The sequence below is a fragment of the Eschscholzia californica genome, unplaced genomic scaffold, assembly GCF_041429995.1.
Source record: "Eschscholzia californica isolate CP2 unplaced genomic scaffold, dmEscCali1.0.p SCAF_6, whole genome shotgun sequence".
Classification (NCBI taxonomy): Eukaryota; Viridiplantae; Streptophyta; class Magnoliopsida; order Ranunculales; family Papaveraceae; genus Eschscholzia; species Eschscholzia californica.
This window is the reverse complement of record NW_028238483.1, coordinates 18,586,217-18,724,106: the sequence shown is the minus strand read 5'-3', so window position 1 is coordinate 18,724,106 and position 137,890 is coordinate 18,586,217. Positions and strand designations below refer to the sequence as shown.

The 137,890-nt window shown below is 36.5% G+C and overlaps 12 protein-coding genes and 2 pseudogenes across 19 annotated transcripts; 8 read left to right on the top strand and 6 right to left on the bottom strand.

Annotated features, from left to right (window-relative positions):
- Positions 1-10,758: 10,758 nt before the first annotated feature.
- On the bottom strand, positions 10,759-14,026 carry LOC147532188 (uncharacterized). Its single transcript, XM_086646050.1, has one exon. The coding sequence runs from the start codon at positions 12,954-12,956 to the stop codon at positions 11,085-11,087; it is 1,872 nt and encodes a 623-aa protein (XP_086502176.1). The 5' UTR covers positions 12,957-14,026; the 3' UTR covers positions 10,759-11,084.
- Positions 14,027-33,260: 19,234 nt separating this feature from the next.
- LOC147532187 (uncharacterized) lies at positions 33,261-37,310 on the top strand. 2 transcript variants are annotated; one of them, XM_086646049.1, is made up of 4 exons: positions 33,276-33,374; positions 33,502-34,639; positions 34,750-36,024; positions 37,200-37,310. In XM_086646049.1, the coding sequence occupies exons 2-3, from the start codon at positions 33,528-33,530 to the stop codon at positions 35,999-36,001; spliced, it is 2,364 nt and encodes a 787-aa protein (XP_086502175.1). In that variant the 5' UTR covers positions 33,276-33,374; positions 33,502-33,527; the 3' UTR covers positions 36,002-36,024; positions 37,200-37,310. The 2 variants fall into 2 exon arrangements, with proteins under 2 accessions (XP_086502173.1, XP_086502175.1); XM_086646047.1 differs by lacking the exon at positions 37,200-37,310 and having other exon boundaries at positions 33,261-33,374; positions 34,750-36,108.
- Positions 36,880-39,398, top strand: LOC147532186 (ubiquitin carboxyl-terminal hydrolase 16-like). Its single transcript, XM_086649917.1, is given in 5 exon segments — positions 36,880-37,126; positions 37,129-37,536; positions 37,801-37,929; positions 37,932-38,750; positions 39,367-39,398. Coding segments are annotated over 5 exon segments (1,524 nt in total). The 5' UTR covers positions 36,880-36,990.
- A 20,447-nt stretch (positions 39,399-59,845) lies between these two features.
- Positions 59,846-62,830, top strand: LOC147532184 (uncharacterized). The gene is made up of 3 exons (XM_086649661.1): positions 59,846-59,962; positions 60,158-61,305; positions 61,429-62,830. Exons 2-3 carry the CDS (start codon positions 60,185-60,187, stop codon positions 61,679-61,681), a joined length of 1,374 nt encoding a protein of 457 aa, XP_086505787.1. The 5' UTR covers positions 59,846-59,962; positions 60,158-60,184; the 3' UTR covers positions 61,682-62,830.
- Positions 61,820-62,674, top strand: LOC147532185 (F-box/kelch-repeat protein At1g57790-like). Its single transcript, XM_086649916.1, has one exon. It carries the CDS (start codon positions 61,820-61,822, stop codon positions 62,672-62,674), a length of 855 nt encoding a protein of 284 aa, XP_086506042.1.
- Positions 62,831-62,884: 54 nt separating the features above from the next.
- Positions 62,885-65,836, bottom strand: LOC147532183 (ras-related protein RABD2a pseudogene; annotated as a pseudogene).
- A 663-nt stretch (positions 65,837-66,499) lies between these two features.
- On the top strand, positions 66,500-72,821 carry LOC147532182 (uncharacterized). Of its 2 annotated transcripts, XM_086649662.1 has the most exons (5): positions 66,500-66,896; positions 67,685-67,820; positions 68,374-68,585; positions 68,692-68,865; positions 69,599-69,936. In XM_086649662.1, the coding sequence occupies exons 1-5, from the start codon at positions 66,654-66,656 to the stop codon at positions 69,686-69,688; spliced, it is 855 nt and encodes a 284-aa protein (XP_086505788.1). In that variant the 5' UTR covers positions 66,500-66,653; the 3' UTR covers positions 69,689-69,936. The 2 variants fall into 2 exon arrangements, with proteins under 2 accessions (XP_086505788.1, XP_086505789.1); XM_086649663.1 differs by lacking the exons at positions 68,692-68,865; positions 69,599-69,936 and adding an exon at positions 71,030-72,821 and having other exon boundaries at positions 66,503-66,896; positions 68,374-68,605.
- LOC147532181 (adenine phosphoribosyltransferase 5-like) lies at positions 70,585-74,746 on the bottom strand. The gene is made up of 6 exons (XM_086649664.1): positions 74,439-74,746; positions 74,208-74,318; positions 72,718-72,810; positions 71,883-72,032; positions 71,708-71,766; positions 70,585-70,838 (listed from the first exon to the last, which is right to left on the bottom strand). Exons 1-6 carry the CDS (start codon positions 74,566-74,568, stop codon positions 70,767-70,769), a joined length of 615 nt encoding a protein of 204 aa, XP_086505790.1. The 5' UTR covers positions 74,569-74,746; the 3' UTR covers positions 70,585-70,766.
- Positions 74,747-88,211: 13,465 nt separating this feature from the next.
- Positions 88,212-90,250, bottom strand: LOC147532180 (uncharacterized; annotated as a pseudogene).
- Positions 90,251-96,448: 6,198 nt separating this feature from the next.
- LOC147532179 (uncharacterized) lies at positions 96,449-106,617 on the top strand. The gene is made up of 3 exons (XM_086649660.1): positions 96,449-96,681; positions 97,267-98,233; positions 106,379-106,617. Exons 2-3 carry the CDS (start codon positions 97,370-97,372, stop codon positions 106,481-106,483), a joined length of 969 nt encoding a protein of 322 aa, XP_086505786.1. The 5' UTR covers positions 96,449-96,681; positions 97,267-97,369; the 3' UTR covers positions 106,484-106,617.
- A 537-nt stretch (positions 106,618-107,154) lies between these two features.
- On the top strand, positions 107,155-110,885 carry LOC147532178 (uncharacterized). The gene is made up of 3 exons (XM_086649915.1): positions 107,155-108,190; positions 108,731-109,515; positions 110,460-110,885. Exons 1-3 carry the CDS (start codon positions 107,155-107,157, stop codon positions 110,883-110,885), a joined length of 2,247 nt encoding a protein of 748 aa, XP_086506041.1.
- A 1,791-nt stretch (positions 110,886-112,676) lies between these two features.
- Positions 112,677-113,657, bottom strand: PDE334 (ATPase, F0 complex, subunit B/B', bacterial/chloroplast). Its single transcript, XM_086649659.1, has one exon. It carries the CDS (start codon positions 113,469-113,471, stop codon positions 112,806-112,808), a length of 666 nt encoding a protein of 221 aa, XP_086505785.1. The 5' UTR covers positions 113,472-113,657; the 3' UTR covers positions 112,677-112,805.
- A 351-nt stretch (positions 113,658-114,008) lies between these two features.
- On the bottom strand, positions 114,009-118,370 carry LOC147532176 (uncharacterized). Its single transcript, XM_086649658.1, has 5 exons — positions 117,856-118,370; positions 117,662-117,761; positions 117,230-117,329; positions 115,258-115,346; positions 114,009-114,562 (listed from the first exon to the last, which is right to left on the bottom strand). Exons 1-5 carry the CDS (start codon positions 118,034-118,036, stop codon positions 114,283-114,285), a joined length of 750 nt encoding a protein of 249 aa, XP_086505784.1. The 5' UTR covers positions 118,037-118,370; the 3' UTR covers positions 114,009-114,282.
- Positions 118,371-121,561: 3,191 nt separating this feature from the next.
- Positions 121,562-130,465, top strand: LOC147532175 (uncharacterized). Of its 6 annotated transcripts, XR_015228082.1 has the most exons (9): positions 121,835-122,096; positions 123,630-125,642; positions 125,741-125,795; positions 125,917-126,065; positions 126,237-126,296; positions 127,132-127,238; positions 127,832-127,918; positions 128,536-128,664; positions 129,946-130,465. XR_015228082.1 is itself a non-coding variant. In XM_086649654.1 (7 exons), the coding sequence occupies exons 1-7, from the start codon at positions 122,028-122,030 to the stop codon at positions 130,081-130,083; spliced, it is 2,640 nt and encodes an 879-aa protein (XP_086505780.1). In that variant the 5' UTR covers positions 121,562-122,027; the 3' UTR covers positions 130,084-130,465. The 6 variants fall into 6 exon arrangements, 3 of the variants coding, with proteins under 3 accessions (XP_086505780.1, XP_086505781.1, XP_086505782.1); XR_015228081.1 differs by lacking the exon at positions 127,132-127,238; XR_015228083.1 differs by lacking the exon at positions 127,132-127,238 and having other exon boundaries at positions 121,913-122,430.
- Positions 130,466-137,890: the final 7,425 nt, after the last annotated feature.

Below are 137,890 nucleotides of genomic sequence, written 5' to 3'. Positions count from 1 at the left end.
TGCACAAACCTGAGTTTTTTTTTGAGAGGGAATCAAAACTAAATAAAAATTGTTTTACCTGAATTTTCTTGATATATAAAGATGAAGAAAGAGGACTTAGAAAACCCTCCTGTAGGCCTTGTCTCGTTCGTTTAGCTGCTTAGAAATGAGGGCAAAATGGGGTCCGTCAAACTATGGGTAGCTGAAGAAAGAAGGATTAATCTCAGCCGTTGAGTTATCTGAAAGGTTAAGATCGGCAATTAGTGCAGGGATGTCGCATCAATTACTTCAAGTTCATAAGAACCTAAACTTAATTTAGTTTTGAATATAAAACAGTCCGCCAACTGGTCTGATTTGCTGATGCAAGATTCCACGTCAGCAAATCAGACCCAAGTCAGACTCTATCTCGTTCCTAATAGAATTGTTGTATTCTTTCCCTCCCCAATCTTTTTCTGAGATCTCTATCTTTGACTTATCTATCGGATTACACACACACTCTCTCTCAAATCTTTATCTATTTTTGATCTCTCTTCCTTGGATATGCCAATCCTTGTATCTCAATTGAACCCCTAGGGTTTCAGTTGAGAGATAAAGAGAGATTCGAGAGAGAAATTCGAGAGAGAGAGAGAGAGAGGGTGTTTGATTTTTGCACTTATCAAGTGACTTTCATTTATTTAGTGCGGGACAACAATTTTAGATTGTTCATTTTTTCACTTAAGTAAAAAAAGTATGCTCTATCTTGGAGCTTAATGTTTTGGGTCGCTGCTATTTACAGAGCTACTAAGAGCTATTTAGAGAGCTGGCTATTTGTAGATACACTTTTGCTATTTACAGAGAGTTTGACTTTATCACAACTTATTAGGTATTTAGAATTAGACCCCTATTTTACAGATAGGTCATTCCCTCCATCTAAATTCTAAAACCATTTATTCCCTCAAAAAATTCTTAAAGCCATTTTCTCAAATAAATATTATTATAGATTTATTATTATAGATTTATCCTTAATCATATACACTCATGGAAGTAGATTTCTCTTCAGATCTTTAGGTAGTATTCAAAGAAATCTTGTCATTGAAGAAGATGAGATTTTGTTGTCATATTTTTTGTTGGTTCTGGCTGAAAAATTTCGATTTAAATTTGGTGGTTCCTACAAAAAATCCATATTTTTTTTGTTGTCATATTTTTCTTGTAGTTTTTGTTGTTTTTCATCGAAATTTGTTGGTAAAAATGTCATAGAAAATGTTCATCGTTTGAAGCATTATTTCACTGAAAATTTGGGTCGTTCATAACAGTTAGGAAAAGATGTTGACATAGAAATCTAAGTTCTGTTTGGAATAATTACCACAAATTAGTTTATCTTACTTCTAAAGTTATGTCTTTACTTAGAATGTTGTTATATGAGTCCAATGAAGAGTTATAGTTGAGCTCTTCCATTAATGAAGTTTATTGACCACCAAGCTACTTCATTAATGCACCTTCCTCATTGTTAGTTTCTTCCATTACTAGTGTTTCTGGTAGGTGATTGTGAGTTGATTGCTCATAGTTATGGTGGTGATTGTTGGGGTGGTGGAAGGTGTTGGTGGTGGGGTTTGGAAATGAAGGAAATCAAATATCTTCTACCCTATAATTAATATATATATATATTTCAGTTTGATCCTTATGAAAATTTGATTTTAGTCCCTATGTGCTCTGTAAATAGCAAACCTTATTAGAGAGTGAAAATATTCCAACTTTTGGGCTCTCTAAAGAGCCGAAGTAGCTCTGTAAATAGTTTTGGCCAATTTTTTGCGCTTATTTTAGAAGTGCTAAAGATAACATTTTTATCTTATAATAATGATCAATATGATCGTAACTAAAACGAAAATCTTAAATAATTGATACGTACAAAACTGTTTTTTAATTTAATTAGCGACTATTATTTTCCTTCTTCACTCATCTTTCACTTAAGCTTTTCTCCTAGATTTTTTCACCTTTCCTCCTTCGCCAATCACGAAACCACCCAAATTTCATGATCCAACGTGAGCTATTTCTCCTTCATAATTATTAATTGTATACGTATAACAATTTTGACACAAAGTAATCATAAATTTTAGTTCTTTTGTACTAAACTCACGAGCTTAATGATTTAGTATGAAATGCATTAAATGATTTATGCCAAAATATACAATTACACATTATTATGACATTTAGAACTAATATAAATATAGAAATCAAGCACTTAGAAGTAACGAAAAACAAATACATAATACTTACAATTAATATCACTTATTAAGTGATTATCACTTAGTAAGTGATAGCATTTAGTAAGTGGTAGCATTTATCAGTGCTAAAATGCTCTTGACAATTGAGTCATTTATTTGAATGATTAAGATTGGCAATTAGTGCAGGGGTGTCGGTTCAATTACTTTAAGTTTATAAGGATTAATTTAGTTTTCTTTTAAAGTAGTCCCCAACTAGTCTGAATTGCTGACGCAAGATGGCATGTCAGCAAATCGAACCCAAGTCGGACTATATTTCGGATTAAAGATGTTCTAATAAGTTTCTCAATAAAAGGAAATTCAAATTTGTATCCGATACAAAAACTTATAGGCCATGTTTGGCGCGCGGGAATCGCGTGGGAATGGAATGTGATTCATGGGAATCACAATCCTGATATTGTTTGGCTCGCGGGAATACAGTGGGAATCCTATTCCCGGGGGAATAGGATTCCCTCAAAATGGGGTAATAGCAAACCCAGGGAGGGGGGGTGGGTTTGTGATTCCCATTCCCGGGAATGCTTTGTTTTAATATTTATAGACCAAATTATCCATAATAAAATATTAGAATGACTATTATTAAAATCGTCCTCCACACAATATCACAACTAAAAAAATTAAAAACCTATGGTTAGCCACCACCATAGCAATACTTCCTCTCGCTCAAATGTAACTCTTTCTCCCTCTCTAGTTTTTTCCCTATTCTCAGGTTCTTTTTTCATTACAATCGATTTCATAATGTTTAAAAAGAAAAAAATTTAGCCATGACCTTTATTTATTTTAAATAATTTTTTTTAAATGGTCAGCGTCCCTCGAACCTTTGACCTCCGAAGTGGAAGATTATACCTTTTACGACTCCAACCAAAGGTTGTTGGCATTTTAAATAAGTACTATTTAATTGGTGTGTCATGTTACTATTTCATATATGCAATTTTGAATAAATAATACTAATTAAAGTATATAATAAAATTGACGTTTTATTTATGTAGTTTAAGGATATAATAGGAATTTTACAAAAAATTATATTCCGATTCCTACACGAACCAAACACCAAGTAAGGAATCTATCAGGAATCGAATTCCTATTCCTGGCCAAACCAAACATCAAACTGAATGATATGATTCCCAGGAATCGTGTTACGGGAATGTGATTCCCGGGAATCACATTCCATTCCCGTCCGCCAAACATGGCCATATAGTTTTGGTTTATCAATGGTGTAAATTAAGCCAAACTGAAGTGGCAGAAAGATTCTTTATAGAAATGTTGGATCGTGGAATAGAACTGGATGTTATTGCTTACAATGTTCTCTTCAGTGGAATTTTTCGAAAATCAAGTTTACAACGGGAAGATCGATCAGAAAAATAAATTCAAGCTTACCCTAGGGTTTCAGTGAGAGGGGGAGAGAGATTCGAGAGAGGGATGAAAAAAAAGGAGATCGGAAGAGAGATTAGAGAGAGAGAGATCTGAGCGAGAAATTAGAGAGAGAGATTCGAAAGAGAGAAAGAAAGAGGAAAGAGACAGACGAGGGAGAAAGAGATGAAGATGAGAAAGGCGTTTGGAAGAAATTTTTAGTTTTTCCACCTCATGAAATTTTGTACCTCGGATAATTTTCCTTTTTCCCCAAAAGATATTGACCTCTATATATAGAGAGAGATGAAAAACCTCGAAAACACTAAATAATAGAAATTGATGATATATGGTCAGCTGCAACTACATTTTGTGGGGGAAGTTTTAAAGACGCCCCTAATAAGTGTTATAGGCGCCTCTCTTAAGACAAATGTGAGAGGAAGTTTGTGAAGGATAGAGGCGCCTCTAACACTTATTAAGGGTCTCCTCGTTTTTGTTAAAGCGGCACTGACTAACAAAATGACTTGGTCAATTATGATTGACCAAACATGATTATAAGGACCCTTAACAATGGGTATGCAAAACTTCTTCGAGGGGTTATGCGCCCACATGAATTATTTTTCTCCCTCAAACTCAAATCCCTAAGTGCATTGTTGTTCCTCAACTCTAAGATCTACAGGTACCTTGTTTCTTGAAAACCACCACAAATAACAAAAAGTTTAAATTTTTTTGGAAAAATGTCAAATGACTCTGAAAAATCAATCTCTCGACGTGGTGCAGTCTTTAAAGATGAAGGTCAATGAACATTATCTAACACATTATTACATGTTTGATGAATTATTTTTTTTATATAAAGAAAAAACTCGTGGAGTACGATGGTTATTCTGTCTGGTTCAACTGAACTTAAACGTTAACAATTAAAACTACTAGTGCTTATCCGGCCAGACCAGGCTCACCTATTATAAAACGGTCCATACCAAATTGCAGGTCGGGCCCACGCAACCCGGACATGAATAGTCTCGGGCTGGGGCAGGGTCCGGTTAGCTAAACCCATGGCCCAACCCGGTCCCGGGACTTAACCCAGGCTTGGCCTATCCGTGTCGAGCCAAAACCCACGTCTGGTGGGGCCAGCATGTTTTTCTTTTTTTAAAAATATGAAATTTCAATTAAAAGTTTACCTAATCTTAAAAGTAAATTAAAAGAAAATATTACAAATATAAAACTATAAGAAAACGAGTCAAAACATAAGCATTTTTTACCTTTAAAAAGAAAATAGAATTTACCTAAAGAAAATTAGATTATAAGATATAAAGTAATGAGTATTTACCTAAAGCAAAATAGAACTTACCTAATACTAAAACCAAAATTAAAAGAAAGTAGGAATTACCTAAAAACTTCTTAATATTACTTGTCTAAAGTTAAGATTTTACATAACTAATCTAAAAGATTTTACAGAATTGATGTAAAATATTTAAAAGTATTTACCAATTTTTTTTTCTCTAACTTAAAAAGAAAAGATTTTCTGAAACTTAAATAAAAAAGTTTATAAAACTTACCTAATTCTTTTATATTCTCTAACTCAACATATTTTCTAAACTTACATAACCTATAAATCCTTAATAAGAATATAAATATTTTTTTTATAACTTAATAACTTACCTATTTTTTTTTTAAAATAAGATTTTCTAAAACTTACTAACAATTTATTCTCTAACTTGAGTTTGTTACGTTATACTATTTTAAGAATATGGCAGACATCATTAGACATGAGCACGACCCTGAACACAAAGCTTTAAGGACGCTAGTTACAAACTCACCTACTGTCCATCGCGAGCAGGACATGAACAACTTAACAATAAAATATTTGAATTCAAAAATTAAAGTATTTGTTATATATTTTATTTTTATTAATAAAATTTATTTATATGAAATAAAAACAATTAATATTATTAATTAAATATTATTATTGATTAGTATCTTAAATAGAATCCAACTCAAGTGGACTTCATGCTTCTTCAATAGTAAGATCATGTCGATTACATTATTATTATTAATTAGTATCACAACTAATAGATAACATTATTAATTAGTATATAAAGTTTTATTAATGAAAACATTTATTAATAATACTATTTAAGATAAGAATATCAATTAATAATATTATTTATTAATTAGAATATTAATTAATAATATTATTTATTAATTAGAATATTAATTAATAATATTATTTATTAATTTAAATATTAATTAATAATATTATTTATTAATTAGTAATATCATTTATTATTCAGAATATTAATTAATAATAATATTTATTATTTAGGAGAAATCGAGAGGGATTGGAGGTGTTGACGGTGGATGGAAGATCAAGAAAATAAAAGGAAACATTTGAGGGTTGTGGTGGTGGGGGGGGGAGGGGGGGGGGGGAGCGGTGGTGGTGGGAGGTGGCGCCCTGAGATAGAAACAACCTTCAACCTCAAAAGTTTTATCATTTACTCTGTACTAGGTTTTGACATGCTTTATGTATAGGCTTAATTATTTTTTGACTCACCTATTGTACAAACTAGTAACTACCCAATATCGTTTGATTTTTATTCTAAGAAATTTGACCAAACTGCCTAAAAGATTTGGACTTTGGTTAAAAATGATCAGTTCATCTTTTTTAGTCTTCAACTCCTAAGTACATTTTTAATTTGCAACACCTTGTGACAGATTTACAATGTTTTGCGACATCTTTGCAGTGCCTTGCAACAACTTTACATCACTTTGCGACAACTTTACAACGCTTTGTGACAACTTTTCAACGCTTTGCGGCAACTTTACAACTGCTTTGCAATAGCTTTGGAGCCTCTTGCAACACCTTACAACAGCTTTGCAACACCTTTCCAGTGCCTTGCAACGCCTGTTTAATTCTAGATTTGTTCTCTCTCCCTATTCTTTGTAACTCTTCCTCATTTATTCTAGGGTTATTTCCCTAATAGCCCCTAACTTTGTGACCAGCTTCCTCCCTAGCCCCTAACTTTATAAAAAATTCTCAGATGACTCCTTTTTACAGTTACCGTTAGAATGCCGTTAACCAATCATTAACTCTCTCTCCTACATCTCTTCTTCTCTCTCGCTGCCACCTCATCTTTTCGCCACCTTATCGTCTTCTCCGACGAAGGTCGCCGACCGGCGACCTTCAAACATTTTTTTCTCTCTTCCTCTCTCTCTCTAACATTCCGGCGAAGATTTCCCTTCGCCGGAGTGTTAGAGAGAGAGATGAAGAGTAACAAAAAAAAGAATTTTAAATGTTTGAAAGTCGCCGGTCGGAAAATTTGCCGGCCGGCGACTTTCGTCAGAGAAGACGATGAGGTGGCAAAAAGATGAGGTGACAGAGAGATAGGAAAAGATGTAGGAGAGAGAGTTGATGACTTGTTAACGACGTTCTAACGATAACTGAAAAAAAAAGACAATCTGGAAATTTTTGATAAAATTAGGGGTTAGGCGGGAAGTGATGAGTCATGAAAATGCCTCATCTGAATATCTTAATTTAGACTAGTTAGTCTAATTCGAGCTGTTACTCTGATGTTTTGCTTGTGTTTCCTTACTCAGGTACCTTTTTCAGAGTTATGTGTGCAAAACGGATAAAAGTCGGAGAAATGCAGATTAGGGGTATTTTGGTCATTCTGTGATTCTGATTTCATGATCAGTATTAGTGCTCGGATGGAAAGTAGAGTCCAAGACGAACCCGTAGGCGAAAACGGAAGTCAAATCGGAGTCCGGATGAGTAAGATAGAGCTAGTCAAAGTTCGGGTCAAATTTGGTGGACCAAGAGTCAAGAAGGACACGTGGTGCGCATCGAGCAAAGTAATCAGAGGGACAAGAAACAAAGTGGGCTACTTTCTGTCACGTCCAGAGGTACACCAAGCTATACTCGTGACCCGGACAGCCCAACCCGACTCGATGACGTCAGCTGACGTCATCGTCATCTTCTTCCTTTTATTAGAACCGAGAGTTGTTCTTCTTCAAATCGAGATTTTTCAAAACAGAGAAAGTTTCTCTTATAACCGAGAGAGAAAAGGAAAGAAGAGAGAAGAAAGGAAAGAAGAGAGAAGGATGGAAATCACGATTATTTGAAGAAGAAAGAAGAGAAGGAAGGAGGGACAGGAACCGTGAGCTGTAGGAGAGATATAGTTGCTGTTTTTAGAGAGAGAAGATATTTTCTCTCTCTAAAAACCGCAACTAATATAGCTGAAGAAGGAGGGAGTTGAAAAACATCTCATCTCGGATGGGATGAAGCTCTGGAGCTCAAATTAAATCGAAATATTAGAGAGAGAGAGAGAGAGAGAGAGAGAGAGAGAGAGAGAGAGAGAGAGAGAACAAATCTTCTCACGGACAGAAAACAGAGGACCCATTCTTATCATCATAGCATCACTCGGTTATAAGGAAAACAGAGAATAGCTAGAGAGAGAAACAGAGATCATCTCTCCACTTAATCATCATCATCAACACCTATCTTTGAACTTCTTCTCCTGTAATTTATACTTTTTGTGAGAGAAAGAAAAGAATAACAGAGAGAGAGAGAGAGAGAGGTATTGTAGAGAGAGAGAGAGACTCGGTTTTAGAAATTTAATATTATTCGATTTTCTCTTTCTTTTTGTTTCCTGTTTAGTGAGAGAACAAGAAATAACATAGAGAGAGAGATTAGATTAAGAAAAGAAAGAGAAAACAGGAGGTTGAAGAAAGAAACAGGAGGTTGAAGAAGGTGAGAAAATAAATTTTCTCACAGGGAAAATGTTTCCGGGAAGACGAGAAAATCGTTTTCCCTAAGGGTCTGTTTGGCAGAATTTGGGGAAAACAGAAGGAAAATCTTTCCCTAAGGCCCTGTTTGGTTCTGAAATAGCGAAAAAGTTAAGTTTTCTTCTCCTTCTCTTTACTTTATTTTCCAATTTCTTTTATTTAATGTCCATGAGTAACTAATCTTCTAATCTAGGGTTTAGATGAAGTCGTAATAATCATTTTCTCGACAATTTATTAAAGTTTTTACCATTTTAACGATAAAATCTTCCGGGTTTTTAGACCGTTCATGGACTAAAAACCTGAGTTATATAAAGAACTATCTAATCAGACCAAAATTAATTTGTCATTAGAATTGTTAGGAAGACGGATTCAGAAAACCCTAGGCTCTCCCCCATTTGAGTTCCTTGTATCATTTGTAATTATTTTCTTTCCATCATTTTATTTTAATATTTTATTCATTTAAAAACCAAAACCAAATTATTTTAAAATCTTCTTACTTCCAAGTCTTAGAATAGGTTTCACTTAGTCTCTGAGGAACGAACCGGTCTTACCGGAATTTATTACAACTTGACACCCGTGCACTTGCGGGTGTAGACCTAATTAGGGTAACCTTTTAGGCCCATCAGGAAGCTGGTCACAAAGTTAGAGGCTATTAGGGAAATAACCCTTTATTCTATTCATCACTTTCATTTTCTCAGTTTTCTTTAATTGTTTTCGTTCTCTCTCCCTCTTCTTTGTAACTCTTCCTCATTTTTATCTCTCTTGTTTTCCCTCTTTTTCTTATTACAACATAAACACACTAGTAATTACATGTCTTTCTGTTTACTTCTAGATTTGTTCAGTTCCGAAGAGATGTGCTACAGACTTATTATTTTAAACCTTATACGGATTTGTCGAGCATGCTCATTGCCTTGAGATGCCTTTTGTCTATAAATCCAACAACTTAAGTCATAAAAACTTCTAATTTGAGAGTGTCATAAAAAAACATTACTCGTATGAAATTGTCTTATTTTCGAATCAAATTAGATTACTAAGGAGTGAATGACTCTAATTGTTAATTGTGGATGGTAGGACCACTATATTATTTTGTTACACAAGCTAATATTATGAACATCACAATTTCTGAAAATTATTTGCCTAAAGGCTTGCGGAAGTGTCAGAATTGTCTTCTGATGCAACAACAAGTGTCAGAATTGCCGAAGGGTCAATGCGAAATTATTGAAAGAAGTAAAAACTCAATATTCTATAGTTTGTTTTTTTTTGTCTTTTTGCTCATGTCTGAAAAACTTATAAATATCTTTTTTTTTACAAATATGTTGTGGAGACAAAAAATTGAAAGCAATGGTACATGATAACAATGCCCTCAAGTTAGGAGTGACTATCCGACGTTGATACCAAAAGCTTTTCAATAGTATGACAAAGGAGTTGTAACAACTGAAAAGTTTTGTCGAACAATACGAGGATGAAAGAATCTTGAGATATTTTCTCTTTCTCATGTCCAAACATTAAGACACGAGACTTGAAATGTAGTGCTAAAACACTAAATAAAGTCCACACAAGTTGCATGGGTAACGAGTTAGTCACTTAATAGGTTATTTTCAATAAAGTTGTATGTTTTCACTGCAAGGGCATATATGGAGCAAAAATCACTTTTCCATCTCAACTTCACTAGAAGGGCAAAAGTGAAAGGGCAGATGAAGAGTAAGACCTTAGATAGTCAAGGGAGTCACTCGGTCATCTTAAGTGGTCAAATGAGAAGCTAGAGAGCAAAAGAAAACCCCCAACAGCAGTTTGGCCATTATTAACTTAAGAGAGAGAAAAAGAGAGACAAGTTGGCACAAATGGGTCTTACGAGGATTTTGTTCTTTTGGGTTAAAGGAGAAGACAATATGACACCACCAGTGGGTCTTAGGAGGATTTTCTCATGATCTTTTGGGCTAAAAAAGATAGTGAAAAATGATAAAAAAAAAAAACCCTAGCAGAAAAATCAGAAGACAATATGGTCGTATCTTGCCTTATCTCAAGATATATCGTATATACGACCATATAATTTTATCATTTACACACCTTTTATTAAGGGGTATTTTCGCACCGACAACTCATCAAATATATCTTCTATAAGCTCAATTTTCCAATTACCTGCTTCATCAACCAACTCACTTACTAATAATGGAGTGTACGTATCTTGCTCTTCATGTTTTTTTCCTGGTTTGAACCCTCTCAATGTGGGGACCCATGGGTCTTCCCATATTTTAATTTTTTCTCCATTACCAACCGAGTAACATAGTCCTTTCGCTATACTACTTCTCATCTCCAACATACTTTTCCATGTCGAGTGATGTAGAACGCAGCGGAATTTAAGAATAAACTAAACTAATACGAAGAACGATCAAAATAACTGTAAACAACTGTAAATAACTGAATAAACTGTAAACTTTGATTAACTTCAATGGGGTTTTTCTCTTCAATCTGTCAATAATAGACAAACTAGATATCCTTTTATAGGATTCTGGACTTTCCTAGATAGACTTGAATTAGACTTTCCTAAATAATTAAAATACTGCAACTGCCTAAATAACTAGACTCAAATCTGGACCTTTCCAATCATTGGAAATATTAAAATAGCATAATTACCTAAACCTAAATTATCTAATAATCATACTAAAATAAGGACTTCCTAAATCTACTCTCTCTGGCCGGTTGGTCCATGACCGGGTTCGGTCATGGAAAAAGCCTCCACGCCGGGTGCCCCTGCATCAGCTTCCCCTTCTCCCACGAGGTTCGTCCCGAACCGTTTCGACGAAGAAAATAATGTGAGCCGCCCGTATACGCTGAATTCCGCCATGGCGATTCGTAATTCCCACTTCGAACGGATTTTGCATTTAATGTGGAGGATACCAATGTGTAAGAAAGTGTCAACCTCATTCTCATTCCCATATTGTAATGATGGCATATCCTTGAGTGTCTTTTTTTTTTCTCTTCGTCAAATTCCTTGTCATTGTTTTTCGCGGTCCAAAGAGACAGTGGGTTGTTGATAAACTCCGAAATAGCAACTGTTTTCGATTGATCCATCAAAGCTTCCATCAAAACATTATCTTCACCAAACGGATACTTGAAATCGTCTCCATAGTCTAATACTAGGGTTTGGATAATATTGAGACGATTTAGGTCATCATGAGGGTCGATTGAAGTAGTAGGAATAAACAACTGAGCACCATAACAAATTGCATTCCAAGTCCAATCTTTCACAACCACTCTCTTATAATGAGATAACAAAATATTTTTTGCAACAGGAGGACCCTTTGGACAGTAGTAGATGCAAGACGAGTTTCCGGATACCAAATTTGCTTGATCTGCTACCTTTAAATTAGAACCAAGAGTCGTTTTTTGATCATCCACTTCAGCATAAGCAGGATCCTTTTTAGGTAATAGAACTTGGGTAAATTGGTTGAACCCGGTAGTAGAAGATCTGGCAAGAAAAACTTTGGGATGAGAGAATTCTCCTTTGGCATCAATCGGTGTTGTAAGTGAGACAAATAGTACTATTATAACCACTGCCCTTCTCTTGAATTCTGCCTGAGATATGTAATTACCAAGTCTCATGCCTTCAAAGAGTTGATGAAAACACAAAGCAGCAATAAGGGGTTTAATAGTTGAAGGACTTTCGGAAATACCCAATGATATTCCAATTATTATAGAATGAACCACAGTTCCAAGCTCTAATACTTGAGACATAACACGATGATGAATAAGCCACAAAGAATGCTTATCAGTGGAAGAAGACGATGATATCGGTAATGATCCCTGTGTATGCCCATGAGTAGCATGAGTATGAACATCAACTTGCTGATTACCACTTTCTTTAATATTACCATTAGTGGTTTGTCTTTTATAATAACCAGTAGCTAAAGAGTCCATTATCAATGTTAATAAAGAAGTCATCATAGCAGCAAAACTAGGAAATAGCAAATCACCCCATTGGTGTTCATTCAAACAAGGTGAAGTTAGGTCTCCAAAAGCATCTGGTAATATATGAATTAAACCAGGTGATGATAAAACAACAGCAGAGGTAAGAACTCGAAGAGAGTCTTTATGTCCATATCGTGCAGAGATCATAAGAGTTGTTTCACCCGCTTTTGTTTTGGAACTGATATTGCAACCAGAATCTACTAAGCACCTAACAAAGTTATCGATCCCAAGCCGGGCAGTCATGTGAATAGGCATAAAGGAAGTTTTTTGTGTCGTTTTCACCATGAATTCACCTGACCAGGTTCCCAATCCAACCTTCGTATCTGTTGTTACTACAATATCTGCAACTTCAACTTCTTTGAAATCGTCTTTTTCTTCGTCGTTCATATTATCAGATTCATCTTCTACACTAGCTGATCGATTCATATCGTCAGTTCTAGTAGTCGTATCAATTGAATCACTAATCACAACTTCTTCTTCTTTTTCTTCTTTTGCTTCAATTTTAACGTTGTCGAGAGCATCTTCTTCAACTTCTTCATACTCTCCTTTTTCTTTTTCCTGATGGAACGACAAAGTAAGCGAGGAAGATGGTTGACATATAATTTTTCTGAAATCGTCACACATATGTTGAATCTTAGATAAATCAGATATTAGCGATTGAACCGTTTCAGAAGAAGTCGGTTGTGGTGACGGTGGTGGTGAATAGGAAAGAGAAGATGGTAATTGTGTTGGTGGTGGCGGTGAATATGGTTGTATAAGAGGTGATGTTGGTGGTGAGTACGGTGGTGGTGTATACGAGGACGGAGGTGGTGTATAAGAGTACGGAGGTGGTGTATAAGAAGATGGAGCTGATGGTGAGTATGGTGGTGAGTACTATGGTGGTGTATATGAGGACGGGGTTGTTGTATATGAGTAATATGGATGTGAAGTTGTAAAAGACAATGGTGGGGTTGGTGACGGTGATGATGAATACGGTGGTGAATTCGGCGGTGGTGAATGATTAGAGTACGGAGGTGGTGACGGTTGGTATTGACGAGGAGACGGTTGTGGAGGATTTTCTCGTGCGATTTCTCCCGGATTCCAATGATAAATGTACGAGTCGTTATTCGCATATAAACATGAAGAACATGAGCATTGATTCGTTATCTCTTGATGAGTATAATTTGATTGAATATAATCATCTTGACGAATATAATACGATTGATATTGATGTAACTGGTCTGGAAAAAAATTTCCAGAATCATTAGCCCAAAATTTTGGTGGCTCTGAATACCACATGATGTAGAACGCAGCGGAATTTAAGAATAAACTAAACTAATACGAAGAACGATCAAAATAACTGTAAACAACTGTAAATAGCTGAATAAACTGTAAACTTTGATTAACTTCAATGGGGTTTTTCTCTTCAATCTGTCAATAATAGACAAACTAGATATCCTTTTATAGGATTCTGGACTTTCCTAGATAGACTTGAATTAGACTTTCTTAAATAATTAAAATACTGCAACTGCCTAAATAACTAGACTCAAATCTGGACCTTTCCAATTATTGGAAATATTAAAATAGCATAATTACCTAAACCTAAATTATCTAATAATCATACTAAAATAAGGACTTCCTAAATCTACTCTCTCTGGCCGGTTGGTCCATGACCGGGTTCGGTCATGGAAAAAGCCTCCACGCCAGGTGCCCCTGCATCATCGAGTCAGCAGACCAAGATTGGTCAGCTAACTTTACCGCATTAATATTGTTTTTCCTTCTCCTATTAAGGACAGAAAGATGAAAAAACCCAGTCTTCCTATCGTTATCCTGCATCCAATGCTTTTTTGCTTTTTGACTCCAAAATATTTCCTCTATTCTCCTAAATTCTGTGATTCTTGCACTTACCATCTTCTCCTCTTCAAGCACTCCCAGAGAAGGAGATCGATTTTGTTTTGCTAAAAGAGTACATTCGACCTCTTTAATTTGGTTGAAAAGTTAACCAACTCGTGTTCTACTCCATGTCCTCAACTTCTGTGCTATTTGAAGTAACCTCTGAATAAATCCCCCTCTCGAATTTTCCCATGATTCTTGCATCAATTCGTCAAACTCTTCATGAATTTTCCCATGATTATTTGGGTTCATACAGAAAAAGGGGTTTTCACAACTAAATCCCTATATAAGTCGATTGAAAACTCCATGCCTTCTACCTCTTACGCTTTGGAACTGCCCCAAGGAACTCACTTGGCATTGATTTTGGAAGAAGATCAAAGTAGTACCAAGAGTAAAACTATTTCTTTGGCGTTTAGTTCATGATGCACTACCTACAAAAATGAAGGCGTTCTGCTTTAATGAACAAACTTCAAAGCTATGCTCTTGGTGCAATGAAGAAGATGAGGATATTGAACATCTTTTCAAAAGGTGTAAGTTGGCCAGAGAACTTTGGAGGAATCCTGCTATGAACTCGAGAGTCGAGGAGAATGACACACTTATTAATACTTTATGTGGATGGTTGTGTGAAGAAGAGGAAGATAGAAATATGCTCTTGAGATTATATGTTTTGTGGTTCTTATGGAAGGCGCGTAATAGATGGGTGTTCGAGGGTAAAAAACCGAGTTGCATGGAAATATTTAATGAGGCAGCAATGATGCTACATGAGTTCTCTCAAGTGTTGGAGCCCCAAGAGGCACAACAAAAACAATGAGGAGCGAGCTATTCTCCGAAGTTGGTCGGCACCACCAAGTGGTGAATTGAAGATTAATTTTGATGCAGCCTTTAAGAAAGGAAAGGCTGCCATTGCAGTGGTTTGCAGAGACAGTAAAGGAGACATTATCATGACTGAAGTGAGGAACATCTTGGCTCCATGTGCAACAGTAGCAGAACTCATGCAGCAAGACTTGATGTTGAACTTGCAAAAAAGGTGAATCAATTTCCCTGTACCATTGAAAGTGATGCTTTGATGGTGACTAAAGCATGTTCTGAAGGAGTTGAAGGAGATGTCCTTCGACCAAGATGGCAATGCGAGCAATATGTCGGCTAGGACAATTGATGAAGAAGATCATCAAGTCCGATTGATTTAGGGGTCGTAGCGTTTAGCTAGAAACCAACTACGATCGTCGAATTACGAAGTAATTCGCGGCTAACTTCGATCGGATCCTACATCGGGTTACACATAAGAATGGGTATTTAATCGGATGATATGACTAGTGGGAGTGTGATATAACATTGGGAATGTCCCATAAACATATCTCACAGGCCTAAATAGAATTTGGGCAAAAGATAGCAAAAAGGCCCGAAATAAGGGTTTTGGGCCTAGGCCGATTCGGGCACTTTTAGGGCTCGGATTGGGCTGATTTTTGGAGGGACGTTTCCTTATGTTATGAAAATTAAATCTGCCAATTTTGGCTGGGTTTGGACGTCATATCCTTAGGGGATTGAGAAAATATCAACTAGTTGCTATTTTCGACTATTTCCCTAAATCTTATTCTAAAGGGTGTTTTAGGAAACCTAAAAGGAGGTGGATTCTTATTAGGGTTCTATATAAACACTCTTAGGGCAGAGAATAAGGTGTGGAATTTCTCTCTAAGCTTTCTTACTCTACCACATCAAGTAGAGAGGAAAAAGTGAGCTAATTCCCAAGCTATCTTCTAGTCAAGCAAGAAGAATGTCTTCTTATTATCAAACCACCATTGGATTGCTAGCGAGCTTTCAAGGAGGGAGATTAAATACACCATTCGGTGGCCCAAGTAAAGGAGCTACACTTGAAGCTCTCGGTCTTCTTTAATCTATACAACTAGTTCGAGGGAAATAGCGATTAAGGTAATCTACTATCTCCATTAGTTTAATTACTAGTTTTGCATGATGATCTTGGGGATACTAGTGTTAGACATTAGATGTCGTTATCCGCTATAAACACTAGTATAAGGGTATAATTCCCTTCAGTGGCGTCAGAGCCTCTTGCAATGAACTAGTTTTTGCTAAGAATCGAATTAGTTCATATTGGATATGATTGATAGTTTGATAAATTGAGTTTATAAAAGTATTTTAAAAGTGTTTTAAAATTATTTAAACTCACAATTTGATATTATTGAATGGGATTCAATGAATTTCAAATTGAGAATCAAATTGATGATTAAAAGAGTTTTAAAAGACTCAATTTGATTGAATTTCAAACTAATCCATACTTGATTAAGTTGATAGTTATGTTTAAAAAGGTTTTAAACATAAAATTTGATTAATTTTGAATTGGATTCAAAGATTTTTCAAATTGATTTCAAAATTGTTCTTTGAAAAGTTTCAAAAACCTAGATTTTGATCCAAAATTGGTTTGACTAAGAGTTGTTTTTAAGTTTTGGAAAATTTTAGAAATGTTCTAAAAGGAATTTCAAAATTTTAGAAAAGTTTTAAAATTGGAAAATAGCAACTTAGAGTTGCATAAGAAAAAAAAAATTGGAAACTAGGGTTTTTTCCAAAAAACCCTAGTGTCCGACCAGGAAGCTTCCTGGCCGGCCAGAAGCTCTTGGAGATGCGTCCTCTGGACGCGTCTTGGAGACGCGTCCAGAGCAGCTACTAGGGACGCGTCTAGGAAGCGACCAGCAGCTGCGGTGGGAGCTTCCTGGACGCGTCTAGGATGCGTCCAGAGCACTCGACCAGACGCGTCTTGGAGACGCATCTGGGAGGTTCTGGTTGTCTCGGACTAGTCTGAGACACCTAGTGCTGGTCCGGTCCAGCACCAGACACGTCTAGGACGCGTCTGGTACATGGACTAGCGTCCTGGCTCCGGCCAGGACGAGACCAGGCCTTGAAAGGCCTCGGCCAGGACATGCCGGCCCTATGGGCCGTGCTATGTCCGGACCTTGTCCGAGCCCTTTTGCGGGCTTGGGCCGGGACTTGTCTAGGACTTGTCCCGGGCTTTTTCGAGGCTTTTCAGACCACGAAAAGGGACCATCATTCGAGTAAGAGTTTTTGCCAAAATTTCTTTCGATTCCAACCAAATAATTCCAAAATCAATCCGGGCCATCCAGAAGGCCAAAACGGATTTCTCTTTAAATCGATTTATGAAATCATTAAGAATCGAACCAATATTTTTTCCGAAATTGACCCGGGCTTTCAGAACCCGAAACGGAGTTTTTCTTAAAGATGATTTTAGAAATCATAAAAGATAAAACCGGAACGCACCATTAGTTGAATTCTTCGAATTTAGACTTAAGGTCCGTAATGTGACATGTGATGTCAACAAAAGTATCTCCCAAGATAATCATGCATATATAATTCTTAGCCTTGATATATTATATGAATGCATGTGATGTGAATGCGGGAAACTAGTATGACCATAGATTTATTTCTATATTCTTGTTTTAAGCACGGATGGGTGCATGCTTTGTAATTAATTTTAATTTCAAGTTTATACGATCTGCGAATCGTTAGAGTCTTGTAATTAGAGTTTAGGGTCTATGAGTCCATTGAAGAAACTCGAGGATGAAATCCAAAGGCGAGTGGGAGAAATCAATGGAGGTTCAAAGATGGCGATCTAAGACGAACCAAAAGTCGAAATAAGAAGAAAACCAGAGGAGATTAGATCTTCTAGGTTAGGGGCCATACTAGAATCCATGTCTGCTTGATTTACTTTCTCGCGCGCATTTACTTACTTATTTACGCTTTATGTCGTGGATGTTAGTTAGGCTAAATAGTTCACTATAACAAACGCCAGACTAGCGTAAAAGTCCCCAAAACGTAATCTTGAGTAATCGCCTATCTAGATTAAGACACTCCTTGTGCCCTTGTTCGAGGAAGGTGGGTCGGCCTTCGCAGAGTACCTCCTCTACCTTGGGACAATGCGGGTAGGTCTATAGAAGAGGCCTACACGTCTAAATGGTTCTACTCAACGAGATTAGCAAGAGAGTCTTGGATACTCGAGGCAAAAGGATAGATTAGTCATTCATTAATGAAATCTATCAACCAAGAGTCATAAGGTATGATCAGTGAAGTAGTTCACTCACCCGGAACGACGGAGTCAAAGAGTAGGGCCTTCGTCCGCTTTACTCCGAAGAACTGAGATCTTGGAATCACTTATTCAATCGGGGACGATTTTTATTGAATAATGTGAGAAAACTAAGTTTTTCAAAATGATAACGAGTTTTAAAACTTTGCCATTTCTTTTATGTAGTTCAAAGATGACAAAAGATATTTTCAACTTCCGCTCACTTCTCGACAAGGAGAAGCTGAATGAGCACAACTTCCTTGACTAGGAGAGGAACATGGGAATAGTTCTCAGGATGGAAGGAAAGCAACATATACTAGAAACTCCAATTCCTGTATTGGATGATAATTCGACTAAAGAAGAGATAGATGAAGAAAGGAGTGTGCGGAAAAAGGCAGAGCCTGTAACTTGCTTAATGCTAGCAACCATGGAACCGACTCTGCAAGAGCAGTTCATAGACATGGATGCTTACTCCATGATACGACAACTTCGGGAAATGTTCCAGAAACAGTCGAGATTGGAGAGGTTTGAAACCTCTAAAGCAATTATGGACATGCGCCTTGAAAAGGGAAAACCAGTTGGGCCTCATGTTCGTCAAATGATCAGGCTCATGGGCAAGCTGGCTAAACTAGGTTTCCCTTATAGCCAACAGACGACTACCGACACTATCCTTCACTCCCTCCATAGTGGTTTTAATCAGTTTAAGATGAACTACAACATGAATGGATGGGATAAAACGTGGGAGGAACTTCATTCTATGCTTCTAACAGCCGAAAAGGACGTCGCTATAGTGGAGACTAAGAAGGACGTTCTTATGGTACAAAAGGACAAAGGGTTTAAGAAAGGTGGAAAACAGAAGAAGAAAACCGCGTCAAAAGGGAAAGGCAAACGGGTTGCCAAACCTAAAGACAAAGGTCCTCCTCTTGACACCAAATGTTTCTACTGTGATGGCAAGGGTCACTGGAAAAGAAACTGCCCTAAATTCTTGGAGGACAAGAAGAATGGAACAGTGGCTTCCAATTCAGGTATAAACAGTTAACTCATCAAATACTGCAAAATTCCCAAACTTTGGTATGTGATACCTAAAATTGCCCTATCATTGTGAATGGACAGGTGCAACTGGGAACTGAGTATTTGGCTAAGGAAGACAAGATCCAAGAGAGAGCAGAAGCCTCGACTGCTAAGGATGCTGAAAGGGATCGAAGTCTACTTTAGGCACTAATCTAGATTAAGCGTTTTTCTAGTTTTTAACATCATCTCTGTACTAAGTATTATGGAGAATCAATAAAGAACTTTATTTCTAAATTGAGATGTTATTAAAAGTGCTAAATTAAACAAACTATACCTAAGGATTCTAAACTTGGTTAAACACCTACAAGATAGGTTCAAATAACCAAAAACATGAATCAACTGACAAGAAAGAAAGTCTTGAATCAGAAACATAGATTGATCGTCAAACGTACTTCTAACCTATCCATATTTGGAGTGTCCAAAAGGATTAAGATGAAGGACACGAATCAAACTCTATCCTCCAAAATCCATTAAGTCTAGACATAGCTTCCCACAAAACTACCAAAATTCCGTCTAAAGCTAGAACTTGTAAAAAGCGTTACAAAACTAGATAATATCTGACGCGATTTCTTTTGAAAGAAATTTGGGCTTATTCCACAACCAATCAAGAGAACAAAGTGTTTGTTGCTCATGATAGTATTCTTATAGTAATTAGCACACCTAGTAGCCTGGGAGAAAAGTACTAATTATTACAAGAATAAATGAGAGAAAAGTACAAGTCGATTTAATTCGATCATGAGAAAAATCATGGAGGGTCATGAAGAACAATCATGAAACTTGTACAAGACGATTAAATTCGACCAAGAGCAACAAACTGCGGCTCCTCGGAAAAGGAAAGGTTAAAGATATGATTTTGTAAACCCACCGCACAAAAGCGAATGTCATTCGCAGGAGAACTCTCAAAGCGAGGGAAAGTGTCTCTAAAGGAATATCTCAAAGTAGTTGAGAAAATTTCAAATTATTGTTCAAAAGCCCTGAAAGGTCAAAATAAAATCTTAAAGACTAAGGTTATTTCTGAAGAGATAAAAGACCTGCGCAGAAACGGAAACTGACTCTAGATTTTGGCTTCTAACAAAAATCATCGCGGAATCCATATCTCGTCAAGACATGAAGCTTGATAATTTAAGTCAACAGAAGACCTAAATTGGTTTTCCAAAATAGAAAACTGAGAAGAATGGAAACATTCATGTTTCCCGAAACTAGACAAGAAGAATAAGATTCTTCCAATCAAGTTATGTCCATAGGCATGCTTCAGAAATTTATCGACGGATTAAAAGCACACAAGAGTTAGAATCTTCGATTCAAAAAGGCAATCAAAGAAGTTTGATTCCTGAGGAATGAAGAAAATCTTGAATCACGAGTTTCAAGAAGGTAAATGGGAGAAACAAACCTTCCGGGTCCGTATGCTGAGTACATACAAAAGATTGAGTACGACATAAGATGTTGTGTAACAATGAACACACTGACTCAATAAAAGGACCACACAGAAGGATGAAATGCCATTTTGGGCATCTGAAGATCTATAAGCATAAATCAAAAGGATGATAGGATTGGAGAGACTCAGTACGCTGAGATGCTTGAGATCCGAAACAGAAAATCTAAGACTCGGAAAGTCTAAAAGAATTTCGACCCAAAACTCATGACTAAGAGCGTTGCTAAATCGGAGTTTGAAAAGACACCGATGTAGCAAACAAGCATGAGAGAGAGATGTTCGAATACATAAAATCAATCATTTTGGATATGATTAGCATTTGAATATCCAAATTCGGATTTGAAAACCGAAACACTACTTAGAAACATCCTAGAAGGTTAAAGGATAAAATAGTACAAAAGTTGAACATGTCATCGTACCAAACTTCCAGACATGGAAGGAAAGTAGGCTCAAAGTGTTTTAAGCCAGGAACTATTGCAAATACTACATAAAGAATTAAAAGCCTTAACTCTAGTAAAAGTTACTAGAAATTATCAAGGTTGAAGATAACGGTCTTCAAATTAATTGATAATTAGCAAAGTTTAAACGGATTACATCCGTAGTCAAACCAAACTGTCACCTAAGACAAAGTATGAGAGTCATACACGAGTCTAAGGCCTGAGGTATAATTTTAAACCTCGACAAGTAAAACTAAGTGGGTAAAAAGAGTTTTACGGAAGAGGCTCAGATTTACAACTCTCGTTATCAGAAATAATAAAGTTATTTCACCAGTCGTCTAAATTTGGTTTAGTGTTTAAACGACAGTCCATTGATGATAAAACATTTCGAATAGGTTTGTCAGATACGTGATCTGATGAATGAAACCCTATTAAGTGAACTTGGAATATTTATTATCAAATCCCTGGTCCAGGTCATTGCATGGACAACAATGACTCACGAAGACTAGCACGGGAGTCGATGGGATAGCGCAGTTTCATGGGCTATAGGAATAGTATATTCTATTCGACTACGTGGGTGTATAAAAGGTTTATACATTGGATAACCCTCAAATGAGAAGTACATCACTCGTGATGAACGTCAATATTTCTCATAAAGACAATTGGAGAGATTCCTCAAAACATGAGTGCTCCACTCATCTTATGAAAGGAATGTCCAACTTTGGTTCCGTCAAACGCCGCGCCGTAAAAGGAGGTTATAAAGACGGATACTGGGAAGGACATGATAGACATGAAGTTAAGTGGGAGCGCAAGAATGGATTGTGTCAACCTAATCACATTAGGTACAAAGTGTCTCAAGGCCACTTGATGAGTAGCAACTGAAAATGCGTGGCCACGCTCAAACGGATTAGGAGTTAATCGTTTGTATTTTACAGTTGTACTCGGATATCATGACAGTCTGAATGACGTGACGTATCAGATGGGATACTAAATTGACACGGGAATCGAGGCATTGCACTTGTTCTAAGTCCAAGTGGGAGTCTGAAGGAGTTGAAGGAGATGTCCTTCGACCAAGATGGCAATGTGAGCAATATGTCGGCTAGGACAATTGATGAAGAAGATCATCAAGTCCGATTGATTTAGGGGTCGTAGCGTTTAGCTAGAAACCAACTACGATCATCGAATTACGAAGTAGTTCGCGGCTAACTTCGATCGGATCCTACATCGGGTTACACATAAGAATGGGTATTTAATCGGATGATATGACTAGTGGGAGTGTGATATAACATTGGGAATGTCCCATAAACATATCTCACAGGCCTAAATAGAATTTGGGCAAAAGATAGCAAAAAGGCCCGAAATAAGAGTTTTGGGCCTAGGCCGATTCGGACACTTTTAGGGCTCGGATTGGGCTGATTTTTGGAGGGACGTTTCCTTATGTTATGAACATTAAATCTGCCAATTTTGGCTGGGTTTGAACGTCATATCCTTAGGGAATTGAGAAAATATCAACTAGTTGCTATTTTCGACTATTTCCCTAAATCTTATTCTAAAGGGTGTTTTAGGAAACCTAAAAGGAGGTGGATCCTTATTAGGGTTCTATATAAACACTCTTAGGACAGAGAATAAGGTGTGGAATTTCTCTCTAAGCTTTCTTACTCTACCACATCAAGTAGAGAGGAGAAAGTGAGCTAATTCCCAAGCTATCTTCTAGTGAAGCAAGAAGAAGGTCTTCTTATTATCAAACCACCATTGGAGTGCTAGCGAGCTTTCAAGGAGGGAGATTAAATACACCATTCGGTGTCCCAAGTAGAGGAGCTACACTTGAAGCTCTCGGTCTTCTTTAATCTATACAACTAGTTCGAGGGAAATAGCGATTAAGGTAATCTACTATCTCCATTAGTTTAATTACTAGTTTTGCATGATGATTTTGGGGATACTAGTGTTAGACATTAGATGTCGTTATCCGCTATAAACACTAGTATAAGGGTATAATTCCCTTCATGTTCTACAAGGGAAACATGTCCGCCATGGAAAATCAGACCAATAACTATGGACATCTTGGTGGAATGTAACTCCCTCACTGATATTTCATTCAAGTTTTGTAAGAGAGATTTGAATCGAGTTGCACACTTACTGGCTAACGATTCTTTTATGTCGGGAAGTAATAGATCTTGGGATGCTATACAATTTCCAAGCTACATTGTAAGCCAATTATTGGCAGAGAAATCCAACATTGTCATTGAGAATTTTATATGAATAAATTGCAGGCTATATGCCTTTTCACCCAAAAAAATATATACGACCATATATTCCGCTATTGTTAAAAAGATTTTGTTGACAATAGTGGCGTGGAGGAGATTTTCGGAGCAAAACTTTATCCGAGGCACTTCTTATGATGATGACAAGCCGAATCTAATTGATGAGGATGTGATGGTAGTGTACGAGTTATCTCATTATGATAGATGAAGAAATTGCAGGGTGTAATGATCAAATGAAGAAATTGTTATTCATATTTAATAAGAAATAATTCAATAATTGATGAGCTAACTAAAAGTCACCACCACCAACAACAACAATAAAGGCATCAGAGATGGAATTGCAAAATGGGTAAGGTAAGGGCGACTCCAATGTGGGGGGCTGGGGGCTCCCAGCCCCAATTTTAATACCGTTGGGAGCTCCCAACGGTAGTATTGGGGTGGATCCCCTATTAAAGGGGATCCACCCCATTACTACCTCCTCACATCTCCTTCTTTCTCTCAATACTACTTCTTCCATTCCTCTTGCATTATTTCTCTCTCTCTATCAATTTCTCTTCCTCCATTCTTTTTTATTTTTCCATGGATCCAAATGCCAATTTGAATAATTTAGGCTATATGGAAATGTTAAACTCCGATTTCAATTATGCCGATGAAGTTAGTTTATCGAATGATGGGGTCGAATAGAGTTTTGATTGTAATGAAACGCCAATGTCGTCGGTTTCTAGTAAGCGTTATACTAATGATGATGATAATGTGCTCGTTAATGCTTATTTACATATTGCCACCGATGCGATTATTGTAAAGAGCGGGTACTTTTTGGAACAAGATTGTCGAACACTTCAACGAGCGTACAAATCAAAATCGTGTACCAAAGGGTCTTAAATGTCGTTGGAGTGAAATTAACAAGCAATGCGCGAAGTTTTGTGGGTATTTGTCATTGTTGCAAAGGAACCCAAAAAGCGGAGAAAATGATGATGATCGGGTAATTACTCATATTACATTTTGACAACATTATGATTTATTTTTGACACATATTTGAAATTTTTAAATTTTATTTTTGCAGTTGAAATCCGCAAAAGTATTGTTTAAACAAAACGACAACAAAGAGTTTAAGTTCGAACATTGTTATAAAATTTTGAAAGACCATCCCAAATGGTAATTAAACTTATCTCAATCTTCATCACACAAAAGAAAAACTTCTTTAGACCAAGACGAAGGATCTCCCTCAACAATCCAACAAAGAACACTTGGAAGAAAAGCAAGCAAGGAGGCTAGACATAAATCTAAAAGTAGTGAAAGTTCTGCGGCGCTTGATTTTTGGAAAGAAAAAATGGAGAAACAGGATAGTAGAGATAAACTTATCAATGAAAGTATACTCCTTCAAGAGAAACAAATAGACGTCAAACATAAAGAATTAGACGTGAAAGCAAAAGAATTAGTCGTGGAAGACAAAAAATTAGACGTGCAACTAGATACCAACAAGATTCAACGGATGAAAATGGGAATAGACTTGGTGGGCAAAGATACTTCAAACATGGATCCCGAACATCTTGCTCTTCATAGGATATTAATCTCAAATTGGAAAAAGGAAAATGAAGTTTTGTTGTTTTGATTATGTATGAATTTTAGTTATTTGTTAAATCTTAATTAATATTAATTTTAATAAATTTTATTTATAATAATTGATTTTCTTTTTTAAATTTGGGAGTCCCTATTGGGAGCCCAACGTTGGAATTGAGAAAAGCCCGGGGCTCCCAAAATTGGGAGCCCGAGCCCCCACATTGGAGTTGCCCTAAGAGCACTATAACAAAAATTGGGTTTACAAGGGAACGCTGAACAAAGCAACAACCACCATTACTGAACCTTCAAGTCAAATTCAACCTCAGTTTGTTTCGGTGATAAACAATGATTCATTGGGACAGCTAGGGCTGCTACAATTATGATGAACCCAAAGAATTCGATTTCTCAAACTAAGCGTTCGATTGGGCGTCAATTTTCTGATCCTGAGCTACAAAGGAGATGACAAATTTTGATGATGAAGATCAAGTGCAGATGCAGAGACAAAATGAAGGGTTTGATTTTTCTGTTTCTACACCTGTTAAATCTAGTAAAGAACCCTAGGTTATATAATTGGTTGACGATAATTTTGCACCTGATTTAATTGTTGGAACCAATTTAAGCACTGGGAAGGAAGCCCTAATTCTCTCCCCTGGAATCATCATCATAAACATCACTTTTCTACTGCTTCTCTCTCATAATCTTGATTCTCTCTCTAAAACTAATCTTGAGGGAGACTGGGAGTGAAGGTAGAAAGAAAGCACCGATTCATGTTGCTAAAGGAGAGAAAGATGCTAATGCTGATAAAATTATAATTTGGAAGGAAATTTGATATGGCACATTGTCCCACCTGACTAGTTGTATTGAACCTCTTAGTTTTTCATACGATCTCTCTCTCTCCGGATGGTTTGTGAGCTTGCATATCTGAACTTACAGGAAATTTGATGTGGCAAACTGTGTTTCAACTTCGACTAGTCATTGTTGACACACATTTGAAAGCTTCTCTTATATATATACATATATATATATATATATATATATATGCTCCAATAGAATTTTAAGTTTTTTTTACGAAGAGTTTGATATAGAAGAAGCTAAATTGATTTGGGGTTTGTGTTCATAAAATGATGAAGGTTTGATCTTAAAGTCAACTACACAATTTCTTTCATGAGTTTTATATGATGAAATCAATTCCAAACTCAAGATTTCGTAGACACATACTCTTAGTTTATATTCTCAATTTGCAAATCGAATTAGCAAGATATGTAACTCAAGATTATATTATGCGAAGCTTGCAAATCATGTTTGCAATCTATATTTTGCAAACACAGTTTGCAGTTTACATTATACAAATACATGTTTGCAGAACAGATTGTCGCAAACACATGTTCGCAGAACAGATTGTTGCCAACACATGTTCGCAGAACAGATTGTTGCCAACACTTGTTCGCAGAACAGATTGTTGCCAACACTTGTTCGCAGAACAGATTGTTGCCAACACTTGTTCGCAGAACAGATTGTTGCGCAGAAAAACGTAAGGCAAAGAATGCCGTTTTTTTCTGGTTTTATTTTTTGAAAAAAAATATTGAAAGTGGATCTTGTTAGAAATCTAATGAAAAATCATTTCTAAATATATAATTTTTATAGAAATCCAACATCTTAAACAAAAGTTATATAGATTTGAAGTTCAAAGAAAAATAAAAGAATTTAGTTACACAAAATGATAAAAAAAAAGGTATTTTAGTCTTTGTACACTTTTTGACCTTAATAATAACTTCCAAATGTGTTTGTGTTTTTTTTACTTATTTTCTATATTATTTTGACCTATATAGTTAAAACCCCGAATACAAATCTATTTAAGCATTACCCCCAAATAAGCCCCTAGGTAGAGGGGGGGCTGCACCCCTCACCCACGCCTCTAATTAACGACTCTGTCACATGACCTTCTTTGATCTGGTGATTTATGATTGTCATTCAAGTCTATATAAACGACATAAGTTGGTCCAAAAAAGAAAACTGATCTTTACCTTATAATTATTGGCTTTCAACCTATAACACTGAACTGACTTCACCATCAGAGTGTCTTTGTAAATACCTTCCCCCATTTCCTCACCAGTGTCACGGAAGAATAGTAACTTAAATGTACAATGAAGATTTGTAGGATGATTTTTCGGAAACCAGTTTCCACTTTGGGATTAGAAGAAGGGGTTGTTGAAACGAGTCCGACAATCTTCAAAATGTTCGAACCCACCGTCGCCATGTCCTGAGACAGACAAACAACTTATCTAGCATAAGAAAACGGGAGGATGGTTGATGCACCAACTAAGACATAGACAGTTGTTGAAGGGGCTCACATGCGCACGGTGCTCGAGCATGGCGTTAACATGACTCAACATTGAAGCCTCACCCCTTGGAGGTGCGAAAGAACCATTAGAAATTCGCATGGTTGAAGTCAAGTCGAATCCAGCTGACGAGGATGTGATGGTAGTGGACGAGCTCAGGGCCGACCCTAACATTTTGGAGGCCCCAAGTGGCGTTAAAAATAGGGGCCCTATATGTTAAAACAAAATTTGTAAAAAGAACGCTTATGGTAGGAAGAGAACCCTTGACTTCTTACACATAATCAAAAACCCTAACCATTGAGCTACAACTAAAGATATGGTTTAAAATAGTTTAGAACGTTATTATTGTTTGACAAACAAACATTAAAATCCAAAATATTAGGCCCTCAGTCACGTTGGGGCCCAAAGCGGCCGCTTTGGGCCCTGGCCACCCCTGGACGAACTATCCCATTACGATAGATGAAGAAATGACGGGGTCTAGTGATTAGATAAAGAAATTGTTTTTTATATTTAGCAAGAAATAATTCAATAATTGATGAGTTAACTAAAAGTCACCACCAACAACAACAACAATAAAGGCATGAGAGATGGAATTGCAAAATGGGTAAGGTAAGAGCACTATAACCGAAGAACAAAAATTGGGGTTACAAAGGAACGCTGGACAAATTGGGGGCCCAAGGGAACGTTGGTCACATTTGAGGGGGCTAAACGGGAATTTATCCAAACAAAATTTAGAAGTACAGAATACAACAGATCTCTTCAGAGTGCGGACTGACTGCAATGGTTTCTCTACATATAGCGTTAAGCTCTCCCAAGAAAGTCAGTGTACTTTGCCCTAGAATCTGTCATTACTCTTCAAGGTAAACCATCTCCTCTTCCTCTCACTTCGTCCAGTTTTTATCCCAATGAGTTTTTCTGGCAAGGTTTTAACGAGGCAGCATTTTGCGTATCCAACATCATTCAAGATTCTATTGAGATAGTTATTTTGCGTTGTGGTCATCCAAGGAGGAGTAATATAATATAGTGGCTTCCCACAATGTATCTTATGGGTGCCTATAGCAAGCCCTGTGGAGGTGCTAGTTACTTTGATACTAAGTATTACATGTGCCAGTTGGAGAATTCATTAGCTGCCAACTCAATACTTACCCACATTCAATCTTATCTCCTCAACAGACTATATAAGCCATCAACCCACTGATGTGGCGTTAAAATGCCACATTTGGATCGCTTAACTTCGATGAGTTAGTTCTTTTCGTGTTTTAATTCTAATTATTTATAAGTTTTTCTTGGTAGGTACCTTATTTAGAGTTTGACGCTGAATTCGAAATAAATAGAGCATTTATCCCATTTTCATTTCATGTGGAAGCGACCGGAAGGAAAGAGTACCAGGGATATTTTGGTCATTTTGGTAGAAATCAGAGGTTAAATGGCAAGTGGAGTCAATGGTGAGCCCGACGGCGAAAACGAAAGTCGAATCCGAGTTTGGACGGAAGAGTTATGGAAAAAAGAATTCGCGGGTCATTTTGGTATTTTCTGGAAATTAGAATATGTACAGATAAAGTTAGGGGCACCCCTCTTTATAAGCCCAAGTCAATTGCCAAGTGAAGGGTTTGTATTTGGGGGTCCATGAGGAAAGAAAGGAAATCTGATTAAGGGGCCATCTTCTTCTCCATTCAACATATTAGGGTTTAGGAAGAAAAAAGGGGGGAGAGAGAGGAAGTAGCCGCCGAGCATAGCTTTGGCCGGTCAGCACATCTAAAGCTTGGTTTTATTGAAGAACAACAGCAGCTCCAACAAGTAGCAGCCACGGGATTGATGGGAACAACAAGTTGCCGGAGCCTTCATCACCAACTCGATTCACCAAAGGAGTAGCTCGGGTTTTCGTCGACAACAAGAGCTCGAGTCGGAACAGTAGAAGGCAGCACGGGATCTTCATCATCAATGGCGCGGCAAGGCACGGCACCAGCTCGGGACGGGACAGAGAAGTAACAGCTCGGTTACTTCAACGGGAAGCTTGGCCGGAATTCATAGATTCTGGCCGGTTATATTTCGAGTTGTTCCGGTCATAAGACATGGTGGTTGTATTTTAAGAGGAAGAAGATAGCCTGGTTGCTAAAGGGACCCTAGTTTTCACTGAGGGGACGCCTAATCTGCACTGTTAAGGGGAAATCAGAACATTGCTAAGGGGAGATCGGCAGTACCAAAACACATATTTTCCGACGATCCTAGCCTAGCGCCATCATCGAAAAAGGGGTATTTCAACTTTAACTTTTGTCTTTCTTTATTTTCTTCTCGTTTATTATGTGTTCCCATGTCTAGCTATCTTTTGCATTCAGATATTTGTGAAACATGATTTGATATGTGATGAATGACTTATGATTCGTTCAAATGTTATTTTAGTTGACTTCGTCTAATTTTATGAATTAGAAACCTCGTTCGTAATTGCTTATTGACACATAGTTTGATAGTCCGTACTTAATTTGATAGTCGCTGCTGAGTAACTTTTGATCGGTTATACTTAGTTTGACGGATTATGCTTAGGATTGTCAATGTGGGTGAAGTTAACTGATTTTTCATGCTTATAGATTGTTAGTACTAGTCACTATCAATTTTGTGGATCGAAGTATCCCTCTTACTCGATTCTTACTCGATCTCTCTCCCGAATCGCTCTCACATCCCTCACCTTTAGTTTAGTAAGTTTTATTTATTTCTTTATCTCAAACCAATCAAAAACTCAATTATCATCTTTTGTTTTTGTCTAAGTTAGTCAGTGACACCTAGACCAGTGGGCTAGACTCCCTCGATATTCGAATCACCTTCCTATCTTCGTGGATCGATCCGGTCTTACCGGGTTATTACTTGACGCCCGTATACTTGCGGGTGGAGACCTTTTAGGGTAACCTTTTAGGCCCATCACCCACCCCTTTGTAAATAGAATGAATTACTTTTACCTTTGTATCACAGAGAAGTGTTTAGGAATTACTTTGAGTAATAAAGTGGGATCTTTCATTCTTGCTAAATTAAGACTTGTTTAAGTGATAATTTGGCAACATAGTTATTGCAACATAGTTATAAAACTTACACAATAAAAATCACTTTCTTTCTCTAATGCCAGAAATTTTAGGTTTTTTCTCCTTCTTCTCGGTTCTCCTTCTTCTTCTTTTTCGGATCTTAAAGGCAGTTGAATCTTAAGCTTTAACAATTTCAGTGGCGGTATTTAAAGTACCAAGCCAAGCCAAGAACCTTTTCTACTTGGATCTCAAATCTCAGTTGCAAAAAATGGTGATTTGTAGAAGTAAAACAGTGAAGATCAGAAAACTAACGACTAACAACAAGTTGGTTCTTCGTTATTGCCGATGATTGCCTTAAATAGTGACGAGAGTAATGATGATGATGTTTATCTCGTGGGTTGCTCTTCTATTCCTGTGACGAAAGAATTGGGGGAGGAAAAAAATTAGGGTTCAGATGATAAAGAAAAACATGAGGAAAATAGTGAATATACTCTTCAGATGGGTATGGATCTTGATGGAGCCATGCAAATTGATGACTGGGAGTGAAGGTGGAAAGAAAGCACCGATTCATGTTGCTAAATGAAAGAAAGATGTTAATGCTGATAAAATTATAATTTGGAAGGAAATTTGATATGGCACATTGTCCCACTTGACTAGTTGTATTGAGCCTCTTAGTTTTTAATACGATCTCTCTCTCTCCGGATGGTTTGTGAGCTTGCATATCTGAATTTACAGGAAATTTGATGTGGCAAACTGCGTTTCAACTTCACTATTGAGACACATTTGAAAGCTTCTCTCTTGTATACATATATATATATATATATATATATATATATATCTATGTATATATATATATATATATATATATATATGTATGTATATATATATATATATATATATATATATATATATGTATGTATATATATGCTCCAATGGAATTTGAAGTTTTTGATGAAGAGTTTGATATAGAAGAAGCTAAATTGATTTGGGATTTGTGTTCATAAAATGATGAAGGTTTGGTCTTATAGTCAACTACACAATTTCTTCCATGAGTTTTATATGATGAATAATGAAATCAATTCCAAACTCAAGATTTCGTAGACATATACTCTTAATTTATATTCTCAATTTGTAAATCGAATTTGCAAGATATGTAACTCAAGATTATATTATGCGAAGCTTGCAAATCATGTTTGCAATCTATATTTTGCAAATACAGTTTGCAGTTTACATTATACAAACACATGTTTGCAGAACAGATTGTTGCCAACACTTGTTTGCAGAACAGATTGTTGCAAAACACTTGTTCGCAGAACAGATTGTTGCAAACACATGTTCGCAGAAAAAACGTAAGGCAAAGAACGTTGTTTCTTTCTGGTTTTTTTTTTGAAAAAAAATATTGAAAGTGGATCTTGTTAGAAATATAATGAAAAATCATTTCTAAATATATAATTTGTATAGAAATCCGACATCTTAAACAAAAGTATATAGATTTGAAGTTCAAAGAAAAATAAAAGAATTTAGTTACACAAAATGATAAAAAGGGTATTTTAATCTTTGTACACTTTTTGACCTTAATAATAACTCTCAAATGTGTTTGTGTTTTTTTTTACTTATTTTCTATATTATTTTGAAAATAAGCCCCTAGGTAGAGGGGGGACTGCACCCCTCACCCACGCCTCTAATTAACGACTGTCACATGACCATTTTTGATCTGGTGATTTATAATTGTCATTTAAGTCTATATAAACGACATAAGTTGGTCCTAAAAAGAAAACTGATCTTTACCTTATAATTATTGGCTTTCAGCCTATAACACTGAACTGACTTCAACATCAGAGTGTCTTTGTAAATACCCTCCCCTCATTTCCTCACTAGTGTCACGGAAGAATAGTAACTTAAATGTACAATAAAGATTTGTAGAATGATTTTCTGAAAACCAGTTTCCACTTTGGGATTAAAAGAAGGGGTTGTTGAAACGAATCCGACAATCTTCAAAATGTTCGAACCCACCGTCGCCATGTCCTGAGACAGACAAACAACTTATCTAGCATAAGAAAACAGGAGGATGGTTGATGCACCAACTAAGATATGGACAGTTGTTGAAAGGGCTCACATGCGCACGGTGCTCGAGCATGGCGTTAACATGACTCAACATTGAAGCCTCACCCCTTGGAGGTGCGAAAGAACCATTAGAAATTCGCATGGTTGAAGTCAAGTCGAATCCAGCTGACGAGGATGTGATGGTAGTGGACGAGCTCAGGGCCGACCCTAACATTTTGGAGGCCCCAAGCGGCGTTAAAAATAGGGGCCCTATATGCTAAAAAAAAATTTGTAAAAAGAACGCTTATGATAGAAGAGAACCCTTGACTTCTTACACATAATCAAAAACCCTAACCATTGAGCTACAACTAAAGATATGGTTTAAAATAGTTTAGAACGTTATTATTGTTTGACAAACAAACATTAAAATCCAAAATATTAGGCCCTCCTTCACGTTGGGGTCCAAAGCGGCCGCTTTGGCTGCTTTGGGCCCTGGCCACCCCTGGACGAACTATCCCATTACGATAGATGAAGAAATGACGGGGTCTAGTGATTAGATAAAGAAATTGTTTTTTATATTTAGCAAGAAATAATTCAATAATTGATGAGTTAACTAAAAGTCACCACCAACAACAACAACAATAAAGGCATGAGAGATGGAATTGCAAAATGAGTAAGGTAAGAGCACTATAACCGAAGAACAAAAATTGGGGTTACAAGGGAACGCTGGACAAATTGGGGGCCCAAGGGAACGTTGGTCACATTTGAGGGGGCTAAACGGGAATTTATCCAAACAAAATTTAGAAGTACAGAATACAACAGATCTCTTCAGAGTGCGGACTGACTGCAATGGTTTCTCTACATATAGCGTTAAGCTCTCCCAAGAAAGTCAGTGTACTTTGCCCTAGAATCTGTCATTACTCTTCAAGGTAAACAATTAATCGATTTCATTGATTTATTATCTGGGTTGAGTTCAAAGTTAGGTTTTTTATGCTGGTTTTGAGGAACTCTTTGTTATAAATCAGGGTTTCTAATTGTTTCAATTGAATTTCATAGAGCTCATTCTCGTCACCTAGTCATCCATGGAGAAGAAGAAGCTTCCAGCAGCAGAAACAAGAGAGAAGAGAATTCCACGAAATTGTCCACCACTTCCTTCAGCAGCACCATGGCTAGTTTTACCATGTAAGAAGAACCAAAAAAATCAAGCATTCTACAATCTCCTTGAACCTAATAAGAGAAACTGTAGAAAACAAATACCAGAGATGAGTCGAAAATCGTTTTGGCAATCTCCTTCTCATGAAGGTTGGTTAGTCATTGTCTGTAATGATCAAACTGATAAAAGTAATTCAATTTGGAAATATGGGGATTGCTTTCTTTGGAATCCATTCTCATTGGAGAATATCAAGTTGCCTAATTTGCTCAATTGGTTAGAATATGACAAGTACACTATCTCTAGTTGTATATTGACCTCACCTCCCTCTAACAATAACAATAAAACCAGCATGGTCTTCTTCTTGCTTGGTTTGAATGAAGATGAAGGTGAAGATGAAGATGATGATGAAGGTGCATCCCTCCTTGTATATTGTCGTGCCGGAGACAAACAATGGAGATCACATGAATTATTGTCTGAAAATATTAATAAACGTGAAATAGCTTATGGATCACTCCTTTGTGTGAAGGGCAAGCTATACATATTTTTCTGGAATGAATGGCATTTTGAGATTGAAATAAAGAACAAATTTGAGGCCGATGAATTCCTCTCCATTACGTTGTTTTCCACAAGTGAACCCTTTTTATCAATTGGAAGACTTTGTCCTTCCAGACTGATTTATGTGGTTTCTTCTAATGAACTCTTTCGGGTTACTATATTCTACAATTCAAGAGAGCACTTCCTTCCAGAAGGGAAATCAGTTATCACAATAGAAATATTACAATTGGATTTCTCTTTAATGCATTGGAAGAATGTAACAAGTTTAGGGAATCATGTACTCTTTTTGGGGCATACCACCACGACTTCTTGCTCAGCAGCCGAGTTGAGTCTTAAAAGAGGTTGTGTATATTACACGCTCAACGGAGACCCCAGCCTGTATAAATATGACATAGAAGGGCCAAGTACTTCAGTTTGTTTGCCGTTTCTGAATCTACCAATGCCATGTTTATCATCGGAGTGGGTGATGATGCCTCCAACTTTGAGGTAACTTTGAATACAAACTCATACTCAGTAGTACATATAAGTCTTGCTTTTGTTTTTATTTTTTTTATAGTAGACACTGAAACCAACATTCTTTGTGCTTTAAATTTTAGGGCTTGTGAAGGAAGAAGAGAAAATATATTCATGAAAGACAACGAGGCGGAAGATAACATTACAAATGGAGAGGACAAGAAAATCAATACAAATGATGATGAGAACGAGGTTAGTGGACAGGATAAAGACCGAGAAGGACTTGAAAATGCAAACCCATTAGGTATTCTCAACAGGGACACCTTGGTGCTGCTAGCAAGTTATCTTCCTCCAGTGGATTACATACATTTTCGTGCCGTACATAGAGAGAATCGATCGGTGCTACCTGCAACAATCAGGAATACTTTTGGAAAAACCGATACCAAAATCACATCTTTATCTCCGTTGATGGTTTTCTCTGAAGGTAATATCTACAATTTTGTAGACCCGATGCATAATAATGAGAAATACACAATGGATAGTCACGACATTATATTAGGTGCAACTATTCGTTTCTCAAAGGATGGGTGGTTACTAATGACAAAAGGCAAGGATGGCATATTTTTTTACAATCCAGTTACAAGAATGGCAATCCAACTTCCGCCCTTACCATTCGATTTCAACAATATGTCCACTGGCCTCTCATTCTCATCCTCACCTACTTCATCAGATTGTGAAGTTATTGGCATCACTCAATTTATAGATGAAGAAGATTACGAAGAAAAAGTTTTTGTTATTTTCACTCGAAGGGGAAAGAATACTTGGTGGTCGGGTAACTACCCAAAGTCGGATATATTCAGGTATTGTTTTGATAATCCAGTTTTCTGCAACGGAGCTTTTTATTTCCTAGATTATAACGGAACTATGGGTGTTTTTAAGACTAATAGTTGCTTGTTGAAGGAAGTTCTTGCGGATCCTCGATGGCAATTCGATGATAGCTACAAAAAGTTCTTGGTTGAGTATAAAGGGAAGCTTTTATTAGTAGATTTAGGGCATCTTGGACTGTCAATTCGGGTTTTTGAATTGGATTTTACGAGTTTAACGTGGGGTAAAGTTGAAAGTTTGGGAAAGGATATGATGTTCATTAGCAATACTTGTTGTCTACTAAGAGTTGCTCCCAATAGTAGGATGGAGAACAAAATCTACTTCCCTAGATTACATGGCGAAGATATTCTATGCTATTCTCTTGATACGGGTAAGTGTCAACCGGTTGGAAGTCAAAGTTGTACTAAGGGTTTTTACGACACATACGAGCCGTTCAACTGCAGTTGGCTTGAACCGACCTACACGCAAAGCCCAACAGTTCAAGAGCTTGACTGGTTTCATGTAATTTGAAACCAATACTAGAGTTAGAAAAGGTGTGTATTTTTCTCATAATTATAAATATTTATTTGTTATTAATATTAGTTTTGAAATATCATAAGATTCTTGATATGTTGAAATTTATTTATTTTTAAGGCAGAATTCCACTAAATTGAATTAAAAAAGAAACCACACTTGTCATTCATTTCTTGATTTCAGCAGCCATGTCCATAAAGGCTTTCGCGTCGTTGCATTTTTCACACCAGAAGCTTGTTGACATTCTCACTTGCATAGCGATCGATCTCACTCAACCATTGCTTCACAATGTCGAAGCTATCTTGGTCTGTCGCATCATACAGTATACACAATTATAATTCCATGTGCTCCGCGGTAGTAGCTGCTAGTAATTGTACTGAAACGCTCTTGCCCGGCAGTGTCCCCAATTTGAAGCTGAATGGTCTTGCCATCCTGCTCCAAAGTGCGATTTTAAAGTCAACACCAATAGTCCTGTTGTAACCTCCAGATAAAAATCATCAGCAAATCTTAGAAGCAGCCATGATTTTCCAACACCAGTCTCCGATGAGCAAAAGCCTGAATAGATAGTCAGTCTGAATATTGGAATCATGATCTTTGACAGGTAGAAACTAGAATAACTTAATGTTAGATCGCCGGATCCCTCTAGTTTCTGGTAGGAAATTAACCTAGGTAACCGATCTTCCGGCGAAAAATAGAGAACCAGTAGAGAGACGTGCGTGCGGGAGATGAGTTCTAGAGAGACAAAAACTTAGTCGGACCAAGTCAAAATGCAATGGGGTTGGGTTTGTTGCTTATACAATTTCCCTTGATTAAGTTGGTCACTTTTTAACTTTGAAGCACGAAATTTATATAGGCGCTAAGGGTTTTTACCGACACCCACACACAATCCGTAGTGATACTATTTGGTAAAATTGACTAAGCCTAAGTCAATTGGTAAACTCACTTACTATAATAAAAACAATACTGCTGGAAAGCGAAGTTACAAGATGTTTCCGTATGACCTGTTTGTCAAGCTTTATAACAAGGACAAAGCAGAACTCTACCCATGCGGCCTGACAAACTGTGGTAATAGCTGCTATGCTAACGCTGTGCTTCAATGCTTGGCATTTACTCGGCCTCTTACTCTTATTTTCTCCAAGGACTTCATTCTAAAGCATGCCGTAGAGAAAAATGGTGCTTTACTTGTGAGTTGCAGAATCTTGTTCGGAAGGCAAAGGAAGGAAGGATGGAGCTTTCTCCAGTTGCAATTCTCTCCCAGTTAAACAGCATTTGGAGTATTCTTGGTAATGGGAGGGAAGAAGATGCCCATGAGTTCTTAAGGTATGCTATCGATAAAATGCAATATGATTGCCTTAAGGAAGCAGGTACAAATACAGGCCCAATAGCAGAAGAAACAACTCTTATAGGCCTGATATTTGGGGGTTATCTTCGATCGGAAATAAAGTGTATGAAGTGCCGAGGGAAGTCTGAGAAACATGAGCGCATGATGGATCTTAATGTTGAGATAGAGGGGGATATTGCAACTCTTAGGGGTGAACATCGGTTGGATAACCGACTTTTTCGGCCAATCCAAAGTCCAAACCGAAGGGTTCGGTTTTTTTAAATCTAAATCCGAACCAATCCATTCATGGTTTGGTTCGGTTACCGATCCAAACCACTCGGTTTTGCCATTTTAACATCCGAACCAATCCGGAATACTATTGGATCGGTATCCAAACCGTTGAAATCTGTTTGGATCGGTCGGTTTGGATACTAAATGAACACCCCTTATTGACTATAAACTCCAACTCTAGAAGATGCACTTGAGAAATTTACAGCCACCGAAATCTTGGATGAACAAAATAAGTACCATTGCAGCATATGTAACTCTTATGAGAAAGCCAAAAAGAAGTTGACTGTGTTCGAGGCTCCTAACGTCCTTACAATCGTTTAAAGCGCTTTCAGTCTGGTAAATTTGGGAAGCTTCATAAATCAGTTCGCTTTCCAGAAGTCCTGGACTTGGCTCCATATATGAGCGGGAGTGATGACAACTCGCCTGTATATAGTCTGTATGCAGTGGTAGTTCACTTGGATATCATGAATGCCGCATTTTTTGGACATTATGTGTGTTATGTCAAGAATAGCCAGGGGAAGTGGTTCAAGATTGATGACAGTACGGTAAAACCCGTGGAATGTGATAGAGTCTTGTCAAAAGGGGCATACATGCTCCTTTATGCAAGGTGCTCGCCTAGGGCTCTAGGCTTGATCCGAAGTGCAATGCTATCTCACGAGAGCAAGAGTAAACCACTAGACTTTTTCGAATCAGTGCCTTCTAGTAATGGTGGAAATAATGCCTTGTCAATAGCAAGACCACCAAGATCTGTAATTTCAAGTGCTCTCCCTTCTATTGCTCATTGTAATCAGGAAGACTGTAGAAAAAAAAAAGACAGGCCAGCTATTTTTGAGGGTATCCAATCATTTGACAGAAGATACTACCGTATAATGAGCCAGCAAATTCCAAGAGGAGAAGATTCATCTTCGTTAAGTGATAGCTATTCTCTCTTCAGCTGCTCTGACGAAGGCTCATGTAGTACTGAAAGCACCAGGGAGTCGATAACAGCAGATGAATTCTTGTCTGATTATATATTTGGCAACACAGTTTGTAGTTTGAATGGCCCATTAAGGGTTTCGGATGAATCAAATAGTTCTTCACCATTATTATATACTTATTTACCTTTTACAATTAATATCAAGAGAAATTCAAATTGTATTCTATGTCTCTCTCTCTCTCTGACTCTCGGTTTCTCTTCTCTCCCTCTCTCTCTCACTCACTCTCTCGGTTCCTCCTTAATATCAAGAGGGTATTCCCTCTTCACATGGTATCCGAGCAGGTTCATCAATCCTGTTTCATCGTTGTTTTAACTATTGTTTTCCCTATGTAATCATCATTTGTTCATAAACAAATCTTGAACAAGTTATAGGAACCAGATCAGCTTTCCCCACTTACTCCATCTTGCTTCATTTTTTATGTGGCTAAAATTCATCTTGAACATTTTTCATGGTAGGACAATTTTTTTTTAATCATTAATCTTATTCATTCTCAATGCTCCAACGTTAGGTGTTTTTCACTGCTATGATCGACCGGTTATGGTTTTCCGTTTCGGGATATCTCCAGAACTCAAATACATCTTAGTTATTGTCTGGATCATCAAATGTGTTAATCCGTCATGTTTGTGTCTCCTCTGATCTTTCCAACATTTTTTTTTTTCTTCTAGTTATCATGGTTCCTTTTCTTTGCGGATGATCTTCAACTTTGTTTTCTTCTTTCTCCACATCTATCTCTATCATGGATCCATATTTTCCTTATTCTTTTCCTTTAACAGTTCTCCTTGTGTTAAGATCATCCTCTGGATGATCATATAATTTTTATATGAGTGGTTTGTCATCTCCATCAAATATCATATATTCCTTTTCAGTAGCCTCAAGCAATAGTCGAGCCTGTTTGTGACAAACGGCTAGAATATCCCGGTCCTTTGGACAACGTTTATCACATAATCGTTGAGCAAATCCATCTGTCCCATTATATGGCTTATCGTATTTCACTGTTAAGTACGATTATATTTTACTTCTGTGCTTCATCAATATTTTTTGGTTGTGTTAATTTCTGTTTCCCTTTGGCTAATTCTAATTCTTAAGATTTAGGCACAAGAAGTCACGAGTCCAATCATGATAGTGATAGTTTCTATGAAAATAGAATGGCCGTTGTCTCTTCTACATCACCACATTAGCCTATACAATGCTATTGTTGCAGTTTTTGCCATATTTTAGCTTCAAGCTAGTGTACTCTCTCCACCTTTCTCAAGTTTGTCTTTGAAATCATTGCATCCTTGTATCGGGTACGAGTGAATGGAATTCTTGAACAGTCCAAAGAACGCATTTCCAAATGCTTCATGGGGTACTCAATCCTGATGATTAATTTCAAGAAATCCTACCACCTCCTACTTCTAAGTTATCACACACAACTGTCTCTTCTTCAATATATTGAGATGACTCAATAATCTCCCAACCTATTTTTATCAATGCCCATATCGAGTAATTATTGGTTTATTTTTCAAGTCTTCAACCATTCTGGTAATTTTTTAGTTGTGTTTTTTCTTTGTTGTTTGAGTTATTTCTTTTTGGGTTTTTTGAACTTACCCCCTCAATACTTATTAGTAATTGAGTTTACCCCCTTCAGTAAATAGTAATTGAGCTTACCCCCTTGAGTTTAGAATTTTTGGCAAAACTAATGAGGACATGTTTGGCATGGGATAACAAAATCATAAATTAAATAATGTACAAACAAAATCCATCTTTGCTAATCATATTACCGGCGAAATAAAACAATGAAGTAAGGTGAAATAACTACGAGTGATCATATTGAAGGATAATTCCTCTTGGTAGTCACATTTACTTCACGTACGCCAAACACAATTTCTGTGTCTTTGTCAAAAATAGTAAATCTAAGGGGGCAAGCTCAATTACCCATTATTGAGGGGGGTAAACTCAATTAGCAATTAGTGATGAGGGGGTAAGCTCAAAAAACCCTTTCTTTTCTGACCTCCTATTTTGCGATCAGCTTCCTTCTTGGCCCCTAATTTTTCAGAAATTCAAATTTGACCCCCTATTTTCAAGTAAATGTCATGACTACCCTTCCTAATTTCAAAATAAAATTTCACCTCATCTATTTTCAAGTAAATGCCATAACTACCCGGATTTTTTTTTAATAGTTTTATTTTGAAATTAGGAAGGGTAGTTATGGCATTTACTTGAAAATAGGGGGCCAAGAAGGACACTAGTCACAAAGTAGGAGGCCAAAAAAGAAATAACTCTTCTTATCCGAAATTCAGAATTGGACCATTCACAACATTAATAGATGTTTATCTACTTTTGAGAGTGTTGAATCGTGTACTCATGATATTGTTCCTCCTTTCTTGAACTATAGATCATCCGCTGGCAATCATTGTCGTGAAGCTAATGAAGTTCGATTCTACATTCTAAATTCTGGTGGTCAATCTTCTGAAGTACTACACTTCGTACCTATTTCTCTTCCACGTGATGTTCAATCCTTTGTTTCCCAATCACAATATTGATTACTTCTCTCCTTGGTTTAAATGAATTATTCTATCTTGAGAGCAAACGGTTTTTTCTCTCTACACTTATTTCACTCATCTTGAATCACTTCAATATGATATGCCATCATTCAATGTCCGAATCGCGAATGACCAATGAAGTTCTTGAAGGAGTTGAAGGAGATGTCCTTCGACCAAGATGGAAATGCGAGCAACATGTCGACTAGGACAATTGATGAAGAAGATCATCAAGTCCGATTGATTTAGGGGTCGTAGTGTTTAGCTAGAAACCAACTACGATCGTCGAATTACGAAGTAATTCGCGGCTAACTTCGATCGGATCCTACATCCGGTTACACATAAGAATTGGTATTTAATCGGATGATATGACTAGTGGGAGTGTGATATAACGTTGGGAATGTCCCATAAACATATCTCACAGGCCTAAATAGAATTTGGGCAAAAGATAGCAAAAAGGCCCGAAATAAGGGTTTTGGGCCTAGGCCGGTTCGGGTACTTCCGGGACTCGGATTGGGCTGAATTTTGGAGAGTGAGTTGCTGACATACCCAGTAGTATGTACGAAAAATTTTGTGGTGTTTGGACACCTCCTCCTTAGGGAATTGAGAAAATATCATTAATTGCTATTTTCGACTATTTCCCTAAATCTTATTCTAAAGGGTGTTTTAGGAAACCTTTGAGGAGGTGTATTCTCATTAGGGTTCTATATAAACACTCTTAGGGCAGAGAATAAGGTGTGAAATTTCTCTCTAAGCTTTCTTACTCTACCACATCAAGTAGAGAGGAGAAAGTGAGCTAATTCCCAAGCTATCTTCTAGTTAAGCAAGAAGAAGATCTTCTTATTATCAAACCACCATTGGAATGCTAGCGATATTTCAAGGAGGGAGATTAAATACACCGTTCGGTGTCCCAAGTAAAGGAGCTACGTTTGAAGCTCTTGGTCTTCTTTAATCTATTCGACTAGCTCGAGGGAAATAGCGATTAAGGTAATCTACTATCTTCCTATTAGTTAATTAGTAGTTTTGCATGATGATCTTGGGGATACTAGACATTAGATTTCGTTATCCGCTATAAACACTAGTATAAGGGTATAATACCCTACAGTTCTTTCATGGTATTCCTGGTCGCTTCTCAGTTCTCAATGATTCTTAGTCTCTTCCTTTCAGTGGAACATTCTCAGTTCTCAATAATCATTACACCATCAAATTTGTTCCTGACTTTTGGAAGTTTCAATTCACCTTCTGAAAAGTTTAAGAGTGCAAGCATTTCTTCTTTTCGGTGTCGGTTGGCAATCGAAAGTATAAGTACTTTTGCTTTGAAAAAATAAAAAAAATTCGAAAGTATTTTTGAGAAAAACGTTACTTATAAGTAAAAAAGTCAAAAAGTTAGTTTGGTAATCCAATTTACGGTACGATGGTGGTGGAGGTGTATGGTAGTGGTGTTGGTGATGGTGGTGGTAATACGAAGATGGTGGTTAAGGTGTGGTAGTTGTGGTGGTGGTGGTTGATGGGCCTAAATAGTTTCCTAAATAGGTCTCCACCCGCAAGTATACGGGCGTCAAGTAATAACCCGGTAAGACCGGGATCGATCCTGAAGGATAGGGGGTAATTCGAATACCGAAAGAGTCTAACCCACCGGTTTAAGTGTCAGTCACTAACTCAGACTAAAAACAAAAAGATAATAAGTTGGGTTTTTGGATTGATTTCAAATAAATAAACAAATAAGACTAACTAAACTAAAGGTGAGAGATTCGGGAAGAGTCGAGCAAGAATCGAATGAGAGGGATACTTCGATCCACAAAGTCGATAGTGACTATTACTAATAATCAATAAGCATGAAAAGTTAGTTAACTTCACCCATTTACTTGGATTGGTCAACGAACTCTTTGTATAACTCAGATTCTAGTCCTTGAACGGTCTAAAAACCCAGAAGATTTCATCATTAAAACTCATTTGTCACATCAAAACATGTATCACGAGTATCCGAATACAAAAGTTAGCTAGACATGGCGATACAAATAATAAATGGGAAGAAAATAAAGAAAGACACGAGTTAAGATGAGAATCTCCCTATTCCGATGAGGCGCGAGACTAAGATCGACGGGAAATATATGTGTTGAAGTGCTGTCGATCTCCCTGTAACAGAATGCAGGGGTCCTCTTAACAGTGTATAATAGGTGTCCTGCCAGCAGAACTTGACCTCCCCTTAACGACAGTGTCTTCTTCTTCCACTAAAACAATCCACCATTAAAGCTATAACTAAGCTTTCTCTCTCTAGACTTTTGGCAACCAAACCTCAATCAAGCAACAAGAAAATCAAGACAAGAGACAAACCACTAAAACCCCTAAGATATTTCCGGCAAAATAGTGTCTCAATAACTCTACATAGAACCGGCCAAAGAAAGAAGATTCCGGCCAAGAAAAAGATGGATTCCGGCCGGAACTTGCTGTCCCGGGTTGTGCGTGTTGCTGCAGCTTCTTCAAGTCCCGAGCCTCTGTAGTCGCGTCCCTTTCAATCCCGATTAAGTCCCGTGCCTTGCTCCTTCAATGACAAACCGAGCTGCTGTCCAACCGAGCTCTATCAATGGAGTCTCAATCTCCTGTTGTTCATGGAGCTGCTGTGAAAGCAGCTCTCTCTGTCCCGTGTCGCTGCTGTTCAAGAGAAGCTGCTGCCGTCCCTTCTCGTGCCGGCCAAAGCTTTGGCCGGTTTAGCTTTCCGGCCGAACTTTGGCCGGAATGGTTCACCCCCTTTTCTCTCTCTCTCCAACTCTCCAAAACCCTAATACTCCCTGGAGAAGAAGCCCTCTTTTTCTTTTAATCAAAACCCTTAGTCAATCTTTGACTTGACTAGTCTTGGGCCACCTTCATTAGACTACTTGACTTGTGAACCCATGAGGTGCTCATAAAATTTCTCATTGGTCTTCTTTGGTCTTCTTCTTTGGACTCTTGGGCTATTATTTTGATTCTCACTTAGAAACGAAGGAGTGCCTTCAGCATATATTTCTACACATCTAATTTTCAAAAAAAAAAAAACTTAAATGTCCCTCGACTTCTTTCTATCATAACTTCTCCGTCCAAACTCCGATTCAACTTCCGTCTTCGCCGCCGGATTCGCCATCGACTCCACTTGCCACTTAACCTCTGATCTCTGCCAAAATTACCAAAATACCCCTGGTCTCTCTTTCTTTCCGGTTTCTTCCACATGAGATAAAATGTGATAAATGTTCCGTTTTATTCCGAATGAAGCGTCAAACTCCAAATAAGGTACCTACCAAGAAAAACTTATAAATAATTAGAAATAAAACACGAAAAGAACTAACTTTTCGAAGTTAAGCGATCCAAATGTGGCATTTTAACGCCACATCAAACATCCCCAAACTTAGAATTTGCTAGTCCTCGAGCAAACAAACTTAAAGTAAAATCCTAACTCACTTTCGGAGGAATCCCGATTGCATTTAGCATATGCAACAAGCCGTTAAACCCCTAGGTTACCCCTAGTGGACGAGTGTCGTCTCGTGAGGGTTTCCAGAGAATATACCCACAAAATTCAAGATTTCAAAGACATAAAAGAGTTCAACATCGATGTAAATAAGATAACGACAACCAATGACACACTCAAGCATGCTAAACAAGCGAATCAGAATCGATAAACGCATATAAATGTTAAAAGTCTCCTCACTAGTAGTTTCATCCTAAAATGTAAGTGTCCAACCATAATGAGCATCATCTAAGTCCAAAGTTACAAAACCTCGATTCCTATCTTAGTACATTTCGCCTCGACTTTAGCCTCACGGTCATACACTCAAAAACATGAAATCACTCAAAAATAGATAATACGGTTCACTCTAATGTGTGAGCATGGAATAAAGAGAAACTCAACACATACAAAACAAACGAGGATAACAAGTTTTAGAATGAAATGATCTCTAAAGAATGGAAATAACCACTAAAATGGAATGGGGAAGTTCACTCACCCTTCTCACCCACTATACCCTCTAACAATGCTTCCTAAAGGTCAACGGATACAAGTAATGAAATGGAAGTGATGACAACCCGAGAATGTCGACGTCTTCAATAAAAAGAACGCTCAAACAACTACTAAATTTAGCTTTTGCTTTGAACACTTTATTATTCACAACACAAACAAAATAACAAGTAAACTCAATCTTTTTTTTTCACTTTTTTTTTCTTTTTTTTTTCTTTTTTTTTTCTTTTTTTTTTTCATAACAAAACAAGAACACTAACACTTGTATTCTCAACAAACAACTTTTTCTTCATTCTCACTTTGTTTCACATTCTTCTTTCTATACTTTCCAAGTCTTCATTCTCGGGAGTAGTATGTGAATGGGTGGTGGAGTATCCGTTTCCCTAAAGTTGACACTATTGTCGGGTTTCATTACCCGACCCCACTGTCTATCGCTGTCTCATTGGTCGATTATTGTATCTAACGGTGACTCGCCCGAATATCGCTTATTCCGTTAACAACCTTAAAGTTTATGCAATCTCCAGATCAAATTCACCTCGAGGCAGCTCATCGCATACTTCGCTACCTCAAGGGCTCTCTGAAAAAGACATTTTTTTTGTCTGCTTCAACTTCTACGCATCTCTCTGGCTATTGTAATTTCGAATGGTTGATTGTCCTACTACTAGGAGATCCACCTCCGGATATTTCACTATGCTAAGTTCAAGTCATTTGTCTTGGAAATCCAAGAAACAACCCGCAGTTGTCAAATCATCAGCCGAAGCCGAGTATCGTGCACTTGCTACTGCTACTTGTGCACTTCTGTGGCTCCAGTATCTATTCAAGGATTTAGGTTTTTTATCATTCTTCTACAATGACTGTTCATTGTGATAATAAGGCAGCACTTCACATTGCTGAGAATCCAATTCTTCATGAAAGAACGAAGCACATCGAGATCGAGTGATATTTTTTTCGTGAAAAATTGAAAGATAGCATCATTGAAACAAAGTTTACACCAACGACTGAACTACTTGCAGACATATTTACTAAACCATTGGGTGCAGATCAGTTTCAGAAGCTCATTGGCAAGTTGGGCATTATTTCCATCAACGCTCCAACTTGAGGGGGAGTATTAGGATCCATAGAGGACTTATACCCGACCCCACTCGGTCACAAGAAGACCCGACTGAATTGGTCAATGTAGTTAGTTGGGATTAGTTAAGCTTTTAGATTTGAAATAGATTTACTTGTAATCCTATATATACTTGTATTTACCTTTTACAATTAATATCAAGAGAAATTCAAACTATATTCCACATCTCTCTCAGACTCTCGGTTTCTCTTATCTCTTTCTCTCTCTCTCTCGATTCCTCCGTAATATCAGTAGGGTATTCCCTCTTCACAATTATCATCTTCTTCTTTCGCGGACTCACCCGAAACAAGTTGGACGTGGAGCGTAGCACAAGATGAAGAGGTTAGAGATCGGCGAGAGAAGGGGAATCATTCCATTTTATACTCTGACGGAATAAGTGATCGATGTAAAAAGTTAAACCCAGTGGCATGGCCGAGATTTTCGGGGCCGGTGCGAATTTTTTTTCAAGCCCTTCTTATGATGTGAGAATTAAAAACAATACACGTGATATAGTAGATGAATATTTAAATAATTTGACTGTGGTATTTTTTCATAAAATATCATTGAATAAATATGTTTATGTAATAAAATACTACTATCACAATGAACTCTGCTTAGAAACACTTGAAATGAACTCTGCATCGGCTGCAGCTGAAGGAACTGATCTACCACAACAAGGTAAAGATTTTTTTTTTTCCATAAATGGTTTAGCAGATAAAACAATTATGTTATCGCTAAGCATTATATTGCATCTTGTTGTAACAATTTGAAAGTAAGTTCAATCATTCTTGGTTTATCTTTGACTTGGTTGCCCCAAAATTTCCTCATTCTTTTAATTCACTATTGTGTTTGTATTCTCTTGTAGAGATTATCGACTTTATTGACCATTTTTGTTGATCCCTGTTCATAGTTTACCTGAATTACACTTATTTTTAAGCTTACACAGTATTCTGAAATCTGAATCTATATGAACTTATCTTGTCCTCAAAAATCCTGTGGGAGATTTGATAATGTAATAGATGTAGTTAGACTCCCATGTAAACTATACCTTTTGAGAATTCGCTCGGGGAAATCGTAATTATATCTATCTACTTCTCTACGATATCAAAGTAATTTTCTTTTTTGGACTTTAGACTATCTTCCACTTTGAACGTTATATCATTCAAATGGATTCTCTGTTTATACTAATTCTTCATTCTCTTTTTTTTTAACTTTTCTGGAATATAGAAGTCAATGCTGGAAATATTTCATTTGCTGAAGTTCCACTGCCCGAAGGGTTGCCAAAGAACGGCTCAGAGTGGGTGGAGTTGTTTGTTAGTGAAATGTCAAGTTCATCTACAATGGATGATGCGAGAGGTCGTGCCTCAAGGATTTTGGAGGTTCTGGAGAAGTCCATTCATGCAAATGCTAGTGCTCAAGCAGCTGAAAACTTTCAAAAGGTTCGCAGCTTATTATGTTAGTGTTTATCTATTTTATGTTCTCTGTATGGTTTGTTATGATTGTCGAAGGGTTTTTGCACTTACACAGTTTGTTCTATTCTAGGAAAACATGATGTTGAAGCAAAAATTGGAAGCAGTGGTGAACGATAACAATCTCCTCAAGCGAACCGTGTCTATCCAGCATGAACGTCAGAAGGCATATGATGGTATATGCCTCAACAGGTGCAGCAATTGAAACAACTTGTTGATCAATACCGTGAGGAACTGAGCAAACTGGAGGTAATCTCTCTCTGTCTTTCTTATGTGTATATATTGATGAGACATGAAAATGTCCCATCTGAATCTCTTAACTCGGGTTAGTTAGTTCATTTCGAGCAGTTACTCTCATGAATTACTTGTTTCTCTTGTCCAGGTGTCTTCTATAGAATTGAGCGCGAAAAAACGGTTAAAATCGGGAGATTGACACATTAGGGGCATTTCGGTAATTTAGTGCTAATGATGCTCTGGTAGTTTGGTCTATTTTGATACTCGGAAGAAACTAGAACTCAAGATGAACTCGTGGGCGAAAACGAAAGTGAAATCGGAATCTAGACGAGGGTATTATGTGAAGTCAAAGTCAGGTCTACATTTGATCTATTTGGGCACGGTTCGGGCATGCGGGATAGCGGGTGACACGTGTTCTCGTGTGGAAGTCGTCATATCTTATTCCTGTATTTGCGCTGAGCATCAAAATGGACCTTCGGAGTATGATTTAGTGCATCCGGAAGCAGCTTAATTCGGTTGTCCAGACCCCATGTTTTGATCTTCACTGTTATCTTCCGCGTATCCAAGATCCGACGTCTTCTGAGCATCTGGCCTTTGTGATGTTCCCGCGTTACCCGTAGTAACATATTTCCGTGCTCCATCTACCGAGATCCAACCAGATTCACTTGTACTCAAAACATTTAACTCTCCTGCACGTGGTTCCATCCGACTGCCTATTGCAAGGTTTTAAATAGAGCCGTGAAGCACCAAATCATCCCCTACAATAGCCAGCAATTAACTAACCCGTCTACATTTGTGGGAAATCAAACATTATCTATACTTTACTGGTTTATCTCTTTCTTTCCCTAATAAAACTGAAACTAAAGAGAAAGAAATCTCTCAAGAAATATAGAGAGAGACCGAGAAAGGAATGGAGAGCTGGAAATCGATGGAGAGATTAATTTGGAAATTGAAGATTTGAGGGAAAGAAGGAAAGAAGATAAGTGAGATATCTAGAGATATTTGTAGATTTTGGATTTTCAAATATAGAGAAAGTGGGATTCGGCTTCCATAGAGATGATTTAGTTATTTCCGAGAGAATAGAGAGAAGGATATTGAGCCGAGATTGTATGAAGATGATATTGAAGATTGATTGGCTGGAAATGGAGACTGTGAGTTGGAGATACATGAACTTCTTCTACTTCTATGTACAAGATCGAATTGAGAATAGAAAGAGAAGGATTCGGTTAGATTGCTGATCATATTTCTAGAGAGAGAGGGCCGGCTAGATTGATATTTTTTATGCTTCACTCGACTGGAACATAGCTGGAGATTTGAAAACAAAGATAGAAGATTGATTTTCTCCCATTAACAGAAACTTTTAGAGAGATTTGATGGTGTTAATCTTAGAGAAAGAAATCAGAGACTGAATTGGATTGGATTTTACTCTTCTTAGACTTCTATAAAACAGGGAGGACATCTCTAATCATAGGCATCTCGGATTGGGGGTCAAATCATCCTCTCTCGAGCTCACCAAACCAGAGAAATACAAGAGAGAGAGAGAGAGAGAGAGAGAGAAGTTAGAGACCATTATTTCTTCATCATCTATTGTCATCTTCTTTTTTCTGTATTTTTTTTTAGTGAGAGAAAGAAACAGAGAGAAAGGAATCAGAGAAAGAAACAGGAAAGAGAGAGAGAGAGAGAGAAATTTGTAGAGAAACAGAATCATTTTCTAATGTCTAAATCTATTATAATCTTCTTCTCTTTTTCTGTAATTTAGTGGCTTTAGTTGATTTGAATTGAAATAAAACAGAGAGAAGAAAAGAAGTGGAGAAGAAGACCACGTTTGGGTCAATAATCTCTCTGGAAAATAATTTTCCCAGAGAGAAAATATTTCCGAGAAGATGAGAAAACTATTTTCCTTAAGGGTGCGTTTGGCTTCCTGACAGGAAAATCAGAAGGAAACCATTTCCAGGAAATCAGCAAGAAAAGTTTTGTTCTTCTTCCATATTCTCTCTTACTTTCCGTATTTATTTTAATCTCATATTATGAATAGCTAACTCTCTCCATCTAGGGTTTTAGGATGAAACTCATACTTGAACCTTTAGAGACATATTTTTATTTTGTTAATTCTCTTGATTGTGATTCAAAATTGAAATTGTTTTAATTTGTAGAACTGATTTTCTTTTCATTGTTTATACTTTAAAATTTGATATATCATGCTTAGATTAGATTCTTTGATGATATATGCTTATTGATTGATAAACAATAGTTTAGAGATTTGTTTTTCGAAATAAACAATTACATTGTTATAGATTATTGGGTTTAAACGAAAACATCTTCCGGAATTAAGATAGTTCATTATCTGAAATTCCGAGTTATAAAGAAAGAGGATTGATTAGATAACTATTTGTTTTAAAGGTTATTTTATGTAGTAGATTCCGAAACCCCTAGACTTCTCCCTCATTTGAGTTTATTTTTTTATTTTCGTTATTTTATTTAAATATTTTTATCACCAAAACCAAAATCAAAACAAAAACCGTCTTACTTCCAAGTCTTAGAATAGGTTTCACTTAGTCTCTGAGGAACGAACCTGACTTACCGGAATTATCACTTGACGCCCGTATACTTGCGGGTGGTGACCTATTTAGGAAACTTTCTAGGCCCACCATATATATATATATATATATATATATATATATACAACATACACAAACGTACATGCATAAACTTATGTGGTGATCATATAAAAATGCGTAAATAACTGATAATTTTAACTTGCAACCAAATATTGTCTAGTTTCTGTGGGGTGATTGTATATGGATGAGTTCCTTATAAGAAGTCATTCTTATGGTTAATAGGGTTTATTACAAATAAAATAATAACAATTCGCATGGGAATTATGTTTAACTCTCACATTCAATCTTGAGCAAAATCTATTTAAGCTCTTTATATATACGGAGAGAGACAGCTCTACTTAAACGACTCGTAAACCCCTGATAGTTGATATTATAAAACCGGAACCAGAACTTTAAGTAGTCGTGGAAGTCACTTCTCAGTTTGTGAGTGGGCGGATGTATGTGGGGACTATCCCTGGCTGCAGCCAGGGATAGTATTTGTAAAATGCCTCACAATGTCTGAACAATTAATAAGGCAGCTAGGGATAGACAAGTAGCGCGAGATAGCTTAATGGTAAAACATTTAGCCTACATACATAAGGTCCAGGCATCAAATCCCCCTCAAATCACCTTATTTGTCTATTTTTTTTCCTCTTCTTATTACTTGGAGTGCATTAGTTAGTTCTCCTGGACTATTAGACTATGTAATATGTGCTTCTGCTATTTAAATAATTGTTAAGAAATCCATTATTCTTATGGGTAATAAAAGAAATCCGTTATTTTATGGTTAATAAAAGTTTAGCTTTCTAAATTATCGATTGGCCTTTGAAGAAAAAAAACATTAGGGTACATGTTCGTTGGATAACATAGTTAACTAATTGTAAGTACATTAAAAATTCCGTCTTCCTAGCAGTAGTTCTATGGAAAAAATTTTCTTTTCTACCATTTCGTTTTATTGAAATTTTAGGCTACCCAGGTGTGATTTCAAATTCTGGCTCCGCCCTTACGTGAGAGTAGCTGCATGGGGCTCACTCGTATGCCCCCTTCCCTAACCACTCACTTGCATTAGATGGTCCAAAGGATTGTTTCGTGTGTTTTTTTATGTTCTTTTGGCGAACATGATTTCTTAGCAATGTATATCTTCATCTGCATATAGTTTGTGCTCTTTTGTGGAAGACTTATGTAATGTTCTCTTTCATAGGAAAATATTTGATAATGTTTTTTTTCAAGTCGTGCATTTACTTTTTAACAGTCAGCCATTACTCCTCCCAACGAATCATTCCTTATGCCTATATAAAGAGGAGCACCTCCATTTCTCAAATCATCGAAAGCAGAACAAAACGACACCACTTCTTCCTCTCCACTCGTCCTTTGTTCTTCCTTGAGACGTTGGCATATGAGTTACCTGGTCCCTATACGCCTTGTCTATTTTACTTTACATACCCATTTGGTTCTAATCGTTCCTATTACTCAGATCGACTAGACATCTTCAAAGATATTATAACTATCTTCTTGTCGATGCTTCCAGAGATTCTTAAGGAGATCAAAGCTTCTGGATGTTTATGGTAACATCTAAAACTCACATTTTTTAGCATCTTCTCCCGTAGATCTGAGTTCCGACCATTCCACGAGTCTTGTCACTTCAGATTACACGTCAACGGTGACACCCTCAACATTCCATTTATCATTCATTACGACAATTTGCTGACTTGGTCGTTGGAGGCTCATCGGCAGACACCATCCCGGTGTCCCCAAGCCTTTACGGATTTGTTTGTGTCTGTTTGTCTTCTTTTGCAGGTTTCTTTTGGACCTTATTGATGCTTTATCAATCAAGATTTCGAAGTTTGGAATTCTAGAAGGTGTTCACACTTTCGACCTTCTAACTTCTGACTGTCTACGACTCAGAATTTCTAAGATTGAGTTTTGCATGGGAGATGCTCTTAACTTGCAACAAGAAAGACATAAAAATATCCACGGTCTGCACACGGTGGAACCTTTCACGGTTATTTTTCATATGGCTCCTTAATCTATGACCAATCTCTTGCCTTGTTCTTCTTATCTTTAAGGAAGTATCCACGTAACTTTCTCTTAGGTTCGAGGCACGCTGAACAATTAAAAAAAAAAAGAACTTTCCATTAGGTTTCTCTGACCAATTTTTTGTTAATGTTAGTTGTAATTTTTAATTCCTCATCATCATCATAATTACTTTCTCTATCATCTCCATAAATACCGAGATGACGCAAGATGCCACGTCAGCAAATTGGACATAAATTTAATTTCGTTTTCTTTTTAAAATATTCTTCCAACTGGTCTGATTTGCTAACGCAAGATTTCACATCAGCAAATCACACCCAAGTCGGACTACATCTCGACCTAATAGATTTTTTGTATTTTTTTCTCTCTCGGCGCTTTCTCTCAAACCAGTTGAAATTGTTCAAAGAACTTATTTTATTCCTTGATGATTTACAAAAGAAATATAAGACTCTATTTATAGAGTTACAATACTACTAGTTTCTAATTTTACTAGTTCCTATATCTTACTAGTTTCTAATAGTTTATGCTAATATATTTACTAGTTCTTAATATCTTTCTAGTTTCTAATATTTGATATTTCCTAATATCTCAATATAGGAACAATATTATATGGGATATCTTAACATATAGAAAGATATTTCAACGCTCCCCCTCAAGTTGGTGCATAGATATCGCACATGCCCAACTTGTCTATCAATTTCGAAAATATTCGACTTGAAACTTCTTTGGTAAGAACATCAACCAATTGATCTTCAGATCGGATCTTTGGTAACTCTACAATGTTGTCTTCCAACTTTTCTTTAATAAAACATCAATCCACCTCAACATGCCTGGTACGGTCGTGTTGGACTGGATTGTGAGCAATATCACATGCTGCTTTATTGTCACAATATAATTGAATTGGTCTTTCAGAAGGATATCCTAAATCATCCAAGAGGTGTATTAACCATAACGCCTCACATATGCCACCATCAGCCATGCCTCTAACTTCAGACTCTGCACTTGAACGTGCAACAACGTTCTATTTTTTACTTCTCCATGTAACAAGATTTCCACCAACAAAGGTAAAATATCCTGCAGTTGATCGCCTACCATTTACTTCCACGGCCCAATCTGCATCAGTATATACATCGGTAGTTCGACTATTCGAATTTTTAATAAACAAAATACCTTTTCCAGGAGCCGCCTTCAAATATCTCAAAATGCGTAAAACAACATTCATGTGTTTTTCACCGGGATTGTGCATGAATTGACTAACAATACTTAATGCATTTGCAAGATCTGGCCTCGTGTGCGCCAAGTACATCAACCTTCCAGCCGGTCGTTGATATCTTCCTTTATCAACCAGTATCTGATTAGGCTCCACGAACAACTTTAATCCTTCTTCAACAGGTTTATCAATCGGCTCACACGTTGACATACCCACCTCATGTAACAAATCTAAAGTATACTTTCTTTGGGATAGGTAAATTCCATTACAAGATCGAGATACTTCAATTCCAAGAAAGTATTTCAACGGACCAAGGTCTTCCATCTCAAACTCTTTAGATAAGTAATTTTGTAAAGCTTTCTGTTCTTCAAGGTCATCCCCAGTAACCACCATGTCATCAACATATACGATAAGTGTTGTGAGTTTTTCTTTCTGCCTTTTTATAAATAAGGTATGGTCAGAATTGCTTTGGCAATACCCGAATTCCTTCATAGCCTTTGTAAACCTTCCAAACCACGCTCTTGGTGATTGTTTTAATCCATACAATGAATTTTTCAATCTACATACCTTCTGGTTATGTATTTCTGGTATCTTGCATCCCGGTGGAAGGTCCATATATACTTCTTCTAATAGTATCTCATGCAAAAAGGAATTCTTTACATCAAATTGTTGTAGTGGTTAATCTAAATTTGCCGCTAAAGATAACAAGACGTGAACAATGTTGATTTTTGCAACTAGAGCAAATGTCTCTGTGTAATCGACTCCATAAGTTTGAGTGTAGCCTCTCGCCACTAGTCTCGCTTTGTAACGTTCAATTGTACCGTCTGCTTTATACTTCACTCAATAAATCCACCGACATCCCACTGGATTTTTATCAACTGGACGATCAACTATCTCCCAAGTGTCATTCTTTTGTAAGGATTTCATCTCCTCATTCATAGCTTCTTTCCATTTTGAATCAGATAAGGCTTCCTGCACATTGTTAGGAATATATACAATAGATAATTGATTTACAAATGACTTATTTGATTCTGATAATCGATGATCTGACACATACAGGCTCATAGGATATTTGATTCTACTAGACAACTCAGGTTGATATGTTGGTTTAGGAATACCTCTAGTTTGACGTGACAGTAATATTTTTCTAGGTGGTTCAGAAAATGCTTCTGGAACATCCTCGACAACTGATTGATTTGGTGTATTACTAACCCTTGGTTCAACGACTTCAATTAGAGATAAATCCACAATTTGTTCAAATGATTTCATTAACACTTTCTTCCATTACCGATTCAGGCATATGTGTTTCGATCAATATAACCCTTATAACTTCTAACAAGTGATGATTCTTTTTTCAGCGACCCTATTTTATTGAGGGGTATTTGGTCAAGTAGTTTGATGAATAATACCATGAGAATCCAAATAAATTTGAAGTTCATGATCCATATACTCTCATCCGTTGTCACTACGAAGTATCTGGACATTTGCGTTGTACTGAGTACTAAACAGTTTATGAACCTTCTGAAATAATAATTTTACCTCACTTTTATATTTCATCAAACACACCAAAGTCATCCTAGTACAATCATCAATAAAGGTAACAACGTTGTTCATCAATTTCAGCTTTAATATTTCTTCAGGAATCAAATTTACTTCCATATTAGATACAACGTTGTTCTCTTCTACATGATTATCCGTTTCTTCATAATCAAGAGTCAGAACTTCTTGCTTAGTTTTCTCCCCTTATAGTTCAGACTCAGGTAAAAAATACTTAGAATCTTCATGAAAGATAACATCCAATGTAACAAACATTCATTTAGTTGGAAGATGATAACATATGTACCCATTCTGATTTGCAGTGTACCTTACAAATACACATCTTAATGCCCTTGGATTAAATTTTGTACGTTGGTGCTCATGAAGATGAACAAATGCTACACACCCAAAGATACGGGGAGGTAAATTCGAAACTGTCGGAGAGGTTGTAACATCCGATAGAGTTTGAAAAGGAGTCTCAAACTCAATAGTACTAGAAGGTATTTTATTAATTAAATAGGTTGCAGCAAGAAGTTCTTCTCCCCAATAAGATAATGGCATATGTGTTTCGATCAATATAACCCTTATAACTTCTAACAAGTGATGATTCTTTTTTCAGCGACCCTATTTTATTGAGGGGTATTTGGTCAAGTAGTTTGATGAACAATACCATGAGAATCCAAATAAATTTGAAGTTCATGATCCATATACTCTCATCCGTTGTCACTACGAAGTATCTGGACATTTGCGTTGTACTGAGTACTAAACAGTTTATGAACCTTCTGAAATAATAATTTTACCTCACTTTTATATTTCATCAAACACACCAAAGTCATCCTAGTACAATCATCAATAATGGTAACAAACCACCGTGCCCCACCCAAAGTAGGAACCTTAGATGGACCCCAGACATCGGAATGTAAGATCATAAAAAAAGATGGACTTTTATTTAAATTTAACGAAAACGATGCATGATGACTTTTTGCAAGTGCACAAACATTACAATATAAACTAGAAACATTGCATTTAATAAATATCGATGGAAATAATTTCTTAAGGTAACCGAAGGAGGCATGCCCTAGACGTCGATGTCATAATCATATTTCATCTTTATTTTTTATTTCTGAATTATTCACTACTAATGTCTGACGCAATTTACTAGAGCTTTCAGATATTAAATCCAAGTTATACAACTTTCCTCGCCTAACACCATAACCAATTGTTTGCCTTGTCCAGATGTCCTTAAATACACAAAATTCAGGCCAAAAGATGACAACACAAAATAGAGTTGTGGTTTTTTTGAGACTGATAATAAATTACGATCTAAAGATGGGACAACCAAAATAAAGTCTAAGTTCAATATATTCGTTAAAGTTATAGGTCCTTCCCCTACAATAGGGGTTGACGTGCCATTGGCAATTGAGACATATTTATGTGAAGATTGGTTAATAGTTGAGACCTGTCTAGAATCAAAAATCATATGATCTGTACCACCAGAATCAATTATCCAAGTACTATTCGAAACATGTGTAGACATATTTAAAATTTTGCCTACATTACCTGTAGTGGCTACCGTCGATGAAGCTTGCTTAACAGTTGGATCTACAAGGGTCTTATTAGAGTTTTTCTTTCGATTATGATCCCGCCATTCTGGATAGCTCATAACAATGACTTTTGGTATGACCAATTTTGTTGCAGTGAGTACACTTATAAGTAGTTTTGTCTGATTGACCAACAACTTTAGCAAAATCTTATTTTATCTTATTGCACGTCATTATTGCGTAAGCATCAGTTGCCATTCACTTTAGCTAAACCGTAAAAACAATATGAAGATGAAGATGAAGACTCTTTTTCTTTCAATCAATATAAATTCACAAAATAAATTTAGTGCTAAAACATTGCATAAGATCCACCAAAGTTTCATGAGTTAGTCACTTAATAGTTTATCTTCAATAAAGTTATATGTTTTCATTGCAATGGCATACATGGAGCAACAAATCACTTTTCCATCTCAACTTAGCTAGAAGGCCAGAAGCGAAAGGACAGATGGAGAATAGGATCATAGATAGTCAAGGGAGAAGTCACTCAATCTTAAGTGGTCAAATGAGAAGCAAGAGAGAAAAAGAATAATCCAAAGAGCAGTTTGGTCATTATGGACTTAAAGAGAAAGAAAGAAAGAAAGAAAAAAGAGTCAAGTTGACACAAATCGGTCTTAGGAGTATTTTGGTCTTTTAGGTTAAAGGAGAAGACAATATGACACCATGAGTGTGGGTATATTGATCTTTTTGGCTAAAAAATATACGAAAAATGATTAAAGAACCCTAACCGAAAAATCATTGGACGATATGGTCGTATCTTGCTTTATCTCAAGATGTATACGACCATATGCGCTATAATTAAAAATATTTTGTTAACGATAGTGGCGTGACCAGAATTTGAAGGCCTGAAACGAAACTTTATTTGGGGGCCTTCTTATGATGATGTCAGGTCGAAATCCAACTGATGAGATGTGATGTTAGTGGACGAATTATCCATTATGATAGATAAAGAAATGGTGCGGGTCTAGTGATCTGATGAAGGAATTTCTTTTATATTTAGCAAGAAATAATTCAATAATTGATGAGTTAAGTAAAAGTAAATAAAGGCATCACATCATGAATCGTAAAAGGGCGCGGCTTTGGGGAATAAAGAATAATCTCTGGGAAATATATTCTCTAGGGAATCCATGTTTTTTTGTAAATTTTCGGAGAAATATTTTGGGTTATTTCCCAAATGGCCCCCAACTTTGTGACCAGCTTCCTGCCTGGCCCCCTAGATTAGCAAAAATACCCATATGGCCCCCTTTTTCGTTATCTTTAACTTTTCGTTACTCTCTCTCCTCCAGCTCATTTTCTCTCTCTGCCACATCATTTGACCACGCCGCATCATCATCTTCTCCGGCAGGGGTCGCCGCTGGGCAAATTTCCGGCTGGCGACCTTCAATTTTTTTTTTATTCTCTCTCTCTCTAAAAACTAATAAAAAATATTTTAAAAAAAAAAAAAACTCTCTCTCTACAGATCTAGAGAGAGCAGATCCATTGAAGGTCTGTTCACAGACCCTTTGAAGGCCTGTTCACAGACCCTTTGAAGGTCTGTTCGCAGACCTTCAATGGATCTGCTCTCTCTCTAGATCTGTAGGGATAGAGAGAGTTTTTAAAAAAAAAACTAGTTTTTAGAGAGAGAGAGAGAATAAAAAAAATAAAAATTTGAAGGTCGTCGGCCGGAAATTTGACCGGCCGGCGACCCTTGCCGGAGAAGATGATAATGTGGCTTGGTCAAATGATGTGGTAGAGAGAGAAAATGAGATGGAGGAGAGAGAGTAACGAAAAGTTAAAGATAACGGAAAAAGGGGGCCATATGGGTATTTTTGCTAATCTAGGGGGCCAGGCAGAAAGCTGGTCACAAAGTTGGGAGTCATTTGGGAAATAACCCATATATTTTATTTTAGGCTAAAAACTTATTTGATCTAACATTGCTCCCTAATCTTCATCTTCTTTATCCCCTTCACCACCACAAGTTTACACCACCACCATTGAGGCCACAACCATTGCCTTTCCTATCTCTCCTCTCTTTCCTCTCTCCTCCTCTTTAACTCACTGTTACCCTATATATATATATATATATCTCTATCTCTTTCTTGTTGCTTTCATCTCTCTATATATCTCTCCTTATCTCTCTCTCTCTCTCTCTCTCTCTCTCACACACACACACACAATGACTATATTTTTGTCTTTCACACTTTAGATCTCTCACTCACTTTCGTTGTAGATCATTGTCGTTATTTATCTCGGTGTAGACATTTCTTTGTCTTTCTCGCAGTCTCTCTCTCTCTCTCTCTCTCTCTTGGTCTGTGTGGAAATAACAATGTTCGTAGCCACGAAATGTATTGTGGTCACGAAACATTTTGTAGCCACGAAATGGTCATACCCACGAAACGTTTTGTGGCCACGAAATGGTCATCGTCACAAAACATTTTGTAGCCACGAAATGTTTCGTGGCCACGAAATCATTGAGGAAGATCTCACCAGAAATCCTCTTCGATGTCAAATTCCGACGAAGTGAACAATTCCCTTTGTTGGAACATTGTATGTGGGAGAGAGGGAGAGAAACATGAGAGATTGATTGAGAACAGTGAGAGATTGAGAGACATAGATAATGAGAGCAAGAAAGAGATAAACAATGAGGAATTGAGAGAGAGAGAGAGAGAGAGAATAAGAGAATAAGAGAGAGATGGTGAAAGACAGAGAGAGGGAAGATGAAGATTTAGGGACAATGTTCAATCAACCCAATTTTTGGACTGAAAGGAAAATACCCATGAGTCAATATTTATTTACTAAATTTTTATTTCCCCGGAGAATTTTTGTTATTCCCCCGACCATCGCAAAATGGGTGAAGTAGGAGCACTACAACGGAAGAACTAAAATTGGGTTTACAAGGGAAAGCTGAACGAATCAGGGGGCTCGAGGGAACATTTATCATATTTGAGGGGGCTAAACGAGAATTCATCAAAACAAAATTTAGCAATTAGTAATAATCATTGGATTGAGGCAATTATTTCTCTACATATAGCGTTAAGCTCTCCCATCAGTTTACTCTTCAACAGAAAAAAAAAGTTTGCCCATCTCCTCACTCTTCAAGGTAAACATCTCCTCTTCCTCTCACTTCGCTAGTTTTTTTGTTAGAATTAATGGGTTGATTTTAATTATAAAAAAATTAATCGATTCCACTAATTTATTTTTTGGGTTGAGTTTAAAGTTAGGTTTTTTATGCTGCTTTTGATGAACTTAATGTTATAAATTCTGGGTTTCTAATTGTTTCAATTGAGTTTCGTAGAGCTCCATCTCGTCAACCTAGTCATCCATGGAGAAGAAGAAGCTTCCAGCAGCAGAAACAACAGAGAAGAGAAGTCGACGAAATTGTCCACCACTACCACTTATTTCAGCAGCACCATGGCTAGTTTTACCATGTAAGAAGAACCAAAAAAATCAAGCATTCTACAATCTCCTTGAACCTAATAAGAGAAACTGTAGAAAACAAATACCAGAGATGAGTCGAAAATCGTTTTGGCAATCCCCTTCTCATGAAGGTTGGTTAGTCATTGTGTGTAATGATCCAACTGAATTTGATAAAAGTAATTCAATTTGGAAATATGGGGATTGCTTTCTTTGGAACCCATTGTCATTGGAGAATTTCAAGTTGCCTAATTTGCTCAATTGGTTGGAATATGACAAGTACACTATCTCTAGTTGTATATTGACCTCACCTCCCTCTAACAATAACAATAAAACCAGCACGGTCTTCTTCTTGCTTGGTTTGAAGGAAGATGAAGATGAAGGTGCATCCCTCCTTGTATATTGTCGTGCCGGAGACAAACAATGGAGATCACATGAATTATTGTCTGAAAATATTGATAAACGTGAAATAGCTTATGGATCACTCCTTTATGTGAAGGACAAGCTATACATATTTTTCTCGAATGAATGGCATTTTGAGATTGAAATAAAGAACAAATTTGAGGCTTATAACGAATATGCTGATGAATTCCTCTCCATTACGTTGTTTTCCACAAGTGAACCCATTTTTTCAATTGGAAGGGACGCTCCTTGCAGAAGGATTTATGTTGTTTCTTCTGATGAACTCTTTCGGGTTACTATATTCTACAATTCAAGAGGGTTGTTCGGTGGCATTGGGAAATCAGTTATCACAATAGAAATATTACAATTGGATTTCTCTTTAATGCATTGGAAGAATGTAACAAGTTTAGGGAATCATGTACTCTTTCTGGGGAAAACCACCACGACTTCTTGCTCAGCAGCCGAGTTGAGTCTTAAAAGAGGTTGTGTATATTACACACTCAACGGAGATCCCAGCCTGTATAAATATGACATAGAAGGGCCAAGTACTTCAGTTTGTTTGCCGTTTCTGAATCTACCAATGCCATGTTTATCATCGGAGTGGGTGATGATGCCTCCAACTTTGAGGTAACTTTGAATACTAACTCATACTCAGTAGTACATATAATTAGTCTTGCTTTCATTGGTTTGTGTTTTTGTTTTTTTTGTAGTAGACACTGAAACCAACATTCTTTGTGCTTTAAATTGTAGGGCTTGTGAAGGAAGTAGAGAAAATATATTCATGAAAGACAAAGAGGCAGAAGATAACATTATAGATGCAGAGGACAAGAATATCAATACAAATGATGATGAGAATGAGGTTATTGGACAGGATAAAGACCGAAAAGAACTTGAAAATGCAAACCCATTAGGTATTCTCAACAGGGACACCTTGGTGCTGCTAGCAAGTTATCTTCCACCAGTGGATTACATACATTTTCGTGCCGTACATAGAGAGACTTGATCGGTGCTACCTGCAACAATCAGGAATACTTTTGGGAAAACCGATACCAAAATCACATCTTTATCTCCGTTGATGGTTTTCTCTGAAGGTAATATCTACAATTTTATAGACCCGATGCATGATAATGAGAAGTATACAATGGATAGTCACGACATTATATTAGGTGCAACTATTCGTTTCTCAAAGGACGGGTGGTTACTAATGACAAAAGGCAAGGATAGCATATTTTTTTACAATCCAGTTACAAGAATGGCAATCCAACTTCCACGCTTACCGTTCGATTTCAACAATATGTCCACTGGCCTCTCATTCTCATCCTCACCTACTTCATCAGATTGTGAAGTTATTGGCATCAGTCAATTTATAGAAGATTACGAAGAAAAAGTTTTTGTTATTTTCACTCGAAGGGGAAAGAATACTTGGTGGTCGGGTAACTACCCAAAGTCGGATATATTCACGTATTGTTTTGATAATCCAGTTTTCTGCAACGGAGCTTTTTATTTCCTAGATTATAACGGAACTATGGGTGTTTTTAAGACTAATGGTTCCTTGTTCAAGGAAGTTCTTGCTGGTCCTCGATGGCAGTTCGATGATAGCTACAAAAAGTTCTTGGTCGAGTATAAAGGGAAGCTTTTATTAGTAGATTTAGGGCATCTTGGACTGTCAATTCGGGTTTTTGAATTGGATTTTACGAGTTTAACGTGGGTTGAAGTTGAAAGTTTGGGAAAGGATATGATGTTCATTAGCAATACTTGTTGTCTACTAAGAGTTGCTCCCAATAGTAGGATGGAGAATAAAATCTACTTCCCTAGATTACATGGTGAAGGTATTCAATGTTATTCTCTTGATACGGGTAAGTGTCAACCGGTTGGAAGTCAAAGTTGTACTAAGGGTTTTTACGACACATACGAGCCATTCAACTGCAGTTGGCTTGAACCGACCTACACGCAAAGCCCAACAGTTCAAGAGCTCGACTGGTTTCATGTAATTTGAAACCAATACTAGAGTTAGAAAAGGTGTGTATTTTTTTCATAATTATAAATATTTATTTGTTATTAATATTAGTTTTGAAATATCATAAGATTCTTGATATGTTGAAATTTATTTATTTTTAAGGCAGAATTCCACTAAATTGAATTAAAAAATAAACGAACTAGTTTTACACTATTTTTTTCCTTTTAAAGTAGAGCAGCACCCACCTTTTTAAGCAACTGGTTGTGCTCGAATCTGCATTGTTGGAGGCCTCGCCTTGTTCATTGTTGGTTGGCTTGCCACCCGTTTCTTGATTTTAGCAGCCATGGCCATAAAGGTTTCTCGGCGTTCATTGCATTTTTCGCCTGGTTTCCAGGAATGGATTTCCAATCTCATCCGCAAATGGCTTAGCTATTTCATACGATACAACTTTGTTAGCAGTCATATCACTCTTGTTTCCCACCAGAAGCTTGTTCACATTCTCACTTGCATAGCGATCGATCTCACTCAACCATTGCTTCACATTGTCGAAGCTTTCTTGGTCTGTCACATCATACACAATTATAATTCCATGTGCTCCGCGGTAGTAGCTGCTAGAAATTGTACTGAAACGTTCTTGCCCAGCAGTGTCCCCAATTTGAATCTTAATGGTCTTCCCATCCTGCTCCAAAGTGGGGATTTTAAAGTCAACACCAATCGTCCTGATGTAACTCTCCTCAGCAAATCTTAGAAGCAGACATGATTTTCCAACACCAGTCTCCAATGAGCAAAACCCTGAATAGATAGTTGGTCTGAATTCTGGAATCATGACCTTTGACAGGTAGAAACTAGAATAACTTAATGTTAGATCGCCGGATCCCTCTAGTTTCGGGTAGGAAATTAACCGCGGCAAACGATCTTCCGACGAAAAATAGAGAACCAGTAGAGAGACGTGCGTGCGGGAAATGAGTTCTTGAGAGACAAAAACTTAGTTGGACCAAGTCAAAATGCAATGGGGTTGGGTTTGTTGCCTTGATTAAGTTGGTCATCTTTTAACTTTAAAGTACGGAATTTATATAGGCGAAGGGTTTTTCACACAATCGGTAGTGATACTATCTGGTAAAATTGACTAAGCCTAAGTCAATCGTTAAACTCACGTACAATAATAATAAAAAAAAAATAAAAAAAAACTCTTCATCTCCATTTTCATCTTCTCCATCAGCACCACTACTATTACTGAACTCCACCGTCAGGATGTGTGGGAGAGGGATGCCACAAATGGGACGGCGTTGGCCTCCTCAAACAACAAGAGGTGTAAACAGAGAATGAGGTGTAAATAGAGAATGGGAGGTCCTCCCAAAAAAACTAAGTTGGCCTCCTCAAACAACAAGAGGTAAAGTCCAAATCATTACCATTTGGTCGTATCTTAGTTGGTAAATACGTTGTTTAGATAAGATTATAGGCTAAACAAATAGTCAATTACAAATACTTCAATTAGTATGCTTCTAGGCGAATAATTATAGAATTTAAAAATCAAAAATAATTTTTTTCTTTTCGGAAAATTGATTACGATCAACGATAGTCAATACATTTGCCATTGATACATCAAAGATGTGATAAACTCGATAACCGTTCATTCAAACTCTTACAAGACCGGACCTATAGCCCAACTAAAATATGACCTAAACCCCAACTACATTATTTATACCCTAATAATCTCAATTCAAATAACCAAAAAATTCCACCTTCTATGGGATTCGAACCTGGGACCTCCAGTGCTTTCTGGAGTTTATGTCAACACCTTGGAACCACTTGGGCTACCAACTATTGACAATCAAAAAATAATCTTGTCGTTCTCTTATTTTTTTAGATAATATTCCAACATTTATCTAAGGCCTGAATGATATTTCGCACCGGATCTCGTTATACTCAACCACGCCATAGACCATCGTGGCAACGATCTTTCTGAACGTTTTCTCATCTCTACTATTTCATCTCTCATATCTCCCTCCCATCCACCTTCTCTCTTTCTTTTATACTGACGACGAGATCCCCGTATTATCGACATCTTCTTTATCTTTGTTTGAAACGAAGAGGATAACATCCTGCACTGAAAACCTCCACGAGGGTTATCCCCTTCGCACAAATAGTGTCGGGAGATTTTGTAGGCAATGGACAAAGTTGTTAAAGGCAATCTCTAGTTTGGTTAAAAGCAATGTGGGTTTAGGAGGCAATCCTCATCTTCTTTCTTTCCCGCAAGAAGTCGCCGGTGGCAACTTCTGGCCGGCGATCCATGGTTTTCTTTAGAGCATCAAATCACCAACTTGTCCCTTTATTATACAAAGAGTTAATTCCTATATGGCCCCATACTTTATGACCAACTTCCATTATGGCCCCCTGTTTTTCGTAAATTCAAATATGACCCCCTATTTTCAGGTAAATGTCATAATTGCCCTTCCTATTCATAATTTTTCAAAATAAAATTAAATACATTCCACCTCACCTCTATCTCCACCTCACATCTCTCTCCACCTCACCTCTCTCTCTCCACCTTTCTTTCTTTCTCTCTACCTTTCTTTCTCTCTCTCTCTCTTTCCACCTCTCTTTCTCTCTCTCTCTTTCCACCTCTCTCTCTCCACCTCTCCCTCTTTCCCTCTCCCTCTCTGTCTTCTCTGACAAGTCACTCCGGCAAAGGGGTTTCTCTTCGCCGAAGTACTTAAAGAGAGAGAGGAGATATAAATTTTTTTTTTTTTGTTTGATGGTCGCCGGCCGGAAAATTTTTCGCCGGACGACCTTTGTCGGAGAAGAAAGTGGTGAGTTGGAGAGAGAGAGAAGTGAGTTGGAGAGAGAGGGGTGAGTTGTAGAGAAAGATGAGGCGGAGGGAGAGAGGGGTGAGTTGTAGAGAAAGATGAGGTGGAGAGAGAGAGGTGAGGTGGAAATAACTTTTTTTTAATGTTTTAAATTTAGAATTAGGAAGGGTAGTAATGGCATTTACTTGAAAATACGGGACCATATTTGAATTTACGAAAAACAGGGGGCCATAAAGGAAGCTGGTCACAAAGTAGGGGGGCGAATTAACTCTTATACAAACTGCCCGTGGCTATACTCGAAATCATTAGTTCTAGATTATAGAAAGAAAAAGAGTAATTTACCTTGCTTAATTACATGTGCTTTATCTCCTTCATTCTCATCGTTTTTACCCATACTTCACACCAATCAGGCCATCATCCCACTAGCTAGCATATCTTTCTCTCTCTCTCTCTCTAAATTTCTTTATAACCCCTTCACTAAAATCCATATTAGGTGGGCGATTTTGAACATCCATAACTTCTGTTAGGGTACGATTTCAAATAAGGAATTTTGGAACAACACAATACTGACATCATAGGATGAAATTATAGAAATCCTAAATTCTCTTACTGATGTATTACTCAATTGGATCCTACTTCTTTTAGGAGACCAGACAAAGAGCTCTAGATCTAGGGTTACAAATCCTAGATCCAAACTTGTTTCCGCCGAAGGAGTTCCCCTTCGCTCGAATAGATGATGGAAATGAAGAGAAAAGAGAAGAGTGAAAAATAATAGTTGAAGGTCGTCGGCCGGAAAGTTGTCGTCGACCTTTTGTCGGAAAAGAAAGTAAATAGGCATTGCCTCTAACAATACTTGGTTAATATAAGTCTTGGGTGAAAGTACATTGTCTTTAACAACTTTGGGCATTGTCTATAAAATTTCCCAACGTGTTTTTGGTGAGTATTTTGGAAGCTAGTCAGCCTTAGCCCTTACGGGGCTATTTTGATGAGCTTATTATATTTAGGGGGTTAAAATGGAATTACCCCTTATATATACCCCTTCTCCGAAAGCATTTTCGGTATTACTTCTTTCCTTCTCTTTCGAAGACAAAACCTCATAACTTGAACAAAAGGGTTAGAGAGAAGACGAATAGAATTGGGAAGATATTTTTTTTTTTAAAATCTGTGTGGAAATTTGAATTTTGGGAGAAGAAACTCTCAAACCCTCCACCATGTCTGCAATTGTATGTGGAAAGAGACGATCTTTCTTTGACGAAGATTCATCTCCTCCTTCTGTTTCTAAGAGACTTCGTTGTCCATCTACCTCCCCAGTTCGTTTTTCTCCTTCTATCATCAACCCTTTCTCTCAATCTTCATCACCTTCATCTCTTTTACCCTCTCAAAATTCTAACCCTAATTCCGTTCCTTCTCCGCTTCATCATCTTTTATCCCTCTTTCCGGGAATGGAAAAGGAGGTAAATTTCCTTCTCTTTCTCTAGGTTTAATTGTTTTATTAATTTCAAAACCTTGTCAATGCATAATTAAAGTTTGATCCTTTTTGGGTTTTCTTATTTTTTTGCTTCATGATGGTAAATCCTTCATCTTGTAGATATGTTTGTGTTCTAGGGTTTTCTGATCTATGGGTTGTTGAATTAACCATAAAATCTGTTTTGATGCTTAATAATATATTTGTTTAGGTTTCCAAATTCATCTATTAGTTGTTTGAGGTGATTATATTAACTTAGCAAAATATATAGAACTACCAATTTTCTCTCTTGATTATGTGTTAGGTTTATGTTTCTATTGCTGATAATACATATCTCATCCAATGTCAATATTATTCGCTTGTGGGGATCTATTTTTCTTTTCCAAAACCTGTAGACTTGATTATAACCTCCAAAGATTGTTGGGAACTTTGATTTTATAGTGAGTCACAAAGCTGTTGAGTGCGAATAATAGATAATGGGGATGGTGTTCTCCAATCTAGTTTCAAGAAATTTGAAAGAGATTTGGAGAACATTGTTTTGCTCAGACTAGTTTGGAGGGTTTGAGAGGTCGGAAAGAGATGGAGATAAAAGATGACGAAAATACACATTTGGATCTTTTCGTTCACTAACGCGATAGATCTTATGTAACTTGAAATGATAAGACAATCTTCTGTGCTACGGTGCTTCCGTTAAACAATTTTGTTCTATATCTTACGTCAAATTTATTTATCAATTATCAAGTCTACGAATTGTTGATTTACATCTAAAATTTTCAGCTTGTCGAGAGAACATTCAAAGAATGTGGTAATGATTTGGACTCTGCCATCAAAAGTTTGAATGCACTTTGCTTAGGAACACTTGAAATGAACTCTGCATCGGCTGTAGCAGAAGGAACTGATCTACCACAACAAGGTAAAGATCTTTTTTCTATAAATGGTCTAGCAGATAAAACAATTTTGTTATCGCTAAGCATTATATTGCAGCTTGTTGTAACAATTTGAAGGTAAGTTAAATCATTCTTGGTTTATCTTTGACTTGGTCGCCCCGAAATTTCCTCGCTTTTTTTTAATTTACTATTGTGTTACATGTATTCTCTTGTAGAGATGATTAACTTTATTGACCATTTTTGCTTAGTTTTGCTGATCGCTATTCATAGTTTACCTGAATTACACTTATTTTTAAGCCTACACATATTCTGAAACCTGAATCTATCTGAACTTATCTTGTCCTCAACATTCTTCTGAAAGATTTGATAATGTAATTGATGTAGTTAGACTACCATGTAAACTATACCTTTTGAAAATTCGCTGGGGATGTACATCGTAATTATATCTATCTACAATATTAAAGTAATTTTCTTTTTGGACTTTAGACTAGCTTCCACTTCGAACGTTATATCATTCAAATGGATTCTCTGTTTATACTAATTCTCCATTCTATTTTTTCTAACTTTTCTGGAATATAGAAGTCAATGCTGGAAATATTTCATCTGCTGAAGTTCCACTGCCTGAAGGGTTGCCGAAGAACGGCTCAGAGTGGGTGGAGTTGTTTGTTAGTGAAATGTCAAGTTCATCTACAATGGATGATGCGAGAGGTCGTGCCTCAAGGATTTTGGAGGTTCTGGAGAACTCCATTCGTGCAAATGTTAATGCTCAAGCAGCTGAAAACTTCCAAAAGGTCCGCAGCTTAGTATGTTAGTGTTGATCTATTTTGTATGTTCTCTTTATGGTCTTGTTATGATTGCCAAAGGGTTTTTGCACTTACACAGTTTGTTCTTTTCTAGGAAAACATGATGTTGAAGCAAAAATTGGAAGCAGTGGTGAACGATAACAATCTCCTCAAGCGAGCCGTGGCTATCCAGCATGAGCGCCAGAAGGCATATGATGGTATGCCTCAACAGGTGCAGCAATTGAAACAGCTTGTTGATCAATACCGTGAGCAACTGAGCAAACTGGAGGTAATCTCTCTCTCCGTCTTTATATATATATATATATATATATATATATATATATATATATATATATATATATTATATATATACACACTACCATACATAAATACATGCACACACTTATATGGTGATCATATAAAATGAGTAAATAGCTGGTAATTTTAACTTGCAACCAAATATTGTCTAGTTTCTGTGGGGTGATCTTATATGGATGAGTTCTTTATAAGAAGTCATTCTTATGGTTGATAGGGTTTATTACAAATAAAATAATAACTACTCGCACGGGAATTCTGTTTAACTCTCACATTCAATCTTGAGCAAAATCTATTTAAGCTGTTTATATATATATAGAGAGAGACAGCTGTACATAAAAGACTCATAAACCCTACCAAAACTTCACCTAAAGAACCCTTGATATTATAAAACCGGAACCAGAACTTTTTAGTAGCCGTGGGAGTCACTTACTCAGTTCGTGTCTGTAGCTCGGGGAGAGTAGCTGCATGGGACTCACTCGTATCCACCCCCCCCCCCCCCCAACCACTCGCATTAGATGGTCCAAAGGATTGTTTCATGTGTTTTTTGTACGTTCTTTTGGCGAACATGATTTCTTAGCAATGTATATCTTCATCTGCATATAGTTTGTTTCGGCTGGTTGAAAATTAATGAAAAATATGGTCCGTAAAGCGAGAATTTCCAATTTGCTATGGAGAAATGCTGACTAGTCTATTGTTTTTTTTAGGTCGCCAACTATGCACTTTCCATGCATCTGAAACAAGCACAGCAAAATAATTCCTCAATGCCGAGTCGTTTTAATCCAGATATTTTTTAAGTAGGTGAAAAATAAGATCAGGTATAAATCATTTTTAGATAAGAGAGATACTTGATACATCATCCTCAGTTTACGTATTTTTCCGAATTTTAATTAAAATTTTAAGTGTTGTAGAGAGCTGAACAATTATGTTGTCTAAGAACATAACATTGTTTCGGTTTTGCGAATTTGATGTGAGGAGTTAAAGAATTTGAACTTTGGAATTTGATAAGTGCAGGAGTTTTATATTGATGATCCATTACGAAAAAGATGTTGCTTTACTTGGGTTTGTTTTTAGGTTTCATTTTGATAACTCTTGAGCCTGAATGACTGAAGGATTATTAGAGATTATTCTTATGATTGACCATTTGGAAGGAACCTATACAACCCCTGGCCGTGGAATTTCCTTCTCCATGAGAATCCTATTCCATTTTCCCTTGACAAAAGATTATCGTGTACCTTCATATAGTTTGGACTAGTACATGTTGGATATTTTATATAACCATGAGTTGAACTATTATATAACTTGTAGGGTTCGAAAAGTCCCAAAACCCGAAATCCATTAGACAACCGACCGAGTCCGTTAGTATTTATCCAACATTATCTGCCTAATAATGTCTTCCATTTGCCGATAATCCCTATTTTATGTTGACACGGTTTTTCTTTTCCTGCAACAATGGGGCATGGTTTCCCCATGTTATCCTTCTCATTACTAGGTTTTATCTCTCATGTCCTTCAACATTCAAAAGTCATAACCACTTATGTTTCACATTTTTCATCAAAATAATGTTTCCTGTTATTACAGGAAAATTATCCTCTGCAAATTGTCTCAATAGTTCACGGTCACAAGCACGTATAGACTCTCATTTTCGGAGATCTTAATAGTGAGAAGAAAAATAAATGGCAGTGAAACAACAGATAAAATGTTGCCTTCGACAATATCTCAGTAAACTTAAACCTATTGAACTTGATTTTCAATTTCTAATATGATGTTAACAGATAAAATAGAACAGTGGGGGCTAAAGAAAAGCAGCTGAGGTTTGAGGTTCACTAAAGAAAAGGAGCTGAGGTTTGAGTTTCACATTTGTCGGTATAAAAGTCAGTCCTTCCAGCAACACTCACGTGGCTCAACGAGCATGTACAATGATGTTCCGTTTAGCCGACAGTGTCCCTGCACGATAATGCAATTCTCAATTAGTTCATAATTGGCATGTTTTACTCACTCTGCCTAGATCTTCTAAGTATATGGTAAACAAAAAATGTAGATCGAAACCAGTACAAAATTCCAGAAACGGCTTGCAGCAATGCATAACGATAACCTTACGGCAAATGAATTATTAAGTCCAAGTATTTGACTACTAGTAAGGGGACGCGAAGAGTTAAATCCTATTTAACATGGACACTAGTACGGGTTCAAGGAAATGTCAGGACGTACAAAGACATTCATGTCATAGATATGAGGTTCTCTACTCATACCCAATTCATTTCGTTTGCTGTTATTTTACATCACAATCAAAAGTTGACGTAGAGTTTACGGATACGATTATGTGAACGCTAAAACAAGATAGCATATAACCACCTAGAGAAATGAAGAGAGTATCCAAGTGTCATACACGAGTATCTGAGATTCGCCCATGCTAGAAAGACTGTAAAGGAGTATTTATGTCCAAAAGGTTAAACCTAAGCTTGTCCTCATCAAATTATCTTTGTACTTCCTACAATCGGATCAAAGGTCCATATAGGGATCCGATGGAGAAGTGAAAACATATAGAAGCCTACACTTTTCCAGTATTACTACCTTCACTTTGCTCGTGTACATTGTGATACGAACCAGATCGATCTAACTAGAACCCAGATATTTAGAGTCTGGGGTTTCGTCTGTTGCAGCAGTAACAAAAATAAACAACGAACGAGTGACATTAAACAGTTCAGTCACTTAATTCTCACACAATACCGGCAAAATAAATTCATAATAGGAAAACTGAAATGTAAAACAGAATGAACTTGTTCTATAAGTAATTCGGTCATCTTAAGCATTACCTTGACCTCAGGCACCCCAATTACACAGCCACATTCAACCACTTCAGCACCTACGCGTTCTATAAGAAAACATGCCAAACAGATAACTTTTCACCGACAATATATGTATACACACACGCACAAATATATGAATTAAAGACAAATAAGATGTCCCAAAAAACTTCCACACTTTTACCTAGAAGTCTTATTGCTGCGGCAAGGGTTCCTCCAGTAGCTACCAAATCATCAATTACTAATGCCCGTTCCCCAGGCTGAACAGCTCCGACGTGCATCTCGAGACAGTCAGTACCATATTCAAGCTCATAATCTTCTGATATTACTTCACCTACATGTGAAAAATCTTGATGGATCAGGCATGAGTCAACAAGGAAAATTGAACTGAAAGAAATCGTGAAGTGCTTACAGATTGATAAATATTATCAAAAGGAAGTAAGAAAAGTTAAGCTATTGTACTAATGTTCCGAAGTTCCATATAAGAAAATAAGAAAAATACTTCAAATGAAGAAAAACTAAAATGAAATAAAGGTGATTCGGGCGAGCCGAGTTTCCCCAACTTAGATTTGCTCAAGCTAAGATCAAGCCATATCCGACTTCTGAGTTACTCACAAACACATAGCTTAATGCTAAGATAGTATTGAATTTGATGCCTCCAATGAAATGATTTTAGTAAAAAAACTTGTTTTGTTTTCAAAGAAACTAGATAAGGTGCTCTGGTAAGTGCATGGAGAACAAGAGAAGTTATGAATATCTCTACTGAACTGCACACAAGTAAACTGTCATATTTAAGGGATTGAATAGGACCGAGTCGGCTGACTAAGACGCAGATGATAGTAGTATATCCTTTACCTCAAACATTAAATGTGAAAAGTTAAGTTCATTCAATCTTCATCAACTTGAAGCATTTGCTTGGCAATTGTGAAAAAATTAGAAACTTAGCTGACATAAACAATGCTCAAATTCAAATCCAAAGGACCACCCTTGGTCTAATTTGCAAATAAGTATATGCATACCAGGCAACTTCCTAGGTTTTCGTAGAGGCACGAACTTTGCACCAATGCCCAAGGCAATTGAAGGACCAAATATGAATCCTCTTGCTTCAATTCCTGTTGTGAAATAGAGAATAAGCAAATAGTAAGTATGAAGCATAAAAGAAAAGACTCTTTATGCTAATATGCTAAGAAAACGAAAAACACCCATCCTCTAGAAAGCCCTATAGTTACCCCTACATCTACGGATCATAAGAAAATATGAAAGATTCTATACATGCTGCTCCTCACGGACCAATCCTGCCTCCGCCATATGTGGCCCCACGTGTTGGCTGATGCGCGGACATGCGCCCCGAGATTCACAAAGACGTGGTTACATATTTCAAATTATTGGTTGACAAGAATGGTTTCGGTAGGTATAAAGCTGTGGTATCAATAACTTAACTCGCAAAATAAATATCACATGAGATGTGGATATGCATCCTGTTGAGAGAGAGAGAGAGAGAGAGAGAGAGAGAGAGACGAATTACATGTTATATAGCCTATAGCATCCATCTAGAGCAAAACCAAAAATCTAGTATCTAGATATTCAACAGCTGTAATCTGTTTTTACGTGTGTGGATATCGATCTTGTTCCTGGGCAATTTTAACCTTCTCCGGGCATTCCAGTAAACAGAAAATAACATACATTGTAAAGTTTGTTCATAACATTGACCATGGACAATCCATATATGCCAGACATAATTCGAGGCGGGATTTTTAGAATATGGTTGACTTACGTATCGTCTGATGGGCAGATCATGGATTTTACAAACAAGAGGTAAAACTAGCATTGCACCTATACAAGGACTATAGCCAAAATTCTGTCCCCAAATTCTAGTGGAATTGGAATTCCCAATTTATCTTATGAAAAAGTAAAGGAAACAATATGATTGACGTCTTGACAAAACCACCAAGACGAGCACATAAGGTATGATAATAAATAATAATAGGAACTGAGCTTTGCAAGTTGACAAATTGCAAATTTTTTATTGAATATCATTCATATAAGGAATTGGCAAACATAACTACTCATTGGAGTTCTTCAATTTCAAAATTGAAAAAAAGAACACAAGAACTCAAAACCCTTATTTCATTTAACCTATCTATGAAACAAGATTTTACTATCAAGGATTCAAAATAAAACCACTCTTGAAAAAACTAAAAATCTAAGAAACTTCTAGGGTTTATACTATATAGTTGTGAATCCAAGTAAGCATATCAATTTGGTGATACACTGCTTCTCTGAAAACAAAAAGAGTTAAAAAAAATAGAAACAACACAAGAACAAAAATTTAGCAGGAAAAATCTAAAGATACCCACAAAATTCCAGATACCCACATTTCATTTCTTGCAAGATTGAAACTAGAAAGTCTCAAATAGAACTAAAAATCAGTTACTTTTTCATTGACAAACAAAACCCTCACTCTTACAGAAAAAAAAAGGGGGAAAACAAAAGGGGTTGACATTTTTACCTGCAACCACAGAGATATGCATGTCTCTATAACGATCAACAAAGATATCAACAGTATCTTTGAATGTCTTATGATCAAGAAGAAGAGTTGTTATATCTTGAAACATAATCCCTGTAGAAAAAAAAAACACAAACCCATTAAAAGAGATAATCAAATGTGTTTGATAAAAGTCCAAAGAGTAAAATATAGAAGATGGGTTTGAGTGAGAGAAAGTTAAAAAACAGTAAAAACCTGGTTTAGGGAAGTGAGGAACAACTCTAATGGCTTCAGAAATGGCTTGAAGTCTTGGGTCTCCTTGTAATCCATCTTCTCCTGCAAACATTTCTTTCTCTCTCTTCAATGTCTTTACTTTCTCTATCATCTTTCTCTCTCTCTCTAGAAGTTAAGAGCAAGCAGTGAGAGAGTTCAGAAATTATATATTCTTCTTCTTAGTTGTTGGCAGAACTGCTGAGGCATCATACAAGAAAAGAGCTACTTATGTTCTCCTCTTAAATACCCTTTTTTTTGGTGTTTGGTATAAGGAGAGAGTGCATTGGTGCAGGGAGAGTTGTGCTTTTAAAAGGATAAAATATTCATAAATTCAAGATAGAAAACCTAATTAGTTACACATAAGAGGGGTTCCGCACAAGGACTTTCGTTGACATGTGAGAGTCAAGGATATTCGAATCGGAATATCTGAGAGTCTATCTGAATATCCGGAACATTCAAATCTACACATTGAGAGGGCATGATTGTAAGAAGGTAAGAGACACTGAGATCAAGGTGTTTGAGTATCCACTCCATAAACAAGTGAAGCATTCAGTTTTGACAAAAAATTTGTCAGTTTGGTGGACTAAGAAATGTCCTCCACAAAATAAATGAAGTTTTGATCCTTATTAGATTAAATATGATTATAATAATTATAATAGTTACAACAAAAATGAATTTAGAACAGTAAAACACTTTAACATTCTTATGTAACAAGAATATATCACATTATTTCTCAATCATAAATAAATACTATATTACTTTGTTGAAGATATTGATTTAATTAATACAAAAAAGATATTAATTTAATATCCATAGAGGACTGTAATAAGTTATTGTAGGGCGCCAGTTTTGAGAAACAATAGGTATTTCCAGATACAAATTTATGGGTGGAGAAAAAAATTATTTTCTTATTCTTTCAAACTTCCAGTACCATTTCCTCTCTATTTTGGCGAAGTAGGGAGGGAGAGAGACAAGAGAAAAAGAGACCAGAATAAAGATGATGGTGGTGCTAAAAATAAAAAGAGAAAAAATAAATTATAATGAAGTTCGCCAAGCTTGATCGTCGAGCGGCCCTATGACGACAACATTTGGGCGAAGAAGGGTGACGAGGGGTTTGGGCAAAGGGAGATGCTAGAGTGACTTAGAGGGTGACATAATGACGTGGAATTCACTAAAAAACAAGAGTTTTTCAAAGTTTGACTACGGCGGAGACTTCTTTTGTTTCCAAATGAAGAAATTTGGACACCCTCTCAAACTTCATCCTCACAAAAATTCACATCCTCCCAACCCAATCAACTATCCCCCAACTATCCATCCTCACAAAAAAGTCAGGATTGTCTCTCAAACTAGAATGAATTATCTCCAAAATAATATTTTCTAAATAAATTAAAATCTACGAAATAACCACAAACATTTTGAAACACTAATATGTTTTTATTCTAAATCTATAATCTTTTGAAATTTACGGTGTGAAATTTTAATCCAATTTTAATCCCTGTCCCCTCGGAACTTTTCATATTCCAAAATTCACATCATTACACAAGATAAATACAATCTAAGACAACTCTTATAAAAAAATCCAAGATATTGTTAAAAGCATAATTAGTGTGGACAAATTAGATGACTTACAAGAAATTTCGGGTCCCAAATACGTTCCCCTCTTGGATGTTTGTCCTTTTCATTTAATTAACTATACCATTATTAAATGCAAAAAAAAAAAAATTATTTTTGATTGTTTGTTTATTAACATATCTTTAGCTATGGGTCTTTTTAATGATATTAACTTCCTTTTTTGTTACAACTTTTAATGATATTACTTACTTTGTTTAAATGGATAAAACATGAGCCATATTTGTAAGCCCATCCAAACCCAAATTAGCAATAATTACCCCACAGTACTCTATAGTAGAGGCCACTTGATACTACATATTTTTATATAGCTTAGCATATAGTTTAGGGCATATTTACATCAGCTATCAGTATTCAGTATAGTCATTAATTAAATTGTTTGTGACACTAAGCCTAAATTAGAAGATTTTGCATCAAGTGTTTTTATCATCCCCTGCTTGTTTCGGTTTTTCTAAAAAAAATTTGTTCACAATATTGAACCAACGAAGAATTTATATCACTATTTAAGTTGTTTATGGTACTATGCGTAAATGGACCAAATAAAATATTTGTTGGACGGATAAGTTATTTTTGTATATAAAAATGTTTTACAGAATATTATAATTTTGGGTTAATTTTAAGTTAGTTCTCAATTTGTGACTAATTGAAAAATTAAATTGTATATATGTCTAACACTTCAATTTCGCTTACGAGACCTGATTTTTTTAGTCAATATTCTCTATCTATTTTAGCCATTCCTTGCAAAATATTTCTCTCCTTGTCTTCTATCTTTCCCCAAGTAAAAGTAAATATCGACATACAATCGACCATTCAAGGACGCCCTTCAACTTTAATTTTTTTTATAACTCTTTTTCTTTTTCTCTCTTCTCTGTCACCATCACCGGTACCATCAACTCTCTCTCACACACTTGCTAGGAAACCCCATATTGAGAGTAGAGAAACCCCAATTAGACTTCAGCATAATTAACATAACCTCAGGTTGGAGGTGAAGGCACCACCATCTTGGATTTATGTCGCTCAAAACCCAATACTAGATATTTAGTGGGGTCTGTGAGATCAGGAACTTCAATGTCGGGTTTCTACGAATGGACATCGCAGTTGGGTCACCAGATATCTACTATCAAAAATTCTAATTGGATCTCGGTAATAAAGAAAAACTCAATTCTTTGTTAAGTTGAAGGTCGTCGACAGACAATATGCATTCTGCTAACGACTAATTCCAATAAAAAAAAGATACAAGACATGAAGAGAAATATTTCAAACTAAAAGTAAAAAAAAAAACATATTAATTGTTAAATCTGACCAACATAATCGTAATCTTTTAAACTAAATTAAAACGTTAGGCAGCAAAAGCCTATATTTACAATTAGTCACAAATCTATGTAAGCCTGATATAACTTTTGTTTATGAGGTTGTGGTGCACTTTTGATTGCAATATTTTCAAATACATTCTTTTTTTTTTTTAACTAATTTTCAAATACATTCTCAACGAGGCTTAGGCGAGTCTTAGAGTCCAGAGGTCATAATCTATGAAATTGTTGGCAGTACTGTGGAGAATCAAAAATAGTCAGATAACCCTAGATTTGAAGAGCTATGGGACCCAAAACCTCCACATTTCTAGCACCACTTGCTATAATCAATTTCATCCTGATTATTACTCCCACTACTAATATTACTTCATTAAGGTGCTTCTTGTTTCACCATACTATGTTACATAGACCAAATGGTAAAAGCTGATTGGCTGCAGAATGAAAACATTTTGGGGACAATCAACCACCCTTTCCTGTCTTATTTTTTTTTGAAAGAGAATAAATATTAATGGATAAAAGTACGATTACAATCTATTATATAAAACAGAAGGGAAAACGATGACTGGGACAAACATCCTTATTTAATTATGTATATTGTTTAGGAGTCCCTCCCAAAATTTAAAATATAGTCCTTCGTAGAAATAAAGTTATCTATTTAAAAAACAATAATCGTTTCCTTCTTAGAAATAAAATAACTAATTTAAGAAAAAAAGAAACAAAATAAATTTCAAGGGTTAAAAAAAGAAATTAAAATATCTCTCTCAATAAAATATTAACTAATTTAAGATAAAAGAAACAAAAAAATAATACAAAAAATAATAGCTCATAAAAATCTCTTTCTCTAAATAAAATATAACAATAAATTTCGTAACATTTAGTATATTGTTTAGGAGTCCCTCCCAAAATTTAAAATATAGTCCTTCGTAGAAATAAAGTTACCTATTTAAAAAACAATAATCGTTTCCTTCTTAGAAATAAAATAACTAATTTAAGAAAAAAAGAAACAAAATAAATTTCAAGGGTTAAAATAAGAAATTAAAATCTCTCTCTCAATAAAATATTAACTAATTTAAGATAAAAGAAACAAAAAAATAATACAAAAAATAATAACTCATAAAAATCTCTCTCTCTCACTAAAATATAACAATAAATTTCTTAACATTTGATTGATACAAGTGTCCGTGCCCTAGGGCACGGGATATACCCTAGTATATATTAAAGGGAAATTTGAAATGTATTTCTAGAATTTATTTTTTTGTTTTTTTCTTGTCCATTTTGCTAGCTTGTCAGTTGGATTATTTTGTCCTCTGTTGATATAGGAAAACTTGATGCTACTAAACTGTGGAATGAGGTTTTTCACTTGTTGAATATGAGTTGTTGATCGCCACTGTAGCATTCTTCTAGAATCGTGTAAATGTTGGACAAGACTTTTATTTTTACTTTCTATAACAATATATTTATAGTCGTTTGCAGCCGCCGCCGCCCATTGTAAACTGAGCAAAATAGCTTTTGCTTCAACTTCTTCACTAGTTCTAGCTCTGAGTGTTGACACTTTTACTTCTATGAATCTGGCCTGGTGACCATGAATGATAAAGTTAATACTGATACAAGAACTCTTAATGTCGAAGATGGTAGACAAATGAATATCATTTGTGGTGCATGAGATATTATCTAAATCTTTCTATGACGTAATCCAATCTGAAATTAAAATAATATTAGTAGATTCAACATTGAAATAAAATCAAATATATTTAGCAAAATGACAATGAAGCAGCGCATGCTCAGGGTTTCAATTTCATTACAACTTGGGGAATTTGTCTGATTACCTATGTATTTACCTATATATTGGCGCACTAGAAGGGCTCCCGTGCAACATTTCCATAAAAATAGTGAAATACCAGGAATGATTTTAATATTCCAAATAAATCTCCAATCAACGACATCCAGATAATGAGGATTTTATTCTGAAATTAAATGAAGATACATAGAACCTGTAGTAAATTTACCAGATCGTGTCAGAGTCCATCTAATTGTATCATGCATGTCTTCATTAATGTCAATAGCTCTGGCGAGGTTAAAAGTATTTGGATCAAAAATAGTTTCCAAAAGTTGAACGTTCCGATAGTTATTCTGAATAAGTTGAGAAACCGTAGTAAGATTAGAATTGGTATGATTTTGGATGGGAGGAGAAGAATTTGAGATCAAGTGTTCGTTCCAAATATTAATTTGAGAACTATTATTCACTTCCCAGAGCGACAGAGGTTCAATGATATCAAAGTATCTACGAATTGTTTTCCAAATCCAAGAATGGCTTTGTTTAGCCGGACAAGGATTTGGAGTACGATTGAAATATTTGGCTTTTAAAAGTTGAACCCAAATTGCATTGGTTTCTGTTTTAATGCGCCAGGCTAGTTTACTAAGAAAAACTTGATTATCTAATTGTGGATTGTGGATGCCTAGTCCGCCCAGTTTCTTAGGAAAACAGACATATGACCAAGTTTTGGTGCATATACCTCTACATTTTTTCCACCAAAAGGACTTCTGTGAAGTCACGATTCTCTTACAAATGCCTTTGGGTATGGCGAAACACTGCATCTGGTATTTGGGAACGACCGCTACCACAGAGGTAATACCAATGTTCGACCAACTTGGAACAGAAAATTATTCTGCCAATTAGTAAGTTAGCTTGAATTTGATATATAAGAGAGTGGAATACCTTCTTCTTGTTAGCTCCTACGAAAAATTGGGCACCAAGGTATTTGTCAGATAAAGAGGCCATTTGCACTTTGAGGTTATGAATGATCATACGTTTAAACTTGGGGTGGGAGTTTTTAGAGAAGAATATGTTAGATTTAGTGTAGTTGATCATTTATCCCGAAGAAGAACAAAAGACATTAAGAATGGTTTTAAGATTATGTATGTCCTCAAGGGAATTTAGCCCAAATATAATGCAACCATCTGCAAAAAGAAGATGTTTTATCGTTAGATCTGAGTTAGCAGTAGGAAATCCTACGAAACTAGAATCAGACTGAGTCGAGAGGAGAACTCGACTCAAACCTTTCATCGCTAAAGTGAAGAGAAAAGGAAAGAGTGGATCTCCTTGCCGAATTCCCTTGTTAGGATAGAATGTGGGACCAGGAGGACCATTAATGAGAACAACCATGGACGGCGTGGCTATACAGGTCATAACCATATGAATCCAGTGTTTAGAAGAACCTTAATTCTTCACAATATCAGAATGGAAGGACCATTATATGCGGTCAAAATCCTTAGACATATCGAAGCTTCATGTAGCCTTTCGCTCCATGAAGCTTCGTGAATGAATATGATGATGTTATCTGTGATTTGCCTACCAGGGATATATGCCGCTTGGAAAGGAGATAATGCCGCTAAGCACATTTTTCAGTCTGTTGACCATAATTTTAGTAATGATCTTGTAAGTAGTATTGAGAAGGCTTATAGGTCTGAAATCAGTCGGCGTTTGCGGGGTTGGAGTTTTGGGCAAAAAAAAAAAACAAATATGGGTATGGTTTGTATTGATCGGGAGAACTGTAGTTTGAAAGAATTTGTGAACCATCTCGCCAATATCCGATTGCACCATATCCCAATTAGACTGAAAGAAGAAAGGGGGGTAACCATTTGGTCCCGGGACTGCCGCTGATTTAAGCCATTGGGCGGCAATATCAATTTCCTCTCTGGATGGTGTAGCAGTAAGAGAAGCATTTTGATCATTGGAATTGAAGGGATGATGATAATTTGATATTAATAATGATACCGATAATAATATTAACAAAAAAAAGGTTAAATAATGATAATAACATAATGCCAATATGTATTATCATATAACAATAATAATAATATAGTCATATAACATTATGAAAATATTGTGTTGTTTCGGCACTAGTCAACATATATCCGTTCTTCATATCGGTCGTTCCAGACTGATTTTCAGTCCGTCAAAGTGTCGACCCGTCAAGTTCGTGACACTTTTTCAGCCTTTTAAACTATAAATGATGTTATAAATATAATAATATAAATATGTAATTATATTGTATTATAATAAAATATTATATTAAATATACGATATATATATATAGTTTATTATCTGCACTACATAATTATATCATGTCATCTGAATATGCTAAAAGACGTGTTTAAAATTTGCTACTCCGAAATCTATCGTTATATAATAATATATTTTAATGAAGTAATAAATTTTTATAGTATATAATAATATCATATATTATTTATCTATTTAATTGTATGATATTTCGTTTATGAGTATGATCTAGCCCACTCAAACCTTCCTAATTGGTATTTCCCTCCCCCAGAGCCCATTGATAGCCAAGAAGAGAGGAGGCGACATATCTTTGCAGATTCACTGTTAGTTTCTCCTGGTGATGCTTCGGATGCTAGAAATGATGAGGTTAATGAACAGCCTAGTTTGGTCGATTAATGTCTGTTATCTTGTTCAGTTTATCTTTTGTTAGTCTGTGTTAAGTTTTTCTTAGTGTTGTTTATGTGATTAGCTTGTCTAGTTTTTTGTTAAGTCAGTCCATTTGTTGCTCCTCCTGGTATAAGAAAGGAGCAGTGACAGCTTTTGATGTTTTGATTAGTTTTAGTTCTTTGTATTGGGACTGTGGCTTTCATGGGATTATGCTTATGAGGTGATTATGCTTATTATCCTTTTAGTAGTTATTATTAATCCTTATTAGGTATAGATTCTTATTTGGTGACTAGTTCTCTAGCTGGTTTTGGTTTGCTTTTAGTGGTTTTCTTGCTAGCTTTGGTGATCGGCCAGAGAGGGCAGATTGTGTTTTCTTCTGTCTTTGTCAGCTCCCGGTTTGATTTGGGTTGAAGGAGTGGGTGTCGTTAGATTACCATGGGTATCCATGCCCCTCAAGAAATCAGCCCAACTATCTTAAGTTGGAACGTTCGTGGCATCTCATCGTTTACGACGAAGAAACACTTACTCAACATTATATCCCGTAAACATCCAGACATAATCTTTCTAGCTGAAACAAAGAACAAATCTTTTAATATCATGAAAAATATTCGTATAGGCAAAGAATATGCGAGTCACTTCATAGACCCGGTTAACAAGGTCGGAGGTCTAGCGATGTTCTGGAAACATAACATTCAAGCTAATATTCTTTTCTCGGACAAAAATATGATTCACATGGAAATTCATGATACTCAAAACTATAGTCGCTCTTTTATTACGGGCTTCTATGGTAGCCCATATAATAACAACAAAATGAAACCTTGGAAGTGGCTACTAGATCTCAACCCGGGTTCAGATATGTCGTGGATGGTTATCGGGGATCTTAACATCATTCTGGACCCCCAAGATAAGAGTGGGGGTAATTCTGACTCCAACTCAAACACACTCAAAGTTAACAATATCATCACTAAACTTGAACTATTGGACATGGGCTTTCAGGGTAATCCGTATACGTGGAGTAATAGACAATTCGGTCATAACCTGATTCAAGAACGTTTAGACAGAGCTCTGGCCAACCAGCCTTGGCTGCAGAAGTACAATAACTCTGGCATCACTCATTTGGATGGGATTGGTTCGGATCATCTACCGATTCTGCTTTCTAGTTTCGTGCCCCATCACAAGCAGCCGAAACCCTTTAAGTTTATTCGTACATGGATGTCACATCCGGAGTGTCAGAAATTCATTGCTGACAAATGGGACACAAACATCTAACCACAGATCGATATTCAAGCCAATCTTACAAACTTAAGTAAACATCTCACCAAGTGGAATAAGAATGTTTTCGGCAATATTGAAAACAACATTAATAAGATAGTGGCAAATATGCAGGAGTGTAAATGCAACAAAGAATATATTAGCCTTAGTACGAGGCTAGAGGAGCTTTACAAACTGCAAGAGAGTATGTGGAAGGAAAAATCGCGTAATAATTTCATTACGATGGGAGACAAAAACACTAAATATTTCCATTCACAAGCAATTCAAAGAAATCGAAACAATCGTATCCTGGCCATTAAGGACAATATGGGTAATTGGCAGGAAAACATTAATGACATCCAGACCATCTTCTCTTCTCACATTTTGAACATTAGTTCCACTAACAATACCAGTATGAATAATCATATTATTGACCTTTTCCAGCCTTCCATCTCAGATATTCAGAATCATGAGCTAACGAGAACCCCAGATAGGACGGAGATTGATGGAGCCACTTATTGGTTAAAGAAAGAGGCAGCCCCAGGTCCCGACGGCTTCCCCCTTTCTTTTTCATTCTAACTGGGACACTATCAACCATGATATCTACACGATGGTTACCAATTTCTTTTGTACAACACATCTTCCCTCGGACACTAATCACACGAATATTTGTCTCATCCCCAGAACTACTTCACTTTAAACGGCGGCAGACTATCGCCCTATTAGCCTTCTAGACACTACATACAAAATTATCACAAAAATCCTAGTTGATAGATTCAAAAGAACGCTAACCAACATAATATCCCTTTTTCAATCTGCTTATGTACCAGGTAGACAGATCTCAGACAACATCATCATGGCGCAGGAGATTATCCACTCATTCAAAAAGTTGAAAGGAAACAAAGGATATTTCGGCCTCAAATTAGATATGTCTAAAGCGTTCGATAGAATCGAATGGAATTTTCTTGAAGATCTCATGAGGAAATTGGGTTATGCAGATCATTGGATCAACATGATCAACGCTTGCATATCGACCTCTTCCGTGGCGGTTCTCATTAATGGTAGGCCAGGTCAAAAGTTCTACCCCACCAGGGGTATTAGACAAGGTGATCCCCTCTCTCCATTCCTCCTCACTATTGCGATGGAAGGTCTCAGCAGGCTCATCTCCTCTAAAGTAGGCACAACTTCTTTTCGAGGCTACCCGACCAGCAATCCTGAGCTGGAAATTTCTCATCTTTTATTTGTAGATGACTGCATCATTTTTGGAAGAAACTCTTTGGATAACATTTACAATCTTAAGAACCTCCTCCGAATCTTTTGTGAATCGTCTGGGCAAATGATTAATTATAGTAAATCTAATATTTTCTTCTCCAAGAATTCTCACCCTAAGTTCAAAAGGATGATTACTAGATCTCTCAAAGTCAAATATGTCTCCGCTTCGGAGAAATACTTGGGTGCACAGTTATTCATAGGGGCGACCAAAACGAAAGTCTTCAACGAACTGATAGAGCAGATCAACAAAAAACTTAACAAATGGAATCACTCATTCCTTTCTCAGGCAGGCCGTACGGTGGTGATATCTTCTGTGGCGGCGGCCGTACCTCGATACCAGATGCAATGCTTTGCACTCCCTAAAAGTGTAAGTAAACGCATAATGACTGTCCAAAAGTCATTTTGGTGGGGTAAGTCTAAAGGTATTTGTACTAAGGCTGGACCTCTATCTGTCTTCCTAAAAAAGAAGGAGGTCTAGGTATACACCTACCGGAATTAGACAATAAAGCTTTTCTCAGTAAACTCGTTTTGAGATTACGTACTGAGCCTAAAGCTGCGTGGGTCCAACCGTTAAAAGCCAAATATTATCCCAATACAGATACTCCTGGTCGTGTTAAATCTAACCATTCCTGGATTTGGAAAAATATTAACAAATTTAATGATCAAGTGCATGATCTTGCATGCTGGGAAACACACTCGGGAACATATATCAATATTTGGAAGGACAAATGGATACCAAATCTTAATACTCCACCTTCTAACAATAACAACTCAAACCTCATCAAGGTTTCCCAACTCATTACAAATGATAATTGGAATGAGAACATTTTAATGGAAACGTTTGATACGATTACTAGAAACCTGATTAAGTAATGGGAATGATAAAATCAGATGGCAATTAACTAACTCAGGAAAATTCACAGTCAAGTCTATGTATTATCATCTGAGAAATAGTATTATCACTAGCCCTACCACCAACTATAATTGGAGTTTCATATGGTTGATTCCCACCATTCCACGAATCCAACTCTTCATCTGGAAAATTTGCACTAAAGCATTACCCGTTAAAAGTCGGATGGTTAAATACATAGGTAATGATCTTATGTGTACAAAATGTTCAGTTTTGGAAACAATGGAGCATGCACTACTACATTGCCCGATGGCAAAGAACATCTGGTTCTACTTTAATGTTATTTCAGAAAACATCAGATCGATAATAGAATGGATCTTCTCTTGACAAGATTCGTCATAGATAAACACTACATCTAATGGCACTCACTTTGCAACGATTATATGGAATATATGGAAAATGAGATGTGATAATTGCTTCCAAAATACCATTACAGAGATTAAGACAGTTATAACAAATATCAAAAGTTTCCGGGAAAAATCTGCGGAAAAGAACAAGATGAACAATCCCAAAGCTACTAAATGGCAACCTCCTATAGACCCCTACATCAAGATTAATGTTGACGCTTCATTCATCTCAGTTATAGAAAATATTGGAGTCGGTCTAATAGCTCGTAATGCGGAATCCAAATTTATTGGAGCGTACGTGTCCTCGGAAAGAGCGAGGAACAGTGAAGAAGGTGAAGCTGTAGGCATATTACAGGGTCTCATCTGGGCTGAAAAGAATAATTATAGAAGTATAATTATTGAAAGTGATAATATCAACCTTATCAAACATCTCAAAGATCAGAGGAATACCATTCATTGGTACTCTAAAATTCATATTAAGAAGAACAGAGAAGCAAAAAGTAGATTGGATTGTGTTCACTTCAGCTACACAAATAGACGGCTGAACGATCAAGCAAACAAGCTTGATAAATGGGCGAGGAAGAAGAAGAGTTCGAAGTCTTGGAAAGTTGTTCCTTCTTTTTTAATTAATAAGTATTGTAATAGTGTACTTATTTAAGTTTTTATGAATGAATTTCTTAACAAAAAAAAAAATGATCTCAACTGAAATGAAATCTATGAGACTTCAGAGTCCATAGATATCCATTATTGGTGCGTTTGGTTGTAGCATCCCTATAAAAAATGGGACTTTATATGATTCATGATTCTTTGGTTATCAAAAATCCAAGGACTCTTGAATTTTAAAGATTCATAAGTTCAAAACATGTATTTTACCAAAATTTCACTCTACCCCGTAAGATTTGTTAGGATTTTGGATTATTAAGTCTAAATTTCAAACTTAAAATCAACCAAAGAAAATAATTCTTTAAAAAGTTTTTTTTCCGAAAATTTTTTTTTTTCGAAAAAATCAATTTTCTCGAAAAACGTTTTTTTCTGGAAATTTATTTTTTCAAAAACCTTTTTTTTCCCAAAAATCGTTTTTGCAAGAATTAATTTTTTTTTTTGCAAAAATAATTTTTTTTTCAAAATCTGCTTTCGTGAAAAAATGGTTTTCGTGAAAAACGGTCTTTGTGAAAAAAAAAACGATTCTCGTGAAAAAAAAATAGTTTCAGAAAAAGAAACAATTTTCAGAGGAAAAAACATTTTCGTGAAAAAATTGGTTTGCGTGAAAAAGTTACAGAAAAAGAAACAGTTTTCTGAAAAAAAATGAATTTCAAAAAAGAAAACTGGCATTTTTTCAAAAAAAAAAAACTTTATTAAAATAGTATTAATTTTAAAAATACGTTTATACGTTTAAAAAGAATTCAAGTAATTATCAATCTTAGGATTCATACTAGTTACGACACAAAAAAAAATTTACTTGAACTTACGAATCTTTAAAATCACGAGTCTGAACGACTCATGAATCCATATAATCATGATTCCTTCGCCTAAACAGACCATAAATTTTTTTTTAATGTCAATGAAAACATTTTTCAACAACAACACAGCTCAACCACTGTCGGTAAAAAAAAACGACTGTCGGTCAAAATCTGTAAAAATCTAAATAATGTGTTTTTTTATTTGAAATTACGAATTTTCTAACATCAACATAAGTTCAAGTCCGTGAAAATCTTCACACCACTGCCACACATAAAAATGGGTTCGATTATGACATTATACACAAAAACACTATATAGGTCCACCAACACCGCAATGTGACAGTACATAATTGAACCCACCAACAAGAATCAAATCCGGCGCCGGAAACGGTTTAAGCGCCACAAACACATGAGAATTGAGAAATATATCCAAAATCTAACCATGGGAAAAAAAAAATCATATATCCACAGTGATGCCGTAATGATTATTAAAAAGAGTGGGCCCAATAATGAACGTGCAAGATTCACTGTTCATTAGCACGCGCATCATATAATATCACGTGATCATGACCTTATTATTATTATATCCATATGATTGATATTTGATAACAAGATCCTTCTCTCAGATTTTTCGGAATCTTAAATTTGTCTCAATGGTCCCACCCACACCGTCTCGCGTCATCTCTCTCTCTTTCCCCTTTTTCATGGAGTTAGGTTCGTTTTTCCCATCTAAAAATGACCAACTCACCAAAATAGTCTCCTCAAGACTGACCACCTTCTTAAATGGCCCCTAAAATACTGTGGTTTTTGTCAGATTTTCTTACCTTACGTAATTTCAATTCCAATTTAACTTTTTTTATGTTTTGTCCGATTTTACAAATGGAAGAGAGATTAGAGAGACACACATTAAAAAGATGGAGAAAAAAGAGAGAGATGATCGGATTATCTCCAGAACGACGAAATTCTTGCCAGAACGACCAAATTCATCCCAAAATCATATCTTCATTCACATCTTCTTCTTTGCATCTACCACCATATCTTATTCATGCCCACTAACCTCTTCTTCATTTCGCTTCCTTATATACCTTTTACCGAAATCTCGTGTTCTTTATGAACAACCGTCATATTTTCACCTTCTCGAGGTCCTCATCCTTCCGATCTTAATATCCCTGCTAATCCTAAACCTAGCCCTAATATTTTTCATCTGTAATGAAAGCCCATAAGGCAATAGCAAGAGTTCGGTCCTGAGAGTTTCTAACAATCATGAGATACTTAAGGCTGAGAAAACAAATGTATCTGAAAATCTCTACTCGACATATCCACAATGATCAACAACTATGAAAAGATGCACTGAACGGAACCTTAGTCCTAAATAGTCACTCGTCGGATCCAGTTGGTTCGATTCTATGATATTTATTAAGTCTTGTTTGGTAAAACCCCTAAAGCAGATGCACAGATTTAAAGGTTTCATCTAGTTTGGAAAAGAAAATCCCAAAACTAGACAAACTAATTATGAGTTTTTTTTTCTCCCACCCCGTTTTTATAAATGGAAAAGAAGAGAGAGATGGTGGTGGAGACGAAGATGGTGATGGAAATGAAAATGGAGTAGTAATGGTGGATTAAGAGAGGTCGCTCAGGTGAGAAACTGGATGCTTCAGTGAGAATACGACCGCTCAGGCGAAAAAAAAATCCATTCATCCATCAGTTTTTCCTTCCCTGGTATTTCTCTTTGGCCGCGGCTTTGGGGAATAAAGAAAATTCTCCGGGGAATAAATTCTCGAGGGAATCCAGATTTTTTTGAAAATTCTGTGGGGAATAAATTTTTATGGGGAATACAGAATACATTATTTTGAAAGTTCTCCTCCATCTCATCTGTTCTCTCTGCCACTTCATCTTCTCGACACCTCATCATCTTCTCCGGCGACCTTCAAACATAAATTTTTTTTTTCTTTTTATTTTCTCTCTCCTCTCTCTTTCTAAATTTTTTTTCTTTCCTCTCTCTCTCTCTAATTTTTTTTTCTTTTCTCTCTCTCTCTAGAACAGATCTAGAGAGAGAGAAGGTCAGTGGAAGATATTTAATGTTTTGAACATTCTTTTTCAGAGTAAGCCATGGCTTTAGTGGTTCCTCTGTAATTATTGGCTCAGCTTTTCGAACCAGTTCTTGCTTATGAGTCGGAACAGTGCATTTATTATTCGAACTACCATCAGAATCTTCATCCCCACGGCCAAGAATTTCAGTATTTTTCTTAAGAATAATTTCACGAATTGAGGAATCAGGACTATCAATTTCCCTAGATCTAACCAAACTACAACAATTGAATAAACCAAGAAACGAATTGAAACTACACACGTCTTTAACGGATGATGTATGAACAACAAAAAAGCCTTCGGGTTTGAGTGTTCTTCCAATTTCAGAAGCGAAATCAATCGGCCGAATTGACCGATCGAGTCCTCCATCACCAGAGAAAATAAAATCAAAAGTATTATCAGAGAAAGGTTGTCGGAAAACCTGACCGGATTTCACTAACGGAAGAGATGATTTCTTTGAAATCCCAATTGAATCTGAAACACCGATCTCTTTCAAAGCGAAAACATCTTGTCCAGTTGGAGTTTCAACACATAAAGCCTTTGAATCAGGTGATAGAAAACCTTAAGAAATTAGATCTTGAAACACAGAAGAATAGAAATCGACATTCTTTCTCCATTCTTTACTGGTCCATAGATCACGAAGAGCTGAACTTGAAGAAGATCCGATTCCGGCAACGAAAACAACTGAAGCACCGATTTGTACACCAGCACCGGCCAAATTGATATTTTCAGGAACGGAGAAGAAACAGAAATCACTAGTGGTACAAGATCCTCCAGTAATTGTTTCGACATAGAAGAACCGAAGGAAAATGATGAAAACTCCAAATAAAAGCATAGGAACCAGAACGCTTCTTAACGAACTCGATTTCCCTGTTGAATGATCCCTCATCTCACTGAAAACTATGAGAAATTCTTTCTCTTCTCTCAGTAGAAGTAGAAACCCTAAGAAGATTGAAAAAAGGGATGAAGTAGAAATATAAACCCTAGCGAGAACAGAAACGAGCAGAGGTGTGATTAGCGCCAACTAGTGTTCTTGGTGAGTGAAAAGAGGAGATGAAAATGGATATCATAATTTCTTTCTATTTTATGTTTTAGGATGAAAATTTGTTGCCAGTTTAGTTTTTTTAGACCTTCATCCTCGTCACCATAGGTAATGGTTTTTGGTAGCAGAGGGAAAGAGAAAGACAGTTATAGAGAAAGAGAAACAAAAAAAAAAATTAGAGAGAGAGAGAGAGGAGAGAGAAAATAAATAAATTAAAAAAATTATGTTTGAAGGTCGCCGGCCGGAAAATTGGCCGGCCGGCGACTTTCGCCGGAGAAGATGATGAGGTGTCGAGAAGATGAAGTGGTTGAGAGAGGTGATGAGATGGAGGAGTCTTTTTTATAGCATCTTCTAAAATTAGAAGCCCCTTAGCAATAAAAAGAAACATAAAAAGTCAATCTATTTGACTAGTTTTAAGAAAAGTCTTTATTCCCCGGAGAATTTTCTTTATTCCCCAAAGCCGCGGCCTTCTCTTTATGTTTACAAGATCTTAGAAAGCCCGAAATTGAAATTAAATTACAAGGCTGACATATTGACGATTTATAGGCCTATTTTGGAAGTTGTCTTATCTTGAGGGGCACATTTTGGCGAATTGGTCATCTTTAGGGTGCCCAAATAAAACTTAAAAAAAAATTAACATTTATTATTAGCCATCAGCGAAGACATTTTTTTTACATGACACAAAATATTTGATATTGTGTTTGACAAAAATTTGAGGGGAACATTTATTTTAAAAGTTCCACATTTTTCTTTTTACGAAAGCATCCTTATATCTTCGCCATCTTCTTCACTTCACCACCACGAACAACAATAATTCTTTTTTTTTTCTTGTTTATCTGTCTCCTGCTTTCTCTCCTAATACTTTAGAAAAAAAATCGTCATGAAAGTTTTGTGAGAAACCCTCGATAAGGGTCTGAAACCTTTCTCAAGTGTTTCACCTTAAATCTTAAATAAATATAAAACAAAAGGGCAAAAGAAAATGAGATAGAGTAGTTGATGGTGGTGTTTGACATCAGTGGTTGTCGTGATGATGGTGAACAAGATGAACATGAAAGAGAAAAGAGGGGCCAAAACACAATTTTTTAGAATAGAGCGCCCTGAACTAAACCCTAACTAGACTGACAAGTTTTTCGCCGAAGTCTTTTGTCCCCCAACCATTTCGAATGTCCATAAAATCTTATTATTTAGAGACTGGTTTTAGTTATCTGAATCTCCTCCTTTATCCGTCTTGGAATATCTCCGTTAGTGGAGGTTCTTAAAAATAATACATAAGGTTAATTGCTAACTGTCCCCTTCTTTAAAGAGAGTGAGTTTTCCTTAACGAATGGTCAACCTTTCCCTGATGATTCTCTTTGTAGATGCGAAGAGAACAATCTTTTGATGAGGAAGAACTTTCCTCTGCAAGAAGGGTAAAACTAAGAAGAGAAAAAGAAGTTAGAAGAGAAAAAAGAATGAAGAAATAAATGAAAATACAGAAGTTGTTGATATGAAGAAAAAAGTAAACTTGCATTTTCATAATTAAGTTTTAAGGACTAAAACGACCAACCTAACACGTTTGGATGGCCATTTCAAAATTAATTTCTTAAATTGTCCTAGGGTGACGTCAATAGATATCAGCTAAGATCTTTTGCTTCAATTAGTGAATATCATTTGTTCTTAATCTTCTTTTCCTCCCTATATCTTTTCCATTGGATTTGAGATGAGTTCAGACTAAATTCTATTTGGTGGAGCGTGGGATCCACATTTGGTTTTCACTGTAAAATGCACTCTAGTAGTAAAAGAATGATTTTTTTTTTTTTTGTTGAAGAAAAGAATGATTCTTTGTTATATTTTCTTTATAACATAACAAAAAAAATGACCACACCCATAATCCAAAAACTTTGTGCATCACTCAATTATTTTCGAAATAAGTAAAGAAAAAAAAGAACACTCACAGATGTTCAAAGAGAACAAATAAATGGGAGAACGCTGAAGATATTATTTACCAACCAAATCTTTAAGTACTACACAGGGCGTGTCCTGAGAATTTGAAAACTCAGTGTCAACCTTTTAGAAGTATTGCAATTGTGTGACAAACAGCCCATCATAATATTGCTAGTGAAAGGAAAAATAATACGATTATGAAAATCGTAAGATGTGTGGTTAATAGCAAACATTGGTAAGAAGATTTATGTTGACCCAGTTTCTCGTGCAACTTATTTGATTGACAAGTTTGCTACAAAAACTTAAACTGCACGCCTCATGAAGCATAGTATAATGTGATGACGGAAGTGAGTCATTTGAGAACTTTTGGTTGTTTGTTTATGCACGCAACTCAAATGAACTAAGAAAAAAGTTGGATGATAAATTGGTAATATAATTGTAGGCTATAGTGAGAGGAGCAAAGCCTAGAGGAGCAAAGTCTATAAATGGTACAATCCTGAAATAAACAAAATACTGACCAACCAAGATGTTTGATTTGAAGAAAGTGGTTCCTTTATGACCAAAAGTTAAAGTTATAATTGGTTTACCATTGAAGATGAAATTGAAAAAGTATGCAATTCCTCCGTCTTCTAGCAATCATTAAACACGATTCACCTCAAAATACACTAACAAGGAAGACAAAGAACTTAAGGAGAATTTATTACTCAAGTAATATTGTTATATTTTTTGCTCTCTTTGCAAATAAAGGTCCAATTTCTTATAATGATGCATACAAAAAAGAAAGTGGAAAAAATCATGGATGAAGAAATAAAATTGATAAAAGAAATGAAATAAAGGAGCTTACTAATTTACTTCAAAACAAGAATTCGATTAGTGTGAAATGATTCTACAACGAAAAGACTAATTCGCAAAATGTACGAAACTAGACTTGCAGGCTATAAGCATAAAAGAGACGAAGATTATACTGAAGTTTTTTCTCATGTTTCTAGACTTGTCCGTCTAATTATATCTCTTGTGGCTAAGAATAACTAGACTAGCTTCCAAATTAATTGATGTAAAATCTTCATCTTTAAATGGTGCCCTTAATGAAGATTTTCACTTTGAACAACCTTTTGATTTTGGAACGCAAAGAATAGAAAGAGTACAAGTTCAAGAGCTTGATATATTTGTATTAATTAATCTTATGTTGAAATAAATTGGTTTCGGGAAATGATATAGTTACTTAGAATTTGTTACTTAGAGGATGACATGTTTCCTCATTTGGAAATAAAACATAGTCTGCATGGTAGTCAAACTTTGAAAAAACTTTGTCTTATGTGAATTCCATATCATTATGTCATCCCCTAACTAATTCTCTAAGTAACTCTAGCATCTCCCGTTATATTCAAAAATGTCCATACGAGCACACTCTCTAAATCAATGAGAGGTCTTACCGTTTCATCGTTATATTGATGATCCAATTTTTACTAGAAATAACTTGAGGATGTTAGTTGATCTTAAATTGTCTATGACAAATGAGTTTGAGATGACTGGTTTGGAAAAAGTACGTCACTTTCTTGGTATAAAAGTTCATCAATCTTAAAAAAAAAAATCGTTTTGCAAGAAATGTATGCAAAAAAAAATTAAAAAAATTTCAGGATGTTGTAAATCTAATTTCAAGTCCGTGCAGTAAAGATTTGAAGTTAAGCAAAGATTGTAAATGAAATATCGTAAAATCCACCATTTTACAAATTGGTTAGAAATTTCATGTACTTGACAGATACAGACCAAAATTCATGTTTACAATAAGTCTTTTATGTATGTTTACTAAGAAACTATATTTTACTCATTTTGATGCAAAGAACATAATTTTACTATATACGAATGGTAAAACTGACTAAAAAATTCGTGTAAAGCAAACATTCCAGTTAATCTTGTTTTGGTAGCGGATAAATTTTTTTTTTGTTGAAACCAGTTAATCTTGTTAGCTATGTAGGCAGTGATTTGACAAGAAATTTGAATGATAACAAAAGACTAGCGGGTTATATTTATATATTTCTAACTTTGGTAGCGGATAAATTTCATGGTGTTCCAAGAAACTACATGGTGTTTCTCTTATACAATTAAATCTAAACTTATAGTTGTTGCCTTGACAAGATGTCAAATTGTTTGTTTGTAAAGTTTATTGGAAGGTCTAACACATAAACAAGTTAGCCCAACAATATTATTTTCTGATAATACCTTAATTATTGTTGTCAGTAAGGATCCAATACTATATGAAAGAACGAAAAATATCCGTATCTGATATTATTTTTCACTGGAGCTTGTAAATTATAAAATTTTATTCAGGTCAAGTATTGTATAAGAAATGATTTAACAGTTATATGTCCATCCAAAACAAATTTCAAAATGAGGAGGTGAAGACTCGGATCCGGGTTAGTTGCATGGACACCAATTGCCCTTCGCAGTAGAGCTATTACTCACTAAATGATTAAGTGGGTACCTTATTATATATAACGTTAACTGTACCCCTTTTATTAGAAATGGGCCCTTTTGAAGTGGGGACCCAGAGCAGACGCCCTGCCCACCCCCCTCAAACACGGCTCTGACGAGACCAATCGTATATTTGTATACTTGTGTTTTTTTTCTTCTTTGCAAGTATGTACACTCTTCTTGACTATGAGTGTCATTTCCGAGTTTTTTCAACAAAAAAAATTATGAGTGTCATAACCTATGATTTATCAAGTTTATTTCATACAATGATGATATGGGGACTCCCTGGCATACTCCCAGGTGTACCCCCCTCACAATGACGAGGCCACTTTGGTCTTTTCACAATTTTGTTAAAGTTAAAAGACCAAAATGGCCTTCGTCTGTGAGGAAGAGTACACTTGGGAGTATACTTTAGGGAGTCCCCCATTCATTTTTCTATTTCATATTGTGCAAGGTGGTGTGTCATATCAATCCTAAAAATCTGCCTAAACTCAAATCCTAATACAGCTAACTCTATCTTTATCATAAGATAAGTATCAATTATAAACCAAGATTTTGAAACCTACAAATATTTTGAGCCATAGAAAATTCACAGTCGATTGTCAATGTGGGACCAAAATCCTCTCTTAAGATTAGATATCCCCAAATTGAGTCAACACATAAGGGATCGACACATAAGTTTGTAATACCAAAACACACTTTTAAACATGACAATGAAACATGACATGCTAGATTTGACATTTACCAGTTGTCATTTGTCAATGAAAAAAGTTTTATAAAAGATCAGCAATTTTTTTTTCAAAATTTCTTAACAGTTACGAGATAACGAGGGCTAAAGTCTTACAAAGAAATACAACTGAAAAATTGTCCATCACTCTTTGTATGTAGTCAGACGACTCCCATGCATGAAGTCTCGAAATCAAGTTTTGATGAAAACAGTTTATAATCAAGATTTATTCATGCTATGAAAGCTCCTATAGTGGTAATTTAGTTTATGATATATTCCAATGTGTAAATGCATGTAAATGTAATGACTATTGGGTTGAGAGCAATAACTACAATTGAAAATACAATATTTTCAAACATAACTTTTCAAATGAAAGGTAAAGTATCCCAGATTTGATAATAGTTGAAAAACACTACCAGCACCTGAACGTAATCGAACAGTGATGAACTTATTGTTGCATAAATTATATTAAGTCTAGTTTTTGTTTTGCATTGTTTTTACACATTTTCAATTGTCTTGCATTGTTATGAAACGAATATTAAAGACATAGAGCGCAGGACGTTGAGATTGAGATACATACACAAAGTATAAACCTCATTATTTCATCCGAAAAATACGTCATGTAAAACTAAATTGTTTTACAAATCATTAAATAGGTCAAGAAAGTTGGGGAAGAAGATAGATGCAAATATTATTCAATCTCAAGGATAAATTATTTTACAAATCATTAAATAGGTCAAGAAAGTTGGGGAAGAAGATAGATGCAAATATTATTCAATCTCAAGGATGAAATCAACTTCACAAAGTTTTACCACTTTTGCTTATTCTGCTATGTATGACACAGCTAAACCTTTTCTTGTGGGACCATATCACATAGTGATCTTAAGCAAATCTTCCTGGTACTAAAAAGATTTTCCAACATTTGATGGCAGATGATATGACACTCTTTTAACCTAATCTGACAGAATTTGATATATTTATGGCTTCATGTGTCAAGAAAGTGATTGGTCTAATGATGCTACATGTGGTGTGACTTTATCACGTTTGATTAGATGGAGTGCCGAGGACACAGGCATTGGGCTTTGGGAGACTACTTAGGGCTAGGGCATTTGCCCCATAAAGAAGATTAAACCTTTTCAAAACTCACATGCAAATGGAAAAGTGGAATCTATACTAGCAGAAATCCGTAGATCAAATAAATTATTACCATACACCACCCGGAGAGCAACCTATCGGCATAATAGAAGAACATTCAAGAGAGGCCGGAAGTCGAAGAGCTTTCAGTCCAGAATCCAAGGCAACAATTTTCGAGAAGAATTATCACGATCAAAAGTTCGGAGTTACCGAGTAAGTATAATCTTCATTTTTTTTTATCTTTTTTCGAGTATTTTTGTGCATTTCATACATGTGTCAAGAGTAATTAAGGGTAGATTAGGCTGTTCTTTTCCCGGAGTGAGGCGTGCACCGGATTTTATTGTTTTTCTTCCTCTTGGTGTTCGTGGATTGGGCTATTAAGGTTTGAGCAACAGGTGGTGGTTGATGACTGAAATCTCGCTCCTTCCCTAGAACTTGAGAATCCTTTCTTCTTCCAGAGATATCTCTTTCCTACTTAGAGACTCAACCAGCGGACTTAATGACCTCTACCCCCATTTACATTCTCCTATCCAGTCTCTTGTTCTCCCCCTTCATACACCTCTATCTTTCATCTCCATTTACCTTCCACCTTCAAAACTGGTTAATGTCGACCCACTCCCATATTCATAGCATAGAAAGCCTTACCCAACAGATGTCTATTCAAATGAACATCTCTGCGTATGGTAACCTCACCATTACCTATCCAAAACCATCTGTTAGTAAAGAGCTCCAAGAGATATCTTCTGGTTTTATTGCTAGACTTTGCTGCCCTTATGATTTCGGTATTGGTTTTATCAGGAAGAACTTGTCTGGTCAATCTCAATTCTTCAGAGAATGTGCGATCAATAAAGCCCCTACTGGTCCAAATCTTTTTGTGATTAAGCCTAGAAGCCAGATTGTTATGAATGAGATCAATCAAGGTAGACCTTGGATCATCAGGGGTTGGTTAGTAGTCATGCAAGAAGTGGACTTTCCACTTGGTGATAAGGTTCCAGAGTTGATGTCAGAGCCTATGTGGTGCAGCTTCGCAGGTTTACCTTCAGCTATCCAGAATACAAAGGACTTGGAATCCATATTCTCTTGCATGGGATATATCATGCAGATCCAACCAAAAAATTTTAGCATGGTCCCAAACACTTTGATTAGGATCCAGTTCATGTACGATGTGCGTACACCTCTGCTTGCTACTTTGAACTCAATTTTCACAGATGGAGGGAAGCCGATTAATTTTAGCTACCTAAGGTTCCCGAAGGCTATTTGTCATAGGTGTCGAATTATTGAGCATCCTGCTACCCCATGCATCAAGCCGAATAGAAGATCTTCTGTATCTCCTTTGAATGCAAATGTGCCTTCTCCCATCTCTCCAGGTAATTGGGCCATCTCAGTTGTCCCCTTTATTATTCATCAAGAAGTTTCCACTAGTCTAGTGGATACAAATAAGCATAAAGGAAAGAGAAAAGAGGGGGAGCGTCTTATGGAAGTAAAAATAGAGGTGGGAGAGATAGGACATTCAGGGTTTAAGAAACAGAAGGATAAGAGCATGGGTAGTAGTTCCTTGGGAGAGAATTTGAGAGGTATCCCCTTCCCAGGCAATGTGTTGATGGCGTTGGACAATGAAGAATTCATCCCTCCAAGCTGGTTTGTCCCACCTCCTGAGTCTATTGATAGTCAGGAAGAGAGAAGGAGGCATAAGTTATCGGACTCTTTCCTTGTTTCCCCTAGCCAATCTTCAAGAGCTCACGATGATGGAATGGATGAACAGCCTGTAGGGATTTATACCCTTCTACTAGTGTTTATAGCGGAAATATGACATCTAATGTCTACACTAGTATTCCCAGGATCACATGCAAAACTAGTAATTAATCTAATGGAGATAGTAGATTACCTTAATCGCTTTTCCCTCGAACTAGTTGAATTGATTGAAGAAGACCAAGAGCTTCAAGTGTAGCTCCTCTACTTGGGACACGAGCAATCAATTTGATCTCCCACCTTGTTGTATAGCTAGCACACCAATGGTGGTTGGATAAGAAGAACTCCTTTCTTCTTGACTAGATAGATAGTTAATGGGAATTAGCTCACTTTCTCCTCTCTACTTGATGTGGTAGAGTAAGAAAGCTTAGAGAGAAATTCCACACCTTATTCTCTGCCCTAAGAGTGTTTATATATAACCCTAATAAGAATCCACCTCCTTTTAGGTTTCCTAAAACACCCTTTAGAATAAGATTTAGGGAAATAGTCGAAAATAGCAACTATTGGTATTTTCTCAATTCCCTAAGGAGGAGGTGCCCAAACACCACGAAAATTGGTAGATATAATTTTTATTATATCAGCAACTAACCCTCCAAAATTCATCCCAATCCGAGTCCTAGAAGTACCCGAACCGGTCTAGGCCCAAAAACCCTGTTTTTGGCCTTTTTGTACTATCTTTGCCTAATTCCTTTTTAGGCCTATGAGATATGTTTATGGGACACTCCCATGATTATATCTCACTCCCACTAGTCATATCCTAGATCAATTTGTCACTCTTATGTGTAACCCGTTGTAGGATCCGATCGAAGTTAGCCGCGAATTACTTCGTAATTCGACGATCGTAGTTGGTCTCTAGCTACAACTCTACGATCCCTAAATCAATCGGACTTGATGATCTTCCACATCAATTGTCCTATCCGACAATTTGTTCGCATTGTCACCTTGGTCGAAGGACATCTCCTTCAACTCCTTCAGACTCCCACTTGGACTTAGAACAAGTGCAATGCCTCGATTCCCGTGTCAATTTAGCATCCCATCTGATACGTCACGTCATTCAGACTTTCTTGATATCCGAGTACAACTGTAAAAGACAAACGATTAACTTTAATCCGTTTGAGCGCGGCCACGCATTTTCAGTTGCTACTCATCAAGTGGCCTTGAGACACTTTGTACCTAATGTGATTAGGATGACACAATCCATTCTTGCGCTCCCACTTAACTTCATGTCTGTCCTGTCCTTCCCAGTATCCGTCTTTATAACCTCCTTTTACGGCGCGGCGTTTAACGGAACCAAAGTCGGGCATTCCTTACATAAGATGAGTGGAGCACTCATGTTTTGAGGAATCTCTCCAATTGTCTTTATGAGAAGTATTGACGTTCATCACGAGTGATGTACTTCTCATTTGAGGGTTATCCAGTGTATAAACCTTTTACACACCCACGTAGTCGAATAGAATATACTATTCATATAGCCCATGAAACTGCGCTATCCCATCGACTCCCGTGCTAGTCTTCGTGAGTCATTGTTGTCCATGCAATGACCTGGACCAGGGATTTTTGATAATAATTATTCCAAGTTCACTTAATAGGGTTTCATTCATCAGATCACGTATCTGACAAACCTATTCGGAACGTTTTATTATCGATGGACTGTCGTTTAAACACTAAACCAAGTTTAGACGACTGGTGAAATAATTCTTATTATTTCTGATAATGAGAGTTGTAAATCTGAGCCTCTTCCGTAAAACTCCTTTTACCCACTCAGTTTTACTTGTCGAGGTTTAAAATTATACCTCATGCCTTAGACTGTGTATGAATCTCATACTATGCCTTAGGTGACAGTTTAGTTTGACCACCGTGGTAGTCGGTTTTAAACTTTGCTTATTATCAATTAATTTGAAGATTACTATCTTCAACCTTGATAATATCTAGTAATCTTTACTAGGGTTAAGGCCTTTAATTCTTTGTGTAGTATTTGCAACAGTTCCTGGCTTAAAACACTTTTAGCCTACTTTCCTTCCATGTCTGGAAGTTTGCTACGATGACATGTTCAACTTTGTACTACTTCATCCTTTAGCCTTCTAGGATGTACTAAGTAGTGTTTCGGTTTTCCAATCCGAATTCGGATGTTTAATTGCTAATCATGTCCAACATGATTGACTTTATGTTTTCGAACATAAATGTCTCTCTCATGCGTGCTAGCTCATCGGTGTCTTTTAGACTCCGAGTTTTGCAACGCCTCTGTCATGAGTTTTTGGGTCGAAATTCTTTTAGACTTTCCGAGTCTTAGATTTTCTGTTTCGGATCTCAAACATCTCAGCGTACTGAGTCTCTCTAATCCTATCATCCTTTTGATCTATGCTTATAGATCTTCAGATGCCCAAAATGGCATTTTATCCTTTTGTGTGTGGTCCTTTATTGAGTCAGTTCGTTACTGTTATACAACACCTTATGTCGTACTCAATCTTTTGTATGTACTCTGCATACGGACCCGGAAGGTTTGTTTACTCCCACTTACCTTCTTGAAACTCGTGATTCAAGATTTTCTTCATTCTCCAGGAATCAAATTTCTCTGATTGCCTTTTGAATCGAAGATTCTAACTCTTGCGTGCTTTTAATCCGTCGATAGATTTCTGAAGCATGCTTGTGGACATAACTTGATTGGAAGAATCTTTATTCTTCTTGTCTCGTTTCGGGAAACACGAATGTTTCCATCCTTCTCAGTTTTCTATTTTGGAAAACCAATTTAGGTCTTTTGTTGACTTAAATTATCAAGCTTCATGTCTTGACGAGATATGGATTCCACGATGATTTTGGCTTCTAGCCAAAATCTAGAGTCAGTTTTCGTTTCTGCGCAGGTCTTTTATCTCTTCAGAAATAACCTTTATTTTCTGTGTCTTTGAGATTTGGCCTTTTAGGGCTTTTGAACAACAATTTTGAATTTTCTCAACTACTTTGAGATATTCCTTTAGAGACACTTTCACTTGTTTTGAGAGTTCTCCGGCGAATGACATTCGCTTTTGTGCGGTGGGTTTATTAGATCATGTCTTTAACCTTTCCTTTTCCGAGGAACCGCAGTTTGTTGCTCTTGGTCGAATTTAATCGACTTGTACAAGTTTCATGATTGTTCTTCATGACCCTCCATGATTTTTCTCATGATCGAATTAAATCGACTTGTACTTTTCTCCCACTTATTCTTTTAATAATTAGTGTTTTCTCCCAGACTACTAGGTGTGCTAATTATTAGAAGAATACTATCATGAGCAACAAACACTTTGTTCTCTTGATTAGTTATGGAAGAAGCCCAAATTTCTTTTAAAAGAAATTGCGTCAGATATTAGCTAGTTTTGTAATGCTTTTACAAGCTTAGCTGTTAGACGGAATTTTGGTAGTTTTGTGAGAAGCTATGTCTAGACTAAATGGATTTTGGAGGATAGAGTTTGATTCGTGTTCTTCATCTTAATCCTTTTGGACACTCCAAATATGGATAGGTTAGAAGTACGTTTGAAGATCAATCTCTGTTTTTGACTCAAGGCTTTCTTTCTTGTCAGTTTGATTCATGTTTTGGTTATAGTGGACTTGTTGTCCTCATCCCTTTCGATTGGGATGAACCTATCTTATAGGTTTTTGACCAAGTTTAGAATCTTTTGGTATAGTTTGTTAAACTTAGCACTTATTAACATCTCAATTTAGAAATAAAATTCTTTATTGATTCTCCATAATACTTAGTACAGAGATGATGTTAAAAAACTAGAAAAACGATTAATCTAGAATAGTGCCTAAAGTAGACTTCGATCCCTTTCAGCATCCTTAGCAGTCGAGGCTTCTGCTCCCTCTTGGATCTTGTCTTCCTTAGCCAAATACTCAGTTCCCAGCTGCGCCTGTACATTCACAATGAAAGGGCAATTTTAGGTATTACATACCATAATTTAGGAATTTTACAGTATTTGATAAGTTAACTGTTTATACCTGAATTGGAAGCTACTGTTCCATTCTTTTTGTCCTCCAAGAACTTAGGGCAGTTTCTTTTCCAGTGGCCCTTGCCATCACAGTAGAAACATTTGGTGTCAGGAGGAGGACCTTTGTCTTTAGGTTTGGCAATTCGTTTGCTTTTACCTTTTGACGCGGTTTTCTTCTTCTGTTTTCCACCTTTCTTAAACCCTTTGTCCTTTTGTACCATAAGAACGTCCTTCTTAGTCTCCACTATAGCGACGTCCTTTTCGGCTGTTAGAAGCATAGAATGAAGTTCCTCCAACGTTTTATCCCATCCATTCATGTTGTAGTTCATCTTAAACTGATTAAAACCACTATGGAGGGAGTGAAGGATAGTGTCGGTAGCCGTTTGTTGGCTATAAGAGAAACCTAGTTTAGCCAGTTTGCCTATGAGCCTGATCATTTGGCGAACATGAGGCCCAACTGGTTTTCCCTTTTCAAGGCGCATGTCCATAATTGCTTTAGAGGTTTCAAACCTCTCCAATCTCGACTGTTTCTGGAACATTTCCCGAAGTTGTCGCATCATGGAGTAAGCATCCATGTCTATGAACTGCTCTTGCAGAGTCGGTTCCATGGTTGCTAGCATTAAGCAAGTTACGGGCTCTGCCTTTTTCCGCACACTCCTTTCTTCATCTATCTCTTCTTTAGTCGAATTATCATCCAATAAAGGAATTGGAGTTTCTAGTACATGTTGCTTTCCTTCCATCCTGAGAACTATTCCTAGGTTCCTTTCCCAGTCAAGGAAGTTGTGCTCATTCAGCTTCTCCTTGTCGAGAAGTGAGCGGAAGTTGAAAATATCTTTTGTCATCTTTGAACTACATAAAAGAAATGGCAAAGTTTTAAAACTCGTTATCGTTTTTGAAAAACATTAGTTTTCCCACATTATTCAATAAAAATCGTCCCCGATTGAATAAGTGATTCCAAGACCCCAGTTCTTCGAAGTAAAGCGGACGAAGGCCCTACCCTTTGACTCCGTCGTTCCGGGTGAGTGAACTACTTCACTGATCATACCTTATGACTCTTGGTTGATAGATTTCATTAATGAATGACTAATCTATCCTTTTGCCTCGAGTATCCAAGACTCTCTTGCTGATCTCGTTGAGTAGAACCATTTAGACGTGTAGGCCTCTTCTATAGGCCTACCCGCATTGTCCCAAGGTAGAGGAGGTACTCTGCGAAGGCCGACCCACCTTCCTCGAACAAGGGCGCAACGAGTGTCTTAATCTGGATAGGAGATTACTCAAGATTACTTTTGGGGACTTTTACGCTAGTCTGGCGTTTGTTATAGTGAACTATTTAGCCTAACTAACATCCACGACATAAAGCGTAAATAAGTAAGTAAATGCGCGCGAGAAAGTAAATCAAGCAGACATGGATCCTAGTATGGCCCCTAACCTAGAAGATCTAATCTCCCTTGGTTTTCTTCTTGTTTCGCCTTTTGGTTCGTCTTGGATCGCCATCTTTGAACCTCCATTGATTTCTCCCACTCGCCTTTGGGTTTCATCCTCGAGTTTCTTCAATGGACTCATAGACCCTAAACTCTAATTACAAGACTCTAACGATTCGCAGATCGTATAAACTTGAAATTAAAATTAATTACAAAGCATGCACCCATCCGTGCTTAAAACAAGAATAAGGAAATAAATCTATGGCCATACTAGTTTCCCGCATTCACATCACATGCAATCATATAATATATAGAGGCTAAGAATTATATATGCATGATTATCTTGGGAGATACTTTTGTTGACATCACATGTCACATTGCGGACCTTAAGTCTAAATTCGAAGAATTCAACTAATGGTGCTTTCCGGTTTTATGTTTTATGATTAAAATCATCTTTTAGAAAAACTCCGTTTTGGGCTCGAGAAAGCCCGGGTCAATTTCGGAAAAAATATTGGTTCGATTCTTAATGATTTCATAAATCAATTTAAAGAGAAATCCGTTTTGGGCTCTTGGATGGCCCGGATTGATTTTGAAATTATTTGGTTGGAATCGGAAATTTTTTTTGGCAAAAACTCCCACTCGAATGATGGTCCCTTTTCGTGGTCCGGAAAGCCTCGAAAAAGCCCGGGACAAGTCCTAGACAAGTCCCGGCCCAAGCCCAAAAAGGGCTCGGACAAGGTCCGGACATAGCACGGCCCATAGGGCCGGCATGTCCTGGCCGAGGCCTATCAAGGCCTGGTCTCGTCCTGGCCGGAGCCAGGACGCTAGTCCATGTACCAGACGCGTTCTAGACGTGTCTGGTACTGGACCGGACCAGCACTAGGTGTCTCGGACTAGTCCGAGACACCCAGAACCTCCCAGACGCGTCTCCAAGACGCGTCTGGTCGAGTGCTCTGGACGCGTCCTAGACGCGTCCTAGACGCGTCCTAGACGCGTCCTAGACGCGTCCAGGAAGCTCCTTCGCAGCTGCTGGTCGCGTCTTCAACACGCGTCCTTAGTAGCTGCTCTGGACGCGTCTTCAAGACGCGTCTCAGCAGCTGCTCTGGACGCGTCCAGAGGACGCATCCAGGAGCTTCTGGTCCGGCCAGGAAGCTTCCTGGCCGGACACTAGGGTTTTTCAAAACCCTAGTTTCCAAAAAGAATTTTTTTTTCTTATGCAACTTTAAGTTGCTATTTTCCAATTTTAAAACTTTTCTTAAATTTTTGAAATTCCTTTTAGAACACTTCTAAAATTTTTCAAAACTTTTAGAAACTTTTTAAATTTTTCCAAATTTGTTTTGAGAGTTTCCCAAACTCAAAACTACTCTTATTAGAACACTTCTAAAATTCCAAATCTTTGTTTTTCAAAAGTTTCCAAAATTTAAAAAACAACTCTTAATCAAACCAATTTTGGATCAAAATCTAGGTTTTTGAAATTTTTCAAAGAACAATTTTGAAATCAATTTGAAAAATCTTTGAATCCAATTCATAATTAATCAAATTTTATGTTTAAAACTTTTTTAAATATAACTATCAACATAATCAAGCATGGATTAGTTTGAAATTCAATGAAATTGAGTCTTTTAAAACACTTTTAATCATCAATTTGATTCTCAATTTGAAAATTTATTGAATCCCATCAAATTATGAGTTTAAAATACTTTTAAAAACATCTTTTAAAATACTTTTATAAACTCAATTTTCAAACTATTAAGCATATTAATTAGTTCGATTCTTAGCAAAAACTAGTTAATGGCAAGAGGCTCTGACGCCACTGTAGGGATTTATACCCTTCTACTAGTGTTTATAGCGGAAATATGACATCTAATGTCTACACTAGTATTCCCAGGATCACATGCAAAACTAGTAATTAATCTAATGGAGATAGTAGATTACCTTAATCGCTTTTCCCTCGAACTAGTTGAATTGATTGAAGAAGACCAAGAGCTTCAAGTGTAGCTCCTCTACTTGGGACACGAGCAATCAATTTGATCTCCCACCTTGTTGTATAGCTAGCACACCAATGGTGGTTGGATAAGAAGAACTCCTTTCTTCTTGACTAGATAGATAGTTAATGGGAATTAGCTCACTTTCTCCTCTCTACTTGATGTGGTAGAGTAAGAAAGCTTAGAGAGAAATTCCACACCTTATTCTCTGCCCTAAGAGTGTTTATATAGAACCCTAATAAGAATCCACCTCCTTTTAGGTTTCCTAAAACACCCTTTAGAATAAGATTTAGGGAAATAGTCGAAAATAGCAACTATTGGTATTTTCTCAATTCCCTAAGGAAGAGGTGCCCAAACACCACGAAAATTGGCAGATATAATGTTTATTATATCAGCAACTAACCCTCCAAAATTCAGCCCAATCCGAGTCCTATAAGTACCCGAACCGGTCTAGGCCCAAAAACCCTGTTTTTGGCCTTTTTGTACTATCTTTGCCTAATTCCTTTTTAGGCCTATGAGATATGTTTATGGGACACTCCCATGATTATATCTCACTCCCACTAGTCATATCCTAGATCAATTTGTCACTCTTATGTGTAACCCGTTGTAGGATCCGATCGAAGTTAGCCGCGAATTACTTCGTAATTCGACGATCGTAGTTGGTCTCTAGCTACAACTCTACGATCCCTAAATCAATCGGACTTGATGATCTTCCACATCAATTGTCCTATCCGACAATTTGTTCGCATTGTCACCTTGGTCGAAGGACATCTCGTTCAACTCCTTCACATCCTAGCCTAGTCGATTAATCTCTGTTGGTGTCTCTGCTTTAATTTGGAGTTTATATCTTGCTTTTTGTGGTAGTTTGTATTTGGTTTATGTTCTCTGTTTTTTTAGTTAATAGGTGTTAGCAGGTTTAGCTTTCATCTTTCTTAGTGTTTCTGTTGTTAGATCATCCGGTATAAGACAGATGATGTGGTCCTTTTGTCTATGATGTTTATTATGATACTCTATGCAGATTAGTTAGTTTCTCTTCTCCGTGCCTTGCGTTTTTGTGGATCTTTTTAGTTGATTAATCTTCTATAGCTAGAAGTGAATCCTCTGTTTTTGCTTCTCTTGCTCCTTTGTTTGTTTCTGTTTTTCTCTTGGTTTTTTGGCAGTACAGGTTAGGTCTTTCTCTCCCGCAGCTTGGACTGTTTTTCTTCTCGTGCCGGTGGAGTGCCTTTAATTTTTGGCCAAGCTTTTTGGGCTTAGCTGGTCTGTTTTCCTTCGGGAATGGCCCTTAAAACCCCTCCTTTAGAGGGTCCGGTTATTCTTAGTTGGAACGTGCGAGGAATCTCATCCTTCAATACCAAAAAACATTTACTTAATCTTATAAAAAAACACAACCCGGATATTATTTTTCTTTCGGAAACCAAAAATACATCGAGCCAAATTAACAAACATATCCATATTGGTAGACAGTATGCTAGTCACTTCATTGAACCTTATAACAAAGCAGGTGGCTTAGCGATGTTCTGGAAACACCACATAAAAGCGAACATCGTATACTCGGACAAACATATTATTCATATGGAAACTTCGGATAAAAACATAGACAACCATAATATCATCACCGGCTTCTATGGTAGCCCCTACCAAAAGGATAAGGTAAAGCCATGGAAAAAACTTATTGATTTAAACCCAGGAAAAGATATTCCTTGGGTTGTATTGGGAGATTTAAACGTCATTCTAGATCCAAAAGAGAAGAGTGGAGGAAACTCTTCTTCGAATTCTCGGATGCCGAAGATCTCGAATATTATTAATGATCTTGAACTGCTGGACATGGGTTTCAAAGGCAATCCTTTTACTTGGACAAATAAACAATATGGAGCTAATCTGATCCAAGAGAGGTTGGATAGGGCCTTGGCCAACCACCCATGGTTTCAAATTTTTAAAAATTCAGGTATCACTCCCCTAGATTCAGTTGGTTCTGACCATCTACCGATCCTTCTGTCTAATCATGGAGGAAACCACACTCAAGCAAAGCCTTTCAAATTCATGCGCACCTGGATGTCTCATCCAGATTGTTATGACTTCATAGCGAACATTTGGGCTGATAACGAAAGAGATCATACTAGAGATGATATACAGAGCAACCTCAAAAGCTTAAGTAAGCAACTCACAAAATGGAACAAAACAGTGTTCGGAAACATAGAAAATAGCATCAATGATATCATCAAATCTATTCAGAGAAGTCAACCTCGGAAGGAACACAATGAGCTGAACAACAAGCTTGAAGAACTTTATAATCTTCAAGAGAGTATATGGAAGGAAAAATCCAGAAACAACTTTATTACTTTAGGCGACAAAAATACTAAATATTTCCACGCACAAGCAATACAGAGGAATAGGACTAATCGAATTATGGCCATAAAAAATGACAGGGATGAATGGATGGAAGAAATAAGCGACATCCAAGACACCTTCTCAAAACACTTGCTCAACATCAGTACCACTACAAATCCTTCAGATAACACTGATATCCTTCAACTCTTCCTCCCGACCATCTCTCCGGCTCAAAACAATCTTCTCATCAAAAAACCGACTCATGCAGAAATAGACAACGGTATTAGCTGGCTGAAGAAAGAGGCAGCTCCCGGGCCGGACGGGTACCCACATTTTTTCTTTCAATCCAACTGGGACACAGTAAGTATTGACATTTACAAGCTGGTTGAAAACTTTTTTCTCTCAGCAGAACTGCCCAGCAATACAAATCATACTCACATCTGTCTCATACCTAAAACTCCAACACCCACTACACCTGCGGACTACCGACCGATAAGCTTGCTAAATACCACTTACAAGATCATAACAAAAATTTTAGCGGACAGGTTTAAACTGACCTTGGTAGATATTATATCCCCGTTCCAGGCGGCATATGTTCCGGGCAGACAAATCACGGATAATATCATCATCGGACAAGAGATTATCCATTCCTACAAAAAGATGAAAGGAGGAAAAGGTTTTTTTGGACTCAAATTAGACATGTCTAAAGCTTTCGACAGAATATAATGGTCTTTCATAATTAATATTATGAGGAAACTGGGCTACACGGAACATTGGATTAGCATGATTCACACTTGTATATCGACTTCTTCCATGGCAGTGTTAGTCAATGGGCATCCTGGTAAGATATTTTACCCTTCTCGTGGAATTCGACAAGGAGATCCCTTGTCCCCGTTTCTTTTCACCTTAGCCATGGAAGGTATGAGCAGACTTATGAATTCAGAGATGGGAAATGGGAAATTTCAAGGTTTCCCGAGCCGTGGGAACAACTTTGAAATTAACCACCTTCTGTTTGCTGACGACTGTATAATTTTCGGTCAGAACTCGCTTGATAATATCGATCGGCTAAAACTCATGCTCAACACTTTCGGTGAGGCCTCTGGACAAATGATCAATTACTCTAAATCGAATATTTTCTACTCTAAAAACTCACACCCGAAATTCAAGCGGATGATTATGAGGGCTCTAAAGGTCAAATATGCTTCCACTTCGGAGAAATATCTCGGTGCTCAACTGTTCATTGGTCCGAATAAAACTAGAGTTTTCAACGATCTGGTAGATAGAATCAGTCAAAAACTCTCGAAATGGAACAATGCATTCCTCTCTCAGGCTGGGCGAACGGTGTTCATCACAGCGATAGCAGCAGCCGTACCCCGATATCAGATGCAATGCTTCGCCATTCCAAAGGGCGTAAGCAAACGCATTATGACTATTCAAAAGTCTTTCTGGTGGGGTAAGTCAAAAGGTATATGTACAAAATCTTGGAAGTCGATCTGCCTCCCAAAAGATATGGGAGGCTTGGGTATTCATAGTCCAGATATTGATAACATAGCTATGTTAAGCAAACAAGCCTGGAGAATAAAGACTAATCCGGAAGCAGCATGGGTAAAATTCCTGAAAGCAAAATACTATCCGAATTCAGAGAATCCTGGTCCAGTAAAGAAACACCACTCTTGGATTTGGAAAAACTTATGCAAATCACTAAACCAAATAAACAACCTGAGTATATGGGAGGTAAAAACTGGCGAAAATATAAATATTTGGAATGATGTATGGATCCCAAATAAAAACCTTCCCATCACCAATCAACATAACTCAAATCTAACAAAAGTTTCTCAACTTATAGAAAATAACAAATGGAACGAAAACATAATACGGGACATCTTTGATGATAATACCAAAAACTTGATAAGAACAATTCCAATCAATCAGGAAGGTAAAGATGAACTGAAATGGGCTTTAACTGAATCTGGAAACTTTACGGTCAAATCGTTATACAATCACTTGAGAAGAGGAAATATCGACCCGAATCCCGATCAAACCAATTGGAATTTTCTTTGGGGGCTGCCTGTTATCCCCAGAATTAAGATCTTTCTCTGGAAAATATGCAACAAGGCGCTGCCGGTTAAAGGCAGAATAGGAAAATACATAGGAAACAATATGAACTGCCACATATGCAATGAAATAGAGACAATGGAACACGCACTGCTTCATTGTCCGGTGGCCAGGAATATCTGGTTCCACTTTAATATCATTTCAGGAAACATTGAATCTATAAAAGATTGGATTTTCGCGTGGAACAATTCTACTTATAGATGCAACAATCCAAATAAAACCCATTTTGCTACCATTCTGTGGATTATATGGAAAACTAGATGCAATAGTTGCTTCCAAGGAACCAAAACCGAGACATCGAGCATCATCAACGCTATACAAAATTACCCGGAAAATAATAATGAAATTATAAAGGAAAAACATAAAGTTACCGGAAAATGGTCCCCCCAACAGAACCGTTCTTAAAAATCAATGTCGATGCCTCCTTCACGAAGATTGATGAAAGCATAGGCACGGGATTAATTATTCACGATCACAAGGCTACATTCATTGAAGCTGCGGCCGCTTACACTAGAGCTAGAAACAGCGAAGAGAGCGAAGCTATAGCTATTTGCAAAGGTATGGAATGGGCAATACATAGAGATTACAAGCACATTATCATCGAAAGTGACAGCTACAACCTCATACAGCACATCAAAGATCGAAAGCATTCGATAGGATGGCAATCAAAGATCCACATCCAGAACATTAAAAATATGACGAGAAGCTTTGAGGGTGTCTCCTTCCAATATACAAATAGAACGATGAACTCTCAAGCAGATGCTTTAGCGAAGTGGGCGAGAAGAAAGAAAAAAGAAAAGATATGGAAGCAAGTGCCTTATTTTCTTATTAAAAAGTACTATAAGGATATTTTACTTTAGTTTATAAATAGCAGCCTATTTCAACAAAAAAAAAAAAAATTTATGTGCAGACTGTCTTTTTTTTTTTTAGAAGTCGATTACGATCAATGTATGTCGTTACATTTGAAATTGATACATCAAAGATGTGATAAGTTCAATAAACGCCCACTCAAACTCTAATAGTGTTTTGCACAAATTTTTTTCACTTGAAGATTTTTTATTTATTTTTGTTGAGATACACTTGAAGATTTTAGGGTTTACATTTTGATGGCCTTTGAGATATGAAAATATGACAAAAGCCAAAGATTGTAAACTAGTTCAATTTTTTTTTCTTCTTGCAAAGTGATACTAGGGAAATAAGATGCCCTTAGTTGTCAATGGTGACCACGACGTATGCCTAGAGTGATCGTGACAGTCCGGTCAAACAACTAAGTCGATAGAAATATGACTAGACAGATATTCGAAAATGATAGTAAGCATGGTCGACAAAATATATTTTTTCAAGAAAAACCGTGTGTGCTTTTGTATTTGGATGATTTTCTTAGAGAGATGGAGGGTTAGGGCCTAACAAATCTAGAGGTGCTAAAAAAAATTCCTTGAGTTGGCATTCTCATGGCTGAGCTCTCCAATGTGGGTCTAGGGACTGCGGCCCAATAGTGGAGTCCAATAGGTTGTGTCCATCAAGGCATCAACTACTTGAAGATATTGCCCACATTAGAAAACACTAACAAAATAGAAGCTTTTACAAGCCCACGTACTTTGTCGTTATACACACCATTTTTAAGAAAAGTTCAAAATAATACAAAAGGAAGAAGAGCGGTCGGGTCCGCGACAAGGGTGCCCCAACTACTATCTCTCTTTTTCTAATCTTCACCACCGCTGCCACCATCATCACCACCACCACTGTCACCACCATTCTCGGCCTCTTTCACAAACAATCCTTGAAGTTGACGACGGTTCATTTGAAACCCTACTCGAGGGCAGAGAGGTGGTGAGGACTATCCAATGTAGTTTTTTTTTTGTTGAGAGTCCAATTTAGTTGTTGGGAGTGTCAAAAAGCAACAGACTTATCTCGGTCAAGCTCTGAAGCCGAATATAGAGCTTCAGCTGAAGCTTTATTAACATTACCTGGGTTAGCTTTGTTCTTCAAGAACTTGGCGTGACTCTATCTTTGTCCACGATACTTAATTGTGATAATATGTGTAGCATCGCTATGAACTCCATTCACAATATAAAAATAGTAAGAAGTAATTAGGTTTCCTCAACCAAAACCATTGATTTACATTGTTCTTTAGAAGTTATACAGGCACTTACATACCCCAACTACCAACATTCTTGACCAAGGCAATTATCAAACCTACATAAAGAAAAACTCATCCTCGGCTGTATCACCGCCACCACCACCACCATATCAAAACCTACATAAAGAAACACTCATTTTGTCTATATAACCATCACCACCATCTAATGTCTATCACCACCACAACCGCGGCGTAACCAACCACTACCACAGCCTTAGGAACTACCATCATTACTATCTCTTTCCACTTCTCATTAGCTTTATGTTAAACCCATTTTCTTCTCTATCACCGCCATCGTCTATCACCATCACAACCGCACCGTAAGCAACCACCACCACAGCCTCACAAACTACCACCATTACCATCTCTCTCCACTTTCTCATTAGCTCTATGTTTTTGTAGCTTGGGGTTCACCTCCTATAACTCTATAAGAGTGAATAACCAAAATGATTGAAACTATGCTAGTATTTTTTTTCTTTCAAAATGAATATGAAAGATTAAGCAAAAACACTAGACAAATATATATGTTTATAAAGTAATTAATCAACATTAATACAAATTCATCCACAATTATAATTCTAATTCATAATCAAATACAAACCCATAATAAAATTAACATCTTTTATTATAATTTAAATTATTAAACAGGTAGAATCTTCTTAACAATCTCATCACCAAGAGCAGCAATCTGTGAATCAAGAGCTTTAATTGTTTCTTCCTTTTGTTTCTCCAAATTCCCAAGTGCTTCTGCTAATTCCTCTTCAACTTTCTTCCTCCCTTCCGCCATTTTCGCTTCCACTTCCACCGTCGTTTCTTTCTTCATCTGATTCAACGCCGCCGTTATTTCAGCTCTCGCCGCCCTCATTATCGCCGCCGCTTGTTCATCTAATTGTTTCACTTCCGATGAAGTATCTTTAACACTGTTTAATTTCTCTCTTATATCTGCATCTCTTGCATCCATGAAATTACCAAGTGGGGTATAATAGATTTTGTCAAGAACAACCATTAAGAAGAGAAATTCAGCCATTATTAATGGTAGAGTAAGATTGAAATCAAATAATGCTGCTTTTTCAATCTCGGCAGCCATTGATGGTGGTGCCATTGATAAAATTGCTGCTGCTGCGGCGGCGAATGTGGTTGTTGATTTCAAAGAATCGATTGAGAGTACAAGGTTTGGTTTGTTTTGGGTTTTTTTGAAATTTACGGTTGAGAATTGGGGGAGTTGGAATTTTGGTGGTTTTGGAGTTGGTTGGATGGACGAAGATTTGATTAGGGTTTTGGAGGAAGCCATTATCATGTTTGACATGATTTTGGTTGTCTAGATTTCTCGACAGATTTATGAACCCTAGCTGATCAATTTCCTTCTCTCTCTCTTTTTCACTTTGTATTTGGGGAGAGAATAATGTGGATGAGTGTTCTTGAGTGAGAGAGAATCAAAATCCTATCTCAATACACACCACATAATTCTTGAGGTTAATAGAAATATAGGAAGTTGGGATTATTCTTTATTTTATTTTATTTATTCAAAATGTGAAAGAAATATTGTTTTTTTCTTTTGTAGAGAATTTTTTAAATTTCGATGTAATAAATATCAGAAATTTAACTACGAAATACATTCACATGCTAAAAGTGAAACAAAAAACGATCATGAAACTGAAAGAATTCTTCTATTTATTTTTTATTTTTGAGAAATCGACTACGATCTATGTTAGTCGTTACAAGACATTGATGCATGAAAAGATGTGATGAACCTAAAAGCCTGCTTCCACCAAGACTCGATCTCACAACCTCATGAGTTTCAGAGGGGGTGTCCAATAGCTGCACCAAAGGGCCGTGGACACTTCAAACTTGTATTTGAAACATATGTTTATTGAAATATTTCATTGTTTCGCCTATTTTCGTGGAAGTACATACAGAGAAAAACCTTAAGCTAAATTTTCTGTCCGTTGAATCAGAAAGAAAAGAAAAATATTTCAATAATTATACATTAGTACCATGATCTCTATGAATGCAAATAGAAAATCCCCCAAAAACACCATTTGGGAGGAAAATCAGGGCTTTACCAATGAAGAAATACCAGAGGTGCCAGCCAAAGAGAAGATCATTAACTTGATTAGTTACTTCCTCGATGTAATTGTTAACTTCAATCCCATTTTTATGAATTTACCAAAGAATTTTGTAGGATGAACTTTACTACGTGATCTTCCTACAGCACGCGATCTTGAGTGTGAAAGCCAACCCTTCAAACGATTCGTCAATTTGGACTTCTTATGCCCAACCAAATCACCATGTTCATTATCTTCATAATAGTATAATTGGTTATGGGATTCCTCTGCAATATCACCATTTACTTTAATCTCTTCTCTCTCAGAGTAGATACCTGATCCTGCCAGTAATCTGCAAAACAAATTTCTTAGTTAAAAACGGGACATTTCAGCTTGACATACAATTTTTATCCGACGTGGATATTCGTTAAAGTATTTATTTTGTTGTGTTGGACGTTTGTGTCTGGTATTCTTGTACTCTTTATATAATTTCTTTACTCGATTTACGGCAATAACATGACATTTTGTATGCATATATTACGTGCAGATGTACATAATCGTTTAAAAGCCATAAAATAGAACTCTAGTTTTTTTTGATGAGAAATAGAACTCTAGTTTAACGTTTTATGTGAATAATGTAAGACCAACTAATACAAAAGTAGAAATTGTACGTAAAACTAAATGACATGCGAAGACAAGTTAACGAGTCTAACATAATATTTCTTTTTGGGCATTCCACTTGTTGCACCCGACACCTCCTACTGGTGTCAGATACAAATACTTGTAGGATCTTTACAGATAGCGTAGGTGTCAATAAATTTCAGAAGAAAGCTCCTCTCTTCTAAAGACTCTTAAACAAATATTATCGACATAGTGATCCACTAAAGACTTCAATAAGTTCAAAATTCAAGAGATTTGTTTAAGTAAGCAAAGTAAATAAATAAATCTTTGAATTTCGAGTTGGTCTACAGGCAAATAAGAAAATTGTAATCTAAAAGATGCATGTAATTGGATCTCCTGAGAAGGTAAAGTTACAAGGACCCTTACTTCATGTTTTTCTGGCAAGCAACATTCTTTTTGGCTCTTCCCTTTGTCTGGGTATAGTAACTAACAGATATATGCCGAATAAAATGAAGCTGCATATAGGCAAACTAAAAATTAACACAAGAGAAGGAAATAGGGCTCTATAGTTACTAGAACATTTATTACTTCACGGATAATATATCATTGCATTTACAGTCGAACAGAAGGATAAAAAATTACTCATGGTACCTCACAGAGAAGCAAAGAAAGGGCAAGATCATATAGCGCTTCTTGACGTTATGTCGAACTATATAGAACTAAGAGCAGCTCCAACGTGGGTGCGGCTGGGGCTCCCAATTCAAATTTTGGGAGCCCCAGCCCCAGCCCCAGCCCTCCAACCCGGGAGCCCCGGGGCTGGGCTCCCGGTGGGGCTGGGAGCCCCATGCTCCCGGGCTCCCAAATGGGAGCCCGGGCTGGGGGGCTCCCAGCCCCAAATATAGCCGTTGGGGGTCTCCCAACGGCTATTTTTTAGGGGATCCACCCCACCTTATTTTATTTTTTTTTAATTTTTTTAATTTTTTTTTTAAACTAATTTTTTTTTTAATATTCTTATTATTTTAAATACTACTTTTTTAAGTATTTTTCTCTAATTTTTATTTTTGTGTTTTTTTTTTGTGTTTATCTTTTTGAAATTATCTCTCTCGAATAATATCACATTTTAATTCATAGTCGAAATCTAATAATTTATAGTCGAAATTTAAAATCAAAATTTCGCACACATACTTCGCACACGTATAATATATTGATTTGGGAGCCCCGGTTGGGAGCCCAACGTTGGAATTGAGGAAAGCCCCGGGGCTCCCAAAATTCAGGGGCTCCCAAAATTGGGAGCCCGAGCCCCACGTTGGAGTTGCTCTAAAGTGAAAAGTCGAGTAGGGATTTTATCATCCAGACATAAGAATCACTTAACCAACATCCATTGTTTCCATCAAAGTTTGGTTAGACCAACGGGTCCCAAAGATTTATTAGGAATCACCTGACCTCAATTCCAAGTGACATTCAACCTCTTGTTCAACCAAATTCTAGAGAATCTAGACTTCCCACATTGGACTATCAACTGAAGGCATAAGCTTGTTTCCACTATCAGTATCGAGTACAACTTCCATTTACTACTTGCCTCATGAATCTAGGTCTCCGATTTGGCATGAATTATGGAAAATATTCACACCCTTCTTTTTGAAAGGCCATTAACAGGGAAAGTTCTAAGAGTAAAGAAAGAAACAGAGCTAACATTCCATGTGATTTTTTTACGTTCGATAACTGATGAGCAGTTAATCAACAATAAGTTAAGAACATAGAAACCCAAACCATTTCATATAGAGGATATATTACCTCATAGATGTGATTACAAACATTTAGATAATCATTTTTCAATATGTCGAATGAATATATAAGTGAATCGTCGTTCATATAAACAATTCCTGACAATATTCACACAAACCAGTGGACAGCATGTGCATTTTCCACATATTAAGATAATGAATGGTAAACGAGGTCCATTATTTCATGGAAAAACACAAAAACCAACCTTGAGTTTCCTAAGTTTTTCAAGCAATGAAAATCAGATCTCTAGACCAATCAAGAAGAAATAAGTAAAGACCAATCCCTCTTCAGTTTAAATTGAAGGAAGGGTCATGTCTTTGGGCATGAACTACAAAAATGCTTGTACTTATGACTTGTTCTTTTAACATAATATAACCGAAAACCTATAACAATACATATATTTGTCTATGAACTCGAAGTTGCATACAGGTACAAAGTTTACATCACATAGATTTTCGACCATCGACATAATTAGAGTATCACACCATTTTCCTTTTTATTGAACCAGGCCTTAACTATAATACAAAAAAATTATGTGGTGATCGCAAGGCGGAGACAAAGCATAGACAATCGCCATGAGAATTTCATTTTGAAGTGTACATATAAAACAAACCTGATCACCATCTCGGATTAAAAAGCTCGAGATATAATCCTCATCATTGATTAGCTTTTGACCTTCATAGCATAAACAAAATTGCCCCCAGACATGCAACCTGGGTACAAAAGAATACAGGTTAATTTCCAAATATCCATAATATAATTAATCCTCGAAAGAAGATCGGTACTTCAAGTAACTCAAAGATTATTCAACCTAAAGAATGCTTGAGGTGGTGTTTCTTTCAGATCAACCCAAGCTCATTCATTTGATTAGGCAAAATGACTACTCAATTACAATAATTTCATTTTGACCTAAATGAATTCTCAGTTCAATTTCAAGATTTTTATAAAGATGAAACTGAAATTAACACAGTAACATTTATTAATTCAGATTAAAATTAATTTCTGATAAAAAGAACTTGAGGAAGAGGGTGAAAATATTCAGTACCAAGAGACCAAACCCTGATTATTCATAGAAGATAATGTGAAAACATCTTCCACTGCCTGCTTAAGTTCTCCAACTTTAGCATTCCTCTTGATTTGAACATCTGAAATCATACCAAAATCAAAATCAAATCCCAAAACTGGATTCCAAATAACAACAAAATAAAACCCTAATTTCAATCTAATTAGTTTAATTACCAAATGAAGAACCATCCAATTTTAGAATAGAAAGGTTAATTAAGATCTGGGTAGGAAGCTTTTGATATGTTGAATCATGAAGAAGAAGTTTAGGAGCAAAAGGAAGAGAAACACTTCTTCTTCTTTCTAATAAAAGAACCCTAGGACTATCATCAAATCCATATTCATCAATTCTTAGCATTTTTATTTCCCTCTATAGAAAACCCTAGACAGACATTCATTCATAAAGTTTTTTCTTTTTGTTAATAATCAAAGTACCAAAGAGAAATGGTTGTTGTGATTATAAGTTTGTAGGTTAAAGGAATATGATTCTTGGGGAAGAAAGACACGGCAGTCTTTTTTTTTTTTTTTTATTTTCTCTCTCTAGGCTCTAGCTGTTTATATATTTTGAACCTCAGAAGTGAGTTTTTAATGAGGTAATTGAAGAAGAAGAGAGATTTTAGAGAGAGAGAGAGAAACAAGGAAAGCAAAGAATTAAAAATGTTCATTTTAGGGTTCAACTTTTTTGTAGTATTATATTTCTGTTGTAATGGTTTAGCTTAAATAACGGAGACAGTTATTCTGATTCTGGTACTGTCTCATATTTTGACTTATTTCCTAGTATTTCCAGGTAGGGGCGAGAATCGGGCACAAACGTTCGGTCTCGGGCATTCAATATCTCGGGTCGAGCCGGTCGAGCAGTAACGTTAGGAGTACACTTTAAAAATCCGTAGGGCTCGTCGGACCGGGCTTTTCCTAACAGACACGTGCGCGATACCCGCATACAGACATAAGTCAAATTGGGTTTGATGTTTGTCGGGTCATGCTAGTATTAGACAACCCATCAGAGTAAAAACCACCACTGTTACGACTAACAGGAAATTGGGCTGGAGACCCAATTTTTTGTTTTTTTTTGTCAAAAAGACAAGTTATCTTTTTTTCCTTCTAGGCACCATGAAAAGTTTGGAAATAGGCTTGAAGGACAATTCTAAAAATCCCTTAATTTTGTATACCTGAATTGACCTTTGTATAAAGGAAAATTTTAGAAACACCCTCAGATTTTCCAAAAACCCTCACATTTTATATAATCTTACTTCTTAGTTACTTATTTTGTTAGGGTTTGATTTTGCGAAGCTTTGCAAACTAGTTTGCAAACTGATTTGCAAACTGGTTTGCACTACTTTGCAAATTGGTTTGCAATCTGGTTTGCCTTGCAGAGCTTTGCAAACTGATTTGCAAACTGATTTGCAAACTGGTTTGCAATCTGGTTTGCCTTGCAAACTAGTTTGCACTGCTTTGCAAATTGGTTTGCAAACTGGTCCGACGAGCCCTATATTAGATAATTTACAAAAATGCCACAGGGAGCTGAAGCCCAAAAAAAATTGTCCAATCCTTTTTAACCAAAGGCCAAAGTTTTTAGGGAGTTTTGGCCAAATTTCCCTACGACTAAACCACGGTCAGATTCTACCATTTCATCTTTGGATCTCATCAATCAGATCTTACCATTTCATCATTAACAATGAGTTTCTATTGCAAAAATAAACAATTCTCTTTGATCTATAACATTTGTATTAATGCTATAAAAAAAGCTATTTAACATATGTTTTGTTGAATAGAATTGGACAAATCTTTTGTTACAATTATAGACCTGCTTCAACAGATGTGATACAAGATCTACAATCCGATCTATACTATAGGAAATAAATAATGAAGAAAGATAGGAAAAGAACACAAAAAAATGATCAGTGATGATAAAGAAGAAAGATAAGAGATTGTAGATCTCTTTTCTCTTCAATTGTGAATAATGCTAATAACTTCTTCTATTCTTCTCTTGTCTTAGCTTTCATCACCATCTCTGACTACTACCACTACCATTTTTTCCTATGTCTTTCTCTATTGTCCTCTTTTGTCTCTATTTGTCGTTCTCATCTCTCTCTCTATCATTTTTCTCTTTGTACAGTTTTCATCTGAGATGAAGGAAGTTCTGACAAAAGGGATCATTCATTTTGTCAGAACAGTGAGATAAGAGAGTTTGAGAGGAAAAAAGAGATAGAAATAGACAATAACAACAAAGGGGGAATAATAAGATTTTTTTAATTAAACGATGATCGTCTGTTGGTGACCGATCGACTGGCACTAAAAATGACATAGGGAGGAAAAGAGTTTCGAAGAGAGGTCTGGAAAAAAAAAATCAAAAGGAGGTCACCTTAAGGGATGGCCCATTTTGGTGAGTTGGTCATCTTTAGGGAGCCGAAATGGAATTATCCATAAAATCTATAAGATGGATGCACATCAGCTTCAACCTTAAGTTCTGAGGGTAAGACACATTTTCATATAAAAAGGGTAGTAATGAGAGTTCAAGAGGAAATCAAGACTATTCAATATACTGAAAAATAATACTGTATATTGTCGCTGTTTTGGAGAAACTAGAAAAAAATTTGGGGTACAAATTTTTCGAGATAATATTTTTGTTTCCTCAAGCCCCTCTCCTGCTCCAAACACCATTTCTTATCCACACTGGCAAGAGTCGTCGGTAAATTGTCGTTGTCGACGACACTTAATTTTCTTAAAGATCATTTTCTCTCTCTTATCCCTCTCTATCTCTCTATATATATTGCCATTGTTCGGTAAATGGGAGGATTTACTTCGAAATGAACCCATTCGTCCCAGCTGGAAAGGGAGGGTTTCAGTTGAAACTCATGAGAATTTTGCTTGAAACCCTTAAAAATCCTCGAGGAGGATTTTCGCGGTTCTGAAAAATGAAACCCTTCCCTTTCCCTTTCCCGGAACAATCAAGATATATATATATATATATATATATATATATACGGAACAATCAAGATATATATATATATATATAGAGAGAGAGAGAGAGAGAGAGAGAGAGTGTGTGTGTGTGTGTGTGTGTGAGAGAGAGAGAGAGATAAGAGAAACGACGGTGGTGGTAGTGGTCAAAGTGGGAGAACAGGAGGAAGAAGTGATGTCTAATTTTTTGACCCAAAAAATTCTTTGTTCCTCAGAAACATAGTTTTGTTTTCCAAGAACACTGACTTTTATTATTTTGTTCTTCTTCCCTCGTGGGAAGTGAAGATTGAGAGAGCGAGTAAAAGTTTTAGAGGGAGCGAGAGCTTTAGCAGAGAAAGGAAAGAGGGATGATAGAGGACAAGAAAAACATGGTGGTAGGAGGTGGGAGGAGAGGGGGAAGAGGACGTGATTTTTTCCACCAAAAAATCTTTATACACGAGAATCATCTTTTTGTTTCTCAAAAACTGCTCGACACCTTGAGCCCCAGGCATGGAAAGGCAGATCCGAGTCAGCTCCGCAACCTGAGGCGCCTTGATCTACCTTGCGATACAAAGCAGTGAAGTCTGCAGAAGTGTGCTCGACACCTTGTGTTCTACTCTACCTAAGAGAAATAAAAGCTACACGGGAGGCTGGATAACGCCAAATATCTGCTTGCCTTATCACGAGATACTATCGTATCTGCTACGATAAAAAAAATTCTACTAATGACCTGCCATGTGGCTTACTTTAATCTGGTGATTCACGGCCGCAGTGCAAGCCTATATAAACACAACATGTTTGTCCTGGAAAGGGATATGATCTTTACCCTTCGATTTTCGATTACTTGATTTCAACCTGCAACAGTGAACTGACTTGAAGGTTAGAGGGTCTTTACATGTACTCCGCCCTCCCTCTCCTCAACAACGACAATGAAGAACATCAATTCGAAGGTTAATGATAATTTTGGAGAAACCACTTTTCAATATCATCAGATAAAGAGACACGAAGAGGGAGAGAGAGAGAATAAGAAAGAGGAAAAAACTATGGTGGAAAGAGGTAGTAAAAGAACAAGAAAAAATAATCGCCGATTTTTCCACCCAATTTTTTTTGTACTCAATAACATGAGGAAAAGAGGAAGAGAAAGTGATGTACGATTTTTCCACCCAAAAATGTTTTGTACCCCATAAAACATCTTCTTTCCCAAAAACATCTACTTACACTATTTTGTCGTAGTTATAGCAATTCCTTATCCAGCAGTCTTTCATCTTAAAGAGAAGACAGCACAAAAGAATCATTTTTTCCCGAGCTTTAAACTGGATGACGTAACTCTGTTTCTCTCTCTCTCTCTTACTTGAGGTTCCATCTGTTTTAGAGAGAGAAAGAGAATTTGGCTGAATTAGGTTTTCTAGATGGGAGTGATAGCTCCAATGACTCCATGGATACCTGAAGACGATCTATTATTAAAGAATTCTATCGAGGTAAAGTTCTCAGTTCTCACTCCCTTCCTACACTCTCTCTTCATTTTCGTGTTTTTTTCTTAGATCATGAGGTTATTTGGTATTTATATAGCTCAATTTTGTCAATAAATTCTGATTTACTTTCCCAATTTGGGGAATTTTGATTTAGAAATTCATTTCAGTTTTCTCAATTCTTTAATTTGATTACAATTTTGATTTTGTTATCTGAAATTGCTTGTTATTTGTTTAGTATGAAAAATTAGGGTAATTAGTTCGACTGAATGCTTTTCTTTTTCTTCCCAATTTTCGTACTTGGAGCTCCCGATCTGATTTCATGAACTTTCTGTTGAGATGGGTGAGCTATAATTTGATTTTTCTGAGTAAATTACCTTTCAATTTTGGCTAATCGATGATGAACTTCAATTTTGGATAATTGTAAATTTACCTACAAAATATGGGAAAAGTGTTTTTTTTTTTTTTTCTTGTAGTATATTCTTCATCGTTTATAAAAATCTTATTAGTTTATCTGAAAACCATGAATTTGCAAAATTTGAATTTTTACTGTAAACCTAGGTAAGCCTATGCTTTTGTGTTGTTTGCAAAACGAGAACGAATGCATGTCATTGTGTTGTCTATGGAGTATTTTACTAGGGATTGACTACTTGGGCTTGCATGCTGATATTTTTAGTGCATCGGAAAACAATTAAAAGGCCTAAAATTAGGTTTAGTGCTTGAAAACACAAGAAGTTTGTGAGAGAAAAACTAGGAATAGATAGAATGAAGATGATGAAGGATTAACGGTTCTCCTATATTTCTTGTTACAAAAGAAAACCTAAAAACACCAAGTTTTCCGAACATTGTAAAGTTTGAGCAGGCTACTGAAATAGAAACTACTAATAGAGTGAAACACGTAGGAATTGGGGGGACATCATTCTGATGAGTATAAATCAACTGCCCTAAAGAGGTAAGTTCCCTGTTTCATAGCGTAAAAGATGGGCTTCAACCGTGAAATTGAATTATCCATGGGAGCACAATAGATCTAAACATTTAACGTCAACCATGCCGTTTCACGTGATCTTGTATTTGGAGCTGTTGATATCTACTTTTAACTTTATCCTCTTCTTGGAAATTACCGTCTTAAGGCTTGAAGTCTCTATGTTCCCATTTTCCTCTAACATTTTCGCATCAATTTTTTCTAACTTAGACAGTTGCATCTGTAACACTTTTTAGCGTTTTAGTCCTTAGACCTTAATAACACGTTATTTTTCCGAAAAAGCTATTTATATTATTTGTACTAAACTTATAATTTCTTTGTTCGTTTATATGAAGTGATACTATTGAATGAGTTGGTGATCACGAATTTTTGGACCAAAGATTCTTAATTAAAGCAAGATATAATTCTTTCAATATAGGGCGTAGTAGAAAATGAAGCGACACACACGAAAAGAAAAAAACAGATTAAAGATTTAGCTCAAACGTAATGATTTTCCTTTTCTTACCGTGTTTCCAATTTTTCCGTTATCTTGTTTCAACCATATCAATCATTTATCGCAGGCTGGTGCTTCTTTGGAATCACTTGCTAAAGGTGCAGTGCAGTTCTCTCGCAGATTTACTGTCGGAGAACTGCAAGAGCGGTGGCATTCTCTCCTATATGATCCTGTTATTTCTAACGAAGCTTCCGGTCGCATGCTTGAGCTGCAAAATGCTGCTCCAGATATTTCATTGAAATCAGAGAGATTGGGTGCTTCGAAAGAAAAGGAAAGGATTCATAAGAAAAGGAAAGAGAAAAGTGTTCGTAGCCATTACTATGGCATGCGAAAGAGAGTTTGCACTGAACCTTGCAGACGAATGGATCTAAGTTTTCTTGCTGAACCGGACCTTCAGAAAGGGTCCGGAAATGGAGAATGTCAGGAGCAGTTAATTCTTATCAGTAAGCATCCAGATGGCAGTTATCCTACTGCAGCTGACTTTGATTCAGATTTTGATATCGTTCGGCATGCTTTTCCACATATGGCAGCCAACACTGCCACAACTAACGTTGCCAGTACTGCCCATGCATTTCATTATGGACATAGGGATTCATTTGAAGAAGATATTCCAGATGAAATCATGGGTAGGGACTGCATGTATGGATTTGAAGAAAATGTTACCTCCTTCTCAATCAATGACGCCGTAGGAAATAACGTGGGATATTCTTTCGACCAGAACAATGTTCAGAAAGCTATTCCCCTTATTGAACATAATCTATCTTCTTTTGATAATGACTCTAGTGCTCAGGAAATTGAACCAATTCAAGAGCTGCATGTCTCTGCTTATGGTTCAATTGCCGATAATCAAGAAACCGTTTGCCCTGGATTATTGCCTGTGTTAGATTCTAGTGCTTCATGTGAGCAGATAGGGTATTCATCTGATGTACCAATAGATGATAGATTTGGTGAGAAAGATAAGGGTGTGGTTGATCCATCAGCGGTTCCTCATGATGACAATAATGATGCGAAGAAAGTGATTATGTCTGGACATAGTGTTGGTGTTTCAAGGACTCAATCGGAAGAGAGGAAGCCTGATGATGGGTTAGCTGGTATGAATGTTATAGCAGAAGGTGGTTTGCTGGATGTTTCACATTCTCCCTTGAACTTTACTCATGAGGAAGTGGTCCTCTTTATGAATGGCGACGGGAAAGACATGATGGAAGATAAATCAAGTCCTAATAGTCTTAACTCAATTTTTCCCAGCTCTCCTTTTGCTCTTCCTCAAAATATTGTATCTGCTGCTACCGATCCTTTATCTGTAACTTTGAAAGCAGAACTTACAGTAACTGATGTTGCATGTAATTCAGAATTAGATACTTGTGAACCATTACAGTCTGGTCAAAAAGATTGTGATTCTGTTGCTACACCAACATTGACAACACAACCAAATACTCAGCTCCCGGAACTTCGTGATGGGGTTGTATGCTGCATGTTGAACATGGAGGACCCTGAAATCCCTGGCAATGATGATATATTTTGTGCGAGTCAGATGCCCCAGCCGCTTCTTTCCTCTGCATTGCAAAATCACTCCAAGGGTAGTGGCTCAGTTGCGAAGTCCAACAAGAGCTTGTTCAATAAAGAAAAGGCAAGTGAACAGGGGCTAAACCTTGTTAATCAAAAAGAGGAAACTCCTGGAAATGGAATACCATGTAAGGTAGAATCCCAACTGGTGCATGATAGTATTAAGTCTGTATCGCTTAAGGGAGATAGCGAAATCCCAGGTCAGTGCATATCGGGGTCATCTGCTCAACACTCCATCGTAGATGGAGAGTCAAAGAAAGATTTGCGTAAAGGTAGTGAGTTAGGTAACTCCCTGGAGAGGAAAGTTCATGTATCTGAATGCACAAAGAATCAAATCCGGAAATGCTCTGATGCTAGTCAGCAGGATGCAGATGTTTCTGTCATGGTTCCAAGTAGTACAGAACAGAGTTCTCTAGAAATTCTAAAAAACAATGAGAACCCTTCAATATCTGATCACGAAGAGGAGATTTCTGAGGATGATGACTATCTACCAAGTTTTTCTGATATTGAAGCAATGGTAATTGTAGATTATTTTCACCTATTGAGTGCTTTTCCATACAAGTAATCTGTTATCCTCTGAAATTTCTTTCCTTCATTAATAACTTTTGCTTGCAGATATATGATATGGACTTGGCTCCTCCTGATCAGGATCGGTATTTAAGTAAGGAAGGTAATTTGTTGAAGTCCTTGAAGTTAGATAGTTTATGATGTTCCTACTTCATAAAACATATGTATTATCTTTTTCATGAATTATATAGTAATATCGATTTGGTGTGTTTTCTGTTTCTCAGTGTCAATGTATCAATGTGATGAATCAAAAAAGGCATTGATAAGGTTGGAGGAAGGTGCTGGCTCTTGCATGCAAAGAGCTTTATCATCCCATAAAGCATTCGCGGTTTTGTATGGTTCTCACGTGAAGCACTACATTAAGAAACCTAAGGTACGCTTTGTTACTCCTTAGATTTACTTTAGTTATTGCTAATTTTATTATTACTGTTATTATTTTTATTGTTATTGTTATAATTATTATTACTATTATTATTATTACTATTATTATTATTATTGTTATTTTTAAATTATCAATAAATCTTAATTCTCAACTGATACCCAGATGGAAGATGCAATTTTCTCTTGAATTTTGTTTGCGCTAGACTACAAAATCCTAGTGCAGGTACGGAATGATACTATATTCCCAACTTATCATCCATATCTTTAGCAATGCCAAATTTCTTTTTCACGAGGGCAAAATAAATAACTACACAATTTCCAAAATAAATAAATAACTATAAATAAAAAACCATGGTTTTTTAAGGATGCATCTAAAATTTAATATCAAGTTCTAAATCCATATCCTCCATATCTTTAGTAATGCCAAATTTCGACTATTGTTCTTATCTTAGAAAGAGAACTGATCAAAACTTAAGTTTCTTGCGACTTTATCCCATCCATCAAACAAAATCCTAGACTCAACCCCAAGTCTAACATGATTTATCCCATCCATCAAACAAAATCCTAGACTCAACCCCAAGTCCAACATGATTTCCAAAGATAATTTATTATCATGCACAAAACGTAAGGTAAATTTTTGGAACTTCCATAAGCTTATAGTTGGATTCACTTTTACCTCTTACATTAGAATTTATTATTCAATTACGTTTTTAGGGTGGTCAGCTTACTGGTTGCCGGAACTCAGAAAAACAAGAAAAGAATACAATTTATTATTTGTTTTTCTTAACAAGAACGAGAATCTTGTATTAAAATAGAATGGTATATTTTATTATTTGTCAAAAGCTCAAAGTTTAAAAGTCCATCAATGACATTAAGTCATCAACCCACAACCCATTTTCCAACTTCTTACCACTGTATGTACGTATTTTATTTTTTTTATTTAACATATATATATATATATATATATATATATATATATATATATTTATAATCCAATAATGAACTTACTGCCCATATTGCTTATTACTCCTTTCCCAATTTGTGTATGAACTATTTAGGTTAGATGGTGAAAACATGTATTGGAGATTTTCGAAAGAAAAGTATGTATTGGAGAGTCAGGCACACTGTCATGCCATGCGTGACTACTGCGAAAAGTTAGGAGTTGGTAAGGGTTTTAGAAGACAGAAGTATGAATTGGTCTTGTAACGGATCTTGTATTCTTGTAGTTCCATGGAAGTATATGTTTCATGAGAACCCTTGATTGAAAAAGTTTCTGAACCTTGCATGAATTGGATTAATATAACATCTTCTTCTTTTACACTTTCAGAATATATAAAACTACTTAAAATGAACACCCATTCTAATTGGCAATGTCAAATAAGAAGATTATTTGATAGTCATCAGAGAGTCATAGTTGCTTCCATGGGTACAATGTGAGATCTAGATGCACTTTTTCTGTGTGTGCATTCTTTGATCCTTAAATAAGCTGAGGTACTGTCGTTTTGTGTATAATTTAACGACAGGTGATCCAAAAGTAAAACAACATCGGAAGGGATAATAAGGGACCTGATAACTAAGGCAATAAATTATATGTGTACCACCATGCCGGAATCGCCATATTGGGTTTCTGTGTTGCTGTATCCAACGCCTCATAACTCTGTCCGTGTTAAATTTTTTTAAAATGAGGCGCCTGCACCCCAATAATCAGTTATTTAACACAGTTAGTGTGTTAGAAGTGAAATTTATTCGTCTATGCAGGTCTTACTTGGTAGAGCAGCTGAAGGCGTCACTGTTGACATTGACCTACGAAGAGAAGGGCGTGCTAATAAGATATCTCGGAGGCAGGTTAGTTAATTTTACTGTGCCTTCGTTCTGTTTTTGCAGCTTTTGGGGAAGGTTGTGTAACCTTAAATCGCAATATCGAATAGCTTTTTACTAACAATCTCAAGAAAGCGCGAATTTAAGGTTTTTATGCTAAAAGGGGAAGTTCACAAGTCACAACCAAATAGTATGTACAAAGTCTTATAAGGATGTGGCAGCTAGCAGATTCACTAATGGTCTCCACACGAGCGCACATCACCACCTTTATAGAATATAACCTGGATTTGTGTAGTGCCTCAGAGAAAAATATTTATTGCAACTGCCATTATATTATCTTAGTAAGGGGAGGGGGATTACCATGTTGCAAGCTGCAGTGGAATTATAGATCTTTCTGTGATTGCGAACATTTTACACTCTTGTTGGGGTAGTGCTCAAGATGTATCTACTCTTAAACTTTCATTCTTCAAAGTGCATGCAGCAACCAACAAGTGGATATAGTTTAACTCTTATGTTTCTGTGTTGTTTTCCTTCTGGGAGAAGAAGGATACCTCTTTAAGTTTCAATTCTCCCTTTAATGGGAAACTTTTTTTTTTTTTTTTTTTCGGATATTGGAAATTTGAGTTTGTAATGATGTAATTTAGGCAATTATGAAGATGGAGCAAGATGGATTTTTCTACTTGACAAATCTTGGGAAGTGCTCAATCTTAGTCAACAGTAAAGAAGTACCTGGCGGACATTGTTTGAAACTTAGCTCAAGTTCTCTGATTGAGGTATTTAACTATTTTTCTCTTTCATCCGTTCGACTAGTATTTCCTCTTCTTTCTTTGCTTCTTGCACACTATGGCATTTACTGTTTTTGTACCCAATCATTTATGTTCCAGCTAACTTAAGTTTTGCTTTGTACTCCGATGTAAAGCAAAAGGTTGAAATTGACCTATGTCATAGTATCTCTTCTCTGTGGAATAAAATATCTGGTCAGTCGAGTGACATTCTTAAACAAAATCCCCGAAGCTGAGATTTATTTAGGATTCATTTTGAATGACTAAAATTTGGTTAAAAGTCCACTGAGCAGAAGCAATTTTAAGAAAAATAAACGTAGACTAGAATTTATAATGGAGACCACCTACATGGTCGAGCAAATCTTAGGCGTGAAAAGTAGATGAAGTTTGCAAAGGTGCGAGAATCCTATATAGATACTTATTAGTTAAACTATACATAATCAGTGGAAAGAACAAAAAGTAAGTATTTCGTTTTTTCCATGTAATGAATTTGACTTGCACAGAAGAGATTAGAGTAGATAGAAAATGATATTTTTGTTGCTGTGTTTTCTGCCATCTTATGTCTCACATGCAATTGATTGTACTGTAGATAGAAAGTTATTTTACTTTGCGAACAAACTAAATACTGTCCAAGTATCTTACTATTATAATATTAAAAGTTTTGTTAATGGAACGAAGTAATGTTCTTGTTTCATTTCCCCTACCATGACACATCCACCACTTTTCAACCCTCAATAAGAACTGCTAAATTCAAACTTCAAGTTTCCATCTTTGACTGACAAACTAAGATCACTGGACTACATTCAACCATTCTACCTTAGGCGATATAGCAGTAGGACTGTTCACACCCGTATTCTCCCATAACGTAGAAAGTTGGCTTCATAGGGGGCCCATCCCTATACAGGTCTTACCACAAAAGCTGTAACTAGTTGTCTAAACTCTAAAAGATGAATGAAGAATTTCTTGGATGCAATTCAAGTGCATTATATATATATATACATGTATGTTTGGTTTTCTTTCTGCTTCATTTTGTATATTGATATATCTATTTCTGCTCTTACGCGTGTTGACGTTCATGTTGATTTCGATATATCTCGATATATCTCGATATTGCGTACCGACATAGTAACTTGTGTCTAAAATGTGAAACTGACGGAAACGTTTGTTGGAATTTGCTTTGCTTGAAGTTCCCTTTATTACTATTTGTGCTCTATACTTTCACATTACGAATACATAACTGCGACTAATTTTCATTATCATGGCGATTTGCAGATAAGAAGCATGAGATTTCTGTTTGAGGTAAATCAAGATCTTGTGAGAGAGTACTTGGCTAAAACTGCTAAGAAGCCCAACAAGGAAAGAGTTGCAAGTTTGCATGCTATCCTTAAGAAGGGTTACCATCACAAGTAGAACTTGTTATCCGAAACTTATCTCTTGCTTTGTCTCTCATCAGGTATTGGGTAGGTTACAAACTTTTATATTATTCAAGTTTGCTTCATCATATAAGAGGAAGATGCATCTTGGGTTTCTCCACTTCACCTTGTTTACTATGTATATACATATAAGTTTCTAAATTATTATAAAATGATGAATATACCAAATCTGTTTAATTACTGATATTAGTCAATGGGGATGTATCCGACTATTTTGTACGGAAGATGATGTATACCAACCGATGCTGTAATAGGCCAGTTGTAAATTGTATGCAGGATATGGTGATGGTCATATCATCTTATACCCCTTTTGTAATATCTAATGAAGATGGTATATATTAAGGTACGTCTTATGTACCTATGATCTCCTTTGAGTATTCTTCATCTAGTAGTCATGTAAGAGCATCTCCCGTGCAAAACTCAGAAAAATCTCTATTCATCTTATGTGTCAAGTTCCAATTGAGATTCGCACTCCTAGGTGGCGAATATAGAGATCCTCATTTTTTTTGTGTCTCCAATGCAAAACTCTAAACTTATCTTATTTACTTACGTGGCGTAGTTATTTTTGAAAATAAATAATTTAGTTATTTAGAGAATATAGAAGACTCGATTTCTATTGGTTGAAAATCAAATAAAGATAAGCTGGACACTCTAGAAATAGAGTGTCCTCTTGAGATATCTTTATTCCTCTTTCGACACGTCATCTTAGAGATCCAAATAGAGTGTTGCATTGGAGAGAGTTTTTAAGAAAAAACTCTAAAAATCATATATGTGACACTCAGAATTTTTAAGATTGAGTGTTGTATTGCAGATGCTCTGAGTTATTTACATATTTAATTGGGTTGAGCTACTCTTAGCCTTGGGCCGTTTGGACGGGCCAGGCTGACTCCCTACCCTAACCAGATTCATTTTGGGATGCTATACGCCTACAATTACAACCTAACAACTCTTTATGAGACAAACATAAACCTTCTCTTCTTCCTGGAGAAAAGTCAAAAGTGGTGGGAAAAAAGAGAAATGTCTATTGTCAAACACTTTGAGAATGGTATTAGGATTTAGGAAGGGACAGTTGAGTGTCCCAAACGTCTGAGGCATTGGGTATCAAATGTCCTCTAGTAGGTGAGGCAATGGTTAGTAGAACCACCACGTTTGCAAACATTTGTTGACTTTTTCAATTTGGTATGTTAGACATTTTGTGAGTTCGCTTTGATCCATTTTTTTTTGTATCTTTCCGAAAATACCTATGTTAATCTTCGAATCTTGACCCTAGTGGAAGTTTTTCGACGAAAGACCAATTTTTCTCCCGGTTCTACCAAAATTTTACCGAAATTGTCTTGAGCCACCCGAAGGCACAAAACGAGTTTTTCTTAAAATTGATTTTGGAAATCATTAAGAGTCAAACCAATTTTTTTGAAATTGACCTGGACCCTCCGAAGGTCTAAACGGAGTTTTTTTCTTAACTTGATTTTGGAAAACATAAAAGATAAAATCGGAACACACCATTAGTCGAATTCTTTGAATAAATGTGACATAGAGATGTCGACAAAAGTAACTCCCGGGTTATCATGTATATATAATTGTTAGCCTTGAATATTATATGAATGCATGTGATGTGAATGCGAGAACTAGTATGGGTATAGAAAGTTGTTTTCTTTCATTCTTGTTTTAAGCACGGATGGGTGCAATTTGTAATAATTTTAAATTCAAGTTTACACGATTTGCGTATCGTTTGAGTCTTATAACTAGAGTTTAGGGTCAATGAGTCCATTGAAGAAGCTCAAGGATGGGATCTTGATTCGAGTGGGAGAAATCAATAGAGGTTCAAGGATGACGATCTATGCGAACCAAAAGGCGAAATAAGAAGAAACCAAAGGAGATTAGATCTTCTAGCCTATGGGCCATACTATGATCCAGGTCTGCTTGATTATTTTCTCGCACGCATTTACGTATTTATTTACGCTTTATGTCGTGGATGTTAGTTAGACTAAATAGTTCACTATAACGCATACCAGACTAAAGGTAAAAGTCCTTAAAAGTAATTTTAAGAAAAATGTCCACCAGACTAAGGTGCTGTTTGTTTTTTTTTTGTGTCTGAATCTGAATTGGCTGAACTGAATTGGCTGAACTGAATTGGTTGAATCTGAATTAGCTGAGTTGTTATAAAAGTTGGATGTTTGTTTTTGAAATCTGAATTATTAGATCTGAATTTAAACTTTGACATTTCTACCCCTATTTTATATTTTTAACCCTAATTCCTACTCATTCTCCTTTTTGTCTGAATAAAAGAAAAGAAACCCTAGAACTTTTTATCTCTGGCCGTCTTCATCTCTCCCTCTCTCTCTTTAGATACTTCAACCCTAGAATCCATATCTCTCTCTCTCGGTGAAGATAAAAAATCCAGCGAGGCTACTCTCCCTCTCCAGGTTTCGTGTCTCTTTCTCTCTAAGGTTAAACCCTTACAAGGTTGCGACTCTCTCTGTCCCTCACTCTCTCTCAATCTCTCACCACATCGGTTCCGACTCTCTGTCTCTAATAGATCGGTGTGAAGCCCTCGCCAGATCTGGTGAGGGTACACAGATCCATGGTTTTTGTGGTGGGTTTTCGAGTTCTTGTTGTGGTGTATGGTGGTGGTCTGATTTATGTTTTGTGGTGGTGGTGGTGGTTTGGACGAAAGTGGTATGTGGATGTGGTCTTGGTTGGTAGTCTTGTGAGGCGGTGATTTGGTTTATGGTGGTGCCGGCGGTTTGGTTTATGGTGGTGGCAGTGGTCTGTTTAGTGGTTTAAGCTTGTGTTGATTTTGTTGTTTGGTGGTTTTTCTCTAGTATTGGTGGTGGTGTTCTGGGGGTGATGGTAGTGGCAGCTTTGTGTTTTGGTAGTGGTGGTTTGGTGGTGATGTTGGTGGTTTTTCGGTGGTGGTGCCGGCAGTCTTCTGGTGGTTCTGGCGGTGGTGATCTTGTTTGGGGGAAGTGATGAAATATTTTAATATGGAAAGATTTTTCCAAATGACAGGGGTATAACCGTCATTTGACACTTTTCAGCAGTTTGACCCTTATTTCAGACTTGTTTTGAAGTCTGAAATAAGTGGTCTCTATTTCAGCCAATTCAGACCATATCCCAATTCAGACAAGATTTTCAGATTTCCTTAAATTAAAAAACAAACATCTGAAATCTGAATTGACATTCAATTCAGATTTCAGGTCTAAAAAAATGAAAAAACAAGGGATATTTAGTGTTTGGGTCAAGGATAAGTACCGATTTTAGTGTTTAGGTCACAAGTTTGTCCGTTATAGGGTCTGGGTCACGGACTAACAGTTGACCCCTTGACTAATGACGATAGCTAACTACCGTCATTAGTCAACATGGTCAATGGTTAGTCCGTGACCCAGACCCTAAAGCCGGTATTTATCCTTGACCCAAACACTAAACACGAGCTGATGTGAGCCGTTCTAAGTCCCATTTGTTGCTGCCATGAAAACCGAGTTAGTCCCTTGAAATCCCAAACTCGAGGGTGCTTCCATGAACGTCCAAGCTGCTGCCACCTTCCATGAGCCGAGCTCAACTCCTTCTTCCCGTGTCGGCGTAAGCATTGGCCGGTCGGCCAAGCTTTTGCCGGTCATCTCTCTCTCTCTTTCCCTCTTTTCAAGCTCTCTGAAACCCTAACTCTCAAGAACCCTGGAAAACCCCCCAACTTCAGAAACCTAGCTTTTCCCCCCTTTTCATAATAAAATGTGAAGATCTGTTCATTTACTCATCTAACAACTTTCGATACAATTGTCATGGATTCACATCTAAAAAAACAAGGTAAAATCAGATCTAGAATCTTTTATTAAATTAAAACAATTTTATCATCGATTACGTCTTGTTTGGAAACAAAGCTATCTTCTTCGGTCTTCCATAAATTGGAAAATCATCATTCGTTTCCGCCATGGCTAAATTCCAGAACTACGATATCTAAGATATAAACATATCAAATGTTACTGATGATTCTGACCTAAAAATGCTTCTTCTTCAAACAACAAAACGATTAGTTATTTTTATTAAAGATTTAGATCTATATTTGAATGAGAAATCAACATCTATAAGTTTATCAGGAATTTTGAATTTCATGGACGAAATTTTCTCTACTTGGTTGGAGAAAGAATCATGGTGATTACTATGAACAACAAAGACCAAATTGATCCATCAATTTTAAGACCTGAAAGAATTGATGTTCAAATCCTTTTTCTGATTTTAATGCGTTCAAATTTATTTCCGTCTTTGGAACGGCTCACAGCATCGCTATTTAGTGTTTGGGTCAAGAATAAGTACCGACTTTAGGGTCTGGGTCACGGACTAACCATTGACCCGTTGACTAATGACGCTAGTTAACTGCGTCATTAGTCAACGTGGTCAATGGTTAGTCCGTGACCCAGACCCTATAACGGACAAACTTGTGACCTAAACACTAACACCAGTACTTATCCTTGACCCAAACGCTAAATATCCCAAAAAACAAACATCACCTAAGACACCCTTTGAGCTCTTGTTCGTGATTGTGGGTCTGCCTCAGCAGGGTGCCATCTCCTCTACCTTGGGACAATGCGGGTAGACATGTGGTAGAGGTCTACGCGTCTAAATGATTTTTTCTCAACGAGATCAACAAATGAGTTTTGGATACTCGAGGCAAAATGATAGATTAAGCATTCATTAATGCAATCTGTCAACCAAGAGTCATAAGAGTATGACCACTGAAGTAGTTCGCTCACCTAGGACGACAGGGTTAAGGGTAAGGCCCTAGTTCGCTTAACTTCGAAGAACTGGGATCTTGGAATCATGTTATTCAATCGGGGACGGGTTTATATTGAATAATGTGAGAAAACTGAATTTTTCCAAAAACGATAACGAGTTTAAAACTTTGCAATTTTTTCACGTAGTTTTAAGATGACGAAAGAGAACTTTAACTTTCACTCATTTCTCGACAAGGAAAAGCTTATGAGAAACTTTCTTGAATGGAAAGGAATCCGAGAATGGTTCTCAGATTCGAAATAAAAGAAGCATTCTAGAATACCCAGTCTCAATGTTGACTCATACCAGATAAGGCCACAAGCCTTTTGCAAGCAATCGTAGAACATTATCTTTGGAAGAGTAATGGATGTTGACATGACCATTAAGACAAACTAAGGAAAAGTTCTTACAGAGGTCTCGACCACAGAGGTCACTAATAGAGAGGTACGAGACCTCTAAGGAGACCTGAATGTCATCTTAAGATAAGACAACATAGTTCATCTATCACCCGTTTCAATACCGGTTGCACAAAGATAGATAAGACCTTAGATAAGTCACTCAGATTGTTGTGAACAACTGGGCAGAACATATGGGAACATCGAATCTAAGAAGTTCTTGAAATTCAGTGAAAGGAATCTAAGAAAGAGTTTTTAAGATTCAAAAAGGACAAAGGGTCAGTCAAGTGAGACAAACATTTGATCAAAGAAAAGGCAATCAGTTGTCAAGTTCATGATCATGAATGTTCCTCATTACTGTGAATGTTTCCAAACAATGGCTAGACCATTTAAGAGGAAACTACCCTTCGTACCTGGAGGACAAAAGGAATGGAATTGTGAATTCCGATTTCAGTATCCTTGTTAACAAAGTTAAGCAAGTATAATAGAATCCCTTCATCAGGTATTTAAGACCAGATGTGCGGCTTAATGGGAGCTCAAGGGAATTACGTACTTGACTAAAAGGATAAAAGATCCAAGATCCAAGAGGGAGCAAAAGCAACATTGCTAAGGATGCTGAAAGGGATCAAAGTCTTCTTTTAGACACTAATCTAGCTTAGAACTTAATAGTATTTATTTTGTTCTCATAGAAACATCAAATGTTTTAAACCAGTGGTAAATTAACTGAAGATTTTTGAAGAACCGAAATTGTTAATATTGATAATGGCTAAAGTCAAAAGATTCAAATTCGTGAAACTAGCATTGTTGCTTAGGTCTTAAGGACCAAACAACAAAGTCACCCTTTTCAGAAAGACATAGAGACTAGTAATCTATTAATTAGGACTCATACTTGGTTATGCAGACCCATAAGCTTACTTGCAGCAGCTAACAGGAGTTACTTCAATACGTACCCTGACAACTTCATGAAGTACGAAAACGTACAAGTCATAAAGTATAAGTCGGAATGTTTGAAAAGTTCAAACAAAGTACAAAACGAAGTAAAAAATCACGTTGACAAGAAAGTCAAACACTTGATAACCATTAAAGGAGTTGAGAAACGGCTTCCCAACTCACTCCATGGAACTCATCTGAGAGATGGTGAAACCAGTAGGGAGTAATCGAACACCGCTAGGCATGATTCTATCAATGATGTAATTAAGCCAGTCTTCCGAATTTTGGGATATATTCTGCAAACGGTCATTTTCTCACTTAACATACTCCGTCTAAAGCTAAAGCCATGTACAAGGATTACATGGCATATATTATTTTAACTTTAAATACGCATATCTTTTTCTATTTTTGTGTTGAAAGGCATATCTTTTTCATTAAAAGATTTCTATAAAACTTATATACTTAAAAAGAGCTTCTCATTAGCATTCTAACACTATTCACTTCCAATATTTTTTCTAAAAAGAATTTAAAAACGACATTTTTTTTTCTAACTGGATTCGCAAATCTGATATTTTTTTTTTTTTGCAAACTGGATTTGTAAATCTCGCAAACTCTGTTTCTAGAGTGCAAACTCAATTTGCAGATTTGGCAAACTTAATCTAATATGTGCAAACCCTATTTGCAGATATTGCAAACAGTATTTACAAATTGCAAATAGTATATATAAACACGATTTGCAGATCTTGCAAACTGTATTTACAGAAGGCAAACCTGATTTGCGATATCGCAAACTCGATTTATATAATGCGATTTGCAAATCTAGAAGAAAAATCATTGAAGTTTCTTCTTCTCTAAAATGATAAATGTCTTCTTAATCAGTCAATTGTATGCAATTAGATGGAACACTACCCGGATGATTGGATCAGTCCAAAATACTGAAAATCAACTTCATAATAACACCACCCACTACAAAAGAAACCATAAAACAAAAACCATTAAAGTTTCTTCTTCTTCAAATCTGGTAAATGTCTTCTTAATCAATCAACGGTACGTAATTAGATGGAACACCACCAGGATCAGTTCAAAATACTGAGAAACAACTTCATAATAACATCGACGACTACAAAAAAAATCATAAACAACTTCAGACCAAATTAGGGCAAAATGGAAAATAGAGTTTGTTCTTCATTGAAAACAATCCAAGCCATTGTAGTTTTGTGCATAAGAATCCAACAACGAGACGAAGAACCCTAAATTCTTTGGCTTCTATGAGAAAGAAAGTGACTTTAATGGGTAAGTGTATTTGAGAAATGAAAAAAAGTAACCAATGATATAATTGGTAATGTTATTCTAACACATCTATTATATTAAAACAACTCAGTCGGTTATCCAGTGGATAAGTCTACCGTTCATTTTTATTGGGATTTTCATAAAGATCACATCTGACGACTGTTATAAAATCCCTTTTCATGTAATTCGACTTAAAATAGAAGGGTTTTAGTGTCAACAATAAATTATTTTTAAATATTTAGTTACAACCTCCCTAAAATAACTACACCCACAAATCTTCTATCTCTACTTTCCTCTCTCACGATTGCACATACACGTCCCCTTAATTTTATCAATTTGGTTAGACTTTTAATTCAGTCTAAAATTCTCACTCCTATATTTAGACTTTGAGAATGTTACAGGTAA

Bases quoted from the DNA above. Each gene is read 5' to 3' on its own strand.
- LOC147532184 (XM_086649661.1), top strand. From the start codon at position 60,185: ATGGAGAAGAAGAAGCTTCCAGCAGCAGAAACAACAGAGAAGAGAAGT. The intron at 61,306-61,428 runs GTAACTTTGAAT...TTTAAATTGTAG, and splicing joins ATGATGCCTCCAACTTTGAG to GGCTTGTGAAGGAAGTAGAG.
- LOC147532188 (XM_086646050.1), bottom strand. From the start codon at position 12,956: ATGTGTGACGATTTCAGAAAAATTATATGTCAACCATCTTCCTCGCTT.
- PDE334 (XM_086649659.1), bottom strand. From the start codon at position 113,471: ATGTCAAACATGATAATGGCTTCCTCCAAAACCCTAATCAAATCTTCG.
- LOC147532181 (XM_086649664.1), bottom strand. From the start codon at position 74,568: ATGATAGAGAAAGTAAAGACATTGAAGAGAGAGAAAGAAATGTTTGCA. The intron at 74,319-74,438 runs GTTTTTACTGTT...TTTTTTCTACAG, and splicing joins TCCTCACTTCCCTAAACCAG to GGATTATGTTTCAAGATATA. The intron at 72,811-74,207 runs GTAAAAATGTCA...ATTTCACAACAG, and splicing joins GCATATCTCTGTGGTTGCAG to GAATTGAAGCAAGAGGATTC.
- LOC147532175 (XM_086649654.1), top strand. From the start codon at position 122,028: ATGGGAGTGATAGCTCCAATGACTCCATGGATACCTGAAGACGATCTA. The intron at 125,643-125,740 runs GTAATTGTAGAT...TTTTGCTTGCAG, and splicing joins TTTCTGATATTGAAGCAATG to ATATATGATATGGACTTGGC. The intron at 127,919-128,535 runs GTTAGTTAATTT...GATGTAATTTAG, and splicing joins ATAAGATATCTCGGAGGCAG to GCAATTATGAAGATGGAGCA.
- LOC147532185 (XM_086649916.1), top strand. From the start codon at position 61,820: ATGGATAGTCACGACATTATATTAGGTGCAACTATTCGTTTCTCAAAG.
- LOC147532178 (XM_086649915.1), top strand. From the start codon at position 107,155: ATGGAAACTTCGGATAAAAACATAGACAACCATAATATCATCACCGGC. The intron at 108,191-108,730 runs GTATTAGCTGGC...CTTCCATGGCAG, and splicing joins TCATGCAGAAATAGACAACG to TGTTAGTCAATGGGCATCCT. The intron at 109,516-110,459 runs GTAAAATTCCTG...TCCTTCACGAAG, and splicing joins CTAATCCGGAAGCAGCATGG to ATTGATGAAAGCATAGGCAC.
- LOC147532187 (XM_086646049.1), top strand. From the start codon at position 33,528: ATGGAGAAGAAGAAGCTTCCAGCAGCAGAAACAAGAGAGAAGAGAATT. The intron at 34,640-34,749 runs GTAACTTTGAAT...TTTAAATTTTAG, and splicing joins ATGATGCCTCCAACTTTGAG to GGCTTGTGAAGGAAGAAGAG.
- LOC147532176 (XM_086649658.1), bottom strand. From the start codon at position 118,036: ATGCTAAGAATTGATGAATATGGATTTGATGATAGTCCTAGGGTTCTT. The intron at 115,347-117,229 runs GTTTGTTTTATA...GCCTATATGCAG, and splicing joins TAATCCGAGATGGTGATCAG to CTTCATTTTATTCGGCATAT. The intron at 114,563-115,257 runs GTAAGGGTCCTT...TTTGTTTTGCAG, and splicing joins GCTTGCCAGAAAAACATGAA to ATTACTGGCAGGATCAGGTA.
- LOC147532182 (XM_086649662.1), top strand. From the start codon at position 66,654: ATGTCTGCAATTGTATGTGGAAAGAGACGATCTTTCTTTGACGAAGAT. The intron at 67,821-68,373 runs GTAAAGATCTTT...TCTGGAATATAG, and splicing joins AACTGATCTACCACAACAAG to AAGTCAATGCTGGAAATATT. The intron at 68,586-68,691 runs GTCCGCAGCTTA...GTTCTTTTCTAG, and splicing joins CAGCTGAAAACTTCCAAAAG to GAAAACATGATGTTGAAGCA.
- LOC147532179 (XM_086649660.1), top strand. From the start codon at position 97,370: ATGAATGAGATCAATCAAGGTAGACCTTGGATCATCAGGGGTTGGTTA. The intron at 98,234-106,378 runs GTAGGGATTTAT...TTCACATCCTAG, and splicing joins ATGGAATGGATGAACAGCCT to CCTAGTCGATTAATCTCTGT.